General features: G+C 40.1%; 2 protein-coding genes across 7 annotated transcripts in view; both read right to left on the bottom strand.

The window, feature by feature from the left end:
* The window catches only part of slc6a11b (solute carrier family 6 member 11b), a gene marked incomplete at both ends in the record, with an annotated part of 22,349 nt that extends 5,586 nt beyond the window's left edge, over positions 1-16,763 (bottom strand). Inside the window, 10 exons of the mRNA XM_079186423.1 lie at positions 354-491; positions 806-918; positions 1,788-1,912; positions 2,137-2,240; positions 8,778-8,912; positions 12,141-12,273; positions 15,042-15,123; positions 15,308-15,448; positions 15,817-15,951; positions 16,553-16,763. Of these exons, the coding sequence (XP_079042549.1) occupies positions 354-491; positions 806-918; positions 1,788-1,912; positions 2,137-2,240; positions 8,778-8,912; positions 12,141-12,273; positions 15,042-15,123; positions 15,308-15,448; positions 15,817-15,951; positions 16,553-16,763 (1,317 nt within the window). The remainder of the gene's footprint in view (positions 1-353; positions 492-805; positions 919-1,787; positions 1,913-2,136; positions 2,241-8,777; positions 8,913-12,140; positions 12,274-15,041; positions 15,124-15,307; positions 15,449-15,816; positions 15,952-16,552) is intronic.
* An 18,249-nt stretch (positions 16,764-35,012) lies between these two features.
* atp2b2 (ATPase plasma membrane Ca2+ transporting 2) lies at positions 35,013-96,073 on the bottom strand (the record flags this gene model as incomplete). 6 transcript variants are annotated; one of them, XM_079156983.1, is made up of 22 exons in its annotated part: positions 35,013-35,321; positions 40,142-40,324; positions 40,491-40,598; positions 40,679-40,890; positions 41,019-41,232; positions 41,464-41,655; positions 42,557-42,663; positions 42,866-42,953; positions 43,070-43,249; positions 48,206-48,440; positions 49,483-49,724; positions 60,068-60,310; positions 61,284-61,498; positions 62,517-62,681; positions 65,488-65,529; positions 67,309-67,401; positions 69,161-69,193; positions 69,621-69,746; positions 71,140-71,265; positions 72,127-72,384; positions 75,755-75,955; positions 95,875-96,073. In XM_079156983.1, the coding sequence occupies 22 exons, from the start codon at positions 96,071-96,073 to the stop codon at positions 35,013-35,015; spliced, it is 3,771 nt and encodes a 1,256-aa protein (XP_079013109.1). The 6 variants fall into 6 exon arrangements, with proteins under 6 accessions (XP_079013109.1, XP_079013110.1, XP_079013111.1 ...); XM_079156984.1 differs by having other exon boundaries at positions 69,161-69,184; XM_079156985.1 differs by lacking the exon at positions 69,161-69,193.
* Between the last annotated feature and the right edge of the window lie 48,106 nt (positions 96,074-144,179).

The following is a 144,179-nucleotide window of genomic DNA, read 5'->3' as shown; positions in this document are numbered from 1 at the left end:
ACAGCACCATGAATTACATTTTTACAACCACAAAAACTAAAATTATAATTTGTTTCCATTGTTTTTAGGGTGATGCCGTCATAAATTATGACAGATATTTAAAGCTTCATTTAAGAACCCCAATAACAGCTTTGAATGTGAAAATTCGGTACAGCCCAAGCTTCCAGTCTACATCTTTGACTTGTTTGTTTCATTGCTCAAATACTTCACGTACTGTAGGATTGTAGGATTGTAGTGCCAGAAAATCATTTTGTCTCTTGGTGTAGTTTGGCGAAGACGTTCTACTTTCTTTTACTTTCTTTCGCTCGTTTCTCCAGATTATGTAAACATGTCTTCCTATAGCTGAGTCTTACCTCTGTACACATGATGAGTCCTATGAAGAAGGAGACTAGAGACATGCCCAGAATCAGCAGCTCTCTGCGGTTGCCTCTCCTAAAGGTCTCCGGGTACATGTCCACCACAGCTGTCACTAAACTCTCCACACACACAAACTGCAAAACGAGATAGATAAGATCATTGTTTCAATGGAAACACCCTTGAGTTTAGTTATGAATTAGTTGAGAAAAACAATACTATGGTACAGTACAGACAACATAGTTATTTCATAGTGGCATATAGTATTCGACAACTGAACAAAATTAAAAGTGTAAGATAATGTCAATACATTTATAAACAGTGTAATTTGAGCCAAAACATCAAGTCAGCCCCCCCCCCCTTTTTTTAGCAACCTTTAGCAACCTTTGAATTTTATTAAAAAGTTAAAGATTCTCTATAATCTCAGTATTCTGACACCAGTGTTCCTCACCTGACTGTCCAGACCGAGGAAGATGAGCATCAAAAAGAAGAGACCGGCCCAAAGTGGAGACAGTGGCATCATAGTAACAGCCTTTGGGTATGCAATGAATGCAAGACCAGGACCTGTACCACAAAAAACACACAAAAAAAAAACATAACAGAAGTCATATTAGAGCAGGTGAGAATTTCAAGACTGGAGTCTGATGGCCTAATAGCGATAATCATAGATTGGTCCATAAATCTTTTGCTTTTCAGTTACACCCTATTTAACCTTCGCTGACATTTCTTTTAATATTTAGTCAAATCAGTTGATCTTTGGACTTATAGCTGTCTATTTGACAGTGCCTTAAGTTTAACACTATTTTCCTAGGAGTCCACGTAAGGCTTTAGGCTTTATCGTTATTATACTCATTGTATCATTGGCAAATGATTGTGGTGTAAGCAGGATTATTCCAACATTATCAAACATCAATGCAGATGCTAGTAAACCTCCACTTGGCCAAGTGGTTTGAATAGCTCTCTCTCAACAAAACGCTGTCTACAAACTAAAGGCAGATAGACGTGTAAATATACTGTCAGTGCACAAAGTGGCACAGTGCCTGATCTTGGGGGAAATGAACGAGATGAGATGAGACACAGTTGTAAAACTGATTCAAAATAAGAGGTGGAATGCCATTGCGTTATTTAACGCCTACATTTTGTGAGAGACCCTTAAACACATTTAAAAAATTGAACTTTGTCCTCACCATGCTCTGAGACAAACATTTCAACTCTCTCGCTCTCTCACATCCACTAAATCATTCATACTGACTTGAATAAATCATAATATGGTGGTCTAAGAGCTTAGGTGAAGAGTGTGGCATTATATAACTGGTTATGTTTGTCTATATTTCCACAATACAATGATTCAGACAGGCTCTCCCCGGTCTACAGTATGTTCTACAGTCTTGGACTTGATACTTGATTAAGAAATATGATTGTTATTCTCTCACCAGATTCTGCAACAGCCTCGATAGGAACATTTTGTTCGTAGGCCATGAAGCCCAGCACAGAAAAGATAGCAAAACCTGCTACAAAGCTGGTGCCGCTGTTCAGACAACACAGCATGAGGCAGTCCCTGAGGAGCAAGACAGACAGACAGAGAAGGAGATCACACTTACTGTAAGCGCTGTCGCCGGACCTTATACTAAAGGCAACGCAGACTTACTGCCTTATATGTTCTCATGCACGGAACTACTGTGTGATGAATGGAAACTGAAACGATATAGTATGTGACAATCCATTCATTGTTATCGATCACCTTTTAAAAGTGGGGCTTCACCTGTATTCTGATAGTCTCACCTGTAGCAGTTATTGTTGTAGGAATTGTAACTTCCCAGAGCAGTGAGACAGCCCAAGCAGATGGCATAAGAGAAGAAGATTTGGGTTCCAGCATCCACCCACACCTGAAGGAAAAGTGGGAATAAACAAACATAAACAGGTCAACAACAAATCATTGTAAATATTAACAAACAGAAAGTATATATAAATTGCTTTTCCAGCAGAGAGAACAACTATAATCCTCTTTAGCATATTGTCTCTAACTGTCCTGGAGGGGAAGGGTGAACACCATTCTTCTAAAATATATTAGATAGAAGATAGATGTATACTTTATTTATCCCCAGGGGGAAATGTGTTCATATTCATACACAAAGAGTTTGAGAAACTATTAAAGCATCTTAATGCTTTGCAGTTAAGGGTTACATTTCCACTTCATCTATGCTTCTCAGCGTATTGTCACTGACAATATACATTTTTGTGAGTTCATTTTGATTAATTAAATCACAAAATCACAATAAGTAGAACAGGCTTTCCCATTCAAAAGATATTACCACGATACGTCAAGAGGTGACACTTATCTGCTGTAATGAAACCCCATATTTCTTTTGTTACTCCTCATCTACCTGATTTCCATCATCTCAGTGACTTTGTAATGAAATTATGGCTCAGCTCAATCTATTTCTTTGCCCTCTTAGAGGCACACAGTGGAGCAGCATAAATCATGGATTAACATCCTAAAAGTAGATACAAAGTATTCCGTTGCCTAAATATTCATATTTCGCCACACCAACTCTCCTTTCGACTGTTTGGTGGGGATTAACGGGGGACAGCTAGAGTATAATTAAGGGTTTACTTAAACATTCAATATTTTTTTCCAATGGAATTTGTCTGTTGTGGGCAAAGCATTGAAATAGGACGCAAAATTAAAACTTGATTTATGCTTGTTGCTTAAATATGAAAGGTTTTTCATTAGAAACATCTGGAGGGCCAAATCTAACCTCATGGAGGACCAACTTTGGCCCGCGGGCCCCGCTTTGGGCAGCCCTGCTGTAGACTTTAAATCTTGTTGTAATTTGGGTGTCTGTAAGACACTATCCTCACAAGAAAAGCTAAATAATTGGTTGCTCGTATTTTCCTGACAAGCACATTTTTGTGGTTATGTAAATAATGACTGTCCTCTCTAAGCTGCAAAGTTGGAAGGAGCTTGACAATGTTGTACCTCACAAAACCTCAAAGCATTGTGATGCTGACAAACAACCTATTTAATCATTTAGGTATGATGATTGTTGTTCCGTAATCAGCTGCTACACTAAGATGTCCCTGAGTAAATTCCCATATAAAGAGATCATTAAAGATAATTCATTAATCTTAGTCCAGTACACACTGGGTTGAAGGAAAACATCCTAGTTAGGTCCCTGTTTCAAAACAATTCAGAATCAAATTGCCAGTAAATGTTTGATGATAAGTAAAGATGAAGTGTAATGCAAGACCTTTATCACCTTCTTTATCCCGGACAATTATAGGTATAATGTGGACATGGGTCAAAGTATTTTGATTTACAGGCTGCAAGATTCTTCACTGAGACAGTGAATTATTCAAATATGCATTATTAAACTAGTTTGTAGTTCAGCACAGGACCCTAGAACCCATAGCATGGTGTGCAAGCGAATTCAAACTTAATGCAGCATGCCTCTTTGAAAACTCTCTCACATCACCATTCAGCCACTAATCTCATTTCCCCACCAAAACAATTAACAAACGCACGGTTTTCGCTCCCTCCTGAGAGTAACCACGGTAACTTCTGTGACCTCACAAACACAGGACTGTTCCTGTGGTAGAACAGGCCTTTCTCTCCTAATGTTCATTAATGTTCCCTTTAGTTCACCCTCGGCTGATGGCCGCACAGCGCAGGAAAACCTTAAAGGCCCAGGCGCAGAGAGAATCCCTTGTTGATGTTGTGCCTAATTTGGCCGGCTTGTGTTTGGTTATGTTGAGACTCTGGCTCCACCGAACTTTTCTACTGTGTGAAAGCTGGATGACATTGGCTGTAAGATACTCTTCTTGTAATGTAAATGTGCCTCTCTTGGTACTCCTGCCGTCGCACTCTTTGGATAGTTGAGATCCATACAGTAGGCAATACTGTTATGTGAAGTGCAGCAAGATATTTGGCTGAAATAAATCACTTAGATTTCACTCGCCACTTTACCTTGGACCCATACAATGAACATAATGTTATCTGTATCAAATAATCATCACGTTATATTACATTGTACAGATGGGGCAAGCCTGCAGCAATGAGTCAATGAGGGATGTTCTTAGCTTCTGATAAACAGTCAAATGTTTTGTTCTCCTACTTCATTACTCGTATGTCTTAATAAATGCAGATTTAGGGTGAAGAAAGAAACTTCTTTGGTGTCAACGGTCTTGTAGTGTCGATCTCTACTGTACATCATTCTGCAAAGAGAATGTCAAACATCCCAGTAAAGTAACAAAAAGCAAAGCTCATCAGTTTTCTACCCATTACAGAATTAGATGTGAGATCAGGGAACAGATCAAATTAAACTGGTTACCGAAGTTATAATTTAAAAAATGTGCATGTTGATGCTGTCATGAGACAATCTTGTCTTCTAAGTCGTCGACATGCTGTTGAGTTTTCTACAACTATTTCTATTACTATTACTACTATATAAAATGCTTTAGATTAACTGAAAAATACATGGTTCTTAAAAAAATAAAACAATACTTAACAATATTTAGGAGACTGTAATGCATTGTAATGCATGCAAGGTTGTTTATTTAAATTAAATTTAAACTCATCTCAATAAAATCTATTTGAAAATAGTTTTTTTCAACTATTTCTAAATAGTTGAAAAAAACATGTGCAAAAATACACTCCATGGCAACTAAACAACACAAACGCGTGATGAAGCCCACAACTTTACTGTTTTAATTTAAAATCACTGCTCTCAAAACGTTGTTTTGAAGCTCTTTCGGCTACACAATTCTAAAACTCCCACTTTACTTTACCTGCTCAGCATCTAACAGTAGAGATGACATCTTCAGCTAGCTGCTGGATGTGTAATACTTTTATCATATCAACTTTATGAGGTGATAATAAGTCCCCTACGGATCAAGTGGCAAAACATGAGCTATTGCAGGTTAAAGTTTTGAACTTAACAATAAACCCTGAAGGGACTATCTGTACCTGAACATGTGAGCTTTGAATACAACCACTGAGTAGGCTTATCACATATTACTGTCTGACTGATGTGCGTCTCTTTCGATAAAGAAGGGTACCACACACAATAACATGCTGGGCCTTGCTGTTTTTGAATATTAAGGGGAAAACATGTTCTGATGCTGGAAATAAGGAGGGGAATGAAAGTTGGATGGTAGGTTTGACTAGTAAGAGGCTGCAAAGACACAAATAGCAACAGAGTTTTGGTTATAGCACATGGAAAGATAACACGGAAGAAGGGAGGGAAGAAAGGAGTGTGTGAAGTGAAGTGCAGAGAGGAGGAGTGATGCACAGTGCAGGGGGAGGGGGGGGGGGAGAGAATAGATAATGCATGATGAAGTTCAGGGGTGTAAAAAGAGCAGGTGACACACAGCCACACACACTGCACACAGCCTGGTGAACAGAACAGAGCCCTGATTGTCCCTTAGGAAGCTAATTTAACATTGGTGTCAGAAGTAATGTCTTCCTCTGCCAAACAGCAGCACTTCTTTATCACCTTCCTTCACTCGCTCTTTGCCTCTGTTTGTGTCTTTGTTTGTCGATCCATTTTGTCTCTCTCTCTCTCTCTCTCTCTCTCTCTCTCTCTCTCTCTCTAACTTAACTGAATTTCCAGATGCAACAAACATCTCACTGGACAATTGAAAAAAATAAATCCAACATCATGTTATAGGCTTACTTTTTTGGATACAAAAATGAAGTATAACCGGTAACAGGCAGTTTATCAAGAGTTAATGTTTTAGTCTTTATATACTGCATTATATCATCCAAGCCGGGATCGTGGCTTGATACTGTATGTTCTTAACACCTTTTCTCACCACAAGGAGCTGCTTTGCCCAGTCTTGCTTGTCTGTCTGTACAGTTACATACCGACTCAATTTCTCATAATTTTAGAGGCAATAATGTGTCCTTGTTATCACATCCATAGCGTCTCACACCATGGACCGGCTGTTGCCGTTTAGAGTTTAAAACAGGTGTTCAGACAGGATTCTGAACAGGAGGAAGTGATTAGATATGATATAATCTGTATAATATGATATAACCTGACCATTCAGTCCAATTATATCATATTTAAAAAAAATCATAATCGTAATTTTAATTTATTTTGCCTGTTGAAAGAACAACCGTAGTCAATATATTTTATCAGCTGCAGCTAGTAAAACACAGTCTCCACCTGACTTTTTTATGCTTCCACCCGACTCCTCGGAGATAACGGAGAGTAAGCCGCACATGCTAATGATTGCTGTTTACATTACAGCCAGTAAACACACCGTGTAGTCACTTCCTCACAGTTTTGTGAGAGGTCAGTTCTGAAGTCATGACTTTCCATCTATCCATCCATCTATCCATCCATCTATCCATCTATCCATCTATCCATCCATCTATCCATCTATCCATCTATCCATCTATCCATCCATCCATCCGTCTTTCCCGCTCAAACTCTACATCCATATCGATTCATGTTGTCATGACATCCCCTCCACTGACATTTTCTTGTGCACTGTTGCCTAGCGACCCGAGCAGTCTTCCTTTTCCAGACGAGGTCAAGGAGTCTGCTCTGTGTGTGTATTTGAGTTATATGTTGATGCACCACCTCTATTAGCCTCAAATCCTGAACTTTCAACTCCTCCAGGCTCTGAAACTGAACTCTTTACTTGACCGTTGATCATCTCATCACCAGCAGGAAGTGTCAGCACTGCTATGATAATCTTGGCTGTATATTACTGTGAGCCACAGTAGTATCAGTGCCACTGGAGAGGGGCGTATAAACAAAGCCAAATGTTTATAACTATATGGAACAGTTGCCTTTGTTTTAGACTTTTGCCACAAGAGATGTTGCATTTGGTTGTTTGGCTATTTTATGCAGAAAGAAAACAGGACTTGGGTTTTCTGGACTTGCAGTTCCAACTTGTGCCACCAGCAGCAAGAAAAGTAATTGCAGCCACAGTGTATAGCTGTAAGGGGTGGGAATCAACAGAGGCCCTACGATACGATATTATCACAATACTTAAGTCACAATACAATTTTATTGTGATTTTGGGAAATACTGAGTATTGCGCTATTAAACATTGTGATATACTGTATTTCGATATATTACCTATTTTCATTTGCAAAATATGCAGTTTGTAAATATCTGTTTTCTCCAATAAGATCAGTCTGTTCATCTCACTTCAGCCCATTTCTAATAGACCTATAGCCAATGAACTAAAATATGTATTACCATCATCAACTATTTCCTTTTACTTCATTTAAGTCATCTATAGTGGTGATGAAAGAATCCTAACATTATTAATTTGAATTATGTATTATAAGGTGCTTAGAGCTAGTGTTAGGAAGTTAAACAGGTCAAATTCACTCTCTAATCTCTATTTATGTTGCTCTGAAAACTTCTCCTTCAAACAACTGGATTTATTCAAGTTTCTGACTAAAAACTACATTTTACAAGATTATATGTGAACATATCATGATGACTTTATAATTTACTTAAGATAAAATAAGATAATCCTTTATCAGTCCCGCAGTTGGGAAATTTACAGGATTACAGCAGCATAGTGGATAGTGCAAACAAGAGACATAGTAAAAAACAATGTATCAAAAGTATCATAAATAAGTAATAAGCAGTAAAGGATAACTAAGAAGATTAAAAATCCACAATAACTAAAATATAACTAACTAAAAACAAAAACATATGATATATACAGACAGAAAAATTGTTGTATTGCACGGTGTATTTATATTGTATTAAATATAACTATAACTAAAACTAAAAATATGATTTATAAACTTTGTAATTAATCCGCAGTTCACTTTTTGTATCCCAAATGCTTCCACACTGCAGATTTTTGGAATTTGTTGGCGGGTACAAGGCTGGGGTGTAGGTTCCCCTCTGAAATGTTTACAGCAACGCTTCAGGTGAGTGGCACAACTGTCTCAAACACACAAAAGTAACTGGTGCATTAACGAAAGAGGAGATTTCACTGCACACAAACAAACCATACAGGAATCAGGACACCATAGATATCGTAGCTTCTTCAACTTGACGTGACTTATATAACCGCAGTTATGGCAAAATTGGTTAATCCCGACATCCCTAATTGCAATATTAATAGTTTATGCAATAAAATATCTATTCTTGGTGTTTGTGTACCGATACAATATTGCCATGCAAAATACCGCAACACGATGCGGTATCGATTTTTTTCCCCACCACTAACAGTTGTATTTGTAGACATGATATGCCATCTACATGCAAGGACACCAATAGCTTCTATAACCCTGAAAAATGTGCCACCTGCAGCTAATAAGTGTTACAACTCCATTTTTTTTATGGCTGCAATGAGTGGTAAAGTCTGAGGTTACATTTTAAACATTTTACTTTTCAACCTGTTTGCCATAGATGAGAGCGATACATTGGAAATAAGCCTACCTGAGGGTCAGAGAGTCGTGAAATGTCCGGGTAGAGGTAGAACTTGATGCCTTCGTATGCTCCTGGGAGAGTCACTCCTCTGATCAGCAGGACCAACAACATGACGTAAGGAAATGTAGCTGTCACATACACAACCTGCAAGTATAAATATGCAGATTTGGAATATTAATTTATATACAGATATATGTCAGAACTCAAAGTGAAACAGTGCAAAGCAAAACACCTTCCAATAGTATTCATGTTGGTCTCTAACCAACATGGCCATGTTTCACAACTATATAAGATAAAATAAGATAATCCTTTATTAGTCCCGCAGTGGGGAAATTCTGCGAGTCCCGCATATACATATACTTTGAATACAGTATGTACAGTACAACAACTGGTAGGGTTTCATGCACAGCACTCAAGTTAACTCCACTACAGTAAATGCAGTACAGTACAATAGCTAACCATTAACCCAACACTCCCTTTTTTTATTGAATTATTGAGGTTTTGCAGAATTGTGCTCAGCAGCTCAAGACTCTTAGAAATCTCTTGAACAAAGACCCTGGCCTCTTGGAAGGCAGAGGCAGGCCACATACATCCCCTGGCTTGCTGGCATCCACTCAAAGTCCAATTGAGGGCAGAACAGGACAGAACAGAGCCAGGCCAGGAGACTGAAAAGAAAAGAAGGATCCTCTGGCCCCGTCTCTTAAACAGGAGAAGCCCAGAGGAGTGATGCTGGCAGTGTGGGAAAATGTGCTTTTCTTTGAAGCACGTACAGAAGTGCATGAGTGCACACACACACTCTACTTCATTCACAACACTGAAATGGGTGTGCACATACTACAGACAAAGATAAAGTAGATCATTCACACTTACGGGCCTAAACACACACCCATAAACGCATGCACACTCCAATTAACTGTACAACCCTGGTCACATTATAACTGCAAGCAGCATTTGATATATTGAACTTCTTAATCCAACTTCCAGATAAGTTCAGCTTGCTTTTACAGTGTGGGGACAAGTGTGACCTATGTGAAATGCCAGTTAAATCTATATTCTGCCCTCCATCACTCAGAAATTGATAACATTCGGCTATACTGAATATCCTTAATATCCTTCACCTTAAAAACCTGAATCAAAAGTTTAGAAATAAAGTAATTCCTAACCATGGTAGTGCTTGAGCAGTAAGGATGCACAAGACGTAATGAGGCTGTCCGCACTAAGCTTTGTTAATCCTAGCGTGGCCAACGGGGAAAGTGTGGGAAACATCGTCTCCTGCCTAGCAAATCTCTCCTTTAATTTGTCAAATAAAACGATCACGCATCCTAAACCTTCTTGCCCTCTTTCTCTCCATCTCTCTGGCAATGAAAAGGACAATATTCAATCTCTGCATGCACTTTTGGTGCTCCACAAGCTCCATCCAGCTCACCACGGGTAAACATTTAAGCCACCACAAATTTACTGGTCAAACTTGCCCCTGCCTCGCCGTAAATCTAACAGGAGGGCTTAAATGCGAGAATGGCTGGCAAACACAGCCAACAAAAGCAAACAGCTTAGCAGAGTCGGAACTGAATGGGCTGTAGGGTCTGTGGAGAAGAAAGCACTTCTCTCTCTTGCAATGGGTGGCTGTGGTTTATTTCTCATAGCAGGAGAGAGAGAGAGAGAGAGAGAGAGAGAGAGAGAGAGAGAGAGAGAGAGAGAGAGAGAGAGAGGCAGCAGAGGCGGAGGCTGAGGGTATACTCTGCATGCCCCTCATGAACGTTCTCCTTTCCTCCAGTGAATACAGAAATCAATCTTGGACCGGCTGCTAAAGCCCAGCCATGAAGAAGCCTTCTCCCCTCTTACTTCACAGCCAGACAAAAGACACTTCAGGGAGATATAGGCATTGCCGCTTGGTTGTTTCCCCCAACCCCCCGTAATGTAGAATGTGAACCCATTCATTTTTCCTCACACACCTCTCTTCTTTTCTCTTTACTCTCTTTCTTCCATCTCTTTTTTCACTCCATCTCTGACTCTCCACTCATTCTGGCTCATTGAATCTGAGAGGAGTTTCTTTAGTCGAGCTGACATCCAAAGCAAGGTGCAGCATCCTCACTATCCTCTTCAAAGCTGCTAAAAGAGACTCAAAGGACATTAAAATGGATGATGGGAGGAAGGGTAGGAGTAGGTGGTGTAGACACATCTTTCGTCTTTTATTTAGAGGGGGGATGCATATATAACCAAACCTTGTACAACCAAAGTTAGAGCTGTGTCCGTACACTCTGCACAAAGTTAAACACGTTTTCAGTGGGTGTTAGCCTCCACCAGGGATGCCCTTTGTCACCAATCCTGTTTGTGATTTTCATGGACAGGATTTCAAGGTACAGCAGGGGTGAGGAGAGAGTCTGGTTTGGTGACCTCAGAATTGCATCTGTTCTCTTTGCAGATGATGTGGTTCTGTTGGCTCCTTTAAAACATGACCTTCAGTACGCTCTAGGGGGGCTTTGCAGCCAAGTGTGAAGAGGTCGGGATAAGAGTCAGTACATCCAAATCTGAGGCCATGGTTCTCTGCTGGAAAACGATGGATTGCACCCTCTGGGTTGGGAGTGACTCACTGCCCCAAGCGAGGGAATTCAAGTATCTTGGGGTCTTGATTAAGGGTGAGGGTAAAATGGAGCGGGAGATGGACAGGTGGTTCGGTGCAGGGTGTCAGAAGTGCTGTGGCCGTTGTACCGGACCTTGTGGTGAAACTCTCGATTTACCAGCCCATCTACGTTCTGACCTTCACATGTGGTCATGAGAATGAATGAATGACATTGCGGAAATAAGCTTCCTTCGTATGGTGCCAGCTGAGGTGGTTTGGGCATCTAATCAGGAAGCCTCCCTTCATAGTCCAACTGGTAAGAGGCGCCGGAATAGACCCAGAACACGCTGGAGGGATTGTATATCTCGTGTGGCCTGGGAACACCTCAGGGTTCCCCAGGAAGAGTAGTGAAGAGTTGCTGGGGAGAGCGACATCTGGAATACCCTCCTAAACCTGCTGCCCCGGCGACCCGACCCCGGATAAACGGATAGAAAATGGATGCATGTGGCCTCTTGTGATGGTGTTGTTTTGAGGACAAAAAAGGAAAGTGCTTTATCTTGTGGCTGTTTCAGTGTTTCGGACGAAAATGAAAACTGCTAAGTGAATAAAAAATGGCAAAGTAGCATGCACACGTATTCCTGCACATATATATATATACAAATTTCTCCATCATGAGTTGAACAATGTGATAACAGCATTACACAAATATTTCCTCCTGTTTAGCGTGTGAAAACATCATGCAATACGTATATGTGGTGCTTGCAGTTAAACCGCATAGACTCCCACATACTCACATTCATACTCAGTCTCACCTTGCCAGTTGACTTGGGTCCCTTCCAGATACAGAAGTAGCAGATGAACCAGGCCAGGGCCAGGCACATGGCGAGCTCCCAGCGCATTCCCCCCAGGTGCTCAATACCATCTGAAATCTTCAGCACTCTGCGTCTGATTTGGCACAGAGAGCAGAGATCATTTACAATTTAGTTAATACTCTTGTGTGGCATAAGTACAAGCCTCTTTAAACACTTTCTGAAAAATGAGATGTGGATGTATTGAAAATAGAACTTCAGTCAGTCTTCAGGTATTAATTGCAAATTGTGCAACTTAACTTAAAACACAGAGGACGGATGAGGAAAAATAAATATTTGCTTGAGGCTGTTAATATAGATAATAATGTAATTTGTTCTTGTTAACCATAGTTTATAGTTCAGTTCATGCATTACTCAACCCCACAAAGTTAGTCTAATCCTCAAAACCAAAACATTGTCCATCACCCCGGTTGGCATACTGTACTAGCTGATAAATATAATATGCAATCACGTGTTTTTTCTTGAGCCTCAAAACTAATCTAAGATTTGTAATTGAATTGAGAAACAAAACAAATCAATTTCTTATTTGCTTTGATCACTAAATTACCTTTATTGTGTTTTATTGGTTCCCCATGTACTTGCCCAGTCACTCAGGATGAGTGTAGCTCAGTCATTAACATTGCCATCCTGACCAAATCATACATCCACTTTCTGTCAGTGACTCAGAGAGCAGCACGACGTCAAGGGGAATAACCAGCTGTACTGGATGACCTTAAAAATCGTCTGTGGTTCACACTGCAACTTCCTCCTGTCCATGACCCTCATCCTGCTGCTAACCTGACAGTTAAGGGTGCAACTACAAGGTAATACGACCCTCTACCTAAAATGTTTAAGTCACTTTCCACCTGCCATCTGATAACTTGAAGTATCGAGCAGCTGTCAGCATTTGCTCTGTGCCGTTTATTCGTTAATTTGTTATGGAACTGCACTGTGGAGTCCAAAGCAAATTCCCCAATGGGACAAATAAAGTATATTTTGAAATGGCTCGTTTCAGCATGCTGCTCGGCAGTAGTGAGCCATCAAGCCAATAGACTCCAGTAGTAGCTTGTAGTGTGTTACTGTAATAGTATAGATCTACGACAACTGTAATGTTCTTCCCTGCAATATAAATGTAACAGTGTAGGTGCAATATAACAAGCAAGTTGTCAGCGATTATGACATCATCTTGTCAGCGGTGGTGAATCAACAGTGTGTTTCCTGTTTGTTGAAGCAAAGCCAGGCAACAGCATTGATGGTGGATGAGGAGTGAGACTCAGAGCCATAGGGCTACATGGGGCTGCCAAATCTTTGCCACCGAGTTCACCCCCGGAGCTCCTGACCAGCCATTGATCATCGTGACATGTTCTTGGTGGCCGGCCACAGGCTAGGTCCAACACAGCCCCCCTGGTCAGCCGAGAGGGCAAGATGTGAACACTAATGTGTGTAAATTACTTTTGTGTGATCTAGATCGTATATAAATCGGTTTTATATGGGTGCAAAGTGCTGCATATTTCTACAAGGCAACTTGTGTGTGATTATGACAGAGTAGGTGTGCAAGTTTCTCTGGTAAATAATAATATCTAGTCATTTTTGAGGGTTCGGTTTGGCTCAATCTACAGATAAGTAAGCAGAAGATAGATATCTTCTACCTGGTCCCATACATAGCCATCATAAAGAGACTCAGTTGCGTTAGTTAGTTTTACCAAAGAAACAAATATCATTTTCCTTTTCACATGTGTGAACTTTTGAAATGTAAAAAATAACACAGTACTGCATCCTCTTGGTTAAGAGACCTCAAGACATCTGCATTATCTTGTGTCCAGTCTTTTTTTTTGGTTCATTCAAAATGATTTGTCCAGACATATCACTACTTTAGTGACGCACTGGTACAATTATTGCACATATGTACAAAATGAATTGCATATTTACAAAATAATGTGGTTAATAATGTAGTTGTTTGTGAGTCTTTCATCAAACTCTATTTCAGTGAATAATCTTTTTATTTTAGTAAAGATGGGATGATAAAAACTGTGCAACATGATTTTGGAGCACCAACGTAAACATTCATAAAGATGGCAAAATACAGCTTGTTTAACTTACTGCTCTGATGTTTGTTTATGCTGAATATGTAGTACAAAACATAACAGTCTGTCTTGGCATGGATCAAACAAAGCCTGGTTGGTTTCTATTTTTGCCAGTAACATGGTGGTTCTCTTTTTGGCCATTTCCCTTGAGCATGGCGGTCTCCGGGGTTAGGTTTATGTTCATGGCTCGAATCTGATGTTTTCATTACCGTTACACAAATCATCACTCACTTAATTTTGATTTAGAAGCACAAATACATATCACATTTTTTATTTAACCATCCGACTGCAATATACTGTTTTTTTTCATTTAATTACATTTTACCCAGCAGTGTAAACATAGCCACTGGCAGCGGGACAGGAAGTGTGGTCAGCATTACACACTGACAAGGCCTGATCCGCTGCCACACACATGGCTCTAGCTGGGAGACAGCTGGCCTACCAGGGCCTGTTGACACACAAATATGAAAAGGGCTGACTAATTATTGGGGGTAATGTTAGGGGGGGGGTCAGTGTAAGTCTGGAGCTATCAGAAGCTCAGATTTTCAACGTTATAGTACATTAAAGGAGATGCTGTAGACTGCCTGAACTGCATCTCCTTGTTGTGTTTTTATACAAACTGTGATGTCATTAATACTTTATACCCACAAGAGATGAAAGCCATCCTAACAGTATGCCCTCCAATGGGACTTTGCACACACAAACAGAGCGTGAAATCTCATATAAAGACTAATGAACATGACAGAACACGTGAAAAAAATGTAATGAAAAATGTACTCACTCCCAGAACTCAATGACTGGAGAGGTTGAATTGGGGTTTGTAATGTTGGTGGCATTTTCTCCATAGCTGTCGACACAGTTATCTGTGAATACACAATGTTATTACTTTTTAGTGCGTCCTGCAGGTAGACGTTTAGATATGGAATTTCACATTAAACCCTAGGAGGTATTTTCTATTTAATTTACTCTTGAAACAAAAAAGATGCACATGATTATTTTTGCACACAAGAATAATTTCCTCTCTTATCCACTGTTCCCTCCTCCTACCTGTATTCCAGTAGTGCCCGCAGGCAGCCCACGGCAGCTCTGTGGTGAAGCAGTTGAAGAAGTAGAAGATGGCCCAGGCAAGGATCACTACATAGTACACGTTAAGATGAGCTTCAATCACCTGCGTTGCATAACCAATTCCTGAAAAGGCAAAGAGACACAGATGTCAAAAGAGACACAAATGAAATTAACAATTGCAGGTAAATGGGCTGGATCTTTAAATTATTATATACAGCAGCAGTGACTTATATCAGTATGACACCTGTAAGAGTCCGTAGCTTGTACAGGTGTTGCAACAGATAAGATTTATAAAAAATAAAAAATAATACAAATTTACTCTGGATCATCATGACGAAATACATTTATATGATAGAGTTTAATGTGCATGTGCAAGAATCAAGTTTCACCAGCCCCGACTACTTTGTCTCTTTAAAGTTTCCGATCTTCTATTTCAAAAGTAAGATCCTGAGCACACCTTGATAAAGGATATGAAGAGCGGGTTTTCTCACCCTCAAATAGTGGGCAGACTTTCCTCCAGCAGGTGATACCTCCCTCACTGGTGAACTGACCCAGGGCAGTCTCCAGGAAAAACACAGGGATACCGCAGCACACAAAGAAGATGACATATGGGACGAAGAATGCACCTTTGGGCACACAAAAGAAAGATATTGACAGAGCGTGAATCAGTAAAAAAGTCTGATAAAACTTTAAATGAGTGCGACAGGAGCAATTCACAAGATTTAGATAAAAGCACTCGCTACGATGACACTCTCTACTGCAAAATGACCTTTTCATGTGATAAATGGAGGCTCCATACTGTGTTGTCTAATGGTGTCTATTGAGGGAACCCACCTCTTTCATTAACATGATTGTGCATAATGGATGGAATAATAAAGGACATCCTATTTTTATACTTCTCTTGCCATTTTTTATAAAATCAAAGCTAATAGAAACAAAACTGACCTCCCTTTTTGGTATGATAAAATAACTTGTCTTAACTCCTTTACCCAGGAATCTGCCTTTTACATTGTAATGACCATATATTATCCTACTTATGTGCCTAATCAGAGGTAATATTCACTCATGTGTTTCTTTTCTAATCTTGCCTTTTCAATTCGTACCTGTTTTGCCTCCTCCTTCCTGCAAGGGAGCTTATCTTGTGTCCACCTATTTGCTAACACAAAAACCTCTCCTACCACCTTGACTCTTTGGTGTATGTCCACAGATAATTGAAAGCTTCTTTACCTCCTCCATTCTTGTAGCAGAGGTAAGGAAACCTCCAGACGTTGCCCAGCCCGATGATCTCTCCAGCCACAGACAGGAAAAACTCAACCTTGTTGTTCCAGTGGCCCCTCTCCTTGTACTGCGCTTTGTCGAGGCTGGTGCTGGACCCTTCCGGGTCTCTGCCATCCTCTGGTTTACCGTTTATAACGGGCCCGCTCTTCTCAGCTGTCATGACGCTCCAGCAGCCCGCTGGACAAACACAAGAAAAGTGTAAAAGGTGACCTCATAACCAAAAACTGGATTTAGTGACTTTCTCTGGAATTTGTATCTTTCCTGCAACATCTGAATGGGACTGTCCCATCGGTGCAAAACCACGCCCATTGAAAAGTCCATACTTATGTATGTGAAGGTTCAAATCAACAGAAGTCCAATTAATGTTCACTTATTATGCAACTGCATGGCCCTTTAATTAGCCATGTATCTATATAAAAAAAAGAACAACGTGGAATTAAGTGTGACGCCTCATCAACTATTTATTCAATTGAAGGACAACAACATCATGAATAAAAAAGTAGAAAAGACATTGTACATTCATGTTAATGTTAGTGGGCAAATCAATTAACCCAATCATCATTATAGGCTAGTGTACTTACTGAATGTAAGTTAGTAGCCTAGTAAGAAGTTAGGTCATATGTCAATAAAAAAAAAAAAAAAATGTATCATGCAGTGGAAAGACATGAAACAATCCGTCGCTAACTCACCGGTCTCCTATGGAACAGTGGCAAACCTCCTTTTGGCTCCCGCGATGATGCGCACAAACAATTGCCTTTACAAAACACAGGGTGGTTAAGCCTGATCAGGGGGGTGAAAAAAAAGGAGAGAGGGGGCAAAAGAGGAAAATGAAAACAATCTGGATCCGCGTTGAGTAAAGTGGTGGTGGTGAGTCTACCGTCTATATAAAGGAAGATCCCAGACGTGGCAGAGTGACGGTAGATCTTGCTCCATGAAATGGAAAACCTGCAACTGCGCTCCCACTCTCCAAGCGGTCTACTCTCAAGCGCCTCTACTTGGATAAAAGCCATCTGGTAACCAATCTAGCTCTCACATCAGCGTTACCACGGCAGAGAGAGAGCAAGGTGACACGAGGAGACGGGCAAAACGCGAGAAAAAAGTTAGGTTGGCGTAGGTCTAAGCATGAACTTTGGAGTTTTTCTGTATATTTAACAATATTTAGTAGCTTATTATATAACAGCCGCCCCATTATTTAGGCGTCTACAAATTCACGGGTGGGATGTGGCATACACAACTAAATCAGGCGCTCCCATACAAAATGCAACAAAAACCTGATTTAAAAAAAGGCCCTAGTAGGCCTACACATAATGTAGGCTACATATCAAGCCCTACCTTCATTTAAAGTTTTTTTTTAAAATCTGGGTCTTATTCTGATAATTATGTCCATTCTGACAATAATAACGAACACGTAATCAACAAAGATCTGCAGCCTTGTGTAAACTAACTGGTGTGTGCAGATGAATGGCAGCAAGGTTGTTGGTTAGCTGGCAAGTTGCAGGTTGACAAGTAAAGCACTGTGTACTTAGCTGAAATAGCTCATTCTGAATTTCTCCGACGAAGACGGCAAGTTAACAAAGTGGGAATGACGCATTGTCAAAATGTTCATAATTACGAACGAATAATGAGTTTTCAGAGCTAAAGTCTTCAATGTATATGTAGCCTTTAGTTGATAATATGACGTTCACACTAAAGCCATTACATGGCGCTGTGCCTTTTAGGGTAGCAACCCTCTCCAGGAAGTAATATTAAGAGGTGCGTGAACAGGTGAAAAGCAAAACAGGAAGTGAAGAGTGCTTAATTTCGAGCGACTCACCTGTAGCCCTGCCAGTTGAGCTCTCTTCCATGTGGGTAAATATAGTTATTTCTGTACAAAACGGTCAAAAGACATGCATTAATAGGTTAGTTTAGAAGTCAGATAAATCTAGATCTAATGTTTGCTGCTGAATGATGATAGCTGGTTCCATGAGCAAGGCTAATACTCCCTGAAAGCCTAACAAGTTCATCTTACAGATATATATTTTGTTATTATAGGACATTCAGTTTGTGTGCATGGTACCAAACAATTGTTTGAAAGTTTATTTTTGTTGTGTTGTGCTGTATGGGGTTGATTGCCGCCTCCACATGCGCACTTGAGTATAGCACAAAGATAGAATGTAGTCTGTATATTGAGGTATAATACACCATTTCAATTGACATTAACGTGCAAAATGGTTTAATTAAGTTGTATCGGAATTAACTGCATGTGGGTTTGTTTGTTTTATTTTATTTTTGTATTATTGGAAGAGTTATCACTACAGTTATTTATGCACTGAATTAATCCACCAAACGGATGAACTGTAACATTATGGTTTTAAGTCCCTTTTATTTGGTTGATGCACTATATATGTCAGTAATGTATATTTGTGGAAGTCTTGTTGGATTCTTTTGAATAGTGAGTTACATTTTAGAGTTAGAATTTGTGTCTGAATTGTAAATTTTACAGTAGGAAAGTCTTTGTTAAATATTACACAATTGGGACATTCTGAATTAATTTAATGCTATTCTCCTACGTAAGATTAGTCGAGAAATAAAGATCCCTGAATATAGCTTTAGGATATAAAATCTGCATTTAAACCCCGCCGATATATCAGCGTCTTTAAATATTAGTTGATCACATGTTGTTATCAGCCTGTAAATCCGCTGTCTACACTTTTTTTTTTTCACCTTGTTGGTTGAAGAAATGTGGGAAGACAAGTCTCGATCTCCAAAGAGGCAGTGACCCCGTTTGATTTATAAATTGATGTCAACAGTCTGCTTCCCTTTGTCAAAGCAGTTGCTCCTGGGGCTTTGCTCTGAGCATACCAACTCACACCTCTTTGTCCCATCTAGAAGTCACTCTGCGCCCGAGCATACAATATGAACGGATCTCCTCATTTGAAAACATTGGATTGTTGTTGCCACCAGCTAATGATGAATGATCAGCCCGTCATAAAGTCTTAATAACCCATGCTGCTTGAAGAACAATTCTTTCCTATGGGCTTAAAAAAAGAGTTTATAGGGTTTGTAGGGTCTGTCCATACACCAGTTGATTGCCTGGTTTCCAGGCGTGATAGACTCGGTGCACTAGGAACTCCCCTGACTCTAAAAGCCTGACCTAGTCTCTATGAATCCCTTCACGAAAGGGTCACTTGTCATTAGAAGCTTAAAGGAAGTGCCCTGCATAAAAAGTATGGCCACCCAAAGCAGCTGGCAAACACTCACTGTGCTTTTCAGGCAGAGTCAAGTCCTTTACTTTTGTTGCCCTGTACAACATTATCAGAGGGGGAATGTTTGATGCGGATACAACTTTGATAATTTCTTGGAGGTAGAGGGCTGCTTCAGAGGCAAATGTTCCTGTTTTCATGCACTTCTTTTTATGATTGGTCAGATTTATTCCTCAAAAAAGTGCTGCATGTTGCTGCGGTGTAACGAGTGTGGTGATACAAGTACACAACAAAACATTTGACCCCATCTGATGCAGTGACTTTAGGAAGGTCAAGAGTGAGTTGTGGACTATGACGTGAGAGAGATTGCCCCCAGAAGATGTGTTAGAAATGGAGAACCTTTCATCTCTAGCACTGGATTGTCTGTTGACAAGATGGCTACAGGTCATCCTCTTCAACCACGATCCTTCTGGCCTACTGACTCCAGAACAAGCAAGATGCTTCAAAGGGATTGCCCGCCTCGGTCCCAAGGGACCACAGACTTTTTGTTCCATTGGTTGTTAAAGTCACGGGGAACACATCACTTTGCTGTCCAGTTAGGACACTGGGGGGAAAGACTTGTTGCTAGGATACCTACCAACAGTCTTTTACAAGGTGCTGCGAGTGGTGGAGAAAATAAGCCAAGTGATTAGATAAGTGGACTGAAAGAACTGTAGTATGCAAGAGGCAGAAGGAGATGGAATACAAAAGGGAAAGTAGTAGAAATGAAGCCGAAAGACAGAAAGGATGGAAGCAAAAGAGAGAGGAGGGGGTGGACAAAGCTGTCTGTCTGCATCTCTCTTACCCTCTTCTCACAAGATCGTATATAACAGTGAGAGTTTTATTTCATTGTTTAGTGAATGCTGAATCTCTATAGAAAATGTGATTTTCACTCAGCGGTGAAACATGCATTAAATAGGTTCATGCTTTTGCTCTTTACACAGAAAAGTTTGGTTTCTCACTCATTGTGCAACAAACTGTAACAACAACTGTAAGCAGCACCATGCATTGCTTTTAATTGTTGGCTTCTGAGCAGTTTTCCATGTTCCTTATTTATTTAGTTCCATATTTGCACTGAAAAAGTTGGAAAACAACAACAGACAAACAGAACACTTACTTCCACTGAGCAATTTTTGCATTGGACTTTAACTAGAAAATGCACAAATCCACTTCTTGGGGCTTCTGGAATAGTTAAAAATGTAATTGGACACCCATTAGTTACAAGAACAGGCACTGAAGCAGTAGCTCACAACAGGCCGGTATGATGTGATTATATCACAAGCTAAGGGGATTTGTCCGGCACGACTAAAAGCGGAACATGTCATGGACCGAAGTGAGCTATTGCTTTTAGAAAACGGTCATTAAATATGACATCATTAAAGTTAGACACATTAAACTTTAAATAGTTTTTTTATTAATAAATAAATAATAAAGCTAACAATAGAATAGTCCCTCTTGGGCTAGTTGCCTGCACATATTGAGGTGGTTGCTTTGAAAGGTAGCCTACATTAGCAGCTAGCATTTGTATTTTCTATCACAGGTCAGCATTATATTCATTTCATTACCTATTAACGTTCATTTTTATGTTGCCATTTACTGTGCAACCACTGAAAACCTGTCCATCATCAGTAGGATGGCTTTGATAACTGCTTGTAGACTTGCACTTTTTGTCAGGTGGAGGTGAGTTGCTTGGTGTGGCGAGGATGTTGCTCTTCTTTCTCCAGTCCCCGATTTCTGGTTGCCAATAGTTCTATATAATCTCAATAGAATTTTCACATTTGTGGCCAATCATGGTGTCAAATCGTGGTGCTGTGGAGGTTGTTGTTAGTGTATTTCTGCCGCTGTGAGAAGTTATCTTCCCTCACCCACTTTTACAGGTTTAATTGGCATTGCTCCTTGTGGGGTAATTACATTCATATCCAGTGTGTACACTGGCTCCATCTCTGACAAAGAAATAACCCGAAGATCAATTCTAACACAGCTTCTGTTAACTGGAGATGGAGTCATGGTTGACAAAGGGTTTTTAATCGAAGATATGCTGGCACAGGTAGGGGCAACACTGATCATCCCCCCACTTAAAACCGCCCCTCAGCTCAGCACAACAGACACTAAAAAAACTCAAGCCATTGCCTGTTTGAGAGTGTTAGTGAAGAGGGCAATACGAGGACAAAAATCTGAAAATGTTGGAAAATAATTTCAAAATTCAATGGTCATTACTGAAATAAAACAATGAAACTTATAATTTGGAGCTAATATGATATAGAGATGTCCTGAGTCGATTCTAAAGGCATATTTTAATGGATTAGTATCGGCTCAAATAAAGCCGATTTAATTTCAATCCTTTCTTCACTGTACTGTGTGTTTTGTCCAAAGCTTGCCAGTGTTGCAGCACTGTTCTCTTTTACGACAGCTGGGCTCTACATGTGCACAGCGTTTTCTTTTATATATACTTAAGAACTATACAACTAAAGAAAGAGGCTTAAAATAGGACATCAAGAAACAGGAGCACCTCGGTAAAAGAGGTTACAGTGCATGCCATATGATGAAATCTGGACTTGGAGCGGTGAATCGTGGGTTGTCTCACTCACACACTATATTGAAAGCTGATAGGAAGAAGGGAACATATTTAAAACTTGACAGCAACAAGATGATTGGTTGAGGAGAACTTGGAAAAACACCTTCAGTCTGCTTTTTGAGTTGGAAGCAAAAATAGGAAAAAAAATAAATAGGAAAATAGAGTTCAATATCAGTTTTGGACCCAAACACCGATGAAGAGGCAGCATGTGGTGTTCAATGATTTAATGATGACAGAATAAACTTTCAGAATACAGTCCAAGAGTAGGCAGGCAAAAGTGACAAAAACAAGGGGAAAACACAGACCACATACACTAGGAGAGCAGGTGAAAAAGGTCAGGGCGGAGCAGACAATCACAAAGGCGGGAAAACACACAAAGGCAGGAAGTAAAACATGACATGTGAGGCGTGAACCTGCAAAATAAAACAGGAAACAGACACTAGAAAGGTGCATTCAGTCAAGTGCAGATCTCCACCAGGTGTGTCTGCGACAACCACTGCTGTATGGTGTGATAGAATAAACGCAATCCGGACACAGAGCCAGAATTTTACAGGAGATAGCCTTCTTGATTGAACTTTCTCGAAGCTTCATTCTATAGGATGGATTTTTTAATGGAATTCATTCCTCTCATCTTCTTTTGATATGTTTAACATGTTTGGAACTGAGCCCATTCAAGGGAAGAACACCAGCTGAATGACAAAAGACAAAGTCATAACTTCAGCCAGATCTGCCATTCAATGCCTTGCTATGCTAATGCTTTCCAGAGTGTATAAACCTGAAGCTCAATAGAGACACCACCCTACATCTTCATATCAACAGCAATTTGCTTGAGCAATTCAACAAAACGCCCCCAGAACATTTAAACATGGGTCACTTCACTGAGAAAGCCTTAGACTGCATTGATGCACAATTTTAACCAACAACAAAAAGAAACTGTGAGGGAAAAGGGAGAAAAAAGAAGCTAGGGGAAATGCAAAACAAAGAGCCCAGCGCAACAGATCCCAAACCCAGGTTCAACACACAAGCTGCAGCCAATCCACTGCATCCATTCAGTCCACTTGAATTCAGCGTTTCTTTTATCCTCATGCGACAATTAGTCTGGTGTCCAACAAAAGGTAGTATTTACATTCACAACAATAGTGTGACTGTATCAGATCATGGTATGAGAGCGTGATAATTAAGCATGAGTCACATATATACACATGGGCACGCATACACATACACATACACACACACACACACACACACACATACTCTGACCCCACCTTACTGAGTCCAATAGCTTTTTCTGCCTGGCAAGAGAGGGGAGTGTTGAGTAGCTACCAACAGGCCACCCAGTAGTGAGTGAGACCTGCCAGCAACACCCCCACAAACATGCCAATGGAGCTGAGAAGGCTGATATTGCTGAATATTAATACTATTAACGGCTAGCGCTAGTGTACCATCATGCAAAGCAGCAACATAGACAAACACAGCCCACACCACACTACAGCAATCAATAAATCAAATGCTCTGACAAAAAAGAAAAATCTGGTTTCTGTGGCTGTCGCAGGACTCTAAGAAGCCCATTCAGTCATTTCATTCGGCCAACATGAAATGACTGGATGGTATGCCTGACTCTCTACCTCTAGCTGGTTTCTCCAAAGTTGTCTACCTAGCTTTAGTTTCATCTACAGTAACACTAGCGTCAGGTCAAAATGTCCATTCCTGCGGCTGTGTGGTTAAAACAATGACCCTAAGATCCTTGGTTAGAATCCTGCTCATCTTCCCTATATTATTCCCCTATATGCAGTTTAGAGCGAGCACCAATAAACCATACCTTAACCATAGCAGTGAGAGATGAAAACAAGTAATATGAACCATTTTGTAGAGGTCATATGCATTTTGGAAGGAACAGACTAAATGATACACCAAATCAGAAATGCTAATATGGGTTATTTTTGAGAGTCGATGACAAACAACCTGAACATACTTCAATGAAGCTATCATAGAAAACAGACACAGAGCATTAAAGGAATGGAAATATAATAAAGTCAAAATACATGGATTGGTGAAGAAAGGTTGAAGGTAGAGGAATGGATGGAGCTCTTAGGAGTCACCTGCAAATTGAGAATCAGTCACAATAAGTTAATATCTCACTGCTTTTATGAAAGGATTTGTGGTCCAACAAAGTCCTGAATCTATTTCTCTCACAGAAACGCCAAATGCAGAGAAAAGTGTCAGCATTGATTACTGTCATTTTCACTCGCGCAGTCACTGGCTTGATGAGCACCAAGGTAATAATTGCATTCAAGCCCTTCACCTTGCAGACTTCTCATGGGAGACTGATAATATTAAACCTGATGTGCAATTATACATTCAGCTATTCTTAGTTCTATCCGTCTCCGTGCTCACCTGCCAGACAGCCTTTTGATGCGAGAGCTATTAGTACATCCTGGAGTGCAATGGACCATGGGTGATGAAGACAAACTGGAGATGTCAAATAATGGCTGCTGGTGGTCTCTTTCTCTTTGTTTCTCACCATCATCAATTGCCCCCCCCTCCCCCCTCATCCTTACCTCAAGATGAAATGTCTGGGATATATGACACCCCCACGTTTTCCTCTGAATTTGTCATTTCACTTATCGTTGGCTGACATCTCGGTATCGACACAATGAGCTGGGGGATGGGAGCTATTATACCTGTGAGGTTTAGAGGCTGGACGGTAATCACACACCTGTCCATCTGCTGTCACCTGAGGATTGAGGATGATTGCATCTTTGGGCGTGAAGGCATGAGTATGTGGTGTTTAACTTTGTGTATGTGTGTGTTCCCAGGTTATGCATCTTATAACTCTGAATATATTTTTTACACCACCGCTGTTTAAATGATGTGTCATCCAAGCCCATGAGGTTTTCATTGCAATCCATGATTTCACTACTCTTTCTCTAATTATTTCCTCTCAGTCTGGTCAGAAGTGTGAATTTGCTGAAATGACTGATGCTGTCTCCCTCAAATGATCAGTCGATATATCAACAAGCCTATAGATAGAAAACTAATTGCTGACAATTTTGACCATGAATTAATCATTCATTTCCATAATGGATGAATTCATAATGAAAAGAATTGATCCCCCCCCAACAAAAAGCTAAATCTGTTTCGCTCTCACTTTAAAAGGGAAATATTATTGAGTATGAATTGTTCAAATTAACTTATGGAAACACATTTCTGTCTATTCATGTATCAAAAGGTTTTGCGGAAGCTTTCAGACACTTGTCATGGTCTTCATCAGCAAATAGAGTTGCTCAATTGTCATGGAGATGGTTTAATTATCATGTGACCGAAGTATTGACTTATGGTTGTGTGATAAGAGGTGGCTGTATATATAGAGGGACTGTAACGCCTTTCTATAATCAATGATGGTCTTCGAGACCCCAAGGGGTACCAAGATAGATCTGAGGGGAGTCACAATATAATTAAAGGTAAAAGAGAAAAACAAACATTTACTAGTGTAATCTCATATACATGTATTTTTCTAATTCTTTTGTGTAATACTGAATAGTTTCCTCTCTTCTGGCCCCTTAACGTCCTTCAAGAAAGTCAATGTAAAAACAAAATCCCTCTAGTAGAATTGCTCATAATCAAAGTGCATAGTAATATAACTTGTGACAAGAGATTACAAGTACCGATTTGTTTCAATGGGCTATGAGCCAAAAAGGTTGGGAAAAACTGAGATACTAGCAGGCTTGTTAGCATGAAGGCCTTCATGAATCTTATGCCACAGATGACCCCTAATGGTCAGAACTCTTCATTGCAACACCCCCACAAACCCTTTCTTCAGTTATCTACAATGTCACTTCTTTCATTCTCCTTAAATGACCCATAGTTTTGCACTGTGTGAAATAACCAACATCAACAAAAAGATATAAAAGTTCAAAACTGTGAATGCACTCCGAGCACATGAATCATTACCTTTTTTTGATTATGGTTGTGTTTTTGTTTTGCAAAAAAAGTTAAATTCCTGCCCAAAGGTGTGTCATATCTTTTTTTGGCGAGTGTGCAGATCCCTGAGGTGAATCTGGGAGATAACAAGTCACCACATATATCCTTTGCTTTGAATCAACCAACAACGTAGCTGTTAGTGCCATGAATGCAACGTGTGTTTTAACGTCATTCCCACAGTCCCATCCCCCCCAACAGGAACCATAGTCTACCCTTATCCTATTAAGACAATTGCCAAGACTGGCATTCAAACATGTGCATGTGTGCGTGTCTTTCTCTCTCTGTCCTTGTCTCTCTCTGTATGCGTCTATGTTTGTGTATCGGTGTTGCGCGCAAACACACACACACACAAACATGTACGGACGAATGCACACAAATATACCAACCCATACACACACTGGGCAGAGAAAGAGTAATTTCAAAATCAATCCTTTCGGAGAAAAACAGCGGAAAAAAAGAAGGAGAGCCCCAAAACCTCCACCAGTGTTGGCTGATTGTAAAGGACTGTCAGTTACTGCAGCTTTCTATTGGGCAAAAGGGAAGCAGCAGGATTCAACTTGGGGCCCAATAAAGGGCTATTCTTCCTGGAAATCAGCCCTCGCACATGGGCCTGAATGCACCCGGGCGCTAATCTTCCGAGCTGTGGGAGCCCACTCTAAATTCACGGGCTGTGCCACCCCACCAGGCACAGCCGTGCATGCTGATGCTATTACACACTGCCACGCTAATGCTAAAGCTAACACAGGGTTAATGCTAATGCACTGAAATCTCTGGTTTTTGATTGTTCTCTCTGATTGTTCTTCCCACAGCAAATGTTTGCGACAGTATACATCTTACAGGTATAGCACCTCTTGCAAGACCTGCAACAGAATTTGCAGGTATGTCTGCTTCAACACCTCTTACATAAGTGGGCAGGTCATCCAAATTACACATGGTGACGCTTTATTTTATGTTTTTCTGCAATTTCATAATAATGTTCTATAAGTTATGCAAAAAATAACTATTTTATTTTGTTTAAATTGTAGAGAAACGGAGACCATGTCAAATTAGTACATTTCCTGTTAAATTAAACGAAATGACTGCTAACATTAAAAAAAGAGTCTTTTAGTCACTGGACAGCAAATGCTTGATATTTGCATAGTATTTAACATATATATAAACTAAAGCTTCCAATAGTAGATGATGATGATGCTGTTAATGATGCTGATAATGATTGTTGATGAATTAATGAACATTGCCTTAGGTTAACGGGAGCTTTTACTTTCAAATATTAAACCAGAGTAAAAAGCTCTCTCAAAGAAGCTTCCTAAGAAATAATTAATAAACAACGAACCTGTAAAATAAAGCGAAATCTAAATACATTCTCACTTATGTCAAGTGGTATCAAGCAATATGGATAGTTTTGTTTTCAATTGCCCATATTTTTTTATATCTGTCTTTAAGATGTCCGCCTTCTCTCAGTATTCAAAATATTTAACAGGAATCTGCTCCAAATATCCTGTTACTGTGGATACATTTTCCGAACACGGTGTAAACGCGTTTTGTAAAGAATGTTGACGTATAGTAGTTCTAGTGAAAAGTGTTCAGGTCTGAGAGAGGGACAAGGGTTCTGGAAAGATGCTGCTGATGCAGCGGAGTGCAGATCTCCATCAGGTGTCTTTGCAACGATCGCTGCCGCTTTGTGTGATTGAATGAATACGACCCACAAAAGGCTAACCCATCCGACACCGATGGGCTATAAGGTGTCGTAAAGCACACTTCATTCATCATTTTGCCCCCCAAAAAATGAAATTCCTCAAGTTTGTTGCAGCAGAATGGGAGATTAGCCGTGGACAGACACAGAGCTGCCAGTCACATAGCCGCACGGATACATTCACTGGATGTGTCTTCGCCTGATTCTTCTGGCGGTGATAATAAAACCATCTGCATGGATAGATAGGAAAAATGATGTACGTTTTTCTGGCGCTTACTTCCGCTTAAATTTGGCACAGTGGGGACATACTACCCATAGATATGCTATTGGGAATATTTTGAAAACCTTTTATAACTCACAAAATGTAGTACGGTTAGGATATGCTCCGTGGCCTTTGAAGTACCACTGAGTTTGCTCGCTGGGTACGGTAACTTGCTGCTTAAGTTAGAGCAGATACATACATCATTTAATACATTTCTTTGCAAACTATCACTGTTTGCTGACAGCGATGCACAACATCTGCAAACAACAACTTGTGTCATCAAAATAAGTAACCACAGAAAAGTAACACATACAAATACACGCACACACACACACACACAGGTTCATTTCATACTTTGGTGATGAGGGTCAGTCAAGTGAAGAGTGATCGTCATTGACATCTATCGACCTGCCTACAAACAGCATTCATTATGTCCACCCTGACCCTGTTTCCTCTACCTCATTCATTATGTTGTGAGCCTGGATCTATTTCTGCTCAGCGTGTGGCGGTTAATTATCCACATCTTATTTTGGACTAATGCAAATAAATAGCCTGCATTGTAATTATGGCATCTGCGACCGAGTTTTTTCACATGTACAGTAACCGTCATTTGAACATTTCTCATTTTCAGACTTTGAGTCTTTGTCATTAACCTTTTTTATATCACTGTCTGATGCACACAGAGTCAAGTCGAAACACATAGAATGAATCAGACCTGAACACTGTATATTACTCAATTTGTGTATTCCTCATTGCCTCCTTGTGGCATTGCAATTACTATTCAGACAGATTTCTTTTCTGCCCAAAACTGAATTTGTACATCTGAGTTCTTATTTAATCCTCTTCTACTAAGTTTTTTTTATTTGCATTACAATTTTTTGTAATATGATAGGCTCACATAAGCAAAAATATTAACCGATTGGCAGTTCGGAGCATTTTAATGTCTCCTTGTATTGGTTTTCAACTTTGAAGTTTGGTTCACTCACACTACTCTCATCTATGCTGTTCTCAGCTGCAGCAGGCCTCTGTAGTTTAGCATAAAGGCTCTGATAGACACACTGTACATGACCCTTCCAGCAACAAGCTGGTGAGGAGTAGGTGAAGAGGACTTTACATTTATCTACGTATTCATTTCAATTAACTGCTGAATGAATAAGCAGCTGCTTGTTAACACATTCACCATGTCAACTTTAGAAGGTGATCATATGTTGATGTTGAGTTTATTGCTTGTTGCCCCAAGTGATGAAAAAAACAATGAATGCAGGTTTTATCATTTCAAATGGTATGTAAGGCTTTTAACTTGACTATTATTACATTCAGTTGTTTTTGCAGACTAAAGTGACACAAAACTTCAAGACAAATTTCCCATTAAGTTCTTCAACTTCAGTTTCAAACTTGTCAGAAGTCCTCATAACCTCATAAAAGACAAACACTGAAGGGAAAAGCATGAGCACAGTGACACTTTGTTTTTTAAAGTCTTCCCTCTACTTGTCGAGAACAACAGTGATGGTCAACCTAATTAGGTTCTGGAGACTGAAATGATGCAAAGGATTCCTTTGCATCACTCACTTATAAGAACATTGATGCTCAAGAGACACTTTACAGGGATTACCACACGGATGATGAGGGACGACCTTCAGTTATCTCTAGTGAAATACTGCCCTCCAGTGGTCATCAACGCCTTCTATGACCTTTCTATTATACAACAAGCCCCATCTTTCACCTACATATTAATCATGTCTTCACGGACTAAACTGTTTGCAAATGCAAGAGGAATGTTGGGTTGTTGGGTTGGGACATGGTTGCCATCCATCCATCGCTCTCTCATAGGCAAACAGCTTGGGCTTGAGGAGTCTCAGCGTCTAAAAGCCTGATACTATCAGACAGTATCAATTTAGTTAAAAATGGGAAGAAGACTAAGTCGTGCTGTAATGCTCTTCAGACGTCCATTTCTAATAGTGTGTCAAACTATGACACGCCACTATGGTCGCAGTAAACACATGGCTATCACTGTGAATTCAAACAAAAACACTCGCTAAGGTTTAGGCAACAAAAACTACTTAGGTTTAGAAAAAACATCATGGTTAGTCTTCAAAAAAATATGAAACCCAAGTAAAACGTAAACAACGTATCATAAGTGCAGAAAACACTTCACAAACATCACTAACAGAACTTCAAGATACCCTGTATGGTATTTTGTTTTCGGTCATTATGTCATCACATTCCCGGAGTATTCTCAATGTCTATTAATAATGCAAATCGGATTACATTGTAGTTACTTGAAAGCCCACTGCGTCTCATACAGACATTAAAAAGGGCCTTGTGCGTCTGTATTTGACGCCCTGAGGGCGGGCTGGGTCCCCAGAGGATAAATCCTAAAGACAATGATGATCCCCTGACTGTCAATCTAACACCACCTTTATATCAAAAACTTCAATTTGTTCAACACTTTGGTTTATGTTGAGTATATTTAGTGCTAATTAGTAAATGTTAGCATGCTAATATACTGTACTAAGAAGAACATTGTAAACATGTTTACCAACTAAACATGAGCAGGTTTGCATCGTCATTGCATTTAGCTCAAAGCGCCACAGTGCCTAGGTACAGACTCACTGAACCGTCCACATGGCTGTTGATTTCTTATGAAATAATGGATAGTGATACATCATCAGGCCTCTACTGTAACAATCTCAGATTCACACTTTGCTGGGTCACTTTTTTCAAAAACATGTTATGCCTGTTTTGGAGAGGAGGCGGTATAAACTGAGAGGAAAGGGTTAGAAAGATGGTAATGATATGCGACAAAAGGAAACCAGTGATGTTGCAAGAAATACTGTACATGGTAATCGCCTTAAACCCCTTGGACATCAGGATGCCCTAATATTTCCTAGCTTGAAAGGGTCATGAGGTAAAAAAGGTTAGGACCCACTGGTTTACGGTGCATAACAACAAGAGCTCCTTTAGACCATCACACTGAAACCCCCACACATGTTCCATAAGCAGAACCTTTTGAAACGAAACAATGAAAATGGAAAAACAATCACAGTTGACACTGAAAGGTGAAGCACAACGAATCAGAACAGGACATGTCACACGGGGCCAGGACACACCATGCTGGGTCATGCTGCTCTGGGAGATTTATTTAGTGATTTTTCAATATTTTTTTGGTTGGTTTTTATTAAGTTTTTCACTTGCGCTCCTGTCAGGAGTGTTGTAAATGGGACAGTCAAGCAGCAAGAGTCACAGTTCATCATCATCATCATCATCATTATCATCATCATCACTGTCACCACCATTATTATCATCCCCCTCATGGTATCATAATAATAATTTCATCATCATTTTACTTTCCTCAAGCTAAAAAATAATTTACATCACATTTGTTTTTTTACTGACTTTTGAGACCACAAACATTCCAGCAACACACTCTAGGATTAAGGGTGGGTAACAATCAGAAAAGCATGACTTTTTGCATAGTATTAAATGAACAAAGACATTGAGTTCTTTATTTACAATTATTGTATAGATAAAAAAAATATCATAAAAACAAGATGAACACTTAGATCACTTACCCATAAATGGCTAAGTATGCCAAAAAGTTATCTGTTGGCATTTCTCTTTTTCTTTGTTCCACAAACTGCATGCTGCTAAATACAGTACATCGAGGCAGGTGAGAGTATATTGCAAGAAGTATCATTGATATCATCATCATCATCATCATCTTCGGGGTCATCATTAACATAATTATTGGTTGTTACAACACAAGTATTTATTTGGATGTGATCATGTTGTTTTAAAGTGTTTGACAGGAGCAGTGATTGATTACGGACAGCCAAACAGCTGCATCGGCAGTATGAGTCGTGGTGCATGATGGTAGATGTAGTCAGGAAGAGTTCCTGTTTTCACACCAGTCCGCATGGAGTTTCTGTCCTCAGTGGACTCATTGCTGTATTTACAAAGATTATTTTTAAACTTGTGTTTGCATTCTCTTAAAGCTGAACGTCCTCCTGGATGTAAAAGTGGTTGGAAAATGTTGGCTTAAGTCTTTTTTTTTTTTTTTTTTATTGAAAATGCTGTTGTTCCTGTTATGTTTTTTGTTTATTGTTTTTAATTTTTTACAGACAAATAAACAAATAAATTGTCAAGTTAAAACACTGGAAAGGGAAACAAAATAAATCAACAGCTTCTAAGCAGAATATCAGAATCCAGACAGTTTTTTTTTCCAACTTAAATAAGACAGATATTATTCAAATGGTCCATATTACTTTTTCAACACGCCTGAGCTGACTGGTAAAGCTTGTGCACCCTTTCCAGATGGACGGATCGACTGGGAAATGACAGAGGAGGAGGATAGAAAAAAGAAGAAAAAAAACAGCTCGGATAAATGTTGAATATACTGAAGTAGTGTATAGGATTTTTTACGTAGAAAAATCGTTAATCTTTTCAAGTTGCATAATGAGCGTCTCACGTCATGCTTGCCAATGACTTCGGTTAGTAATAGAAATAACAATAGTACAGACTAGTGGCCTTGTCCTTCTGAGTGCAATACGACTGGTTAAATGTGCCTTCTGTCTGTAACTTATCTCTGGTAATGTCTGATTGGTCAAAGCACAATAAATAGTTTACGACTAGTGAGTACAGTTGAGATGCTAGAGTACTGTATATTCTGTGACGGCAGAAGGACAAGCTTGGTTAAAACACACAAAAGCACATCTAGAATTACACCACAGAAGTTTTCATTCATAACCAGATAGTGCAGAAAAGGATCGTCTTTTTTATATATAGAAAAAGAGTCAAAGCAACATTCCATGTTTGTTGTAATTTGTCATTTTTTTGTGTCAGTTTTCCTTTCTTTGATGTTAAAAATGCCAACAGTGTTGTGGGGCTGCGTGTGTCACTCTGCTAGAGGAAACTGAAATCCTTTTAACAAATAATGAATTAAAATTAAAAAAATTAAAATAAACAACACAATATATTTCAAAGTTTGAACGAAAACAAAAAAAAGGTCTGATTTCCATGCTGCACAGAAAAGACAAATATAACTCTGTAGATGTCTAATATGACTTGAATGCAGCCTTTTTGGTGGTCACACACACTCTTTAAACATCAAGTCCTTTGAACAAGCAGGTTTATCTGGAAGAAAGTTCACTGTAAAGGTCCTGATATCAGCCTTTGACTCGAGCCCTGACCCCAGGCCAGCGCTGAAGCACAAAAAAAAGAAAAGAAAAGAAAAACATAAAAAAAGAGAAGTGAAAAAAAGAATTAAATATTCCCCCTCTGTCACAAAAAGGAGGCCTCCGTTTAGAAAAGGCAAGCCACTCCAACTTGATCCCAACAATCATAAAGAGTAATACTAAGATTCCACATTTACTACGTATCCCATTATATTTTGGTTTCTTTTTGTTTGTTAATCCTCTAAAAATATCTACAATATTTGAAAAGATAGCAGGCAAATTCCAGCACGTTTTTTCAGTAATAACACACCAACGCAGCTCTGGTCCTTTTGAGCTTCAGTTTTGCCTCTTTCCTTCTAGAAACCAGGAAGTTTATCTCTACGAGGTTGTAAACAAATTACATTCTCTTTAAGACATAAATAAGTCAAAGTATTTTGAGCCATTGAAGCAGGAACAAGGCAACATGCCGACAAACAAAGATAAACTCTCTCTAAATATATTTATATGTATTTATATTTATAGATTATATACCATAAATGCTATCATCATCATTATTATTTTGCGTTCCTCTTTTCCGATAGGTGCAAAACTACTGTGCAAGTTGAGCCCCACCACCTCGTTACACATTTCTGTTTATGGATGAAATAAATGTTTACAGTCGGGTACATGTTCATGCCACACAGAAGAGGGAACTTTGCAGGCCAGGATCTCAGAGAAGCCGTCGTTAAAATAGTAGTCCGCTGCAAGGCCGAGCCCATCTGAACAAAAGATCTCCCATAAAAGTAAAACCCTTTAAAATAAAACTTGGGCAATGTACATTCATGCAGGAGCAACAATAATAATAACAATAATAATCAGAATCAGAATCATAATAATAACAATGTTTTTCAATTTAATTTAAACTATTATCAGTATTGACAATGTTATTGTTGAGGAGAGGGAGTGTAAGGGGAGTTTCGAGTCTGTCCTGTTTTGTGATTTTTACTCCTCAGCAGTGTCTCCTTCCTCATCGTTCTCCTCCCGATGCCACTAAAGACACAGTCATACATATGTGCAGTCAGCGGCACGTTTATACAGTACATGCTAACACGCATATAGTCATACACACAGCCACCGCCGTCACCGTACACATACAACCACAAAAGCACGATGGCTGTGTAGGTTTTGTGGCTTTGTTGCGCCTTTTTGATTGTATGATAAGTTTGTTTTTATTTTCACCTTGCCATATTACTTTAGATTTTCTCCATTTCGAGAGGAGCGGAGAGCTTTAAGAGCTCAAGGTTAAGGGAGGAATGATGAGGATTTTGTCACAGGACCTGTCCTGTGTGGGTGAGTAAATGGGGGTAAGGGGGGGGTTGGAAAATGAGAATTGAGATGGATTAGGTGAAATTTTGGGGGTGACGAGGTGTAAGGTTGCAGTTAAATATCTGGAGGAATTAGATAAGGTGCCCCCAGACTGCAAGGAAACGACATTAGAGGTTAGAGCTGAGGTTAGGATCAGGGTTAGAGGCTGGTCTCCAAGCTGTGAAGAGGGCTGGCGGGGCCGGAGGAGGCGGCTGATTTACTGGTGTCGATGGTGAGATGGATGCCACTGTCGATGGCGTTGTTATTCTTGTTGGGGGATGAGGGCTGGCTGGAGTACTTCCTCCTCCGAGCAGAATCATCGTCCGTGTCGTCGATGAGCGGGATGTTGGGCGTGGAGTCTTCTATCCTAAACTCGGGGTGTGTCATGAAGTTGTGGATAGATGATCTGGAGTCTGGTTTTTCCAGGCCTTCATAGAGAGAGCTACGGAATGCATTCACAACGCGGATCTGTTGTTAAAAAAAACAGGGAGGAAAGAGAAGAAAAACAATAAGAGGTGATGTCGGAGACAAAACGGAAGGGTGGGAAGGACCCTCGGGATGAGAGAAAAGAGGGAAGAGGAGGAGAGAAGGGACAGAGGGGAAGGAGAGAACCTCTTGAGGATAAAGAGGTGAAGGAGAAGGTAAAGGAGGAAAAGCAACTGCAGTCTGTGTTCTGCTTTCACAAGATGACTACAGTTCACAAGTCACTCGGTTTTGGCGTGCACTAAGTAAAGCCGTGAGGAACACAATCGTAAAAACAAAACAAAATCATACATTTCAAGAAAAACAAATACCAAAGCAACAAAAACGCTCGTTGTAAGTATACGCTTTAGTCCAATGTGCTGTATACCTAGAAACAAGCCACGTTAATAAATGGAATGCTCACAGAAAAAATTAAAGGAGAATATCACATGCAGGTTTGAAGAAATCTGGTGGACGAGGTCAGTAAGAAGGAAGGAGGTTAGATCTGAGAGATCCAAATCAGGTGGTTTAAAGACTTCTGGAGTTACCAGAACACTGTCTGGGACAATATCCACACAGACTCTGAATGGGACACACACACATAGCACAGGGTGGGTGTGAAGCATGGTCCAAAACAGAGCAATGGAGAGAGTCAAACTCTGCATGAGGAGGGTCAACACAAGCATTGCAGTGTAAAACACACAACAAAACGACAACCCCCCCCCCCCCCCAAAAAAAAATCAGAGGCATTTAAAGCCGGTTAAGATATTATAAACAGAGGAAGTAAATAAGAGGTAAACACAAACTACATGCAAAAAGACAACCGGACCGTGAAGAAGTGGACACCGGCACACAGACTGCTGACACAAAACAAATGGAAGTGAATAATGAAAATAATAAGTTTACTGTCAGAGGTCTGACAGCTTTCAACTCCATGCACATCTAAGTAAGCACTCAAGTATAGGCCCCAAGCAACTATGTGAACCTTACTACAGACAGTAGTATTTATGGATTTTAGGAAAGCGTTATTTTAATCATAACCCTATCTGCATGTACAATATCAACAAAATGTGATAGCTACAACGACATTATTTGATGTTTTTACACGAGACATTGACTCATGATAGCACATTGGAGTGTATACAAAAGTCACAAAAGGTGTATCACGTCATCATGTTTGCATCAATAATGTTCCCATTGACACCTGAAATTACTTCTGTAGGATTATTAAGTGTAAATATTGTCTAACCTTAAACTTTTTTGTCAGTATTTTGTTGAGCCGAAGCCATAAATATAGTGTTTATTATAGGAACATTTTATCCCAAAGCTACTGAAATCTATCCTCTCAGATAAATGAAAATGTAAGTGAAAAATGCTGATTCTCTAATTGTCATTCATGGGCCACAAATGCAGGAATATACAGTTCATATATATTTATATACATATTAGAAACCCAAAAGCACTCAATTTATCTTGATATTTAACAGAGGGGATACAAAGTAAATCCTAACCTTTAAAAAGCTCTGAGACTTTAGGAAGTCAATGTTTTGTGTTTTTTGTTGATAAATGAATTCAACGATTTACCGAATGTCCAAATAGTTTTCTCATCAATAATTTTAACTCTGACTATTTTAAAAATTCTTGGAACAAAAAATATTGGTACAATAATGTTACAATGTACACAGTTGTTAACTTTTCCATGGGAAGATGATTTAAAAGACATGAGCAGTGCATTGAAAGCCTCATAGATATTGAGTTTTCTGTTAGCTGGGAGGACAGTATATTCTGTAAATATCGTAGCTACTCTTGTAACCGTGGCAGAGGATAGGGTATAAGGAGACAAAACAGATAAAACAAATAATAAGAGGAGCCTGCCGGGATGAGTGCATGTGACAGGATGTCTGACAAGTAACACTGATGGGGTGTTAGAAAAGGGTGGGTGGGTGGGGGGGGGGGGGTTGAATTTACATCGCTGGTGCTGCAGAGGATCTATGTCCGTAACTATGGCAACATGACAGTCAACTACACTGACAGTATGAAGCGACAAGACGGGATGAATCATTGGTGCAGAGCTGCTTTATGGTGATTCCCCATTCCTGTCCACACAACTGATTCTCATCCGTAGATGAATATTAGAGACAAAGTGTGTGTGTGTGTGTGTGTGTGTGTGTGTGTGTGTGTGTGTGTGTGTGTGTGTGTGTGTGTGTGTGTGTGTGTGTGTGTAAAAATGAGAGGAAGAAAGAGAAGATGGAAGTGGACAAAATAATTAAGTAGCGATAGTCCCTGGTTTTGACAGTGACCTCTTGTGGTTAGATTTTAGTTGCACCTTTTGGGATCCCCTTTTGAAAGAACATTTTGAAAGTGGCTATTGCAGGTTTTTTTTATTAGGTCTGGCACACAAACTAGTCGCGTCCTTTATGTTTTCCTTTATGCGTCAGCTGGAGAATAGCAGGTACAAATTTGCATCCGCTCAATGTGTGATTTGCCTCATCAGTAGCAAACTCACAGATGAAATAAGACAACATTGCAGCTTATACTTGAATGTTTACCCAGTCCTTTGGTGAGTTGATTGGAATTAGTTCACATTAATGTCCGTCAGGAAATAAAAATGGACGGATTGGAGAATGGGATGGTGGATGGGGGATGAGCAGAGGGAGACAAACTCACAACCTGAAATGTCACGCCGTGGGTATCACCCTTAGTCCTGCGCTCCTAGCACTCTGAGGAAACAAACACACATTCACCAATGAGACGACAGTACACCCAAGCATGGGAGGAGATATCAAGATGAATTTGAAATCCAGTATGAACAGCAAAAAGACAAAAGAGAAAGAGAGGAAATGAAAAAAGCAGATAGCAAGAAAGAAAAAGGAAAAAAAAGACTTATCTTCAGAGATGCCAATCCCAAAATGGAGAGTGTCAAGGTCATTTGTTGTAAGAATTACAAGCCAGACAATGTGCAGAGAAAAATAACTTCATGACATGATGGCACCTCTGAAGCAAAGAGAGCAGAGAAGCAGACTGACAGAGTTCTGACTCACGGCCAGTAGTGGGAGGAGCAGTAGCAGCAGTAGTGCTTGTAGGAGAGGAAAGGGCATTGGACAAGGACACGTGACTAGGACTAGAAACATTGGTTACATCCTGGGTCTGGCTGGTGGTGGATGATTGGCGTCTCAGAGCCCCCGCCCCCTGAAAGGAGGTGCCACTCTTGAAGGTGTTGACTACATCAATCTGTGGGAGGAGAGCGGAACAGGAGAGGACAAATGGCTGCTCAGAGTGACAGAGACCAAATGGCAACACAGGTTGACTTGCTGGGTGACTTTGGTGGTAAAGGGAGTACAACGTGTCTCAATCGTGACATGATGGGGGTGTGGGGGGTGGGGGGGGGGGGTGGGGGGTGGGGGGTGGGGGACAACTAAAGGGCAGGGCGTAGTATCCCCTCACAAACATTTTTCAATTCGACTCAAAGGGTAAGTTCACCCAAATTTGAAAAAAACATCTCTCTTACCTCGCTGCAAGATTTCTGCCCCCAACCAAAAACAATGGAGGTAAATGAGTTTTTAATTGTGGTGCGCACAGCATTAAAAAAATGAACAGCGACTCGTCTTTCCAGAAACTCTATAAATGATCCACAGATCTCACTGAGAACAGTTTTAACTGGGACTACTTTTACTGAGGAAGAAATCCAATGAAGACTACTGACAGTATACTTGGTGGATTTTACTTCAGGAATTAGTGAAAACCTCTGGTTTAGTGCAGCTTTCGTAGAAAGTCTTATTTTTGCAGCTTCGGCGATTGGTTCTATTGACTGAAATTCTGAAGGGTGGCAACATCAACAACAGAGCAACAAATGGTCAGACGTATTGACAGGTTGACAAAGCTGAACCAGGAAGTTGGTCTGTAACTTGTATTGAATGTGTAAAACAAAGACTTTGTGTTGTAATTTTATAGTTAGTTTTCTTTTTCTCTTCCAAAGGAATCTTAAGAATCTGAGGGGTTTGTATAAAACCTTTTTGATCATCTGACCACTGCCTGTTGCCTCGTTAGACCCATCTTTATTGATGTCATCTGCTGTTTTTAGTTAAATAAACCTTAGTTCTCCTTTAATACTAAACCCATACAAACCCTTTCACCCATATTTCTTCTTTAACTTAACCATGTTTGGCTGCCTCTGTAGGACGACAGTATCATGTCTCGGGATAGCTTCACCCTGGACCATTAGTGACACATCAGTGAAATGAAATCAAGTCTAACACAGAAGCAAAACTTTCTCGAATATCACAGTGATAACGGTGTGCAGAGTTGGTCACAGTGAGAACAATTCAGTGACTCTGTCCAGCTGTATTCAACCCGTGAGGATTGATTGTCGAGCTTCCACAGGTCCACACACGTGATCCTTCAGTCCAGAGAGCGAAAGCTGCATCTTCATGTACCTAAATACCATCTTGAGATACAATTATTTTAAGGCTGTTACTGACTAACATGAAGAACATATAACGTAGTCTAGCGCTTCTTCTTAGGCTTCTCAGCTTTTATCTGAGGTCGTGCTACATCCTAATAAAAAATGGATTATATGACAAAGACAGACAAAAGGTGAAACAAAAAGCCACGTCAGAAAACAGCCTGGTGAAATTGTATCTGGTTGGTATTTATTGCTGCTTAACTGACTACACAAAAACATTTTATCATTAAGTGAAGATACAAGTGATAAGAGTGACCCTGTTCAATCAAACTTTCTCTTTCTTTCAGGAAGAAGCAATCCTGCTAAATCTCTCTGTGAAATCAAACAACAAATCGCAACTTGGGGATTGAACTTGTGTCCTCACCTGAGTCTGAATGCGGTTGAGTCCTCTAAACCAGAGGATCTGTCCTCTCCTCAGCTCCCTCTCTGCATGGTCAATCTCCTCATTATCTTCATTTGGGTCCTCCTCTGGTGAGTCATCTTTCTGAGTTAACTGGCCAGCCCTCCGCAGGAAACGCAACTTGCTATTGGGTACGCTGGCTATCACCTAACCCATAGAGGAGACAGAGCACCAGGTCAAAAGGAAAGGTGACAAGCACCCAGTACAGAAGAGATACAAAGAGGAAGAGTAAAACATGGCAAACTAGAATTAAAGCAAGAAAACAAGCACAGTGGACATCAGAAAGACAGCGCCGGATGAGTTTGCATGTTACCTGTCCCCAGACAAGCTCTCCCAGTCCGAGGAAAACACACCACATCCACTTCTCCAGGTTCAGAGGTTGACAGCTGAATGGCTTCCCTCCAAACTGCACAATCACAATCTACAAAAAGCAAAGCACAAGTCATGAAAATATATCATATCTAACGTATGATAATAACCAACCAAAAATAATCTGTTTACCTGCATAGCAAAGGTGCCAAAAACAATAGTGCAGAAGATGGGGTTCCTGAAGATACCATCGAAGACGTTCCTCTCTCCGTGGATTTTGCGGGCATTTATCTCGTTGAAGAGCTGCATCATGACGAAGGTGTTGAAGATGATGGTGTAGTGCTCAGATGGAGGGGAGTGGAGAGGAGCATTACGGCCGCTGTCAATGTCAAAGATCTTCTCTCCTATACGGTGGTGGGGGGGGGGGGTAATACAGAATTAGAGTGATGTCATTAACTCTGAACCCATTTCCTGACACATCATTAAGGTGCAGATCCCCTGGTGCACTGCAGAGCTAAATTATAGTCCGTACCAACAAAGAGCAGCGTGAAAATGATGATGAGCTGATAGACTCCGTGTCCCAGGATGTTCTTCGTCATGGTGCTGGAGATTAGAGGCTTGTTGCGACCGTATGGCCTCCTCCTAAGCAGAGACTCTGTGGGAGGCTCTGTGGCCAGGGCCAGAGATGCAAACGTATCCATGATCAGGTTCACCCACAACATCTGCACGGCCTTAAGAGGAGAATCCTGCGCAAATGTAAGGGAAATCAGAAAAAACAACAAATGTCAGTACAAGGAGGGGTGAAAAGAAACTAATAACCAGTACTTCTACAGTAACTAATTAACTTTTTTCACACGTCTGTAATTAATTATCTCCATTGTTTTGCTTGAAGTATATCACTCAACAGCTTTTGAATTACAGTTATGCTAATACAACCCAATCACATGCCCATATTTACACACACACACGCCTCTGACCTGTGTGATGCAGGCGCCAGTGAAAGCCACTATGACGGCCACAACGTTGACAGTCAGCTGGAACTGAAGAAATTTGGAGATGCTGTCATAGACGTTCCGGCCCCACATTACTGCTTTAACGATGCTGCTGAAGTTATCATCAGTCAGAATGATATCTGACGCCTCCTTGGCCACATCTGTGCCAGCAATACCCTGGAGGAGAGCAGAAAAGGTGCAGTCAGAAAAAAAGTAGAATCTATTGCATCATATTGTGCTATTCCTAAACTTAATCCCTCTAAATCACCTCTGCAGCAAACTGGACTCTGGACATGAGTCAGTTATAATGATGGATAATGATCATTAGGGATGTCCCAATTAAGTTTTTTTTTGCTCCCAATCTTGATCTCAGTCTTTTAATATTGAGTATATGCCGATACGGAGTCCATATCTGATAGGCCTACTTCTAACTTCATAGATAACACAGCTGCACAGTGCACCCTTCAAGTACATTACAGTTATGTATACGTTTGACAACTGAATAGCTCTGCATTGCTTTAAGAAAAAAAAACACTTGCATCCCAGCTATTACTTGATTTCTTTTCCTCTGAAACAAAAAGCCTCCATGTAATCTTTTTGCTTTGCAAATAACAACACCTGTGTCATATTTGATGTAAAACAAAGGATCGGATCGGGGCTCAATATATTGCCATTATCGATCAGTTAAGAATGCCTTGATTAGCCCAATACCGGGACATCCCTCATGATGATGCAGACTCATTTAGAGTCCGTGTGTGTGTGTCTTGGTGGTTTGATTACAGGAGCTTGAAATTAGGTTGGGGACCTTAAGATATTGGACCAGGGAGCAAAATGGTGCTGTGGATGAGCCAAATTATACCAAATATACCAAATATTGTATTTTTGAAAAGTAATATACAGTATACTGCAGAGAAACTGTGATCTCAGACAGCCACTAGGGGGAGCTCGTAATCTACACAGAGATCCTAAGAAGAAACCCTACATACTGCAGAGGTGAAGAAGATATCTGCAGATGTTGAGTAAGCAAGCAAGGCAGAAAAAGATACAAATTAATTAAAATAAAATAGGGTTGGCTCACCATGGCGAATCCAACATCAGCTTTCTTTAGTGCAGGTCCATCATTGGTCCCATCTCCTGTCACAGCCACCACCTGCCTCTGCTCTGTCGTAGTACTGTCAATAATGCCTGTCAAACACACAGTGCAAACACGCTGAACACATTGAGCATCTGAAAGACAACAATCTTGACCAAATAACTTCAGTTATTTGTGGCCTTTGCGAAACTCTGACAAATGATATAAACAGTAAAGCAGACGACCAATGTTAAGACAAGGTGAGTTTCATTTCGATCAGCAGTAATGAATATGAAAATAGTGCAACCAGTTCACCTTTGACGAGTGTGTGCTTGTCGGTCGGGGAAGATCTGGCCAGAACTCTGAGTTTAGGCCAAACCTTGTCAATACGCTCCTGCTCCACCTGGGCGTGCACACACAGACAGAAATAAAAAGGACAGGTGGTTACGATTTAGGTTTAGAGAGGGATCTTTGTGTCTTCTGAGCTCAGCCTCTCTCAGTCTGACAGAGTTACTGTACCTCTCCTTTCTCATTGCGGATCCTCCTGTTGAACTCTTTGCCATCGATACAGAGGAAGTCCTCTCCGGGGTGGATGATACCACACTTGATGGCTATGGCCCTGGCTGTGTTTATGTTGTCTCCTGTCACCATGCGCACTGTGATGCCGGCACGCTGGCACTTCTTGATAGCATCGGGCACCTAATGAGTGATTCAAGAACACATTTATTAGCATTAATTTGCAGTCATGTTTCTGGCCACCTGGTGAATACAAGTCAGATATTCACTCTCCTTTGGGCTCTTTTTTTGGGTCTCCACTAACTGAGACAAATGTCTTGCTTTTTGCTGCTAAACGCTCCTCTATGTTCACCAGCTAGTCATTGACTTTGACAGTCCATTTGGTGCTGTGTAGGTAACATATAGTAAGTTTTTAGGGCTTCATTGCTGAAAACAGCTGCCTGCTGCAGCCATAAAAAAACACTACAGCATGAGAGCTGTGAGACTGAAGTAAACCGCAAAGGCAATTGTTTTCGGCACTTTAATCAACTCCTTTGACGAACAAGAAGTCATGTAATCCATTGCTACTATAAAATATTGATTATAGAACATATACCAGTAGAATCAATCAATACAAAACACACACAGAACGAATCCGACTCAATTAAACCTATATTTCATCTGAACAGTATGCTGCCTCTGTCCCCTTTTGTACTAACAAGATACTGTATATAATGAGACGTTGCATATTTATCTCTCTCTTCCCTAGAGACATTATACAAGTAGAATTACTGGGAGAAGTTACTGCATGTAGATTGATCTGTGGTAGAAAGCTAGCAAAAGCTGAATATTAATTCAGAAACCTTCCTGACAAAGGTCAGTGTGGGCGAGCACTGCACTCCAAACCCACACACAAACAAACATGTGCACATACAGCAACTCCTTCTTTTGCACATACACATAGGCCTGCGTCTCTTTTTCTCTCTGACACACACATGTTCACTGCCACACACATGGAGGAAGGAATATGCATACTTTCCACTTCACATTGACAGACACTTGTGCATATTGCACAAACACACGTGAGCATGCTTGTACTCAAAATATGCAAAGTAAAAACAATATGATGGATCCACCACCGCAATGTATAAATATATTGGACTGCCGAACTGCCAAATCAAGCTGCTCATGCGTGTATAACACAAAGGATTTAACTCATTTAAGGGGAGCGGATTACAAAGTAAATCTATAGAGGGGAGGAGGGCAGCTTACAATTATAATGTATGGCTCATTATAGAAAGCTTTAAATCAAAACTATGCAACTTTTGCCAGACAGCCACCACATGTGAAATACTTAAACCTACATTAACAGTAGCAGAAGTGGCGACATTTTGAGTCAGTCAGTTGACTCAGTAATGTCCTTTACACGGCAATATTTATCTAAAGTTTGATAATATTAGCCACCATAAGTCACTGGTCATACCAGAATAAATAAGGCCTTAGCTGCAACATCTGTGATGTGTTTTATGGCTGCTGAATTCAACTCATTTGTAAAAGAAATAATGTTATTTCTTCTTTCAAAAGTGACTCATACTTTAAAGATTAGATGTGCAATGCTTTCAAAAGTATTACAATTTAGAAAAAACAACCAGATATGCTTTAATTTTCATTTTAGAAGAGGACTAACTTTTGAAAAAAAAACAAACAGTGAAGCCAAATTAGCTTTTTACCTCATCACTTTCACAAAATAAAATAATAAATAAAGATCATGAATCGTGGCTATAATTTCTCCCGCAATTTAAAATAGTAAACAAAAAACACAAGTTACATTAATTCATTAGAAGTCTGTTATATATATATATATTACGATCTGACAAATTAAGAAGGCTCTTAAAGTTAATATTATTGAGGAGTAAGATATTACATCCTGGTTTCTCCACTCTCACCAAGTCATTGTTATCAAGATATCAAGTTCCCGCCTGCCTATCTGTCATCCCACGTTCCTGTTTTACTCTTTTTTTTCCTTTGAATTCCCACTGCTCTGGTTGACTGGTCATCCGAAAGAGGAGGTGGAGAGAGGAGGAGAGCAGAAGAGAGGAGACTTATTAATAATACAATCTGGCCCGACGAAGGTCGAGGGTAGGAGGCTAGTAGGTGAGACTGAAAAACAAGCCTCTCGTGTCTCTAATACGGATCTGGTTACACTAGTTTTCCTCGGTTTCTCCCCTTACCCGTCCTCCTTTTCCTGCGGTCCGACATTCCTCTGACTTGACTTGATTTAGAATCTGTTTATCCTTCTCTGCCTCTATCTTTCCTCTTCTCTTTCTTCTCTCCACTCTCTGGAGGCAACCCCACAGAGCAGCTACAGTTATTAAAAGATTCTGAGGGAAGAAACTGGAGACTAATAAACAAACCAAAAACATGTTTACCACTCTGTGTGACCTTTTTAGCAGAGAGGAAAGTCATCTAATTTCCTATATTAGCCAGGCTTACTAAGAGACTTGGAAAGATGATAGTGGATTGCAGCAGTGCATCAGTTAATGAAAATATCAAATGTTAAGTGACCTTTGTGGTGGGAAAAAGGAGAAATGCTGCAAATTGTCAGGTTTAGGGTAATGCAAGGGGTTATATTCACACCTAAAGTGGGAATTATTGGACCACATATGTTGCAGAAATCTTTTTTCTTTCAGTTTTCATGTTTAATTGTTATTCTTTTCAGGACGACTCTATAGTTTGTTCAAATATACAACCTTAAATAACAATGTGATACAAAAAGGGGTTTCTTGTTAGCTTGTCTAGTTAACTAATTCAATTTGAGGATGATGGTTTCTCTTTTGTCCTTATACTCTCCGTACCTACTTATTTTATCTAGGTCCGTTTAGATGCTTACATAACTCGGCTTCACACAGAAAGAGAGAGAAAGGCGTCGGGAGAAAGAAAGGTGGGTGCAGAGAAAGTCAAAAGAAAAAGAGAGCAACCAGAGAAAGGTGAAAGTCAAACACTAGGATACGGAGAGAGGTGGAAACGAGAAAACATGGTTAGGGAGAGGTTGAATGAGAGCCCTTATTAGAGAGTGAGGAGGGGGATGGAAAAAAAGATGAAAGGAGGAAGTTGAATAATGCAGTAGTCAGTTAGCTTCCTGCTTCCCTGTACCTGCACAGGAGCTGTCAAGTGAGGTCAGTTTCCTGCTGTACACATAGATAACTCTTTCCACCAGACTGTCATTGTCCCAATTATATTTCTTATTTTCTTTTAATTTAATTCATCATGAAATCATTTGTTGATGCACCACTTATTTCTATTATTGCTTTTTTTTTTTACCTTCAACAGAGCTGAAAGAAGAACTCAAAGTAAAAATGAGCAATAAGACAAAGTGAAAACGATTGAATTACAAGTAAAAGCCCTGCAGTCAAATTGCAGCACATTTTTTTAATAAAAATGAATAAGTAAGAGAATCAGTATTAAAAGTATTAGAAGTAAGAAATGTAAGTATTATTGTGATTAAGTTCATTTCAAAGAGAGTTAATGATGCCATATACTACTTTTGAATGTTGCCCGTATTGAGCTACTGTGAGGTCTTACTATTTCATTGCAGTTTGGGAGTTTAACCTCTAGGAATGCAGACATTGTCACTGTTGGGTGCAAAATTTTGCAACATGTCTCCAAATTAGGTGATTTTTATGTATTTTAATGTACATTTTTGGAGATTTTTACTGAAGAACAGGAATATTTTGTGATCTTATTTTATTTTGAATATAACATTTTCCCCTGCAAACTTACAAGTAAACAATAGTAAAATTAAGTCTCCTTATAAAATTAATTTAAGTTAAAGTATGAAACTCATCTGTACTTCAGTTTAGTTAATGTGCTTAGTCATAAGGCCTTTTTTCAAGAATTGCTTTTGGTTCGAACACGTCCACACGTCAATATCTAGTAAAATAAACTCACGAGGCAACAGTAACGTCCTGAAGCCGTGTCCCAACCAGAAAGTGAACATTTGAGGAACCAATGTAAAGAATCAATATGTTAACATATCATCTATATATAATACAGTGTATATTCACAGTTCGTATTAGCAAAGTATGGAAACTGAGCTGCAAAACATTCCGTCTTAAATCAAGCTGATCGGTCCAGTCTGGAGTGTGCATTTCATGAATCAATAATAATTTAGTGAAGCAATCAATCAGAGAAGCAATTGACAAACACACACACCCTAATGTCAAGTCTTTCAAATGACACATGATCCCTCTCTATGAGCTCACTGTGCAGGCTGCTACTATCACAAGAGTGTTGCTGCTTGTTCAATATTTGTCCCCACAGCTCCAATTGTTTAGATGTGATATTATCATCCACTACTCAGGACTAAGCAATAATAAATGTTTAGCCAGTTAGAGATTTGGAGAAGGGGGATGAGGGGGGATGCCATCCCTCTTATTAGCAAAATGACTAAAATGCACCCACCTTTTTAAAGCTGCAGGAATTTCCTGAAAAACAATGTATAGACTCATAAAAAGTAATCCCTCTCAATCATCACTTATGACACACTAGAACAAAGACTTTTTCTGGTCTGATGTAACTAAAATCCTGAACTGTATATGTGTGGCGTGGGCTTTCTACGAATGGACTTACTTTGCCAACTACTGAGAGGCTTATTAACAATCCCAGGATTTGAAATCCAGGAAAATTCAAGGAAAATTGCATGAAAGAGGTTCTTAAGAAGCTGGTCCAGAATCCCATATTAAAAACAACAGATAAGTACACAGTAAATATAAAATACTCTGTTCCTATGGGTAGCATACTTTTTTATCCAAACTGTATGTCTTCAGTTTGGCAAATAAGTCGTCAAATACTGATTCATTCCTCCAACATCGTACAGAGTTCATTAAGAGGCTTATCCTCAGTACTAAGAGGTGTACAGCACTTTCTTCCATTAATACTTCCATCAAACTGTACTACATTAAAAACACATGTACTGTTCTCCCAGTCTGAAGCAATCCTAAAAATAAATAAGAGATTTCCGAAACACATGTGCAACCTTAAAGTCATGGTGATTACGACACACTAATGACTCAGCTGCTTATACTGTAGCACACAGTAAAGCCCATTTACCCAACATCCACTCCTCTCAGTAGGTTGCCAAAATATTTCACACTCTCCTACCTCTGGCCGGACAGGGTCCTCTATCCCAACAACACAGATGGCTGTTAGGTCATTGAGGATGTTGGACTCTTCGTCCCAGGAGGGCTCGGGATCACCGGAGAAGTTACGGTACGCCACACAGATGGTCCTAAGGCCTTCGCATGCCATGGGCTCGATCACCTTCTTGACCATCTCGTCCTTGTCCCGTGGACGGAAAACCCTCGACTCACCCACCTCGTTCAGGATATGGCTGCATCTGTAATTAAGAGTGGAGCGGTGGGAATAGGGTATTTTAAATTGTGTACTGTAACTTTGATATTGTCAAAATGACCCAACATGGAAAGACAAATGTAATGAGGAGTATTTCAGCCTATGCACCTACTTCAGACTTTAAATGAACAGAAAACACAATCATCATCATTGATGCTTCATCATTGTAGACAAGCATTAAGTGTTACAAGTATGTAACACTTAAAGGAATATCTTTTTTTAATACGCTTTCTTGCCGAGAATAAGACGAGAAAATCTTTTCAATGTTCGTATCTATGCATTCCATATGAAGCTATAGCCAGCATCTGGTTAGCTTAGCTTAGCATACAAACTGGAAACAGGAGGAAACAGTTAGCCTGGCTCTTTCCATAGAAGAGCCAGGCCACCAGAGCACTGCCTAAATTACTAATGTAGCCAAAATACATAAATGGATTTATCATTAGCTAAATAATTGAATATAAAAATGGAAAATAAACAGGTGTACTGGCATGAAGTGCAAAACACAGAGCTTGATCAGATTCACCTGCTGTAAGCCATTTAAAAAAGAAAAAATGAACTGTTATTTGTGCAAAAGTCATTTTTTGCAGTCTAAGCTAAAATTGGTATTACATATAACCTGCAATTAGGCTTTTCGTAGCTTTATCTGTACATTATTTATGTTAAATGAATTTAATCCACAGTGTAACAGCCATTTATTACAATTTCATGTTTCATTTTCAACGTCAAAAGAGAATTTCTGCTTCTTTTCTGGGTGCAAGAAGCGTTTTAACTGCATCTCATGTCACTCAGAGTCACTCATTTGTTACTGTTATTGTAATGTTCTGTAAAATGACACAATTGTGTGACCTTCTCGTGGAAATTCAGCTCTCTCTCACTGCTTATAGGCGGGGAATGTACAATAGGTTATACCCTCAAGGACATTATGCACTCAAAATAAAAAGCTCTTGATTATATCATATTACTGTACAACAAGGTTATGCACGATTACCATCAGAATCATCTCATTTTAATCACAAAACCAGACTCACTTTTTGAGCACGATCTCAGAGGCTCCCTTGCTGTACATGCGGAAGCTCCCATCAGACAATTTGATGACTGTGCTCATGGACTTCCTGACAGAGTTGAAGGTGTAGACTTTGTAAAGCTTTTCCTCTGGGATCTGGTTTCTTATTGGCTGATAATCCCGCTTCAGGTCTATGACCAATCCCAGCAGGCCGCACTCCGTCTTGTTGCCTACCTGCTTCGGCAGACCTCCTTCCTTATCTGGGGGCTGGAGAGGGGAAGAGATTTTCGGATGTTCAGTTTTATTTTCAGTCAAATATTTGCTGCAGTATAGTCGTATTTTCTATCTGTGGTTGTTTTTCACTTTTCTTTTTAATATATGATTTGATTATTTATTTAGTTCAGCCCTCATTTTATACACTTTCATGCATATATGTGGTTTCTGAAATGGCAAATAAGACTCAAGTCTTTACATTAAAAGATTTGAAGAACCAACACTCTACACTGATTGTTCTGTGATCTATCCAATCACTGAGATTCTCTTTTCGTCAGCCCTCGAAATAGCTGCTGGTGATAATTAACCAGCTAGCAGGTGAAAGGGTTGCGCTGTGTGGGAGGGTGGGAGATGAGTTAGATGGAATCAAATTTGGATGTTCTTATTTTAGGCATTCTGCTCAATCCATAGCAAACTGTGTACATTTAGAACCGCGTTTTGTTGAAGTGATCGATCGTTTACTCTATTAAAAAAAATGGCAATCACAATATCCCAGAGCCCGAAGAAACATCCACAAACTGCTTGTTCTGTTTAACTTACATTCGAAAATCCAAAGATATAAAATGTACTGTCATAGAAAACAAATCTTTGTATTTATGCATCTTTTTGTATTGAAAAAAACGATCACTCAATTTACAAAAATTGTTGCTGATGTGTGTTTACTACGGAGAAAAAAGGTAAATGTTACACATTATGTGATGTAAGTGGTACAATTTCTCTTCCTCTCAAAGCTGGAGTGTGCTTATTATCAGCAAGCTGTGGAGCCTTTTAGGTTACGTGTGATATCTGTTTAAATCGGTGCACGTGGCTGTTCAGGTGCTACAGTATATGTGTGCAATTTGCATACACCCTCGCTGTATGTTCACGTGTGTGGTCAGCTTGTGGGAAACTAAGCGTTGCCATGGTAACACTGGGCAAAGCATACTTGGAAGGAGAGACTTGGGAGAAGAGAGGGTTCTCTCTCTCTCTCTCTCTGCCACTTGGGGATTCTTACTCATTGGCTCAGATTCTCTTACAGGATTTTCACTCATCAAACTTCACACATGCTCCAATATTTCTGTGTCTCCCTTTTCATCTTTTCCCAGTCCTTATTTATTAGTATTTCCTCCGCTTCACTCCGTTTACTCACTCACTCTAATTTGTCAAATCACACAGAAATACGACCAATAAAGCGTATATGCGTGACTCTACATATTGATTTCTAAATGTTTTTTTATTTCAACCACTATGATAGAAGAAATCTCATAAGCGTCTTCATCCTACACACACACACACTTACCACATTAAGTGACACCGATGCTGATAAGCCGGGACACATATAAGAGTGTGCAATCCTTACTGTCATTATTCATAACATGCCTCTTCACATAATCACACACTCTCTAGCTGATATTCATTTTAGTTTGATGACAGACATGTGGGGACAAAAAAAGATCAACTTCACTCTTCAGGAATGCTAATCAAGGAAATAAAATAATGATTATTATCACTATTGACTAATCTGCTGATTACTTTTCTTTCTGATTACTCTGATTGTTTGCTTAGAAAATGTCAGAACATTATGATCAAGGCAGTATCTTCAAATACCTTATTTCATCCAACCATCAGCCTAAAATATTCTGTTTACTATCATATGTACAAAGAAAAGCAGCAAAGACAATTCAGTTCATTTTCAGTTGTTTGACCAAGCGCTTAATAAACTTATTGTTTACGCTCTTAAGGAAATAAGCACAACTTGGGCAACATTAATCAAATTTGTTGTAAAATTGAACAAAAGCAAGTGAGCGTTGTTGTATGTTGTTGTTAATCAGTGTTGTAGAACTCTTTGTTCATTCGGACTCCTATTAGCTGGCACTGAGCTGAAACCTATCGTCTCCCTGGGGTCTTGCTAGATAGTACCTTCAGTACGCTTGGCAACTACACTTACAGCTAAAGAACAGCATGTCAGGTACACTCTCTTTCTCGAACACACACACCTACGCGTACACACACAACAATGGAGCATGTCAAAAGCACACTGAACATAATGCATCTGACTTGCCGCTAAGCAGACACCTTCAGTCTGTGCTATTTGCCCTAAAATAGATTTACTGCAGGCTTTCTGTTCTGCTTCTCAACAAGCCTCCAACCAAGATTAGATTTAAAAGGAAAGCTTGACATTTTTCGATGCTTTGAATTTCACTTTCTATTTGTTGTTTTCTTCACTCAGCACTTGGCGAAATGTGTTGAGAAAGATTCTGTATCGACAGTGCAGTTAATCACTTTAATGGCTTGTTGGAATTCGTGCACTCACACTCTCCGTCTAACGGCCGCTCTTGTCCACCTGCTAACGATGTTTTGATAGAGGATGCTAATAATGTGACAAAGCCTTTAATATATTTCTATGCAGTAAATAAGAAAATAATACTCAAATGCAATCTATACACTGAACTGAGGGACTAAGAAAGATGTCGTACTTGTTTGCTGTAAAACCCTTGGAGGGAAAATTGCAATTTGTGATTTGGGGTTATATAATATAAAACTGACATCAAATAAAGCAAATAGGATTGAAGGATTCTCAGCAATCTGTGTTAATTTGGATGAATTTTGCAAAGCTTAATTCACCTGTCTAGTGAGGGATATATCAATGTTTGCTTAAGCGGCTCAACATTTAAAATCCACAATTTCTTAAGAAACAATGGTTATTGATTCATTCCGGCTCGGCCGTATTTTACATGTCCGTTTTGCTGCAGCTGCTATGAGGCAGATGTTCCAGCGGAGAGGATGAGAGAGAAAATTCATCTAAAATCTCATTAATCATTAAAACCCAATCAGAGTACTGGCCCATGTTCACCTAGTAATTGGACATAATGTCCAGCTGTGTGTTTCACAGACACAGACAAGAGTATACGTAAATACTTTATTCCGAGTTTGTGGTAAATAACAGAATTAATGCTTTCTCCTAATGACCAATGATTACATCAGGAAGACACTGCCTGTCATTGGCTAATGAGAGGATGGAACAAATGGTGTCATCCGTCTGCTAAGTGTTTGGGAGAATAAGCTCCCAGCAACAGGAAAAAACATCACACTAAACAACTAAATGACCAGCTGAAAACCATACAGGATGTATTATAGTTTCAAACGATCATTCATACATAAAGCTGTAGTAAAGAAGAGTCGTTTGCTTTATAACACACATTACAAGTTGCTAGGCATTCATTTTGCTTTGCAAGAGTTCTCTTCCCTGCTATTTCTAAAGCAGTAAATCAGCAGTTCCACAATCTATTGAATGACAAATGTCATTTTAGAAATCAAACTCACTTAATACTTGTATTTTAAGTCATATATTCAGCCTTCAAGACATATTGTTCCTAAAAGAAGAGTATTATCTGACCAAGGGGTATCAGTTATTCCACTTGTTTACGATGTGGTTCCCTTTGCTTCATGATGTTTGTATAAATTTCATATTTGCCTATTAATGATAATATGCAACTTAATTTGTACAGCATCTTTCATCCATGAAATGCAGCACTAAGTGCTTGACATTTAAGGAAGAAAACACATTACATACTTTATATATTCACAATTTATTATCTGTTTGTCTCTCCTTGGTTGTTGTAAAGGATAAAAGCAGTCGCAATGGGGGGAAATTGAAGCAGGTTCTAGTCTGTCTTGTTATATTAAGTCTTTTAATTGGGGTAATCTTATATTTGGGCTACGGTGCTCCTTGAGCACCAACTCATCACCCTGACTGAAAGTTGTTGTCAGCTGCTTTTGTTGCAATTAAAATAATTAATTTTGAAAACAACAAACAAACAAAATCTATTTTCTCAAAATAATACCAAAGGTATATATCACAGTTTTCAGTTCACTGAATTTGAATTCACATTTCGAAAACTCAAACGCGTGACTGAAATCCATTTGGAGAGGGAGAAAATGTATAAATGACAAACCGGCAATACCGTTGTTTTTGTTCTCAGAGATTCCACAGAGGTTTTGTTTGACGCGAGTTTCTACGCACAAGGACAGTCGCTGGCATGGGATGCCCAACGTTGGCATGACAGTGCTATAGTTGGCACGCCGTGGCCTGGACATGGCTAAGGAACAGCTGCCCTCTCCTTGGTCCTTAGGTGCTCCCGCGGGCAAGGACATATGCCAGAGGGAGAGCTGGCAACTTTACTTCCTATTCCACCCGGGGCTCTCCTTAATCCATCCATCCTGTTCCTTCCCTTTGTCTTCCATTTTCTTCCCCTTCTCTTCACACTCAACCCCACCCTCTTAACTCCTGTGTCTTTCTATTTCGGTCCCTGTTTTCATACTTTTTGTGCCGTCATTCCCTCTCTCATTCCCTTCTATCCCCATCATCCTTCCTCCCTCTGGATGACTCTCTCCTGTTGCTCACTATCAGTTTCCCCAGTCTCTTACTGCGGCCCACTCCGACTGCCTCCACCTTCCTTTTCGCTCCCTCTTTTCATGTAGGAGTGGACGATATTCTTCCTCTCCACATGACTGTACCAGCCAACTGGGCCAAGGCCTGGAGGCATTCTGCAGGGCAGTAATACAGTCTTCCAGTCCATGATGAGGACACTTGTCACGCCAGTGTGGTTTCTCGCTCGTCCTCTTGTATAATTTTCCAATCTCCCTTCATCCATTTTTCGCACTTATGCTTGCTTCCATTTACCCCTTCACTACATATTTACCCCCCTCCCCTTCTATTTGATTTGCTTTATTTCCACCTAATGTATTGTTATGACTTGTATTTGCCCTTCTGCTTCAGGCAGTGTTTTCAATAATATCTGCGCAATACTGCCTTTCCATGTTTACCATTATTTAACTACATATTAATACCAATACACAATTCAATTTATACAAATATTTACCAAATACAGTAAACAGGGATCTAACCTGTCCTTGTTTCAAGTCTTCTTAAATACAGCATGATGTCCATTTAGTAAATAATGGTCCCGTTTAGAGTAAAATAGATGATAAACAAGGCTGCTTTAGGGCGTGGCTGAGTTGTGATTGAAAGCTTGCTACCACGGCGTTGTCCGGTCTCAACTGTGGTCCATGTTTTTGTTTTTGAACTCTAACACTTTCACAGTGTGTTTTCATTTCATGAAAGTTAATTGTAACCTATTTGTTCACCTAAAAATGTTGTATTTAGCGTTCAGTTGTACTTAGCTCCACCCTCTTGTCTCATTTCTGGTTGTAAAAAAACAAGATGGTGCGACCAAATACCAAGATGGCAAAGGCCAAAACACCAAACTGGAGGCTTAAAAACGGCAGTCCTCAATCCAGTGGGTACCGTAACGGTGACTACGTCCACTTCTTATATACAATCTATGTGCTAATAACGAAGCTAATTGTGTTGTGCTCTTGACACCATTTCAGGTTCCCTGCATCTTACTTTGTCATCTTTATTTTCCGGTTTTGAAAAGTTTCAAATTCTGCCTTCACAGTCATGCAAAGGGCCACATACTTAACATTGCTTTACCCTCGATTTTGCCTTTGATGTATGATCGGCAGGTTATTAATTAGCTAATTCAAGTTGAGAGAAAAGAGATTGTTGCATTGGAATCATAACCTGGTAAAATATCTAGGTGTATTGTTACTTTATCTTCTTTATTTTATTTACGTCTAATATAGACCCGCACGCCATCCTGACATCTGGGCTTGTGTGAGAACATTCTTTAAAAGCTTTGCATGGTATATCACTTGTGTACCTATCTATTGATATAGAAAAAACACGAATTTAGATTAAGTTGCCTGTAACTTTCATTCTGCAGCTGATTCAGAACGCTGCAGCTCGAGTCCTCACTAAGACCAAGAAAGTGGATCACATCACTCCAGTTCTGAGCTCTTTGCACTGGCTTCCTGTCCAACAAAGACTTGACTTTAAAATCCTGCTGTTGGTTTATAAAGCACTGAATGGTTTAGGGCCAAAATACATCTCTGATCTGCTGCTAGCTTATGAACCATCCCGACCCCTTAGGTCGTCTGGGACTGGTCTACTTTCTGTTCCCAGAGTCAGAACTAAACATGGAGAAGCAGCGTTCAGTTTTTCTGCTCCACATATCTGGAACAAAGTCCCATAAAGCTGCAGGTCTGCTGAGACCCTCAGCTCCTTTAAATCAAGACTGAAGACTTTTCTGTTTGCTGTTAAATTGAACCAGATTCAAGGATATTAATCAATTTCCTGCATTTCTGCATTTTACTACTGTATTTTATTTCTTACACTGCTTTTTGACTGTTTTTAATGTTTCAATGAATGTTCTTAATTGTTTTTAAATCTCCTTTTTTGCCTTATGTTTTTATGCTTTTAATGGTTTTATGTGAAGCTCTTTGAATTACCTTGTTGTTGAAATGTGCTCTACAAATAAACTTGCCTTGCCTATACATTTTATTTTATTTTTTTAATTTAACAGATTATTAGATTTATTACCACTGACATCTCACTCTCAATAAAGCTTTTATGTATTTAATTTACACTGACTAGACAAAAACTAGAAACACAGTATCTGAAAGAGAGGGAAATGCATTCCATTAAGCTTTGTGCCTCTGAAACATCAAAGCTTTGTCATTCTAATGTGATGACGACTTCTCTTTCACTGCAATCTCAGCAACACTGTAAAATCTGTGAGGAAGTGCTGAACACACAAAGAGAGAACAAGAGAAGGGAAGGACATCATTCTTCTGAAGATGTCTCTGTTTCTGCTTTTTTCCACTGGTTCTCTTTCTCCTCCCTCAGTGTCCAAAACTACTCCGTGGGGACACTGGGTGCTTCAAGCTAAAGACATCCAAGGCACTCTCATCTCGCCTCCATGTTGTGCAAACAAGCACGCAACGTCCAGATGACAAAAGCACTGTGAGCCAAAGCCAATTATAGCAGGACCTCACTACTCACTACCGAACAAAAATGAAGGAGTTTGTTGTAATAACGAATAATACAATGGTCATTGTTGAGCCACAGATGGAGTTTTTTCTTGTTTTTCTGTCATTTATGTTTCAACATCAGAAACATTCTGTCAAGTTGATTTTCTTAACTGCATACTGAGCTTCTGTAATTTTCCCCAAGTGCCTATTTCTAAAAATGAAAGCCATATTTGTGAGTATAGGTGTGTGTGTGTGTGTGTGTGTGTGTGTGTGTGTGTGTGTGTGTGTGTGTGTGTGTCTCTTATACCACTTCTGTCCCTGACCAGAATAATGACCTGAGCAGGTGGTTGAAGCAACATGAGACTGAGTTCCCAGGACACTCACACAGCCGTGCTAAACACATGCCACTGTGTTACGAGAACATACATTTGTGATCTGAATACCTCCTACAGTGTGAGTATGCCTGATATGACAGATGTGTGCATCTGCACCTTACCAGTTTTACTTAAACAAAGTCTTCTTATTGAAGCATGTATTACTACATCTCATATATAATGGGGACAAAAACTAAGAATGTGAGGAGAGAGTTGAGAGAAAAAGTTGCTGTTTTGCTATGAGGCTCTTGCCACTGGCACGTTCCTTTAAAATGACGTCAGTATGTTGGCGTCACTGAATGCCGTTCACAAGTTACTCCGTAGCATGCTTGACTATGAAGAGACACGCAAGGCAAATTGGTGTGCTTATTTGTATGCACGCATCCTTTTTTAGAATAAATGAATAAGTGTACGTGTGCACATGGATACAGTATCTACGAGCATGTACATGTGCTTATACTGTATGTATGGATCATTGTGTAAATGTGTGTGAATTTCTCCCCCAAGGATGAGGCTTCTTCACTTCAGAGTCGATATGTGCTGACAAAAGATGAAGAGGCATAACACTGGCTGTATTATGAAGCCAGAGAGGCAGTAGGGGTACTGATGTGGGTATCAAAGCCTGCCTCTTTGCCTTTGTGTGGTGGCCATCAAAGTCTTTCATAGCCATCATGGCATCCCACAGGATTGGCCTCTTATATAAGAACACACCAGCCAGCATACTGCAAGGCTGGAGTGGCGCTGAGGGAGTGGGGGCGGCTGGGGGAGGAGAAGGGGATGTACTAAATATTCCTCAGAAATGTCCCTTTTGCATCCTGCTTTCTGAGTTCACTTCATTCCTTAATTATGTCCGTCTTTCTCTGTCTCGGTTTCCCTTTGTACCTTTCCTTTCGTCTAATAAGAGCTATCAGGAAAAAATAAAAAATGCATTCATTCTGACATGTGCTGTACTCTCTACTATTATTGTGCTAGATTTTGTGTTCTGCACTATATTTATTCAAGTATATTCTGTGGATATATGCATGGATGAACAGGTTTGGGTGTATGTGGGTAGCTAAGATGTACAGTAATTACTACTGATGGAAGGTAACAAACAGTACAAGTATGTAAGCTGATATTTTTAGAAGTTCACCCTAAGTTTAACTCCTACTTTAGTGCATGAGGTAACCTCTTTTATCACTGAAAAGATTATAGAAAAGACTTAATGTGACATTTAATCTAACAAGTCGAATGAGAGTGGTAGCCAAGACAAGAAAAAAAACCCTAGCAACAGTGTAAAGTCCTATTTAAAACATTGTTCATACTATCACAAGTCTGTGAATGTCATCTATAGACACATGGTTCAAATGGTGATTGAGTTTTCTTGATGGAACTATGAGGTTGCCTTTGTTTTTTTCTTCACCAAGATGTAATACATTCAGAATATGTGTTCCCTTTTTGAAAAACCTGGACAATCACACTCATCTCAATGAAATCAAGCGATTGCAGAGTGCATCTTTATCACAGTCAGTTCCCATAGAGACCCAAAATAATTCAACATCACATGCCTTGTTCGCACTTGTTTTCCATATTTGTCTTTGTCATGTAACAACCAAGCCTTCTCATTTTAGACATGGAGTGTTATGCACATACTGTATGTGTTGAAGGATATATTACTTTCATAGTTAGCTTGTTAGTTTGGAATATAATAGTTTTTTTCCTCAGAAATTCTACATTTTGTCAAATTTACATATAAACCGCCTTAATTTGTGTTTTTGAAGGTACTGCTCAGACTATTGTACACAGTATACGATGCAACAACGACTGCACCACTAGTTGTTTTCCTGTTTCTATCACATTTCTAACTTTCCTAAATTGAAAAGGACTGTCCTGACTACATCACAGGCTATAGGTCCAAACCAAATACAGTGTCACTTTCTGGTATTTGGTCTCTGTTTTATATATTTAGATAGGTGCTGTGTGAGCGGACAATAACGGTTTTCACTCTGCAAACTGGCATAAAGCCTGGGAGACATTGTGCTTCTTGTGCGCCTGCAGTAACTGCATTGCTTTTCTACTGCGCTTCAAAGACACACACAAGTATGTAGCTCTCCATCTCGAAACCGAGTGACCAACACACTTCACCAAGGCTGTGATTGCGCCTTGAGGTGTAGGAAGTACAAATCTGTGGGATCCTTCTATCGCAGATGTCCCGCCTGCTCAGCTCATTCCGCATGCGAGTTCCATAAGGGTATTCTTCAGTTGGTCGGCCATAGACTCTTAAGGGGTTTACAAGGATAGGGACACAGACAGGCACAAATGTGTATGTGTGTGTATGTGCAGGTGAGGAATCACGGTCATGCCAAAATTATTACTGAGGCATGTAGCTCCAGTTGGAAATTTGGCAATCTTTGCTTTTAGGACATTTATGCCAAATGCATTAATATGAAAATAATGTTTCAGTCCTGTAGACTGAAGGAATATCTATGCAAACAGGTTTCAGATTCTGAGATTAGAACATGTAACAGTCTGTCCGTCTATGTCATATTGTATACAGGTCTTATTGATTTAGAGAGAATTTCTCTTCACTGCAATCACCGTAAACAAGAGACAATCTCCAGCACTTAGCTAGATTGGATTAAATTACAGTCTGCTATGCTCTGAATATCAGATAAGACAAAATTACACAACCGTTCTCAAGGTGACAAGTTGAGTGAATGCCTGATGAATCTAAAGCAGCAGCCAAGGACACAGACTGCCTGCTTCGCCAAGAAGGAAGCACTGCAGAACTGTCTCACAGTTACACCAGCGCTGCTCTCATCATGTGGTTTCACTGCTCACACAGAGGGAGCTGACATCTATCCAGCTAACCCACGATATTTAAGCCTTAACTAAATAGGCTTTAGTATAATAGAATATCTTAAATATTGTGAGACGGGTTCATAGAGAGTGCCACATATGATGTGCAGTATACAAGTAAAAGGACTATATATAGACTTAGTTACTATTTTTTAAATATAAATAAATGAACATGTTTAGGTGTATGTGTTCAGACGCAGTTCATGTTCAACCCCTAAAGGAAAGGCTCTAAAGTATCGTCTACAATGGCGACCACTACAAGTGACTTACCAGTATCTTGGTGGTGTAGGCGCTGTTGATGGAGATGGAATTGACCAGTAACTCCAGTGATTTGGGTGGCAGAGCTCCAGGATCTGGGATTTCTTTGTAGTGCACATCTCCAATGTAACACTGCACAGCCGTCATGCGGTTGGTGGTCAGCGTGCCTGTCTTGTCAGAACAGATGGCTGTAGCATTGCCCATCGTTTCACATGCATCCAGGTGACGCACCAGGTTGTTGTCTTTCATCATTTTCTGTTGGTAGGAAACAACATGATGATCATGAATGAATGCATTTTTGAAAATACTTTAAAATATTAGATTAGACTATTAGATGGATTACCGATCGGCTTAATAGGCACTACTTAAACTTCGCTGGCTATAATGGCATCAATACAAAAAGAGGGATGCTTATGCTTTAACATTGTATGTTAAAATGATTATTTAATTCAAAGCAACAGTTGAAAAACAACAAAATAACAAAAAACAAAACAAAACAACAAATAAAACAAAATAAAAATTCCTCACAATATTTCACAGTACACCGTAGTTAAAGATGGAGAACTGACTTAGTGAACACACTACCTTATACTGTATGTATATGTGTAAATGGACCGCCCTTACAGCAAAAGTATAGCAGTGTACAACTCGTTCTCACTCCAAAACTCTTACATCATATACCGCGACGTGCCAGTGCCTCACGAACCGGGCTTTCAATATATATATAATATAATATGTATCAGTATTAGACACTTAGAGGAACTGACGTAGTATTAAGTGCAAGATTATCCACTTGGGTGGGTGGGAGGTGTGGTGGATGGGTCAAACAAATAGAAAGGACTTTGACTCAGAAAACCGCCGTCCGTGTCCCGTGTCAAACTAAAAGTCAACATGACCTATTTTGTCACGTCAGTCGTTAGTCACATGACTTATTAGTATCGTTAGTCACGTCAGTCGTTAGTCAAGTTCACGTCAAAAATCGCTTTTCCTAACCCTAACTGAGTGGGTTTGTTGCCTAAACCCTTACTTCCTGTGGCGCTGGAGGTGTATTTTGAAAAGACACTATACATGTAACGAGTGGGTCCACAACGGACGCTAGAGAGGTACCTAGAGCGTCATAGTTTAAAGCCTAAGGGCCACTGACCAAGTGTCTGTATTTGACGAGTAGAAGTAATAATGTGTTGCAATGTACAGTATGCGCTGTATGTCTGTCAATATTCTTCCTCACCTTGACAGAGTAGGCCAGGGAGATGGTGACAGCCAGCGGCAGCCCCTCCGGCACGGCAACCACTAACACAGTCACACCGATGATGAAGAACTTGACAAAGTACTGGATGTAGATGGGAGTGCACTCTGGCATCCAAGGGTTCTTCTGCATCACAAAGTTGTCAATACAAAAATACAGGACCAGGATGATGACTGTGACGGCTGACATGAGCAAACCTGAAAAAAAAAGATTCAAAATGTTATCAGCTGAGCAACATGATGTCAAAAGGTATGAGTGGAGTGACACTTTATGTGATCCAAAGGTGGAAATCTGTCTGAAGTAAGATTCCTAATTCCTCCTGGAACATACATTTGTTTTGGTATGGGAAAAAAACAGAACAAATAAAAGGAAACCTATGAAAAACCTTTAACGGTCCCAGATGGCCCTAGAGGGATTACAACTTACAGCCTTGTTGCTGTGAGGCAACAGCGCTAACCACTGAGCCACCGTGTTGCCTTAATTGCTCTTAAGATTTGACTTGTCAAGTATTTATTCCATCACTCACACCAAGAGTCTGATGTACAAGCCCACTGTAAAAACAAGGACTTCTTTAAGGGATTCTTAGAAAATGAGAGAACCTAAACTTTTTAATATTACAAAAAAAGAAAACAGCTCTTTAAAGAAAGCATTGGCAAAAACATACTAAAGACTATGTAGAAGAATTCCAATTCTCCCATACTGGTCCAGAAACCCGTTCCTTTGTTGTATTTTTGGTATGTAATATTCATTGCAATCATTTGTTCAACGGTATTCCTATTATGTTGCTGTCGCGAGGACAACCACAGAGTGGGCTTAAATGGCATATGGACATCTGTTACTAAAATCGCCTAGACATCAACTCCTTGGTGGCATAAATTGCTTTAAATGGCAATATAAGCAATTGATTGATTGTGGTATGGATTGAAGTGAAAAAGCACAACGACAAGCATAATGCACTCTCCGTTGTACAATCACTCAGCAAGTCCCTAGAGGGAAGGTCGTTTAGAAAAATAAAGTTAACGGGCTCTTCTACAGTTCCATAACAATAACTTCAGCATTCTTCTAGACTACTCTGATTGCTTTAAGCGACCAAGAAATGAGTCTTATCAGTGAAACATCTTGCTTTGTTGAACAGGATGAATGCTCAGTGCCTTGTTGTCCCTGATTTAACTGCCTGACTGAGTGATAGACTTGTCCGTGTGCAATTTGCTGTACCTGCTTTGCCAATCTGGACAGCCAGTTTGGTCAGCTTCCCTTGGAGCACAGACTTCTCTTTCTTCGAAACAGACCGCTTCTTCTTCTCTTTCTCGTCGGACTCTCCACCTTCAGCACTCTTTAGAGGCTGCATCTCCATGGCAGCTGCTCCATCCTGCTTCTTTACTGTAAACACCACACAAAAAAAAGATAGCAGTAGCATTAGAAATGTAAATTAGACCAAGGGAGCGAAAAGGAACAGGATTTTTACACCAGCAAAGAAATACAGTTTAGATTTAAAACCAAGAAGAGATATGACATTGGTATGTATTAAGCTTTTTACATACCATATTATGATTTGTTAATGTTTGTCCCTGCATTGTCTTTGTGGTACACAATCAGTCTATGCTGTGGACCTTGTTTCTGTGTAGATAATGAAAGCTAAAAGTTCATGGTGATGTAGGTCTTCTTTTGCTGAAGTAAGGGTTTTGTATCCTATTATTCAAGCTATTTTTTTCCATCACAAACACATATTTACAGTAAGTCATGAATAATTCAGTGGTCCTACATCCAAGGCGCAAGCCATGTTCACAGATTATTTAGACACCTATATAGGGAAATCTTACATACAATGTAGCATTTTTCATACACAAGGAAAATTCAGTCTGCTTCACATAAAAAATAATCAAAATACAAAGAACCAGAAAAGAAAAGATTAAAAATTCATAAAGGGATCAAGTCTAAAAAAGCATAATTCTAAACAATTAAGATTTAAAACAAACATTTAAATAAATCTAAGCAGAGAATGTATCAATTTTCCATCCAAAATAGAGTCTCAAGCCTTCTAGATGTTTGTTAATTACTATTAGCTATAATTAAGATTACATTAATGCTGTTTTCTTTTTACTCTGGAAACACTTCGCAGATCATTTTCAAATGACTTTGTGAGTGTAGAGGACTCCAATTCTAAAAGCAAGACAAAAACATATTCTAGCCTTTATCCATTGAGTTATGTACAGTATAGACCATAATATATAGATAGCAGCAGTGCTTTAAAAGCAACTTTATATCATACTGGAGGACAGCGCAGAGATCTAAGGTGAAGAAAGCTATTCTGGCAATAATATGAACTGCATGAGAATTTGTTGTTAACGGATTAAAAAAAACTCCTCAATATTGAAAGCTCATCTCTTATAATTATAATGACATGGACTACAGGAATGATTGGAAATCCCCAAATAGTAGAACTTTGTATGTGAAAGTGATCATACATTTCACTGAAACAAAATATCTCAGGGAGGAGGCCGGAACAACCAAAACACAAATGCTGCAGACCGCGATAGACATGTTCTTGAAATGTCGTTTTGCACAACAAACAAAATTGAAACTGATTCCAGATGTTTAAATCCACACAGTTATTGATAATTTGCTAAAAAACTGGGATCTATGTATTTTACATATACTTAATCTATCTTCACACTTTGAGAATATTTGATATTCTATCTATTTATACACTGAGATTGTTTTGTAGTGTCACAAAAACAAGATTACTTGTTTTCTGTAAAAAAAAGAAAGAAACATCTGTCCAGGCTTTAAAACAATCCTTAATTACTTCACTCCGTCTCTCTCCTCCTAACAAACATACAGTACAGTGCTTCTCTGTTAATGAAGCCCATTACCAAGAATCATTGCAGCCCAGTTTTCCAATCACAATGACGCATGTATTATGTTTGCTGCTTACAAAAAACCTTTTAATGTCGACCATTTGTCTTACGTCTCTCTGGTTGTGCATTTAGTTCTTTCACTCTCATGACACAAGACAGAAAGTGTCTCTATTCAAGTGTGCGCAGCAGAAGAGCAATATCAAACACCTGATGTTAATACAAGCTCAGGACAAAGGTTCATCTTCTGATGCTGATGTATTGTACACTGTAATCAAAGTATGAAGGTGTCAAGAGTCTTCATTCACCCATTTTTTGAGTGTATACAAATATTTTCTTTCCAGGAATGACATCACAGTCGCCCAGTTTTTAATACTGCTAATATAGAAATATTGCAATAATTTCATGGGCCATAGGCTCAATCACCATCGTGTTACCTCCTTCGCAGATACTGACTTAACTCATAGTGACTCATTTATTTAAATGAAAAGGAGTGGTGAATATGCAAACAATTTCCAAGTTCTCATTTTTAAATGACAGAAAGATTTGTCCTTTCCCTTGTGCAATCAAAGAAAATGTATCTTTAATTAATTAAATAATGCATTCTGGGTTTGTTTTATATATTCTATCAGACACATTTAAGACATTTGAAGGCACCTGTTTGGTAACCTTTGATGAGCATTTTTCATTTAAAAAAATAATTTGATTGATAGAAAAATAAACGTTATTGTAGTGATCATCAATGTCACCGTATCCTTTTAATTACAGACAAATGACGTCATATCGTGTTGGGAAAATTTCACGAAACAGTGAAAAGGGGAAACCAGGGTGTGGTATACAACACGAGTTCTCACAGGACAGTTTTGAGCGTTTTTGGTGGAAAGGGAAAAACAAAGTAAGCAGGACACAGTAGTTGAGGGACAGGTTTCTGTTTTCTCGTAGAGATCAGGACAAGTCAACAACACAGCAAGAACGACAACAGAACAATAGACAAGGGACAACACATTAGTGACAGACAGAGTGAAGAGGAGGGGTTTTCTACTCTATTTGAACGTAGGTAAAACCTGGGTCAAACACTGACATTCTCTGGGATTTACTTAAACAGTGGTAAACCTTGGAATCTAAATTAGCACAGTACAATAACTTGAGACAGCTGGATCAAATAAAGCAATGTGGGATTCCCCTCCTGCATTTGACCCAGAGCTTACACCACACTTCATAGAAGGGAAAGAATGAGGAGAAGGAGAAGGAGGAGAAGAAGAAGAAGAAGAAGAAGAAGAAGAGAGGGGAGGAGGAGAAGGAGGAGAGAGTGAAAGATATGGTTTGGTTACCTTTAATCTGGTTGCTCTCCATATTGCCATCTTGCATTTTACCTATGATGGAGACATACAAGACAATAACAACAAAAATAACCAAGGCAGACAAGTCAACAAAGTATCACAACAGAGACAGCACACACAGCGAGAACCAAAACCCACAAACAGGGAGACAGGAAAATGACTTTTAATACAACGTCTCTGTGACAGTCACATAGAAAGGCTTGTGATATGTAAATGATGTAATGTAAGCAGAAGCTATAGCTACTGGCAAGAGAGTACAAACAAACACTCTAGTGTGCAGATTTTCTTATATTAAGTGGGGGGGACATAAGGTTTTAATAGATGCTATTGTATTGCATAAGGAAGTAACCAGGTAATTAAAAATGCTGAGTAAACCTTCTGAAACTTAAATATTTTGACATCAAAATATAGTGCGTGTAACATAATATTATGCTGAACATAAAAAACAAACAAATGCACACTTTCTGCAGAATTTTTTAATATTGTAACATACTCACTATGAGCACAGGTAATTCCAAACGCATTATCAACAGTACGAGTAAAAACGTCAGTGGGGAAGAGTGCACCACAAACACACACACACAGCACATACACGTATCGCACACGCAAAACAAGAGACTGCATGCATAAGAAGAAAATTCAGAAAGCACATGCAAGATCACACGATAAGAGGGAAGCAGACTGGAGATGTGAACAATACACATGGAGAGAGAAGGGAGAGAGAGAGACACAGAAGGAAAAGCCTCCCACATGGCAAAGTTACATAAGAACAACAGAAAGAAAATCGAACAGTAAGTTCAGGGACAGTGAATTTATTATGCTGTTGGATTCTGCTTACACAGGGAGCAAACTTAGAGTGAACTTAATTTAAATGTGTGTTCCAATGACACATTGGTATTGTTTTAAATTGCAGAATTAACTTGCTGGTAGAGCTGCTAAGAGTAAACAAAGTATCATCTTGCAAGCTGATGAAGCATAAAACTAAAAGTTAGAGTCTTGTGCTTTCTCACTAAATGTATACACAATGTTTACAAAATAAGACATAATAATTAAGAAAGCATTTATTATATGCTGCAGGGTTGATCCCATTATCTACCCAGGCTATAATTATGGAGATATGCCCTGTTTGTCTCAGTGCTTTGCAGGCTAGAAATTGCACAAAATCCGTCTTTCAGTGCTTCTTAAATTTCACCCAGAAAATTGCTCAGATTTTCTCAGAATCTTCGGCATGTGTGGAGAATAAATGGTTGGCTTCACCTCCACTTGCACATTAGCCAGTTCCCTGGAGTCACAATAAAGCTGAAGATGACAAATTGCTCTGTTCCACCCCGCGACAGCACAAGGTCATCATTACAGTGCAAATCACGTGCCCCTGACTTAAGTACAAACATTTACAGGCTGCTCTCCACGGAGACAAAGATAAAAGAGAACCCGGTGCAACAATGTGTGAAGTTAATCTTTTGCGTCTTGTCCAGCTAACACAGAAGTGGAAGATTTGCACTAAGTGATCTCCCACGACACCGAACTACAGGATATGGCCCTACAGTTGGATTTTGCCACCATGCTATGCTATGCATTAACAGCTTTACAAGACAAAGAGAAAGAGAAAACAAAGGGATAACGAGACTAATTACTACAACGACAATAGGATTGACAGCATGGATTCAAAGGGTTCAACACAACTGAAAGAAAAGATAGAGCAGAGCAGAAGGTGAGCACCCGTGACAGGAGGTATGTTGAGAATGGAGAAGGTAGGAGGAGTCAAAAGTCACGACAGAAAGAGGTCAGTGATCAGAGGTTTTGTCAACCTACCATTAATTAGGCTGGCACTGCCAGGGGCATTAATGCCTGCAGCCCCATCCGTGGCTATAGTTGCGATGGGGTGGATAGGGGGATGGGAGCAGTCTAGCCAGTAACAATGAAGGCCGAACACAAATGAACATAAACACAGACACACGCATGTGCACACACAAGACAATGAACAGAAATAACATGGTTATAGCACAGTTAAGAGTTTCAGCATATGTAGACTGTATTTGAATACTAAAGTGTTGTGAACAGTGTGGTTAAAACATTTGTAATGTACCTATTATTTACGTAATCATATGTATGTTTTATAATTTAATAAATGTTATGCCAATAAAACAAATGGGTGTAAAATTGGACAGACATGATGAAATCTGAACATAACCTATATGAAAAAAAATATATATATATCCTAAAATGTGAAACCAAAGCTACAAAAAAAGACAAACGTATTATATATTTTATAAATATTTGCTTCAATATACTGAATGTACTGTCTGTAATAGCATGTATAGTAAACACTAGTGTAATTCTGCATTCATTGTCATTTTTGTTTTTGTTTATTTGTTGCAATGTAAAATTCAATTAAACCATGTTATTCATGTAATATCTGTTAGCATCACAAAATCAAAATTTGAGCAGAAAATCTGAAACAAATAAACTAAAAAAGTGATGCATAGCCAATCTGAAAATTAACTGTAAATAAAGATCCACAGATTAAATGGGCTAACTTATCAGCCAGGGAAATACACATGTGCCAAACAGTTAACTGACGGGCTAATTAAATGTGAGAAGGTGCCGAATATTTGTTTTAGCAATCCCCGTAGTTTGAGTTTTCATTTTTTAAAACCTGGAATAGATCTCACAAGGATATGTTAATGTCATTCGACAGCAGTCACATAAACTATGATGACTGGAAAAGGGAAATTCAATTGAAGGTCAATAATTGTTTCCCTGTGTCCTTATGGTTTCTGTGTCTAGAGTTCATTGTTAACGACAACACAATGACTTACACCGGCTTGGAAGTTTAATCAAAGATCTATACTTCATTTATTATCAAATTGAAAAGCAGTTGATTTCTTTAAAGACACAGCATCTCGTTTATTTTAGTTCAAATTATATTTAAAATTACTTGTGAACATAATGCATATGTTGTCGATGCGCTACAAATACAGGTAAAAAGAAAAACATGTATAGTATTTGTTAGTGTTCAGATCAGAGGAAGAAAGTTTATCCACAAGGGAACACATGTTTTACGGTTACCTTGTTTAATGTAAGAATTAAAGGGCAATGTAAGCACCTATCGTATGCTATGCATGCACGATACTGAGGTACCTGCTCATTGAAACTACAGCGCTGACCGAAGAGGCACTGGTAACAAATATATATTATTAAATATGTAAGATGTAAAAACAACATCTTACAAAAGCTTATACTGTCTACTTTACTCTCTACTGCTGGTACATGTGCTGCACACCTGCAATGCCGTCGCTCTCATGTCATTGTTCTGTAACACAGAAATGAGACGAGTCTGACAGCCTGCGTTTACTTGTGGCATTCAATACGTCTTTGAAACAGGACTGATGTTGAATGCTAGCTAGTTAGTTTGATGAGTGCAGAGCCTGTTATATGGTAAGAGGATTATGCATTGTGAAATGTGTCATCTGTCAACACTTAAAGGGATGCAGTGTTGCGAGGATGACGCTTCTCCTTTTAAGTGAGGAATTAAACTGGGGGAAGGGTGCTCGGCTACAGGAGAGGGGTGTAGAGTAGCGCTGGTTTATTGGTGGTCATTAGGGGTTAAAGGTCAAAAGGATCAAGTACCACTCCCAGGGGTCAGAGAAAGGTGATACTCTACCTGTATTCTGGTGTCCGTCTGCCACTGCCCCTCCTTCGAAGAGAATTTGGATGGATAGAGAGTAAGGACAATAATGCACTTGAACCCACAGAACCTGGATACTCGGCTCACAAGTGTACCACCAATACTCATTTCATTTAGTATTTTTATACACATTCAGCAAAGAGGCTTAATGTCTACGAATACCTACAAAAGGTCCATACAGTTCACATGAGTTTAACATGTGGACATTTGTTCATTTGTGAGTTTAATGTTTATAACCCTTTTGATAACAAGGACAGTTAAAATCACTGATATGATGCAATGAGAGCACGCAGTTAGACTTACAGGACATATAAGGTAATGAAATGACAAAAGCTTTTTCAAGTGTAGGCTGCTGAGCAAAACTGACAACAAACTAATTACCTCAGTGCTCCTGAAGCAGCTGCAGAAAATATAGAGATTATTTCATCTTTCTTACCTTTCTTTTCTTTCTTCTCCTCTTCCTCTGTGCCGGCCCCCAGCAGGGTGAAGATGATTCCAGTCTGAGAGTTGACACCAACAGCAGTCACCACCATGCGCCCTGACCCCTCCATCACATGGGTGCCTGGTAAGAACGCAGCAGGGTGTTAAAAGGTATCACATTAGATACCTTTTTTGTTTGCTAAAAGAAAATAGTGATATTCTTTGCATTCCTGCCATCGTGTGCATTTCCTCACAATACAGTTAAAACAAAGAGAGATTCAAATGAATAATTAAAACTATCTACACTCATCATCTCTCCGTGCAAGAGTGAAATTACACCAAATGGCGATTCTTAATTCCATATTTGGGCTATTTTTCCTTGAATCGTTTTTGTACAGTATGAAAGTGTAAAAGTATTCACTGGTAAGTAAAAGTAAGTCACCAGAGTGTTTGAACATCATTACATCCGAAAGTTAGCGCTTTATTCTCATTCAGTCTTTTATGGTAAATCCAAGGTGCTGCATTAGAAAGCCAAAAGCAGTAAAAATGTGTCACTGTGCAAATGTGTGCAGACTGCACTACACTTTTGTGCACAGTATACACACACAGAACATTATTAACCTTTGGGAGGGTAAGTAGATGTGGGTGAATATGAAGCTAGCTAATTAAAGAAGACCGCAAAAAGGCCCACAGCTAATTATCCCAAAAAAATACTAAGATGTGAGATCAGATTAACCCACATTTCTGTTCTTCAAGCTGTAAATTATAGTGGCTCTGCTGTAGCAAACCAATAAAGAGGGGGGAAAAAGAAGTGTTTTCCATGCTGTCACCAGTTTCTTCTGTGTTGATATTTAGATTATAATTAATCACCTTTTGTCTCCTGTTCATGGTAGTAATACAATGACTATGACTTCATTTGGTTTTCACAATATGTTATAAAAGAGCCAGGCAGACCAAACCTAATCCCAATAAGTAATGGCAGGAGAAACCTCAGTATGTAAACAATTTGAAACATTTGTCTTAGGTTTTTTCATTGGCCATAAACACTAAATGGTTGCCTCTGAAGTAATTGTAAAAAGTCCTTATTATTACACAAAATTTTACTATTTCTGCTTCAGTAATTTCTTTGAAGGCAGTGGATGGAAATAAAAGGTCGTGACTCTAGGCTAGTAGGTGCAACAAAGCAACCACCTTCTTTTTTCTCATGTTAAGTTCTGGTGCAGGATGACAAATTTGCACCAGCCCACTGTGTAAAAAAATGTAACTATGGGCTTGTTTGAGAGATTCATTAATTACAAAATGCTCTCGATTTTGTAAATAAATTAACATACATTTAAGATATAAAGAAATGCAAAATGATCAATCCAAGTTGCTAACTTCAAACAGTAAGCAGTAAGTGAAATAGAGCAGAAGACTATAACACGTGAATTATAGTCCTCAGTCTCAAAGACTCTTTCTCCTTTACAGAACAACATCGCATGCAGAAGCCATGACAGTGATATGCAGTTCCACTCATCCATTGACTGGTAACATACCAGACAACAGCATGGGGTCCTTGTCTACACACTTCTTGACGTGGTCGGACTCGCCGGTCAGTGATGACTCATCAATCTGCAGGTCATTGCCCTGGATCAACACTCCATCAGCGGGAAGCAGATCACCTGCAATTACGATGGTAGAGTTGCTATCTGCAGTGGATTTATTTACATTTCCCGGAATTGATTGATATTGCCTTTTCACAATTAAAATAACTCCAAAGATTCATTAGAGTTGGGTTTGAGCTGATATGAGACAGGATAGACTGTGACCACCGTAGTATATTTCTGGTAGAAGATGCCTTTGAGAGAGGATGTGTGCATCCCTCTGTGTACCGTCTGTCTGTAGCTAATTAATGTATCCACATTACGATACTGTTGCTTAAAGATATTTAATTGCTTAAGGTGGACTTCACAATTTTAATCCCCCTCTGGAAACGAGGTCAAAGTCTATTTTCAGCCACTAAACCATGAAAATTACTTTCCACAGAACAATGGACGAGTCAATTAAGGAAGTCAGCGGGCAAGTCCAACAACATTAAAGTTATCTAAATGTTTAGGAAAGTTCAGTCAATTTTAGTCAACTCAACAATGTTTCAGTTAAAGTCATAGTTGAAATGAAAAAGATGTATGCTACAAAAGGTTTATAATAGTGAGAAAAGGGCAAACTGGTTAGATGTTAAATATATCAAATAACAATCAACAGCACAGGTAGATTATAAACAGAGATTTAGCACACCTAAATACCTTGCACACTTGCCAGTGATACCCTTATGTCTTTATGTCTTTATGTCTTGTGTCGTCGGTATGTGTAATCAGCACAGAATGACAGAAGCCTCTTGCAGCTCAAGTTTGACATACTTCAACTTCCAACTATTTATCAATTCTGTTTTCAAAGCTCTGTGAACCATGCATTTCCACTTCGTGCATGTCAAAAAAACGAGTAAACTCTTAACACACACAGTTGGACAATCTCCTCCCACCTACCGTATTTGATCTGTGCGATATCCCCTACCACTATGTCCGACACTGGCAGCTGTATGACCTGGCTACCGCGGACCACCTGGAATTTCTGCTCCTGCTCGATTCGGCTTTGCAGCCCACGGAACTGCTTCTCCTTCGACCAGTCGTTGAAGGCCGTCACCAGCACCACACACACCACAGACAACAGGATAGCTGCGCCCTCGATCCAGCCGGCATCCGCCTCGCCCTCGTCCTCTACCCCACCTCCTGCCGCGCCACAAGCTACAGTTCGGTATCGGTGACAAGAAAGGAAGAGGAACGTTTGTATAGGTGTCATACATTTGGAAGCACAGATATATATGCTTGAATATGTTAAGAATATGAACACTTCGTAACAACAGATACACAAAGAGATGTAATAAAACCTCACACTGGGAGGAGTGTATGCAATTTGTCTGCCTATATACAACGTATATAATATAAACGACATAAAATCAAACTGGAAGAACCAAATAATTGTATACTTCATACCTACTCCTTTTCAGACATGTAATATAATATTCATTTAGTTATTTTGAATTTGCTATATATGTTTACTGTTTATTTTATGGTTGTTTTCTTATTATTTGTGACATGTTCAAATTAAAATCTATCCATTCCATCAATCTCTATCTCTCTATCTCTCTATCTAATGACCTGATGTCCACTGGCTGTGATCTGACAGATTGGGGTATACTTGGAAATGAAACAAGGCCTATTCACAGTCCTCCTCATGCTGCTTCATGTAATACTCTGGGAGCCATTGTGCCCTCCACTTCTGGCTAGCTGACTTCAAAAGCCCCTAGTGGAGTGATTTGATTTGGACTATAAAACACTTGCAGCTCACAAGGGAACTAGAGCAGACCCAAAATTATAGACATTATAAATGCAGGGTCCGATTTAACCAAGAACTAGACTCAATTAGAAGCAATTTGGACCTATTGTTGCATTTGTTGGTTCCAATCAATAGGACGTTCATGTAGTGGATATATTGCATACACTCCCAGAACTTACCCTCCTTTATGTGTATAACTACCAGTACCAATGCACACATACTGTTTGTGCTCATATATCATGTAGGTTTTGGCAAAAAGAGAGACATATTAAAGACAAAAAATCTTAAAATATAATATAATGTCCTAAATTATATTCCCTGCATGTATTAAATTGTTGTTTCTTCAGTCTTCATGTTTTGTCATGGAAAATAAGTTCCTGATTTTGAAGTGAAAGCTTAGTATCTATATCCAGAACCGATCCATCTCCTAAAAGATTGTGTGACAGTATATTCGGAGTGGCACGGGTGTGACAAGGGACGCCATTTTACTACCTTCCCAAAAATAGGTCATAAAGCCTCTTACTAACAGGTAAAGACTTCATGAAGAACAAATGAAAGAACCAAATACTAGTAAATTAGTGCAGTATATATTTCTTAACAATGTAATTGGATGAGTTCAGACTGTCCTGCTTTGTCACTGGAGTGCATTGACAGAAATAAATTGAATGTAGTAGCTGTCCATGGTTGTGATTGCACAGCTCTTGTCTCTTTCACACAAAGACACACGATCATGCAGCACATTTGTAGCTGTCCATGGTGCTGATGAAGTACCAAAATATACCCAAGCCCAAAGCATAAAATATAACGACTATTATATATACTACTATATATACTATATATAATACTATGATTGAGAAACTTTGATTGAAAGTTGTGGGTGAGATGTAAATTAATAATGTTAATCAGCTTCAAAGGCACTTTAACAAACCATGTTGGTATATATGTCTACTTACGGTATTTTCTTACTATTTTTGTGGTTTTAGTTTTGTTTCACGTCATGTGTTTGATACAGACGCAATTAAGAGCCTCCTCATTCAACTGCAGCCAGGCTGTTTCATATGTAAATGAGAATTAAGTCATCCCACCACCTTCTATTTCTGGACCGTTGAGCTGTTTTTTTTTAACCTATTAATAAACAAAACCGTAAACCAGCAGTGCGTCATGTGCGCTTGTGAATACATACATGTTTGTGATATTTGCTTTTCACATATATCAGTATATCAATTTGATTACATAACTGTTTTATGGGCTCCAATTTTATGGGTTTCTGATTGATATTTTTATTCTAAGTGAAGTTTACATTTATAGTCATTATTCTTAATGATTTAATTTCCTGTCAGGTTTACATTCAAAAGGCCCAAAGACAGTATAGCCAGCTGTACATATCTTGCCGTACTACACACTTATGTCACAACTCTTTATATCTAAATTTGAGGGATCATTGCCAGAAATGTTTGATTAGGCAATACAACACATTTGTGTAAAAAAAAAGTTAGTTGTGCTCTTAAAGAGCCACTCTAAAAACTCTGCACTTGAAAACGTCCTTACATCCCTATGGCCTTGTGTCCGTCTCTCTTCATTTGGTGTTTTTCTGAATTGACTGGTTCAAAGTGGTATGCATTCACATCTGTTCATATCCGCAAGAGTTTATGTGCTGATTTAGATTCATATATATTCATATCATTCAAATCTGAGAAGAGACTTGCGTATTGGCACCATTTTTGCCGCAAGTTAAAGAGCAGCTTGATTATGTATCTGCAGATGGACGCAGTTATTAGCATAATGAATCCTCTGGCCATTCTCTGCTTCATTTGGAGAGCTCACTCATAAAGCAATGCAGCTGAAAAGATACAAAAAAAGATGCCGATGAAATAAGATCAATTTACAATAATTTTACAACCTAAGCATTTGGATAACTAACTAAATCATTAATTTACTCACTCATTAAGTCTCTCTTAATCTTAACCAACCAACTGAAAGATTCATTAACTCAGAAATGATTTGATTAACTACCCAAGCAAGTAAGACGGTAACCTTTTCGTCTTCCTCTGGTATTTCTTCTTTCATGAGACTTTTTAAACCCCTTAAAGTGATGACCTGTGCCTTTAGCAGGGTAACTGAATTCCATTACTGTGATAATGCTGGGAGCAATGACTGATGTTGCTGACTCAGCACCTCGTTACGGTCTCTGTCTTCGTTTCCTCTTTCACAGCTCACAGGGCTGATGTATGGGCACTTGGGGCTTAAGGTTATTTCTCTGCTCAACACTTCATTAACCTTACCGGTACCTTTCATACGCACATTTAACACGTTCATAACGTGCACGCACACACACACACACACACGCACACAAATTACCCCTGTGCTCGATGAGTCGCTTGATCTCTTGAGGCAGGTCACCAACAAAGTGTGACCTGCCTCACCAATTAAAAAGTGTGTGCATACAGTACATGTAGGTGTAAGTGTGCCAGTAATGTCAGAGGAAGTGATGTCAGTGTGCCAATGCAATTATAGCTCTTTGCTGTCCTCTGCAATAGTGGAGATACTTGTGAGATAACTATTGTAGTGTGGGTGTGTGTGTATGTATGTGTGTGTGTGTGTGTGTGTGTGTGTGTGTGTGTGTGTGTGTGTGTGTGTGTGTGTGTGTGTGTGTGTGTGTGTGTGTGTGTGTGTGTGTGAGAGAGAGAGTTTGTGCTTGTGTGTCTGTCTCAAGACTTCAGAACAAAGGACAAGAGAGAATTTTAAAGGAAGTGGTGTCACCAGATCTGCTTCACTCACACTCTCCGTCGCTCATTCCGGGAGGGTGGTAGAAAGAGAGTCCCAGGGAGATCAGGGCAGCGATCTCCAGGATGATGAGGGTGACGTCCTGCAGGGCCTCCCATACCAGCTGCAGGAAGGTTTTTGGCGTCTTTGGAGGTATCAGGTTTTTACCAAATATTTCTTTTCTCTTGTCCAGGTCAGTTTGGGTACCTGGGAAACCTAAAAGTGTAAAGAGAAGGAGAAATTGAGAGAAACAGTTACATCACAGTATATTTATCATCAGTCTTTGAAGGATATTCTTACTGACGTATTGCAGTGAGTTCAACATAGTGTATAACGATCTGCTTTATATCTACATTTGATCGAAATAAATCACAATTTTTATCCACACACACAAATGTATTTAAATGCACAGCAAGAAAACTGTGGATGCAATTGTCGTCTTTTACAGCTTTAAGACATTTTTTATTGTTCATTATTGTGATCTACAGTCAGCTTTGTAATGGATCATATTTTCCTTACTTTCTTTATCTTTTAGCTCTTTGTCTTCTCTCTTTTCACTCTTACACTGCACACAAACCATCCCTCTAATTACCAGTTTGAGTCATGGTCGGCCACGGTTCTGCGTTCCTTATATAATTCTGCTAAGAGACGAGGGCCTTGTGCTTTGACCTCATCCACCCCCCCATACACCATAAACTATACTGTATATAAATATCTTTGGCTCTTTTATCTGAAGAACTTCATGCTGGCTTGAGGGACAATTTACTTTTAGAAGACTGTCCAGAAAATTATTCTCACGCAGTAGCTACAACAATGCGGTGAAAGAGTTCGTTACAACAGATGTAGTGCTTTGGCAAGAGCAACGGTTGAACTTCGTAATCCAAAAAGCATTAACATAAATGAGTAGCCTTTTGTGTGCAATTGTTCTTTTTTTCTATTTAAAAAAAAAAAGATGTATTATTAGTTTGGTATAGTTTTCCATGTGGATGTTTTAGAATCATATAACAATATGTTCTGTGCATGTGCTGCATACTATTCAACATAATGTCAAATATGGCCCTCATTTAGGGTTGAGTCTGTGGTTGTATGTATCTTTTATCAGCCTTGCCTAAAAAAATTTTGTTAATTTTAAGTAATTGTAATGTATACAATCTGATGTATGACAGGTGCAAAATAAGGCTGATCATTGCTGATGTGTTTAAATATTTAGTCTATAAAATGACATTCTTGAATTTTATATTTTTTTGGACAGTAGCTTTGATTACAAAGTATACATCAGCACAAGGGCAGTATCCAATATATATACTATATATACCATCCACAGTTTTTCCAAATTGGGTAACTTTGTACAATTTGAGAGAGTGTACACATAAACAAAGAAAAACATCAGACGGGAGGGGACTTCAGAGAGAATGGGATAAAGGTCGATGAGGTTTCCTAAACTAAAGCAACGTTATAGTGTCATTCATTCATTATTTCAACAAATTCTGTTCGTAATGGTTTTACATAACTCACCCACTTATACACAATAAACACACTTCTCTGAAGGGGCAGGGAAGAAGTGATCCTTTCCATAACATACGGTAGATGTCATTTATTATATCTATCCACTCCTGTATCGTGGGCGGCTCCGGAAGCAGCCAGCGCCTTGTGAGCGCTTTTTTACAAGCTGTTATTGAAAATGCCAAACATGTATTCATCTGGACGCCCTGCTTGAAAATCACATTTTCCTAAGAATAAAGTGGAAAATTGCAGGGGGCAGGTCAGTGTTCAGTATGGTTTGTAATGTTGTTTTGATATATTTTATCTGCATTGCAATGTCACGTAATGGGTCTTAAAATAGAGTATAACTTGCCCAAACTATTGTACTTTATATTAATAAATGTTAATATACTAAATCATATTTATCCTCTACAATATGAATCTGCATCAGTGTGTAAGAAGCTACTGTGAATGTTAATCAATAACCTTCACAAAGCTTTATAATTAGCATCAAGTGTACTACCGGCAAATGTATGCTCTGTATCTTCAGCTAAAATGATTCATAAAAGATTCCTATTAAGCTACATTATAGGTTTCTATCTGGCTGCTTTTCAGTGTAGCACCATTATCTGGTTGCTGAGCGCACACACAGTGTGTATTCACTGTCTCTGTGTCTCTCTCCCTCACAACCAAAGACATTACCACAGCATTATGTCATGCATGGTGCGTCACTGGGTCTCCCAGGAGTGGCCCTGGATTGCATCTGATACTATCTCTGCTGCATGACACTGTTTCACATGTGAATGCAAATGAGCATGGAATGACTTATTAACGTCTGCGGTGAATAACTGATGACCCATTTGCATCCGATGTCGGAGAAAGAGGAACAAAGAAAAATGGCAAAGTTGTCGTGTGAAAAAGCAAATGTTTCGATACTGCAAAGAAATTGGAGAAATTGGAGAAACTAGATCTAGAAACTAGAAAGGTGGAACAACAGGGAAGGAGAAGGAGAGGACAGAAGGAGGGCAAGCTGAAAAGAGAACAATTCCCAGCTCCTACATAGGAGAATGCCCTGGTTACAAATAGATCAGTCTATAAATAGCCTCATTATCCATTCTCTTTTAATTGTCTCTCTGAGAGGACCTAGCATGCTCTCCTATTGATCTCCACAGCACCCTGCCTCACATCACACAAACATGTGTGTCCATGCATGCATGCATGTGTGTGTGTGTGTGCGTGGGTCTGTGAGTCGTGACTGCCTGCACGTGCTTTGGGTGTGTGTAAGAAGGCTGGCTTAGCATGCCGGCACTATCACACAGTAAAACTAGAGCTCATATATAATCAGGCTTTAGCCGGTTCCAGTTGGTTGGATACACAGACACACAAATATGCACGCCCGAGCACAGATGCACATATCTTTACTATCCACATTGTGTGGAACCCCCCTTATCTTTGTTGGTCAGGTGCACATCAAACGTGACATTCACTCATATTTCTACCCAATACCGCAATCACAGAATTAAAAATAAAACAAATACATATGCTTATCCTCCTACACTACATTTCTAGAATCTGTCCAGAGGCAGGGAAGTTAGTTAGTTATAGCACCATTCTGCATAAGAGCAGCAATCATTTAACAATAAAACACAACAAAATGCATACTCTCAGCTATCTCTGTCATGTGATGGGTACCTCTATTGTATGTATGAGATTATTCATTGGTTGAGCATGACAGCTAACCTTGTTAAATGTTTCAACTCCTTAAACGCCCTTGAGATGTGAGCTATGCTGTAATCAATCTCTTGAATCATTAAAACTCATTGCTTCCTGGAAAACCCTCTGCTACATTATCATTCCTTCCTGGATAGCTGATTGCAATGCTGCTTAAGATTCATTTGCCAGATTATAAAATATTGTCGGCTAAATACCGTCAGCCCACCTAACTGCTCTGGCAGTGGATTTTGAGGAGGCAGTGAGAGGGCAGAAAAACTGTAGCGATGCACAGATGAGTCACAACAATCAGAGGATTAAGGGTGATTGCAAAGGAGTCTTTGTGCTACAGTCCATCACCAAGTGAAGTCTGAACAGACTATATGCCAAATGTACAGATGGGAGTAAGGGATAAGGGACTCCTGGTGCTGTCTAATGGCTGGCTAATTTATTTATCAAAGCTCCTCGTGATTGTTCTAATCGAGATTCAAACGATGAAAGGAAATTTGAGTCCACCTTATGACAACGGTATGAGAGATGATGCACTATAGACTATAGACGTTAGATTGACTTCCATTTTAGATCGGCAGCTTACGGATTTAAGTCAAACTGTGGGCATGCTGGAGACACAGCAGATTAAGTAAAAGCCATTTAGTGTATCAGAAATGCAAACTGCAGTATAATCTTAATTATGAATTTGGTTGCGTGTCATCAAATCACTCAGTATCAGTCACTATGCACTGAATACCAGCTAATTAAGCAGGCATGCTTAATAATAAACCACATTTGGCTGTGGTCATTAGATGGCTACAGTTAGACTTTTCAATGCCAATAAGAAAACTTGTGATCACGGTATTCATCATGAAAAGGACTGTGCCTCAGATAATCAGTATGGGCTTCTTTGGAGGTCTGGGTTCAGGGCCAAGACACGTCTGGGACTCTATAATGACTAATTAGCCTCTCTACTCTTACATCATGTTAGAAACCTGAACATGAAGTTTTGCATATGGACAACACTAATGCAATGAAAATATGACTTGAGCTTCAATTTAGGACTATTTTCTCCATCGTAATATTCTCTTCATCACTTTTCTTATTCATCACATATTGTGTTGTCTATAAAAAGTTTTAAAATAGGGTTTGTTTTGTGGGTTCAGCAATCCAAAAACCTAAAGATATTTAGGTAAAATATATATCTATAAACGAGAAGTTAGAACCAGCAAATATTTGGGAATATTTTTCTTACTATATGACTTAACTGATTATCATAACTGTTGTCAATTAACTTAATTTCAACTGACAAATTGTTCGATTAGATTACAGAATTATTGTTATTTACAACCATAATTTACGGTCTTTAAATCTTGATGAGGATGAAACCTTGAACTTCTCTCCTCTTCTTCACTGTTCTTACTCCATAATTTATGGCTGGTAATGCGCTGATCCCTCAAACACAGCAGGATCTGAGATTCAAATCTGCTTTGACAAATGATACCTTCCTAACATCCTGTTTCCAAATAGACAAGACAGGGACATGAACAAAAAGAAGGAAAAAACATATAGCATTATATCTGCAGAGGAGGAAATGGGATTTTTCATTTCAGTCAGAGTGAACATGACGCCATATTTTAACAGTTGGCCCTTTTTTTTGTCCGTGGCTGAAAATAGATCTCCATGGAAACACTATGCATCCCACTCGATGAGTGGAAATACCCGCGACTCTGAACCTTAGAGAAATTGTGAATATGTAAGAAAGTGCGTGTGCGTGTGCGTGTGTGTGTGTGTTCAAGAGCATGCATGCATGTGTATGTGTGTGCACAGGTGCGTGTGTTTTTTCAAAGAAAAGACAGTAACGAATGAAATTAAGTGATGACCTCCAAACGTCCTCGAAACATATGAACGTCACAGTGGAGCAGCGCATGACATATATATATATAAAAAAATCCCAATCTTGAGAATAATGGCATGAACAACAATGTCTGAGCAGAATCTGTCGTCATGATGATGAACGTCATCATCGTGACGCATAAACATGGTGCAATTCTTCTGCAGCGAAAAGATGGCTTCAACATGTATTCTCAGCTTTCACCATTTTAAAAAGAGAGAGGGGGAATGAAGAGGGAAGAGAGCGGTTGAAGTGTGACTCAGAGAGGACAAGAGAGTGAGAAAGAGAGAGAATAAGAGTAGGCTGGATGTAGAGTAGCCCTATGAATAATAATCCATCAGCTGCTAAAAGGTGGATAATTATCGTGCTCTTATTAGAACATGGAGTGATGGAGAAATGCGTCAGTGTCCTTGAAAATGACCTCCATAATAATAATACCATTTTATGCCGTACAGAAAGGTTTGTTACCATGCATACAAAGCCATAATATAGTAGAAAAAACTTCTTACGGATGACATTAAACAAATAATGTAGTATGTTATGTGTAAATGATATAGATAGGAGGAGGGAGTAGGAAGAAGAGGAGTGTAAAAATATTCAAACAGTAACAAGAAAATGCACAAAAAGAAAAGAAAAAGGAAATAAACCAAAAACATTCGTATGCTTTTTGAGTCGCGCTACGAAGGCGGTGGGCTTGTGTCGGTCATGTAGAACAAGATGTAAGATAATACAGCAACATTATCAATGTGGTGCTAGTTAAGGAGAGAAATGGATGCTTTCTCATTAGCCGTCCTGTTGTCCTTGTTTTAGCTTCATGACTATGTGCACCTTCCTGTACATTAGTTCCCGGCACTCAACATATGTATAGCAAGACATTTAGAAAACCAGAGTTAAATCCTTGCATGCTTAAAAATAAACATGTGTACAGTGCTGTTAAATGGCTCATGGTTGAGTGACAATGTTTAACACATATTTACTTAAAGTTCAGTTTCCAAGGTTTCCATCTTTCACAGAATATATACTTTCATGCCTTCTAAGAAAAAGAGATACATCCTAACCAACTAGAGAGCAAAAATAATGTGAGAGGATTCATCACACCTGAGACGGAGATAGAAGTATGTAAAAAGCAGCATCCAGCAGCATAGCCGATCCACCCACCATATAAGGACGTAATTAAAGACAGGAAGTCCTTTTCCTCACTTAAACATGGTTGGGCTGGATGTTTAGGGGGGATTGATGTTAGTGCAGCATTTATAACAGCAGTAAATTGGTGTCTCAGGGTTTCTCTAGTTTGAAAAAGGTTTTTTTTTCAGCACCATCATATTTGGTGTTAGGGTTAGGTTTTAAGATTGGTCTCTTTGCTCAGTTTACAATGTGTTTTTGCGTGCTCTTAGTCTCTGTAATCTCTATCAGTACAAGAGGCCTCGGCAGGAGGCAGGCTCTCTGTGTGAGGACGAGTTGACATGACTTGTCTTCAGTGCAGGGCAAACAGGCGAGCAGATATGCTGTACTGTATGTAAACAAACACGTTCTCTCATTCCAAGAAAAGTCCCAGGGTCACACTAACACACACACAGATCTATCGTCCATTCCCCTACAGACAACCCCATCTGGAAGGTAATGGACTGGAAAGTGACATTGAGCAATTTCTGACACCATGTCTTTCCCACCACAAGTGTACTGTGTGTGTGTGTGCATGTTCATATGTGTGTGTGACACCATACTACAACCTATCGTGGTATGTTCAGTCTCCTCTTGCAGCTGTACTGTGCCACACCTAAGAGAAACAAACTCCAGGAGCAGGATCAGTGACAGATTGTCATGTTCATCAAGCAACAGAGCTCAGAGGAGCTCTGGTCACAGCTGCTGCTTTTGGTGGATGATTACTTAGAGGAATAATCAACATTTTGGGCAAAATGCATTTTTCGCCTTGTGGTTTACATCTGCAAAGATTATTCTCCTTGATTTTGACAATGCTACAAGCTGACCACTCAAACACTTTTTGGTTTGGATTATAGGTTTTTCATTATCAAGACAAAGAAGCCACTGCATCTAAACATATACTCCACATAAATTGTCCTTTCTATAAAAAGGCTCAAATAGCAGCGCAGTTTTTTCCCATCAACCTAAATTAAATGTGTTTTGCGATGCTGAAAATAAAATATGCACTTGCGTGTGTTAGTGTGTGTGTGTGTGTATTTGTGTGGGGGCAGCTGTACAAGTGGGTGAGTTTTGCTGTCACGCACTGTGCTCTATGTGTCTGACTAATGCAAGAGATGGTGGAGTGGAGTGAGAGAACACAGCTCACAGCTCTCTTTTTCACACACACTCTCACACACACACACACACACACACACACACACACACACACACACACACACATCACAGGATAACTGATTATTACTTAGTATTCCTACTTCGTAGTGTATATGGGCATAAATGTTGCAGGGGGTTTTATACAGAGAGAGCTAGATGATTATGTATAAATCTTCAAGTCTAAAAGACTGAATAATGCATCCCACGTTCATTTTATAAGCTATTATGTTCTGACCCACAGAACACATGCTCTTTTGTTTCTATGACGATAATTCTTGCACTTTTTTTATCTAAAAATGTTGTGAAAAAAGCTGATTATGTAATCTTATGCAAGGAAAAAACAAACTGTGAAAACTCATAGATGTGGTTGGTGTATGCTGCTCATATCACATAATTTGAATACCCAAAGGTTTAATTTACACCTCTTAGAAATCTTTTTTGGAAGTGCATCAAGAGCAGCACAGAGGGGAGAAAACAAAAACAACTCGACAGTGACTACTGTAACATGAAGGCTTCATCAGTGCATATATGGTCATGAAATGTTTATTATTGTGGGAAAATACCATGCATGGGTGAGATCCAGTCCATGTGATGGATCCCAGGTGCATGTGTGCAAAATCATGTGTACTGTATGTGCATTGGGGCAGCACAACTAATCCTATTACTGTAAGATGATGATTGTGCTATGTTTGCATTGGTGGGATGATCCAATGCATCAAACCAAACGCTCCCGCTCCACGTGACAATTTGTGGGGGACATAAATATAAATAAATCTAACGTGAGACACAGAATAGTAAAATGTGGTAAAACAAATAGCTTTCTAGGGAAGAACATCACTGTGTCAGAGTTGAGTTAACGCTGTGCTTGTACCATAAAGTTGTTTAGTCTACCGTGTGGAACCGAAGTCATAGACAATGATGGGAGTTAAAAGCACCGACAGTACAGATTTACTTATTCAACCTACTGCAAGAGATCAAAGTGAAAAACGGTGGAACAAATATGAGTCTCTTTCTGAATGTATTCGTCATTTAATGTATCTGTCTCATACACTGTAATGTTAGCTGGCCCGGCTGCCCTAGATGTGGACACAAAATTAATGAGACATGTGTTTACAGCCTGTGTGTGTGTGTGTGTGTGTGTAGGTGTAGGTGTAGGTGTGTGTGTGGCAGTGACAGAGATAGTAAGAGTGTGCGAGCGTGTTTAAACACTACTTAGTTATAAGGGCAAAGTGTAATGGGGTCAGTAACTTCATCCAGTAATTCCAGACTGTTCAACCATTCATTCAATCAATCAATCTAACCATACATCTCTCCATTCTTCCGTCCACCTGTTCCCCATCACTGTCTTTCATTCATCTATCCATCTATGTTCAGTTAATTGTCCATTTATGTTTTGTTTTTACAGCCACATTTCTTATTTTTTTATAATATATACATTTTTTCAGTATTTTTCTTAGTTTTTCTGTGTATCTGTACATATTTCTGTCCATGTGCATTTGCAACACCTGCATTTCCTCTCTGGAGATAGATAAAGGCTTTTTCTTTATCCGTTCATGAAATGTCATTGGTATTTAATTCTTATTTACCTTATATAAACAGTGATACATAATAAAGACCTGTTGCTATCCAGTAGCTGTAGCAACGTACCCTCCTTTTTTTCATCCGCCTGTCTATCACTTTCTCGTTTACACATTCAAGCATAGATGGGAGAAACACACCTCTGCTCTACTCTTGTCATGTGTGACTGAGTTAGTACATTCATATAGAGACTGTTGTATGCATCACTACAGGTGCTTCAATACTACTCAAGATTTGGATCATATAATGTCTGCACATTCCCCTTTACTGAATCCGAAACACAAGTCAGTGGTTCATTTTAAACAATTCCCCAACAAACTAGGTGGACGGTTTTGATTTTCTCTTGTATTGCATTGGAATTTGGAATTAGATTTGAATAATGCTTTTCAAATAACCCTAACACAGTAATTTTGGTTCTGGGGCTTTAGCCAACCATGCTGATTAGGAGCTGTTGTATTTTCCCCTCATGCCCATACACTTACACAGACCGCACACAAACGTAGTGGAAGCACACTCGCACAAATAAGCAACCCCCCCCCCCCCCTCCCTCTGGACTGAAAAGGGAGAGCGCTCAGGCCAAGAGGCTGAAAAGGGAGAGTGACAGTGGTCTATCTGCTGTCTCCCATCTGGGTGTCAGTCTCCGGTTTCGCTCAGGGGCTCAGATAAGATCCGGACACAATAGGGACAGCTATTAAAATTCAAACTACCAGAGAGTGTCATGAAATAGTCATGACAGGTAAGGGAAATCTACACACTCCTGTGTGCCCCTTATTGTCTGTCTGCTTGGAACTGCAGGTAAAATACAATGCCAGGGGCACAGCAAGAGAGGTGCCGATTATTGTGTGGGGGTAATGCCAAATAAAATGAATATAAACTACGACTACATTATTAACTGTAATAACTTGGCAGTATTCAAAATCATTTTGGAAACATATTTGTACATCACTATGAAATATATATATATTTTTAATGGATTAAATCACACTGCAATTGCAATAGGAGTTCACAAACTAACGCTGTAGGGAGATTACAGTGGAGAGTTGAAAGAGTATTGATCTCTGCTTGTGCTATGCTGTAGCACTTTAATTGAACTGTAATGTGACTGAGTCCATGAAACCTCATGCTGCACAAATGGATGCATCTCCTTTAATATTCCTGACCTGAAACAGATGTACTTACACGGTATTCAACACAATCGATTTTTCCACATGCCACTAATGTAAGAACTGTCAGGGTTATATGTCTGTACTGTAAAGACATATTAAAATACTACTACTACTAGTAGTAGCCTACCCATTCCGATTGCTTATGCATGACTTTTACGGAACAAAAAACATTGCTACATTTCTGTCTTGGTACTTTTACTGAAGTAAAGGATCTGAATACGTCTTTCACCACTGATGGTTTGATCAAAAGTTACGTAAACAACTCCCCAATGAAGGTTCTGTTAAATCTGAAGCTGCTGTACTGTATGTATTCTCTGGATAAAATGGCAATAACTGACTAACACTGTCACAAGAGACGGTAGGAGCTGAAATGATGTGTTTGCACATTAGGCAGTGTCTGATTTTGGTGCTTTGATCCTGATCCGTTGGGTAAGTGCGACTATCTCTGTGGCAGTATCCAATACTTGTAAGACTAAGCAGGCTTAGTTTCTGCTTCCTTTATGCCCATGGGCAAGGAATTGTATTTTAAGGGTTCAGAAAAGGTACAATTCTAAGTCAGAACAAGACAGCTTCTGTGTTCCTGTTCCTCTTTTCTGCTGCTACTGGGACGTTATGGATCATTTTTCCACAGGATGTGTAAACTCAAAGTTGAAAGAAAGCTGCTCTGTGCCTTCAAGCAAGGCAGGGCTGGATCTGGTCCAAGACTGTATCTGTTTATGTGCCCTTGAGAGAAAAATGCTGTCTGTCTGTGTTGGCAGCCCTGGTACCACCCTTGTTCTGCCCCACAGCGGGAGAAGAGAGGGCAGAGAGGTCAACTCAGGGAAAGAGCTGACATGGAGAGAAAGGAGCCGGCTATAGCCCCGGACTCTGCATATTCAGCTAAAAGCATCGCCCCGCCTGTCAACTTGCTATCCATACTCCGGGCTTCCAGCAGCCAGTTCAAATTCAGGACATTTCAGAGAACAAGAGCTGAATGTATATACACGACAATGACCTGGGACAGAGAAGCATTTGGAGATGTCAGTTTCTGGCACTGTATTTTTTTAGCAATTCGCTTATCTGCAGACAGACCTTCCAGACAGAGGTGGGCTGCTGGTCTGATGGTAGAATGGGGGCATTTAAATTAGGCTCTTGATAGTTGTAAGTTTAAGGATTGTACCAGTTTTTCTGTGATAGTTTTCTTTGTTCAGTGTTAAGTACTCAAACTGCCTCTCTGACTTCTTTTGTTTTGGTGATTTGTTTTAGAGAGCATTGGTTGTCCTTGCTAGTTTGAACCACTTGTTTGTTGAATGAATATGTTCTTAATAATGTTAAGGTAACCATGCCCTAGTCATTTTAATATAACAGATTAAAATACAGTTTAAAAAAAGGAATTATTAAATACAAGTTGTCTGAAATAAATAAAAGTAGACCTTTAAAAAACTATTTATTTATTGAACTGTGTAATGTATTGCTTCATTTATATATTTCAGGATTTATTTCATAGACATTAATTTACTATGATCTAATGTTGTATGGAATACCATTTATTTTAATATTAAATTAATATCAATGTGAAACAGCTAAACTGTCACATTACTCTGTAATCACATTGGTAATGAAATGATAACTGGATTATTGTTCAACGTACTTCTTTTACTATACTTTCAAAGTTGACTGAGCATATATGTTGTTTATTCAGCACTGGATTGCTTAACAGTCAGTTTCATATCTGGACTCTACCATCTACGTCTAATTTGTTTACATTTTCAGTCATGCCTACTGAGTGCCAATCCGTACACTAGTAGTATTCTACACTCCCACCGGCAGACATACTGTATACTGTTGTGAGTCAGCACCAGGCTCCATGGGAGCAGGCCAGTAGAGTCTGGTTTTTGGCATCTGTCCTTTTAATTCAGTCAGGCATCTCTTGGGACAGCTGACTTCACTGCCAGCCATGTCCAGCATCCGTGTGTGTGTGTGTGTGTGTGTGTGTGTGTGTGCATGTACTACGGGGATTGTGCGACTGTGGTACTCCTTCTCTAGCTCATCTGATTCTCCTATAACTTCTATAACTGGTATATTTGTCATAAGGGAAATCAATAAGGTGTACTGGCTTGAGCTGATATGCTCCACTATTGATTAAATGAGATACAGTTTCAAGATATATTGTACATTCAAGGGAAATGTGACAAACAAACATTTGACTTGCTCTAGACTAGGGATGCCTTTCAGTGGACATCTAATGGATATAACTATCGTTTTAGTCAAATAGCTTGTTTAATCCCTGACTGGGAAACCAGCCCACAGTGTATTTCTCCAGAGACAGGAATCAAACCCTCATATAAAAGCCTTAGGATTTGAGAAGGGATTGCACTTCACAAAATGTCCCAGCTGAAATGGTCAAATGCCATGAATCATTTTTTAACAAATACACCTGCTCATCATTTTGTATTATACTCCATTTAAAAATCAACACAAGAAGGTACTTTGTAGTAAGACACAGAAAAAGCTTCATCAGTTGTCACTAACAACTTTATCAATGGTTAATACATAGATCTGTGGCAGAAGATATCCAGAGATACTTATTTTACTTGTGTGTGTGCAACTTGGCAATGCAAAGTGTAAGTGTCTTTTTGGTTGATTAGATCTTAAAGCATGAATAAAACGTTTATTAACCATTAATAAAATCAGGATTTTTTTTAAAAGACATTTATCCGCTGAACCGCTCCTTAACACTTCTGCACATTCCCTTCCCAGTAAATGTTCTTAATATTGCATTTAGAGTGCTATTATAGACTGATTGACCACTGTGCCACAATACTGCTTATGCACTGCCTCAAGGTCACTGCTACTACACTGCAGCAGAACACCTGTGTGAGTAGTGGTGTGTATTTGTGTGTGTGTGTGTGTGTGTGTGTGTGTGTGTGTGTGTGTGTGCGTCTACCCATGATATGGTTTTGCTCACTCGCAGAGCAAAATGGCTGTATATCATTTATAATCTGTCCTCTGAGAGGTAGCTCTCTCTCTCTTCTTCGCTGCCTCCTATTCCATTCTCTCTCTTTTTCTACCTCTTCTATCTCTTTTACAGAGTCACTAGGGGCGGGGAGGAGAGGCGAGGGCAGAGAGGAGAGGAGGAGCAGAAGGAGTTGCAGAGCAGAATAAAATGCCCTTAATAAAGAGATGGCTGCGCCGTGTGAGAGATCCCTTGTGGGATAGAGATTAAATAGACTGCGTCAGAGGGGAACACGCTCGTGGTGCTGCGACTGGGATGGAGGGCGGGAGGGAGGAAAGAAGGGGAGCAAGAAGGAGAGGCGGGATGAGGAACAAACAGACGTGAAGAATGAAGAAGAGGAAAAGGAACAACACGGTTAAGATTAGAAGAGGAGAATGTGCAGAAATGTAGCAGCACACGGACTGAAATGTGGATTTTATTGCAAGGGAAGGATAAAAAAAAAAAAAAGATTAGAAGGAAAACAGGTAGGAGGTGGGTGTGAATGAAGGAACATGAGAAAGAAAGGAGATGAAATGGGAGAGGTGATTCAACCAGACACTGCAGACACAGAGATGATCGAGAGAGATGGAGAGAAGAAGATAGAGAGATGGTGAGAAAAGGTGGATGACAGATGAGTGGGGCAAACAGTTTCACGAGTTATGTATTGAATTCGTAAAGGCCTCGTCATGGGAGCAGCACAAAACAAAGTGTGTGAGATGTGGGAGGAATAGAGTTCTGCAGGGATGACGTAGTTTTGTAGGCCAACCCGGAAGAGACAAAAAGCCAATGGTATTTTTCCATTGGATTTGGGATTATTAAATAATAATTATAGAAAATGAACTCTGTAGCAAACAAATCTTAATTATACTCATACGTTTTGTTCAGCAAGATAATCTCCACGATTGAACAAGGCTATGTGATTTATGAAGTGTCAATACAATGCCAGAAGAAAAAAGCTAAAAGGTATAAATTGACTACACCATGGTTGCATGACTTCACGTCATAACCACCACTGAGGACTAGTTTTCGGCATGATGCCGTTTTGTAGTCTCATTTAGCCACTTGTTAGCAAACGCCTTTTTTAAGACAAGTAAAAGTTTTACAAATAAAATCTATTACGCCTGTGTTAACCGCAGAACTTACTTAAAGCATCTAACCAAAACCCCATTAACAAAACCCATTGAACTTGACAATAAGGGAACCGGAAGAGCAAAAAGGCTGGCTCATTTCCAGGTGTTATGCTATGACAATGCTATACAACGCTATGTATGATACTGGATGGACAATGGTATGAGAAGAATGCAAAAGAATAAAGATAAATAGAAAACTGTTACTCATTTTTATGCATCTAACCATTATCCCATTTTCTCACTTTCTCCTGCTTCACCTCCATTTTTTTCTTTTTGTTCTCCGTCTAACAATTCCTGCCAACCATACACATACTGTACACATCCCTCTCATCTGTGTCCTTGGCATCAACGCAACTAATCGTATAAATCACTGGTTACAGATCAATAGGTTTATACAGTGTGGGAGATACTATGATGCGTGTGTAGAGACTTTTAGGGTGTGGTGTTGGTGTGTGTGTATGTGTGTGTGTGGTATCTAATTACATTCGGGTAAACAAGTCAAGTGTTCACCCTCAGCAAAACACCAGAACCATCAACAACTTCCTTCCATGAGAAATACCGGCATTGTTCTGACGTATCATCCGACCACCATCCTATTCTGTCATTTCTCTCTCATTACTGCCACAAACAGCAATGTCTTCAATCAACTGAATTTCTGTAAGACATTTTTTCCTACTTGTCAACGCCTAGTGTGCTCTATTTTACGAGGAGGGAGTCATGTTAATGCCAAAGTAATTGTTTCAATAAAGAAAAACCATATGAAAAAAATCAAATCTCCATTCTGGTACTATATGTTTTCATAGTTTATGGGACAAAGGGAAGTTTAGAAATGGTGTGCTACTTTTCCAGCACTATTACATTGTTAGAAACTCAAGTGAGAGTAGAAGAGAGGGATGATGAAGGTTATAGATGTAGAGCAGGTCTATTAAGGCTACGCTGTACAATGGCCCACTGGGATACCCGCGACCGACCAGCACACTGAAATAGAAATGGGAGCAGAGGAGAGAGAGAATGGAGGAGAAGTAAGGTGTGGTGATACAGAAGAATGGGAGGTAGAGAGACAGAGAGAGATGAAGGGTTGATGAGGAGGAGGTCTGAAGGGGACAAGAAGGAGAGGGAGGGAGGAAGCAAGATGATTTAAGTGAGAAGACATCCATAATATCAACTTCCCCATCAGGAAGTGGGAACAAATATTTGATCTATTCCGTTTTGAAGTTTTCTTGTAAAGGAATGGTTTGCAAATCAAATACACTTTGGCTTTTTTGGCTACAGTTCGATGAGCAGATCATGAGTCAGTCATGAATAGCACATGTAGCAAATTCAGAATGCTTTGCAGAATGTTTCTAGGAGCAAAACATCAAACTGATCAAAAACTGACCCAGAATCTGAAAGTGAACTAATGTATGCTGCAGAATAAACTTCCTGATTTCTACAAAGTGTAACATTTCCATCTCATTTGCTATTAGCAGCGTGAGATTTGTGGCAGCATATTTCTTACCAAAAATGCACCATGGGAGTCGTAGTTGACTTTTGTCCTTACATTTTATGTGCACAGACTTTTTTTTTTTCTTTTCAAAGATCCAGATATTTTGTGAAACGGTTGCTCATCTTTTGTACTGATTATTTAATTGTGACAGTTTCATGCCCATCAAAGCCTGAACAAAGCCTGAACTTGTCTACATAGAAAATGTATGACACTTTCAGATGCAGTAACTGAAATAACTCCTCTTAACTTTACAATCTATGGGATGAAGAAGAGGAGAAAAATAAAGTGGATGGGAGATGAAGTGTTGGTGTAAATATAATTTACCTGGAATGGATAACCATTGCCATTTTAGCCAGGATACAGATTAGACGTATACATTTCAGGAATACATTTTTTTATATTAGGTTGGAGATCATTACATTTGAAATATAGTTTTGGTGTGATTGAAATACTGGTAAGAATAGGGTATGGACTTAATCAAAAGCTGCTGGTATAAAACTGTCTGGAGGTAGGGGGAAGGGGATGTCGAAGGAGATTTGTAGGTGGTGGAGGTGAAGAGTGTGTATGTGCAGTGGGAGTCAAATCAGTAGAACTGGCGACCAAGGGGGGATGAAGAGAAGATGGAGCTAGTAAGAAGACTGAAATGGGAAGGGGTGATGTAGCGGCAAAGAGATATTAGACATAAAAGTGTGAGGGTGAGGATATGACATTGGGGTATCTCGGTTGGTTGGTTGGAAATAAAATAGCTCAGTCCCAGGCTGGTTTTAATATAAGACAATAAAAAAATGAACAAATTGCTAAATGTTACTACTATATTGAATTGTATTGGCTATTCAAAGTTCTTGCTGTATTAATTAGAATGTAGTTCTATCTCTCTTCAGCATGCATAAGAAGGCACTTCATTCCATCACCTTGGTGTGTAAAGTCATGATGAGCAACTCTGCAGACAGAGAACTGAAAAAAAGAAGAAAGGCCGATCTTTTTGCTGGTTCGTGTTCTGCTTTGGACAATAATACAGAACTATTGAGTGTGCTGGATACAGTTAGAAAAGTCCCCAAATTGATTGGTATTAAATACAATTTAGTGCAAGCTTGTAGTGATGCATGTTTTAAAACATTCACTGCTTCATTTCCAAATTGTTTAATCAAAATTAGCAGTCATATCTGCGTAAAAAGCTTACCACTGTAGTTTTGTGAGGTGGACAGACTCCTATATAAAGTGGTTTCTACACATACTTGTATCTATATTTATTCCTCCTTTCCCGCACGGTCTCTCCAACTACCCTCCTGCCTTCCCTTTCTCACCACATCAAAGAACATTGATGTCCTGAGCACCTCTTCCTCCTCTCAACCCTCGAGGAATGTCTCTGCCCTGAGCACTCTCCTACAATTCCTTACTCCCTACCCAGGAGGACCCACCGATGTGCGGCAGCTCTAGACAGTCTACAGTACAGAAAATAGTTACACTGGGAGCACCTACCAACCGTCCATTCCCCTGTCTCAAGAGAAGCTGGTCTGTTTTTGGAAACTAAGCTGCAGCCTGACATCCCATCTGGCCCCTGAATGACTCATACCATTGACCCTGCTGGCTGCCTGAGGGAAACGCTAGCTTCTTCACCCCACAGTCACCTACAAGGCAACAACACAGGTAACTGCATCCTGAGTGAAGGTAATCAATTGTCCATCCATTGGGGTCATGAAACCTGAAGAAAATTGATAAACATAATAATGCTTGAAGAAATGTGAAACTTCCTGAAACATTTAGATTGTTTCCCCCAAACTGTGGTGCTACTCTCTTTCCTTTATAGCCATCATGTGCATAATGTGCATCGTGTGTGCATTTATTGATGCAGTCCTCAATCTTTCACATATTTTCCAACTACTCTGGTTGGAAATGGAGTGATCCCCTTACTCTAACCGTAAGTCATATATAACTTATATTTCCAATCAAATGCATTTTGAAAAAAGCTTCTAAAATGTCCTCTGCTTTCTTTTCTAACGTGTACAGTTTCATGTACTGTAGCAACAATTTAGCAGAAGCCTGGTGCAAGACACATCTAAATGCCTGTGGTCGAGAGTGCAAACCCTTCACTGGTTGCATTTCTATACCTACAGAGCCATTATGAATTTATGCTGAATAATGGGCTAGCCATTCATGAACTGTTCGTATCATGTGAAAGGGCTGGCACCGGCTACAGTATGCGTGGCTAGGTCAAGCGTGCTTAAGGCCTCTTACCATCAAACACAGTCCCCTGGGACACATACACATTACACACAGGACACATGATGACAGCAAACAATGCCGAATACCTTCAAGGATAATTACCATGATCATATTTCGGAGGTAACATATGTTCTGTGGAGCGCCCACGCACCACACAAAGGGAACCCGCACAACAGAAACACAGAAACACCCGGGATCGCTAATGCAAATAGCGCCAGATACCATCACTCTGTTTCCGATGAGTGAATGATCTTCTTAGAGTTCATGCACTTAATCATAACAATTCATATTCATATGATGAGAGGAGAGGAGCATTCTGCTTGTTAGCAGGTGGGCAAGACCTCAACCAAAATGTGGCGTTTTACCCCTTGAAAATGGTGACAAACAATAATATGGAAGCACCTCATTAATCCAAACAAGATACATAATGCAGTCTTGTACCAATTTTTAATCCAATAAATGCCAAAATAATTAATAGCATAAACACAATGAGCAATATTTTTTTAGCCATTGGCTACAATTTTGCACTGTGATCCAGAATGATGTCAGTGTGGAAGTTTATAAAAGAAACGAATGCACTGCAAACATTCAATATGAAATGTTTTGAATGTTTTAAATGAGCTATAGCGTGTAATTATGTGTCAAATGTGCTAGCCCCTCAATGTCAGAGATAGTGTTTCACATACGGCGGCACCGGTGAAAGGTTCAACAAATCAGATTACCCGGATCAGAAAGCATGTTAATTATAACAATATTCCTGTTTCAGTATCATGAGTTTAATTACATTCACTTTAGTTTTAATGCAAGTCTGAAAGCTGTAATCCTGGAAGTGTTTAACACGCTGAAATAAATAATGTTTGTGAATCTAATCAGGTAGCTCATGAGAATGGGACAAAAAATTATAATTTTATGATTGTTATGATAAATTTTATTGCTAGTTTAAATTCAGTTTCATTTTACGTAACGCTGTAACACTGCAGGCATTCTTCCACACTAACGTTGCAAATATGGTGACGAGCAATAGACACCGCATCCCTCTGAAGCGGTGTCTATCAGTGTTTTATTCTATTCAATCGCATTTTGATTTGCACTTTATGTACTCTTTGTTTCGAACCGGAAGATTCTGTGAATTTATCTACTTAACTCTGTCAGGTATTACCACCAGCTGACCTAACAGTGGTGCTATTGGATGACTCGACCAGGGAACAAAATCTTCTGTGGCTATCAGCCAATAAGGTTACAGGTTACCTCTGATGTCACACAGGTGACACTGCCTGGATACTAATCAATGGCCCCTACATCAGGGGAGGTGGGTGATTTTAATACTGTTATAAATATTCAATACACAGATGAAGCTATTAGAAAGGTCTGTTTGTGTATGCTCTCTCTACTGCAGCTGTGGACGAGGCAACAGATAATCCCACCTGTATGTGGAAAAAGTCAAAGATGGGCCATTTAACAGTAGATATCTGCATAAATATTTGAATAAACAGCGGGTATGAAATATTCACTGTATTGTTTTAAATGTTTGACTGAAAATAAATAAATATTCATTATTAATATTGTGCTTGGAGCTTTCTCATTCCACTCATGACCAGTCCATATTTGCGGACGCCACAGCACATCCCACGTGGACAAAACCTCTGCCGTGTTGCCCTAGAGACCTGCTCCTTAATAGGGCTACGGCTGATTGGTTGACGCGGCGGGAGAATGAGAAGGATGTGTGTGTGTGTGTGTGTGTGTGTGTGTGTGTGTGTGTGTGTGTGTGTGTGTGTGTGTGTGTGTGTGTGTGTTGGTTGTGGGGGGCTTGTATGGAGGAAGGAGAGTGAGGGGGGCCTAAACTGTCCAGAGAGATTTCTATGCATACTAAACAGGTCTAACCCTAGCTGGCTGAAATGAATTTTCATTAGTCCCTTCAAACAGGACTCCCTCCCTTGCATGCTGTTCTAATACTGTGCTTCCGCATTCCTCCAGGTGCTTTACAGGATTTCTGTACTTTTACAAATTATTGTTACATAAAATTAAGCCGGTGGGCCGAGTCAATAATTATGCATATTCAAACTAAAAGTAAATACAATGAAAATCTACCATCAATCTGATGAGATCCCTCATACGATACACAGTATAGCGCACACATAGTCACATGCACACCCAAGCACATACACAGACAAGGACCGGAACTCACCTTCTGTCGGTGAGGTTTGCAGTCGTTTGCAGAGACCCTCTACGCCCGCGTAGTCCTCCTGGATTTTGACAACCGCCTCTGGGCCACGCAGCTCCATCAACGAGCGAAGCTCCATGACCGAGCAGCCGAAGGCTGCCGCATGGTTCTCCTCGTTTCTTTGGTTCTTGGCATAAAAATCGCTGTTCGACATGTCCCCCATGATGGCAGCTGGTCAAGTCAGTTAGATTAGTGTTTGTTATTGCTTATAGATCGATCAAAAAGCTTGCACAAGAGATGAGCTCAGTCTCATCCCCAAAAAATCCAAAATAGGTATCAAGCTGGCAAAGACAACCAAAAAAAAAAAGAAAAAGAATGCCACTGGTAGGTAAAGTAGGCAGATAGAGAGATTTTAAAAAAGGGGGAAGGGGGAGGAATCCGAGGGGATCAATCGATGAGCAGCTTCTCTGTTTCAGGAGTGACTGTCAGATATTGGCAGACCAAAAACCATTAGAGAGAAGAAACAGAAGAGGAGAAAGAACAGCAGAGAACAAGGAGAGGAGGGGATGACGAAACACAAGTGGGGAGCATCCAGGTGAGCGTTGGACAGCCCCAGTGGTCAGGTCCTGAGAAGGGCAATGATGGTGGTTCCAAGTCCTGTCGGTCTCAGGCTCACCACGGCTGCAGTCCAGACCCGCTCCATGTGTGGCTTCCCATTGCTGCTATTCTGCTGTTGCCTCCGTTGCCTCTCTGTCTCTACATGGTGGTCCTCCCCATCACTGCTACAGAGAGAGAGAGAGAGAGAGAGAGAGAGAAAGAGAGAGAGAGAGAGAGAGAAAGAGAGAGTGAGAGAGAGGGAGGGGGGGGGACGAATTCGAGAGATGAATTCAAAGAGGACAGAAGGTGAGGGAGGAGCAGGGAGAAAGACAGAGAGCACAAGAAATGAGTGTTGCGTTCTCAGGTCAGGGGTGAATGCAGCGGTAGATGGTGCACGGCTGAGAGACAGCCTCTCCTGGCTGCTGCAGTAACTATGTCTCGGCTGTCTCTATCTACTGCTGCTGCTGCTGCTGCTGTTGCTACTGGTGCTGCTAAACTCATCGTGAGGACACACCGACTGCCAGAGAGAGAGTGAGAGAGAGAAAGAGAGAGATAGAGAGAGGGAGAGAGAGAAAGGGATGCGAAAGAGAGGGAGGGCGGAGAGAAGAGGATGCTCCTTTCTGGTGCAGAGCGGAGAGGAGTTGTGCGCGGGCGGGAGGCTGGGGCTGCTCTGACGACAAAGCGGAGAGGAAGCACGTAACGCTGCGCTGTCACAGGGAGGATGGGCTGAGCTGAAGAGCCGCTGCTGCTGCTATCTCACCTCTACTTCTCTCTCATTCTACAGTAAGTGACCTCTCCTATGCAGTCACTCTAGCTCAGCAATCCCTTCCTCTCCGCCTGTTGACATGTCATGCCCCGCATTAATGATTTCCCTCCATGTCTCCCACCCTCTCGCCTTAGGACGACAATCAGCTCAGGGAGGAGACGTCTACAGTGTGAGGGTGTTACACTGAAGTTCACTGGATTAAGACATTTCAAAGTCTGTGACCAGTTTACGTTAACAAGTTAGCAAGTCACAAAACTAATTTCTTGGTACCAAAAGATGTGGCTGGCATAAGTCCTTTTTATTTTATTCTTGACAAATCCCATGAAAAGACCAACATCAACAGTTTATTAGTCCATCTTTAAATACTTCCCCTCTTCCCTACCTTGTCTGTGGCACCCACAAGCACCTTTGTTGCTACTGAATAGGTAAATCAAAAAATCAAATTACTAATTCTATGACAACTTAGATCATTTCCTGCAACCGCTGGACACCATTAGTGTCCTTTGTTTAAACCATGAGTGATTGCTCAATAGGCAGTTGGTACTATTTTCAGCACCAGGACTCAGGTTCATTGTAATAAAGTAACATGTCACCCAGTGCAATGGTGTGGCTCATTGCTGTGTTTTTAATAGTGCTCAGACAACAATAGAGGCCTCTGGCACTGAAGAATAGGCAGCACCTGCAATACTTGTTAATGTGATCAAGTCTTTGTTGAGTTTTCTCATTATCTAGCCAATTCCAAACAAACACGTAATGTCACAATACAATGCACAAAACACTTGGTATAGTCAGTTAAAATCAGCCCAAGACTACAACAGCAGCATGGCCGGCCGCTCCATTCATTAAAAAAAAAAACTACAAAATCATACAATGACAATGAGTGGTTTGGTCATTCATTCTTTGGAGGTCATAAGGGTTTAGGTGCACAGTGCTTTATATCGCACACCAAATTCCTATTTGTAAAAGGCCAGCGTTACCAATTGAATCCTGCTTTACCAAGTAATAAAATCTACAAAATATAATCGTTATATGTGTAGTATGAGTTAAATAGAACGTTAAACCATCCAAGGACAAGTAGCTCCATTGTTGTCCATGTTCCTGAAGACCGGTAGTGCAATCTGTAACTTTCTACACATTTAAACTACAGCAAAGATAATGCAGTTTTTGAAGTTGTCTAACCTTTGATGGTATGCAGTAAAAATGTCATAGAATGCCTAGGGGTAACACAAACATTATTAATGTCACTGCTAAGAGACGTTTCGTTGTAAAACCATTCCCAGAACCATAGAGAACATGTTGGCCGCTGAAACAGTCGGCACACTGATGTATAAGTTAACAACACAAGGAAGCATGTTACGAGATACAGAGTTTATCAAGCCATCTGTTGTCTGTTTGGAAGTAGCAATGGGAAACCACAGACAGTTCACTTAGCATCAGATAAAACTCAGCAACACTGACGTAGTGAGCATGCTCAGATTCTTGGCACTGCTGGCATACGCTGCTTAATTCAACCGGACTGAAACAATCAACCAGGTGTCCAGTCGCAATTATCGAGCACGATGATACGGCGGGGACGAGTACCAGAAACAATAGTGCGTTCGGGATCAGCGGGGCAACAACCTTGTCACAGCAGGTTAGTAAGAGATCCTGCCAACACGTGAACACACATCTGTAACTCCACAGGAACCAGTCCTGTCTGTTAATGAGCTCCAGCCCTTGCTAAAGTTAGACAGCACTGGCAATGTCACCTGGACAAGTGGGACCTAATAGACCTGCTATACATTTCTGTAAAGCATTTCCAACAAAGGAAAATGTTTGTTTTTTTCCCAACCACCTGACAATATTTGAAATGAAAGACATTACATATTCTAGTTCAGATGGGTTTTGGATAGTTTCTCCAGTTATTAATCAAAAAAAGGACGCTTCACTCTTCCACTCAAATCTATCAGAGAAAGTAGCAACATCAGCAAGCTACGCCGTGTGATTCATACTTGAATTAGATTCAAGATGACCACCTTGTCTGCATGTCATTCTTTCATCCTTTTCTAATATACTTCTAGCGTGAAAGAAAAGTAAAACAAAATTGTGGAAAGAAATGCCGTATTTTTACCAATATAACGCAGAATGTCGGAGCAGCTCCCTTCATAACATCTGTTCATTTCCCCACCATGTAAGGCGGCGTGTTTCACATTATCATGTTGGCTGGTGACTGGTAGTGGCGGTGTTATATTCTGCTGGCGTGCTGTTGCCTATTTTTAAATTACAATGACACGTGCAGGAGTAGAAATTGAGATTGGGGGGGGGGGGGGGACAGTGGGAAGAATGTAGATATCAAAAGACAACAGTTGAAAGATGGAGGAAGCTGGAGACCAAAGCTAAAGGTTGAATAAAGTCGTACAGAATGATGGAATAAAGAGGGGTAAGCATAGAAAGAGCAAGGCAAAAGGTAACCTAGAGGTTGAAATGCACTGCTGAAGCCTGAGCTGAGTAACTTCATTTCTTCCTTTTTTCTATAATGTAAACGCACATGCGCACATAGACACACTAACATGCATATATGGACACAGAATAGATTTTCTCTTTTCTTGAAAAAGCAAGGCAGCTCTAAGTAGAACTTTTGTTTGAATGAAATCAGATAAAACCACGATAAAGGCAGTGTGTCAAAATGGTTCTAATGCTAAATAGTTTGAACATCCAAGGGTGAGTTAAGCGCTGGGGATATGGAGCGCTTCATGACTTTGTTATCATCTTGCAAATTTCCATCATCGCCTTTGTACCCGTCTGTCTGTCCCACCAATCTGTCATCCTGCTAACCCGTCTATCTGTAGCTGACTAAAACACTTCCCCGCTGTGCTATTCTTCTGTCTACCTCCCTGCCTACGTGCCAGTCTGTCTGTATAATTGTTGGCATGCCCCCCATGGGTTGACAGTGAGTAATGAGTAGCATATGATCAAAGACTTAAGGAGAAAGTGTAGATTTTGCAATAATGAACAGCTTTTTACCTAAAGTGCGAGAATACTTAATTGGACTTTATGAACTCGAACACCATATGGGGACCACATTAAAACGTGAAGTTCCACAGCCAGATGCCAAGACCATCTGACCACCATACTGTATACTAGTGTTTGCCGTACGACGAAACTACTGACAAAACACAGAGGGCTCTACTACAGCTGAGATACAAAAAAGGGCTACTAACATAAAGACAGAGCAGCAGTACCCAACAGTAGCCAAGAACTTCACTGTGATGAACTGCTGTAAATTTGCGGTGGATTTAAAACATATTGAATGTCTATTCTTGTTATTCTTTTATTTGTTGGGAATTAAATGCAAAAGTAGCAGGTTGTATTATCCTTTCTAAATAAACGTTAACATTCTGGCATATACCGTAAAATGACCGTAAAACACAGTTATCCTACTATCACATACTGTAATCCGGTATACGGTAAGATACAGTAAAAATAAATGAAGGTAGCTGCACCGTAAAAAACGGTGAAATTGTTTAGAGTGTCATGTTGTAGAATCATGTCTAGTTCATGTGTTTTCGTGGTAACAAGTAACTCTTTTGTTGACATAAGTTATTAACTATAACTTTACATTTTTTTGTTGTGCTACAATGCCACCGAGCAATGTACTCATATTTTTGCTTAACAACTAACTAACTATAGCGTCAAGAGTGAACCTTAAGCTGAACGCCCTCAAAGCAAATCTTCAAGCCTTCAAATACCGTTAGAAAATAGTAATAAGACAGGTCAACGGTGACATATTAGTTGAGTGTATAATTCTGTTCTTAGAAAATCACTGACTGAGGCAGCAGGTACATGATGCACTTAATAAAATACAGTGCAGGCAATTTTCTGAAATTTTTACAGCCTCTATTCATCTCCAGGAGAGGCTTGTTAAAATTCACACATAATGTGCAATGTAAAATTATGCATTCTGTCTTAGCATCCATTTGACCTTTAATTATAATTTCTTTATGCATTGTGCCTGGTGAGTCGCCTGCTGGGTCTCTCTGTTCTGCTCTGTGATTATTAAGAACAAGTATTAATGATGGAACGGTGCTCTTCAACATCTACTGCTTTCTCTTTGATGAGAAGTTTCTGGCCTGACAAGCAGTGGGTAGTTTGCTGTCCTCCACATCGAAGCCATGCGCATTCTCCGTGTGTCTGTCTCAAAATGTCCTTGAGCACAGTGAGGCAGAGCTGAGGTATAGGAGCTGTGCCCACTGCACCACCAGCAGAAGCTGTGGCATACAGCTCCCCCTGCCTGTGACAAAAAATAGTGCAGGAGACTTCACTGATGACAGAGCTGCTCTGCACACCTGCACGCCCGTAATATCCCATTATAAGATGACAGGCTTACGAATGCTCGCAATTTTGTATTTTGTACATTTTAACAAGGTGTTTATGTGAGAGGGAACAAATAACATGAACACCTTACGATGTGATGCAATCAATACACCACCACCACGAAGTACAGCTTCAGAAATAATCAGCAGCTAAAATCAACAGCTCACTGACAAAAAACTCTTCATAGCTTCACAATGGTAGCAGTTAGAGCAATACCGTTGGATGGGGATATATTAGATTGGGAATGCTCTTATAATTGTGCGTCCACTCACATTTACTAAGGAAGGGACATGCTGAGTCGGTATGTTAGTTACGCCGCTGGTGTCACAATGCAGAAGGCAGAGATCAGACAAAGGCTTACTTTGACTTGATAACAGTGTGTTCAAGCACATGCTATATATGTTTCTGTGCTGCTTGAGAAGTCACATAAACTCAATGAACAGAAAGAAAATAGACTTTTACTGTTGTTAAGAGTTTTACATACATTGCATATAACCTGCACTACACTGCAATGAACCGTTTATAATATCTAATTATTCATAAAAGAAATGTGGGAAATAAAATGATAAATATCAGCTACGCAGCCGAGGCAGCTACACAAAGCTTTGGGAATCCCCAAACACACGCATACACACATTGGACAGCAGCTGCATTGCAATACTGCACTGCAATATCCGAGCGCACACACATAGAGAGAGAGAGAGAGAGAGAGAGAGAGAGAGAGAGAGAGAGAGAGAGAGAGAGAGAGAGAGAGAGAGAGAGAGACCGCCACGTTAACTGACATTGTCTGCGAGGTGAAATTGTTTCATAACAACCACACAGAGAGCCTTATTCTTTCAGCCACCATAAGTGCTCTCTAATTGGGTTGAAAGCAGCTGTCACGCTAACTAAGCGCAGCAGACAGAGTCTGACGAAGAAAAAGGTTATTTTGGAAAAACCAATGCAGGAGATCCAAGAGGACTGCAGCTCCAACACATATCAGGCTGAGGAGACGATGAAGCTGAGAGCGGAAAAAGGAGAGAGAGGGATGAGTCAGAGAGAAGGGGAAAAGAGAACGAGGCATGTACGAATACGTGTGTGTGTGTGTGTGTGTGTGTGTGTGTGTGAGCTTAGCCTATGTCGGCTTCTAGAAAGTGAGGGGGTTTTGAAGAAAAGCAGTTGGCCAGGCAACCCAGACAGCCTCAGGGGTTGCTGCGTGTCACTGCTGAGTGATATTGAGGAGCAAAAAAAGTGAGAACAGGTGATATGCTAAAGCTGTGAGAGGATGAGGCACTGAGCATTATAAGTCTTTTGTCCAAACAGAGAAGCCCTAATGGACCCCGTCTTTCACATCTATGAAAAATCGTCTGCTACAGAGGACAAACAGTGCCACGGAAATATGTCACGGTGTCCCACTGTGGGTGACTCCATCATTCCCTCACTTTCCTTCTCAGCTCCACTTGCCTCCTTGTGTTTCTGTGTCTGTGTTTTACAGATGTCACCTTTCCTCTCGCCTTGGTGCCATTTTTCATTAACATTGCTCGTGAGGAGTTCTGCCGTATTCGCGGCCACCTGAATATACCTTGCCCTGGGTGTTCCTACTGAGCAAATGCCATTATACAACGTAAGCAACACGCTCAGGCTGTGGAGGGAGATATGGGGAAGTAGAGTGTAATCCTGCCTGGAGCAGCTGGGTGGATGCACATTAACAACTGTAACCAAATAAATACTGGAATTTTATTGCCAAGCATATTGAAATGTAACAAACAAATGTAGCATGAAAGTCATTATCATTGAAAAACTAGCGAAACCAAATGCTGTTTGAATATAATGATCTAATAATAAGTAGTGATTTAGTGCTTAATAGTGGATGCTCTGGTGCTTTTACAGGCTGAGGTTTTGCCTCTGTGGGAGATCTTCCTATACAGTAAATGAGAGGTTTTGCTATCTGCTGATGAATTCTTGAATCAAATGACTCTGAGCCCAACAACCCCTGGAACACAGCCTCTAGTTGTCAATCAGGAACAGGAACTCAGGGGTGGTGAACCGTGGTAAATGATAAAATACGGGGGAGTTATTTTCCTGTTTTCCGCTATACTAATGATACTAACTTATGTGGTAATAGAATGGCATAAATAAAAAACAGCAAAAAGATGATTTTAAGTTGACATCGGAAACTACGGGTTCAAGAGTATATCTATCTCTATCTTTTCAGATCGACGATCATTAACAATGACCTCTTGTGCTTGATGGATTGCCATTAAAATCCAGTTCAGATATTTCACGTCTCGTATTGACAAATATCTAGTTAACATGCTAAACTAAGATGTTGAGCATGGTAAATATTACCTGCTAAGCATGTTATGATGACAATGAATAAATGAAGAAATCACTACTCACTCACAATTTATTCAAACCAACATTTGGGTTTCAAGTGGACCTTTACACATTATTCTCTACTATTGTGAATAAGATACAGCTTTTATTGTTCTTTTTCTATGATTTGTAAATATTCTGGCAGGTTGTAATAAATACACAGAGGATTGTTTCTGAAGAGGAAAACATTTGCTTTGTTTCTTTGTACCTACAGCTCAGAACAGCATGTTCTGAGCTGTAGGTACTATTGTATTCTGAGGGTAACGGAGCTCAAAGGAGAAGCTTGTAACTGGAAGGTTGCCAGTCGGATTTCAGTTTGTTAATCGCATTGAACTTAGTGGTAATGTAATGTGTGACGTAAAATCAACAGCATAATCTTCAAATGAAATTACATATCCGATTTTCTGAGAAATTTGAGTTAGCATGTGCTTGTTATTATCAATTTAGCTGTCGTAATTTTTTAAAAAGAATCACAATATCTCAATGCATTGAAAGACGATAAATAGTCATATTGAATTATCGCCCAGTACAGGTTAAATTAAACTGTCTCATACATGCCTACGGTATATATTAAAATATCAAACAGCCTTTGTAAACATTCCCAGAAAAAAAGACTGAAACACTGTTTGAAAAGAACATTGAAGAAACTGCGGTTCTGTCTACCTTTTCACTTCACCCATTGTAGAGAATACAACTTTCAGGCCTTCCATGCTCCATGCGCCCACCCAGCTTCTTTATCATAACCTCACCATATGAACACAGTCCAACCTACAATGAGTCTGTTTTTATGTTTCACCAGCGGATTCACTAACTTCACTGGATAATGCATCAAACAAGAGGATGACACATGTGCTCGTGGGGATTTTACTAAAACACACACACACACACACACACACACACACACACACACACACACACACACACACACACACACACACACACAGTATGACACATGGTGCAGTCCACATGGCACTCAGAGTGACACTTGCTTAAGAAGGTTTCTAACCTCAAAAGGTCCCGCAAAACATACTGAGTCATCGCCACACTAGATGTTGAATGCTTTTGTGAAATGAAGCAGAGACTGTGAATTTAACTTTGTAAATTCTGGTGTTGGGTTAAATCATGATGGTAATGATATATAAGGCCCTGAATACTCATATGAGCATTTGCAAAGACAGATACAGTCTACAATTCTGCATTTCTTTGTCAGTAGTGCCACTAAGGCTTGGACTAGCCCTATAACTAAGCAAAGTTCATGCCGTATACGGTGTGTTGTGCAGCTGGTAAATGGGTTATCAACACTACATTTTGATGAATGAAGAGGGGTGTGGCTTCAGCAATGCTCTCACCTCTGCAAAAGTCACAGAAAAAGAAATCTGCACAGCCATGCATGAGAGTCCATGATACAGAAGTCCTTCCTGTGCAACTAAATGGGCACGCATGGTCAAATTACATCTAAGGTAAACAAAAAGGCACTCCATTGTTTTCTTAGAGTAATGGAATAGAATGGAATAGAGTGTCTATTTTTAACAAAAAAACAATTAGTGCACAGGCACCGTGAGACAACAAAGAAATCTTAGTTACAGACCACCCAAATAAAAATGACTGAAAAGACTGGATGACACACTTAAAATTTCACACTGTTTGACTGGCACTGATAAATTGTTGCAGCCGGTGAACATGAACAGACACGGCACAAGTTTGATGTAGAGAGCAGAAGTGATGACAAGGTGAAGATGGGGGTTACACACTGCTTGACTTCTAACCGCTTCATCATCTCGAAAATCTTTCAAAGAGAAACTCTTGTGGTGCAGCTACAACATATAAACACAGATAAACATGGAGGGGAAACATCTTTCTGCTTTATTTTTTCTTTGCCTCATTGCCAGCCTACAGGGGGACATTTGGAGTTTGTTCGGATCCTACACTGGCTGGGGGTTTCCATGTGCATGTGAGTAATTTGTATCTGTAAACAATCTGTCTGATGGTGTCACTGAGCATGCAGGACTAACTAAACTCAAATCTGGCGCCATTGTTACACCTTTGGTTTAGGCACATGAAGAAAGGGACTGATACTGGTGTTCCAGGTTTAACTGAAAAATAGGCCAACAGGCATACGGCCCAGAAACAGACTACAAAGAGAAAGAGTTTTGTTAGTCATGTTAAGAATGTTATTCCAGCTTTCAATTCAGCTGTCTACAGGGAGTTAAGAAGGAACTGAAACTGTGTAATATTGGCCGCAGTATGTGCGCAGTAGAGCATGTCTCTCTAACTGTTGATAGAACAAAAGAGAGGGCTTACAAAAGATCTATCGTTGGCCGGTTAAGTCCACCAGAACACATTTATCCCATTTTTTATCCTGAATTAGCACCAGCTGTACTCTGTTGTTTTATCAGATCGACACAGTACTGAATAAGCATATTACAATGTGACATACAGTTTGTATGTGTTAATTAAGTATCATCAAAATCATAAGTTAGGCATTCTGAAGACTGAAAGACAGCAAAACTTACTTCTCTTTCAAGAGGATGTTGTTTAGATACAGCTACAGGCAACATATTAAATCAAGCATTTTAGCCAGTCATACATGCATGCATTTATATCCATGTATAAGCGAGATCACACACCTTGTGCTTTCTAATACACATGTGCATGCCGTGTGCATATTCCTATGCATGCTCACACACAAACAAACACACACACACACACACATTAACTTCCTGCTGCAAGGTCACTGGAAGGTAGAAAGAAAAAAAAGACTGCTGTTGCCCTCTCCTTGCTCCAGATGAGCCTGTAGAAATCATGAGGGAGTTATTGGTCTAATTAAATTCTGCACATTAAGGCTAAGTGTGCTAGAAGGGGACCAGAGACAGAATGAGGAGAGAAAAAATTAAAAAGAGTAACAATGGTTCTTTGAATCCATAGCCTTGGTGCGCATCACATGAAGATAGGGAACTGTAAAATAGACTTGCGTATGCCAATTACATCCCAATTGCAAAAATCTCACCACTGAATTCTAAGAAATACCTAAAGAGTGTAAATGTGAAACAGAACTGTGTGTTTTTGAACTGCCATTTCACAGCATGCCATTTTATTTTAGGTCCTGAGACGGGCACAGTATGTCACACCTGTGTTATTATGGCAACTTGAGTGTGGCTATAAAATGTTATCACCACTTTTATTGGACTTACTGCTTTGCTATTGCTTCCTGCTCCTTAATTTGATAATTTGAAAAGTGTTTTAGAGAGAGTAAAACAACAACTAATACTGGCAGAGCCAATCGCAAACAATTACACTGCAACATGCATCGTGTAAAATGACAACAACTAATGCTACGATTTGAAAATCCCGGACTGTGTTGCCCCCAGTGGTAGTATCAAAAACTGACACTGTGGCTGACAGCAATGCAGGCTAAATCCACAACCCCAACACCCCTTTAATCTCATAAACAGTTTCATATACATAAAAGGGTTGACAGATGGAACATGTACATCAAAGTGATACAGATGTGGGCACCTCCATTTAGAAGAGCCAGAAGAACTGCTCATAGAAGATGAATTTTAAATGAGAGCTGGTCGAAGCACATATCAAACCATTTAATCTGCATAAACAGGTGCACTTCAGCTGTGACGCTCCAGAAGCATCTGTGCAAGTGAGTATATTTAAAGCTACAAAATGATTATTCCTTCAGTTTTTGATTTACATGGATGGTCTCTGAAGGACGGTGTCAGATGCAGTAAATACAATTGTATTATGGGTAGATATCATGTACATAAATGCAAATGGACAAACAGTAAACCCTCCCTTAACTGTTTAAAAAAATGAATGTAAAATATCTGTTAATATATGATGTCATGTCTCTGTCATTTTCAATTATAGTCCTTCGTTAAGTTTACATTTTCTTATATTGCCAACCCCACAAATGTCCAAATGTTTATCCGTTTCTTTTTTTCTATTGTTCTTTCTTTTCTTCAACTCGTCTTTTTTTGTCATACTAAAAATATGTATTTGTGTATATCAATTTATATTAGGGCTGCCCCCTCTGAGTGGACTAATCAGTCATTTTGGTCTTAGGCGACTACGGTTTCTGTCGTCGATTAGCCATTTTTTAAGGTTTTACATGCTGAATGACTTATTTCCATGAATCCTATGAGCATATCTCTGGCGAAAAACAAGATTTAAAGCCGTGCATTTGTGGAATTTACCCATTATAGTATATAGCTTAAATGTAGCAAGCTGCAACTCAAACATATGGAACCGAGCAGTGTGTAAATCAAGTCCACATACTTAACTCAACCAATCAGCCGGCAGCACACCAAGAATATAATGACTGACAGGTCAGGAATAGAGACAGATAAAAAGCTATTAATCACTGTCTCTTACTGAGTCACACACACACACTCATGGGCACAAACACACTCAATGCTATGAGATTCTCAAATGTGACTGAAACTTGAAGTCCTTTTATCTGGATAAGATGAATTAGAAAAACACAGATGCTTGTTGATGGACCAATGTGACATTACACTCAAAGCAAATGGCTGTCAGGGTCAAGTGACTGCCTGCAGTAGCTTAAACGCTGCCTTTCAATTCATTAATTCAAGATACATTTCATGAGGTAGTCTAAACCTTTTTTTTTTTTTTACATTTTAGACAAAACTGTGGAAAGCCAGCAAGAAAATTATTTTATTTACATAACTCAAAATATCAAATGTTCCTAAAAGAGCTTTATAATCGGTTCAGAATGCGACCACTATATCCTTCCACCATCAGTTCTTTACTGAATAATTGAGATCCACCTTAAGAATAGGAATTGAATTTAAACTATACTTCAAACAGCTTGACAGCCCTCTCCCTGTCAGTTGTGTCCTATACTCCCCCCTCTCACCTTCCTCACCTCTCTTTCTCTTTCATCTCCTCTGTTTTCACTAAGAATTCTTCCACTGGTAGACAAGCTTACAAAATCAAAATGAGCTATTTATAATGTCACTTTATAATAATTGCCTGATATTTCTTATCACCAACAGGACAAGAATAAATGAATACTTACTGTACCTGTACTTGGATCAAGTCTCCGATTAAGATTTATTAGTTTTTTGTGGAAAAATGACAAGTCAAGTCTGCAAGTGTTTGTCGCTGTGCTACACAGAAGTGATGATGACACAGCAAAATCTAATGCACTGCGACGCTAACAGATTCTCTCTTGACTATATAAGATGAGACAGAGCGGAGCAAGGTAGGCTGTTTATTTGTTCTTGTACACATCTGTTGTTCTTTTAACAACTGTTAAATCATTAACAACAAATACTATATACAATGTTTATTTTTTGCGTCTATGCTTTTTGGATGGAAGAGGGATCCTCGTTTTTTTCCAAACTGAAAGTAAAGGACTGGTCTAAGTTCACATGCTGACTTTACTTTGTATATTTGTAGGCTTGTATTATCTAACCTTAAGTTAAAAAAGAGTACTTTGCTGTGCTACGTCTATCATACAACGTCATCAAATATGTACTTCACATATCTAAAATTGGGTTGAAGGGCATGAAGTTTCAGAGGACGATGAGACAGCCGGTGCATAGATCTTTTTCCAAATGTTCCTTCTTTCCTCCATTTTCAGTCTTTGTGTTCACCTTTATTCATTAATGTCTCATCACCTGTATTTTTGTTCAACTGGTCAAAAAGCGACAGAGTGAGAGTAAGAGAGAAGGCAGAAAGAGGACTGACACTCTGCCTCTGAGCTGTCTGGCTGTTTTGGTGCAAACAGAGCTGATGGTTGGGATCATACAGTCATACAGTCATCCCAGTCCCAACAGAGGCACAATCTATTTCCTATAAAAACCTTTTAACAGTGTGGCTGACTGACTAAATGACTGAATAATTGCATGAATGACTGAACGACTTGGTGGCTAGGCAAATGGCTGACTGGTTGTCTGACTGACTGCCTAGCTGTACTGAAGTTTCTCTGAATGGTTGTCGTTTTTTCTGTTGGTGCACACTGACTAACTGGCTGTCTACTGAACTGACTGACAAGTCAGCCAACCAGACAGCAAGCCAGTGACCCTGTCTGTCAGTTGGAGTGATGATCAGTCAGTTGATCAGACAAGCAAGAAAACATTCAACTAACAAGCCAGTGAAATTACAAATTCACTGACCGCCGACTGTAATCAGCCACCGAGTCAGCCATCTAGAACAACAGACAGCCAACAGATCAAGTAGGAGAGGTGATAATGTTCCCTATTAATCCGCCATGCCGAATAGTCAGTTAGCTAATGCAGTGAAGACAGCTAGCCAGCAATCACACATGATCAGCTACGGCAGCGAAGCCTGCTGCTATGACAGAACCAGTCAGTAAGTGTGACAGAGAAGGGACTGCAGAGTGCATGCAGCCAACAGATGGCCTGACTGAGTGAGGAGGTGTGTAATAAAACATATCCATTTAGAAAAATGACAAGACAAGGGGATTTGATCTCTCTCAAAAAAAAAATAGAGTTTGACATAGATAATGGACCAACACAACATGCAACAACATGCATGACACATATGTGCATATAGATGTAGATAGATTTGTGCGTATATACATATATATATATATATATATATATACATATATATATATATATATATATATATATATATATGGATTCATATTTGGAGATATGTTTGATGTATATCAAACATATCTCCAAACATGAATCCATTCTGCAGGAGAAATATTCCTACCATAGATCCTCCTCATCTCTCCTCTCTAACAGACCAGCTGCATCTTAACTGCCTTGCTTACAGATTCAGGGCTAAAATATTATCCATTTTCTGCACACCCACAAACCACAGACATGCATGGAACAACGTGTACAGATTAGTAATCACACATCACAGCCTCCCGCCATGCAGACGATTTACACCAACAGAATCCAAAGCAACTAACAAAAGCAGCAAACAGATAAGCTGTTCATTCACACAAGCACAGGCGTATACTTACACGGCAGCAAGGTTATCACCACCATCACCGTGACGTGAAAATCCTCCCACCTTAAAACGATATTGCAACGGCACATGCAGCAGCGGACTAACCACCACAGCGGTGTGCAGTATGTGTGTGTGTGTGTGTGTATATGTGTGTGTGAGTGAGTGGGTGTAGGTGTGCGTGTGTGTGTGGAGACTCGCTAAGCTGCACACTCACTGCTCCTGCCTCAGCTGGGGCTGTCTCAATGCACAGCCTGTACCATGTCGGCAGGCGGCAGGGGTGGGCGTGTGTGTGTGTGTGTCTCTGTGTGTGTGAACAGTGCTGCATAGCAAGGGGGATGCTCTTCACTTGACAAAGCTTTCCCCTCACTCAATAGAGGGATCGAGATAGATAGATGGAAAGATAAATGAATGGACGGGTGGACAGATATTCTAAACATCTCTCTTTTTCTGTGTTTCTCTACTTCTTCTCTGTGACATTTTGCCCTCAGAGCAGAGCAGGAGGTCCACTGTAGACATGCACACAACCTAATTTCAGAAATGACTGGAGAAAGAAGAGAGATGGAGGGAAAAAAGGGAGGGGGGGCGAGGGACAGAGGGAATTAGAAAGAATAGATAAATGATATAGAAGACTACACACTGGAGCAAGAAAGGTGAAAGCAGCAAGAGATGGAGGGACAGAACGAGAGGTCCAAAATGTCAAAAAAAGAGTAAAGGGAGAAAACTGAGGCAGAAACAAGAGTGAAAGATGTTGAGGTAAAGAAGGAGCAAACCTATATGCGAAACACTGAGATAGAGAAGAGGAGGAAGGGGGGGGGGGGGGGGTCACTTTCAAGGACATGGATCGTTGTCACGCTCATTCTTGTGTTCTGCAGGTCGGGATACCCATACCACACATGCAAACTTGCATACAGCTCATCCCAGTGGACATGATGGCTGCGGGACGTGATGCTTTTGTGTGCCTGTGCATGTGTCTGGCTCATCCACACACACACACACACACACACACACACACACACACACACACACACACACACACACACACACACACACACACACACACACACACACACACAGAAATACAAACACACCTGCTCTGCCCCAGCCAGTCATCTGGCGATCCTGCAAGCCAGCCTCGACAGGAGAGGATAACAGCCTTGTGTCATGTTGCCGTCACTTCACTATCCCACATCTCATCCTGTCACAGCTTGGAGGAGGGGAGGAGGAGGGAAGCCAGAGCCCCCCTCTCTTATTTATCTTCTTTTTTTTCCTCTCTGTTTTGTCAGGACCTATTTTTCAGTTTCTTTCTCTCTCTGTGTAACACTCTCTCTACCCCCTGTTGTGTCACAGGTGTATTATGTAAATATCAGATGTTGGACAGCATCAGCATCACTAGCAGCATTCCTCGCCCACACTTTGGGTTATTCCCACTAGAATGAATACAGGTTAAAGAGAGCTGAGCTGTGCACATCCAGCATGTGCTGACATACCTACAGTATTGTAGACGTCTAAGTCTTTGCATGCTGTACAGTAGAGCTACTGCTGCACAATTGTTCCACTTGAGAAGGAGAACATCCTTTGTTATCGGACAAGTTGAAGCGTTCAGCATAAAGTTCGGAAAAAGGCTTTTTAAAGAAAGATCAGATTCTGTCATGGTTAATGTCAAGCTTTGAGACTTGCCAGCCTGCTTATTAACAAGCCTCAACTACTCCAAACATCCCATTGTGGCAAGGATTGATCTGAGACACCATGTCTTGCACAGGACCTTTACTACGGAGGACACCTTTAAAGAAACTCAAACTTCAACCAGCTCACTAGCTTGCCCGCTGTTGATTTAGCATTTTGTGCGTTTGTGTGCAGATGAATACTGTATATATAATGTGTAGGTGAATTGGTATAATAAAAGGACACTGCACACATTTGTTTCTAATCTGAGATAAACATAATCACGATCAATTTTGGGAAGATGGACAACAAAGGAGATTATTCATCGAAGCGACATCTTTGAGTTGAGCTGAAGTAATGCAGGGGAAGACCGTTGGAATAAGATAAAACATAATGGTATAAAAGTAGTTGGCAGGCCTATATAGTCTTTTATATTATTGAGTTTACAGGATAACTTTGTACTAAGTTCATATACAATGTTGTTTTATGAGGAAGCATATGGCGGGTCGGGGAAAATATAGGTTTTAAAGAACATCTATTAGGATCATTAATCTTTGATGGGGAAGGAAAAAAAGAGAGATTTTCTGAATGAGGGAGAGAGACAGAGAGAGAGAGAGAGAGAGAGAGAGAGAGAGAGAGAGAGAGAGAGAGAGAGAGGGGAAGAGATAGAGGAAGAGAGAGGAAGAGAGAAAGGGAGAGAGAGAGAAAGGAAGAGAGAGAGAGAGAGAGAGAGAGGGGGGGGGAAGAGAGAGAGAGAGGAAGAGAGAAAGGAAGAGAGAGAGAGAGAGAGAGCAGTGATGGGGATCAGAAACAGGCCCTGAATATCAATGCAGCACGTCTGAGAGAATTCAGGGCTGCAGTGCACCAAAACCTTGGAGAAAGTGCGCGAGAGGACAATAACATCACAGTCAGCCAGAGCTGGGGTTACCTGTCCTGAGAAGCCGAGACCACCCATACAAAATCACCATCTTGCTCCACTTAAATGTCATGAATCAGAACACATCCTGACATCCCCCTCATTTGGATTTCCTTTTTGACGTCACCTGTAAAATTGTCCTTGTCATTGTAAATTGAATACCATATTTTGTGAACTCAGATGTTCTGAGAGTCACTGTTGTACAACCTTCTTGCTAAAAAAGTACCAAAATAGTGGAAAATAACTTGTCTCAGTAATTTGAAAGTCAGCTTCTCCCCACCCAAAATCCTGCAGGTAAGCCTATTCAAAGTAGATGCAGCAGACACACCTACGCACTAAAGAAAAGAAAAGAAAACACAAACATTAGTGTAATGCTCCTCATCCTCTTTGTCTCTCTCTCTCTCTCTCTATAGATGATTTCTTCCCATAAAAGCTCCATTTCCTTCCAGAAGGGATCTGTTAACCCATAAAGTGCCATGTTTACCTTAGGTCAGTCAGACATCTCATATCCTCGTCACAAGCCACCAGCCCATAAGCATTAGCCTTATTAATTGCGGAGGCCTTAGACCATCTCCTGAGTGCCGTAATAAAATAAAACCATACAATCAGTGACTTTGTGCGGGCACGCACACAAGCATGCGGTCAATGAGATGACTCCCAAAGGTCTTTAACCTTTCTCTATGAGAGGTCACCATCACGCATACTCCCTCTTATATATTACTCACACGCTGCATGTCTGTATTTCCTTCAAGCAATAATCTCTGACAGTTATGAAGAGTGAAAGCCAATTCTACAGCGGTTTCATCTGATGTGCAACATGCAAGCTACAATTTGCAACATCAGATCATGAACTTTCATGTTGATTTTGACACTATTCACAAATGTAAGACAAATGACTATAGTGACCCACACATTCCTGTTGGGAATAGTCCCGCAGATCAAATAAATGTATCAGCCCCTGAAACACAGGAATGTTTAAGAGAGGTAAAAATGAGTATATTTGAATGCGCTCCAGTATCCTGGTTATATTCTAGTTTTTGGAGTATCCGTATTTCAGAAAGCTAGAAACGTGGTTATGCTACCTGGAGTATTCCAATAGAAACCAGGATACAGTGTCATGCATATTATCCTGCGTTCTGAATATTTCAGCGACCAGCCACCAGCCTGAGATCTCTTGCTCCGCCCCTATCCAGCCATCAGAGCACTAACCATTACATCGCCTGCTGTTTTGGATCCCAGGCTCGCAAGCAATTTTCGTTAATATTGTATTTTGTTTGCATCTGCCTTTCTGGTCTGCGTTTGGTTCCCTCCCCTGCTCCCTATGTCAGCAGCTGTGATGGTGTTTGATGGGGGGGGGGGGGGGGGCTGTTGCGCGCAATGTTTCTGTAAGTTTTAATAATAATGACGCTCTGAACTATTCAGTATAGTCCTAGTAATTACCCGTGTAGCCCTAACTCCAGCAGGAAAGATGTCCACTCTCATTAGTATGAACAATTCTTTGGTTTTGAACCAAATGAAAAAGGAGAGCCAGAGAACATGAACAAAGTTATTTTTAAGCTGTGGGGAAAACAATTTAGGATCAAAGAGAGAAACGCCACAAATCTCCGCTCCCATCTTAAAACTGCCGATTAACAAAATATTCAAGTCTGCCATCAACTCCATCTACAAAGAGCAGCTGAACCAAAACTCCAACAATGGTGAGCAATCATCCCTCAATCATTGGGGCAAAATATAAAAGTGACAGAGTTGAGGTGGCGAGACTAAAAGGGGACAGTTACTACCAGTTCATTGATCGGATTTATTGATTTCAGCATGCCCCTGTGTAAAACTGTCTATTGTGGTCACTTATGCGTGTCCAGTGCATGGATGTGTATACACATGTGTGTCCCAAAATCGTCAGTAAGAGAATTTCAAAACCACCTAACCGTAATAATACCCTTCATTAATACCACCAATCCACTTCCAGGTTTAGGCAGCAAATAATGATCATTTTCACTATAGATTAATTCACCAGTTATTTTCTCATCCAAACTATTAGTCGCTAATATATTAGTAAGTATAAAGAATGTCTATCACACTATCCCAGAGGCTGTGGTGACGTCTTCCAACTGGTTATTTGTCCGACAAACAGTCCAAAACCCGAAGATATTTAGTTGACCATCGTAAAAGACAAATAAAAGAAACAAATCTGCATATTTGAGAATCAATTACCTTAAGAGTTACAAAATGATATCTGTTGAATAACTGCAGTTTTTGCATAAAATATGCTTAATTGGTATGTTATTATTGCTAAATATGAATAAAACACCACACTCACAAATACATGGGAGACACCTCTGTCTACCCATTGTTGTGAAACAAGAGAAGAGAAGATTATCAAAAATTCAGGGTATTTAATTTGCGGCCAATCTTACTGTGACTCATACAACCACAACCAGCATGACAGGCAATACAGTTCAATGAGGGCCTCATAATCCCATGTTCATCTCATATAGCTCTCTCTACAATGCTCTGTCCCTTTCCTCTTCGCTCAGTCCTTGTTCCAAGACTGATGGAGAGCTTCATCTAACTCCCCAAGGACAGCCATAAGCCATAAGACTAATGGAAACACACACACACAAACCTGATAGCTCCACAAAAACTTAGACACACACACACACACACAGACAGAGCCAGCAGACAGGAAGACATCGTCCGGCAGTTGAGATGAACTCAGATTCTCTTTAGCTAAGCTTCCTGCATACCAAACCCAGAGGCAAGGGTGGGTGGGCAAAGGAGAAGGGGACATTTCACAATGAAAGAGACACCTTTTCCTACAGAGGTTATACCCCTTGGAGTCATGGACTGTACTGTATAGAAGAAGTGGATGTATAGCCTCCTGGTCTGAAAAGTGAAGCGAAGAAGTGCCTTAAACCCGCATTCTTTCTAATAGCCAACGGGGGGGGCGACTCCACTGGTTGCAAAAAGAAGTCTGATTGTAAAGAAGGCTATGATAACGTGACCCCTCTTCTTACGTTATTTATTCACTCAATAAACATTTTCCTAATGAGATATCATGGTCGATCACTAGTTCCAAGTCTTCTTCAATACATTGCGGTGTTCATTTTGTAAATCATGGATCCATTATGAGTAAACTCGATTTTAAAGAAGTGAGTGCATTAGGGTATGGTTACCTTGTGATTGACAAGTCGGTCCCATGGCGACCTGTCAATCAGGATAGAGAAGTAGCGACGCTTATCCCTCCACAGCTCCACCGTCTGGTCCAGAGATGGTCACGTCTGTCTCTCAAAAAATCCAAGATGGCGACAGCCAAAATGCGAAACTCAAGGCGTTTAAACAGTAGTCCACTAACCAATGGGTGACGTCGCAGGGGCTACGTCCACTCCTTTTATACGGTCCATGGTTCTATAGGGTACTGCTGTCATGCTGTCCCTCTTTCCTTGTGTTTCTGGTTGCTTATACTGAAACGCAGTATTAAAAAAGCAAAAGGTAGTCCCAGTAATCTTGGGATACTTTTGACATTAATATGCAAATGAATGCAACAAGGTGCTCCAAAATATATACAGGGGATTAAGTATTCAAGCAATTTGTGTCTTTACAATCAGACAGACGTGTTTGGGGGCGCGGAAGAGATATGACTCATACGTATTCTGACTGTTGATTTTATCTTACAAACACTGCATGAATTAAAATTCAATCACTTTAACCACTAAATGCATGACATTGCATATGATTGATATTCTGTTTTTATGCTTTACAGATTAAATTTAGTCAGGCAGTATTTCTTCCAGATCTACTATTAGTATGACACTCACTCAGACTGTAAATACATTTAGATCAAATCTTTCACATGTTTGCTCGGGCATTTTTAGCACTCAGCATATAGCAGCATGGGCAGATTTCTGAGTGACGCTGTAATATTGACTCATCCTTACTTCACTGCATTCAGTGAGGGCACCTCATTTTATTTCGCACGTTGAAACTAAACAAAATGTTCACAGGCTGAATGGCAGTGCGGAAACTGTGAAGAGAGACTGGTGCCTCAGCACTGTTGGTGCTGAAATATTAATGAATGACCACATGGTCCATCCTTAACACCTAACAAGTGCAAACACAGGGGTTTTAGCAGGTTGTAAAGAGTCTGGTGAGCGGTAATTGTATGTGGGGGTGGAGAACTAAGACTCACTGTTGAGACATCCGGGTCAAACAGAGCTTTTACTCTTCCTCCTCCCCATGTCGGTGATTGACTTTCTACAAAGAACACATTTAAGGTTGCACATGGAAGGTGTGATTGAATAAATTAGCTCTCTACTTAGACCTGGCATTCAAATTAAAATGCATATTAATTTGCGTTCTCTTTTATTTTTCATCCCTAATACAAATATAGATAAAAAACAAAGTGTTTGGACTGGTCACATGTTAACACAATCAATTAACAATAATTAACAATCAATTAAAAAATAATTGATTTGATTCCACTTCATTAGAAAAATGCTTAATGTCGAAGAAAATATTTTCGTATATGATATAATTCAGTTTATTGTAACTACAGTTATTAGAACAAAGAGCTCTTAATAATGTAGTAATGTGGAGATCCACAAGGTTTTAATCTCACTTTTCCAAATTATCGCTTCATGTACAGGAGGTTTAGATAGAAGCCTGATTTCAGTAACCCAATTCCTGCAGGGGAAAACCATCACCTTGCTGATGGTGGTCTTTGTTCATGATTGGCTGGCCCCTGGGAGCAGAGCTAATTTAAAAAAAAAAACACACACACATTGTTGTAGTGATAGTCTAACAAAGCTGCCTGCTTCTGAAATCTGTTCAGCTGGTAGGGTATTCAGTGAAGTACAGATGAGAAAGGCTGGGTGTCCAAAGCCATTAATCTACCCTAGCTTCCTCGTTTTTCTCTTTTTCATTTATCTCCTCTCCCTCTCGACACATAGACTCCCTCCTAAATAGCCACAGATTCAGTTCTTATTCCCCCATTTCCAGGGGAAATTAATGCCTGGTTGAGGTGAGGTGTGAGGATTACGCTGTGGCAGAGGATTAATCAGTCTTGCATGTCTGTAAGCTGGACAATTACACATAGTTTATAAAAAGACTGGAACACGCTTATGAATAGATACAGCCAATGTGATTGAATATAGTTCATTCTCAGTTGAATACAATAGACTTCCCAGCAAGAAAGGACAACTTGTATTGTCTTTTAAATACTCTTTTATTGCAATGCTTTTGTACATTATTTTCCTTATAAGGAGTAATGACATCATTTCCTTGTTTAATAAATATCAAAAGAAAGGATTTTGAGACTCTCACGTCACTATTTGCTCAGTAAGGATGATTTTGACTTAAGGACTCTTGGAAAAACCACCATGCTGCTTTTCTTGAGGAAAAAAACAAAAAAAGCACTGAATTCACTTAAAAGTTAGTTAGTTAGTGCTGTTGTATTGCTGTTGGACCGCCCCGTTAACACAGGTGTGTGACTCGCTGCTGTAAGCGGAAGACGGAAGTTTGGATTAAAGCAGAATATTTATTGAGACTAAAAACATGTTTTAAGTTTGGAAATGATTACTGCCATCTCTTAAAAAAAAATACATTTTGACTTTTGGACTGAGGACAGACTATTACAGACATGAGGAGCACAGCTTCGCTCTATGTGTGTGTGTGTGTGCCAGAGAGAGTGGAAGAGAAGGTTGACTATTGTATGTTTCTGTAAGTTTTTAATAACATTAACTCAAATGTCAATGTTACGAATGAAGCTTCAAACTATTCGGTAGAGCCCTAGCTATGGATATGATATGGATTGTGACATTAAAGATAAGATAGTACTCTGATGTTAAACAGAACACGATGCTGCAATATGGTCACACCAAGCACACGCGTACAGACGGGGAGCCGTTGTTTGAATTTTAAATTCAAACTATTTTTTAAATGTATATTCATCTAACTGACTGCATTGCTTGCAAAAACCTTAAAGCTTCTATTATTTAATTCAGTAATTTGGGGTTTTGAGTGTAATGACTCAGCAACTCGTGGATGGAGTTTCACTTTGGACCTTAAACAATGAGTTTTCACCAGCTAACAATAACTTCTTGAGTTGGGACTACTGTCAATGGAATACAGAAACGTGAACAGTAATGAGTCCACTTGTTATGTATAGTTTCAGGCAGCTACCAAGATATACTTTGGATTAACTATGTCATCTGTAAAAAAGACAACCTTATCTTCACTGTACTGGGAACCAGCCAATGTTAGACATTTGCTTTGGGTAAACGCATGCTTTATTTATGAGCTGATGTGATCCTGAATGCATTTTAGTCAGAAGCCCTTATTTAACTGACACCAGAGTGTTTGGGGGGGAGCATTTTCTAACTAATCTCTAGGGTGTCCTAATGCTACTCACAGCTGACAGCGAGGAGGTTTAAAAGAGTGTGTTCTGTACAGAGAGAGTACAACACTTTGGAAATGTCTCAACCTCACCAATACACCCTGTCCAATACAATCAAGAGCAGATACATACCGCGCTCACTAACCATGAACACAAATAAACACTAATGCAATTTCACACTTCAAACTCCATCTGAAAATGTGTTGTTTTGAAGTGAGGGGAACTTTTCAAGGACCATGTTTTAAACAGCCAATTAATCAGAGCCAAGTAGTTACACTGAACGATTGCAAGCTCTCGTCACCGCAGGACAGGACGGGACAGCAGAGACAGAGAGGAAGAGGGAAATAAGTGCTGACAGAGAGGCAATGCTCGCCTTTACAGATCGTCTCTGACCTTGAGTGGGGAAAAAAGCTGGAGACAGATTATCTGAGCGCATGAAGAAGACAAGTCCGACACCCCCACCAATGTCTGTCTATGCCATTGTCTATTGCTCACTGTCCATCTTAGTGCCTGAGCCAGTATATACATTTACAGTCAGAAACCGTCTGCATGTTCTTCAAATTCTCAGCCTTTCAACATTTGTACCCACTAATGATGAGGTTTAAAGAGAGCAAATATGAAAGATGTCACCTTTGGTGTAGTATGGAAAGGCAATGGGGAGTTCCCATTTACTGGTGTCCAACGTTTATGGGATGTCCTGTACTGACAATAATTCATACAATGCGGTACTTAAACTTAGTGTCATTCTGAAATGTACAAACTATTTCACTATATTTTGTCAAATTCTTATTGATATGGGATCAAATATCAATTGAGATATGCAAATAGTACACTTGCCTCCATTTCAAACATTGTATATGGATCTGATCAGCAGCATCCAATATATTGAGCATGGTATATAGACAATTAAAGAAAAATTTCATAGAGAATAGTAGAAGTTATTAATGACATGCATTATTCCCAAGAGGTGTCTTCAAATTGAATTACTGGCACGTCACCTTCGTGTGTGTCAGATTGACGGGCAGACAAGTCGATCTGTAGCCACTCCCCCAATTCTTAAGAGGGGTCCAGTAGGTTCTACTGTTATATCATTGATGTGGTGTGCCTCTTGTGTTATGATGGAAAAATGGTTAAAAACTTACAGTAACACTGTAAACAAATATCAAAAAGCAAACAGCAACTGTAGAGCCACAAACCAGTGTACAATACACAACTGCAATATAGCGCAACTCTTATATGACGGATGTGTTAAAACTATACCAGTGAAGATTATGACCATGCAACATTACCTACAGCGTGAGACTCTGCTGCCATCAATGCACACAGTTATTGCACTGGGTATCTTCATCTGCATGCTACAATGACAATGACTACAGCCGTTTTAGTTGAATGGCATTTCTTTCTAAAGGAAATGGGAAATTGTGTAAATGAGGAAGAAATAAAACATTTTTTAGTTTTTATTATCGAGGCAAAGTCATTTGCCTTCTTTTTCTCCAACCAAGAAAAAGCCAATATTCCCCAAAGATAAGATCATTTCTCATCGTATATATATCCATAAACAGAGTTGTATTTGAAATATAAATGTTATGACTCATAGCTTTTAACAACAGCTCTGATGCAGAAGTAGCAGAGCAAAGAGGAGACAAATCTATTTTGGATGCTGTGCTGCTTCCAGCCGCTGACATGAGAGATCTGCTGACAATGTTGCAACATCCCTCACCCAGCACTCTGAATTGTTTAGGACATTTAAATTGAGATTAAACATCACAGTAAAGTAGACGCACATAACATGGACTAACAGAGAGTGATAATACTGGGTTGAAAGCAGAGGTATGGAAAAGATGAAAAAGATATTTGATTGAAAAGTATTTTTGTTTTAAGTCTTGATTTTCAGATATTTTGGCAAAATAATTGGATCCTAACAAGCAACAATGTTTGGAAAGTGATAAGAAAACAATCAGCCAATGAATAATTCAAAATGTGCTTTTGAACAGACTAACTTTTATTTTTTCCCACTACTAACTTCTCTCAGACTATCTCAGTCTTTACCTCTCGTTGTCTCCTCCTCCTCCTCACCAGCCTCCTTCTCTTCACTTATTTAGTTTTTTTAAATAGTCAGCTTCATTTCTCGAACACTGTAACACATTACAGCTACGGGAGCAATTTTGGGGTTAAGTGTCTTGCTCAAGGACACATCGACGTGCTACTAGCGGAGGCGGGGATGGAACCGCCGATCCTCTGATTGAAGGACGGCCCTGCTCTCCACTTAGCCACAGTCGCATAACAGCTAAACATATGCACGCATGGTGTGTAATTAGTCTCAAAACCTTGCAAAAATAGAAATCAGGAGCATGTACTTCAAGTACACAGAGCGGTACCCGCGAGTGGAAACACACACTTGCAAGGGAGCATTTCTGATTCACGTGCGCAAATGCAATCTCGCGAGCACAGGGCTGTGACGATCGGGAGCACGACTCTTGCTACACGCTAGCGTGCTCAACGCTCACTACTCAGGTTGATTTTTCAGACTTTGGAGGCGGGGGTTGACGGTGGCCGGTGTCTCCACACCGGCAGGGGCACCAATGACAATGATCATCATGCACTCACGCAAGTTGGCGGTTTGTGGGGGTCAGGGTCAGGTGGTTGAATAAAGGAACAGGGGGGTTTGTTTTCCTTAGTTAAAAAAAGCCATTTATGTCTACCTTAAGAGAGCTGGTCGTCTTCCACGTAGTCCGCCATCTTGCTCAGTCATATTTATACAGCAGCCCAGAGCGGACACTGGCTGTAACGAGAGCCTTTCGCGTTTTACGTTAACTAAAGTTCGGAATGCGTCTCATCCACCGCCGCTATGTTTACACAAGCACAGCACGCACAATTGGCCAAAAGCTTTTTTTTTGTAAACTTCTCTGCTGGTTGAGACAAAGGGCAGAGGACAGGAGGGATGACTGATACTGACTGATGTCTGGGTTCTTCATTCTTTATAAACTTCACTCAGAAATGTTTTTATACTTAATATTTTATTGACTTTTTATATTTGTTTGTAGTGAGATACTAATTACTTTATATAGTGACATAACTGTTGCTTCTCTAGAAACAATATTTAGTTATATCCTAATTAGAAATAACTTCTAATTCTGTTCTGTTCTTGTTTTTAAAATTCTATATATCTTTTTAAAAACAATTATTTCGTCATGTAGAAAAGCAGAGTATTAATAAGAGTAGCTATATAGTTGTACTAAAATCACATACCTATCCCTAGCTGTCGGCCACCATAGACATGCTTGGAAAGGGAGGGCTGAGCTGAGGGGTATTTAGTTGGTTGCAACCTGCCACAAACCACTAGATGCCACTAAAATCTACACTCTGTTCCTTTAAGTTGATTCTGGAAACATGCGGTTTTAGGCATTTTAATCGGGTCAACTGTACTCTCCCACACTAGTGTTCCAGACATGTAGGCAACATAAAGTCCGAGATAAAAACAATAAGAACACAACATGTTAACATGTGCAGCGTTAAGAATAGATGCTCAGCGCCTCGTCACGTTGTGTGTTCAGCATAGAGAAAGTATGCAGCGCAGCCATTGCAAAGAGTTGCACTGCAGTCGACCTACGAAACAATAGATACGAGTGGCAAATTCCAGCTTTCTTGCAATGCTGTGAATTTCAAAGAGTTATGTCACATTTCCAGAGGTTAATAGTTCAACTATATCAATCTGTTTCTGTCATTTTTTAGACTTGAAAATTGGAATTTGGGGGTTTGTAGGCTACAGTGAGTTTCTCACTCTTTCCATTTTTACTGTTCTGACACATTCCACTGGTGAAAGAATTCCTGCCCTCAAAAAGTTCTTGTTGCTATGCAACTGATCTGCCTGGCACTGAGAATAATGTTAGCTCACAGAATAAAACCCTTCACACACACACACACACACACACACACACACACACATCAAGCCGCTCTTAGCGTACATCCTGTGCTTGTTAAAAAAGATTGGGCTATTAAGTTAGTAAGAACAAATCATCTTCAATCTGCGTTTTTTTTAATAAATAAGCCTTTTGCATTACAGCGATGCTCACATCTCCTGCTAAACGCTTTAACATTTAAACAGGCTAGAACTAAATCTATTACATTGATACAAACTGCTGCATTTCAAAGTTTCTCAGACTTTGCTGTAAAAGGCAAGATAATGAAGACATTTTACATTGGCGCATTTAAGCATATTAGAAACAGAGTGCTGTTGTGCTGGATGAAAACAAACCTTATTTTCACCCCTGTGAGTGTCCCGATGCTTATTCAAAATGATATTTCTGAAAGAACTGCAGATGACTAACTCTCCAAATAATTCTGCTACTTTGGGGTAAGTATACTTTGATCTCTGACGGAGGACTATAACAACCGAGTTGCTACAAATGATAAATACACTGTTAAACACAAAGTGATTGCTGGCATTAAGACTCATATTTCAAGTCACAATTACAATATGTATCACAAACTAAAACTAAATTAGATATTTGCCTTTAAAATGATTGTGTTGGAAATGTTGGCTTTTTGGCAGTGTTCAAACTCCACCTAAATACAGGTATATTTTATAACACGCTAATCCATCGACATGAACTTGAATCATTGTTCGTCGTGGAGACCCAAATGCATCACTCTGTCATTAGCCATTTTTATTCCATTGGAAGTCGTTTTCACGCGCCTCATAATGCCGCCCTAATACATCGTCTTGCTACAATCCCCTTTCAGTGCCAGTTGCCAGTTTTAAAAAGTCCTTGTAATATCCTTTGCTATCTGCATTCTGCCATCTTGATACTGCATTACTTTATGAGTCAAAACTGGCCTCAAATCCTTTTCAGTGCAAATGGACTCAATCTGGCGAAGCTGTGCTTGGAGCAACAGAATAAAGTGTAAGCAAATGTGTAAAAAAAAAAAAAAAGAAATAGAAGATTAGCTTCTAACTCCCCTCAAGGGTGAAGAAGAGTGTCAGATTAGGTGACCAGGAAGCGTGTGATGAAGAGTGATGGAGGAAAAAGGAGATACTAGGCTGGTTTTGGGAATGGTGAGCTTCAGAGGAGAGACAGCCTGGGCTGCATGTTAACCAGACATGCCTGGTTGAGATGCATTACGTAAATAACACCGACTGGTGATGCCAAGGACACACACACACACACGCACACACACACACACAGGCTGTGCTTCTTTCACACTCCATCTCTTATTATCCGAATGTACACACACACACACACACACACACACACACACACACACACACACACACACACACACATAAAGTGAGAGCAACTTGCTCACTCACTGGCTTGCCACTGCAGAGCTTTAGCCCATCTCTCTCACGGTCACACCAAGGGCATCCACTCCCTTGAAACAGAACCGCGCAGCTCGACACAGGAGAGGAGAGGAGAGGAGAAGAGAGGAGAAGAAATGAGGGAGAGGAGGAGAGAGGAGAGGAGGAGAGGATGTCCCTTTAATGACAATGAACACATGTACAAGGAAAAGACTGAGTACTATAAAAAAGACAGGGATGAAATGATAGTGCCCATTGTTTACCCACCTGTGCAAAAAGAAAATACGCAAACAATGAAGATTGAAATTATTACAAAAAATAAAGGAGTGGTGGAAATGCTGCAGGTGATGGAAGGAAGAAGAGGAGATAACGGAAGGTGTTAAAAAGCAGAGAGAGAGAGAGAGGGCAGGACGCCTGCTAGTGATGCACTGCAGCAAACTGAGGGAAGAAGAAGTAGAAGAAGAAGGAATAGGATGTGGTAGAGGACAGACAGATCAGAGGAAGAGGGGTGTGAAAAAGAAAAAAGGAAGAAGACAGGGAGGAGAAGAAAGAAAGATAGACGATGTGGAGATATGCATTATAAAAGAGGGGAAGAGAAAGAGAGAAAGAGGAAGCTGCTGAGATCTAAGCTAAACTTTAATGGAGCTGTTGATGCAGCAAGACGATGCTTGAATAAACTACATAAATTGCATGCATCTTCTAGCCATACTTTAACTGTTTGTGAAGGCTCCTATGTTATCACATTCACATATCTATCAGTTTAATAATTTCTATAATTAATTAGAACCCCAAACACACACACACTAGAGATGGCGCTCTTCTTTATAATGGATGTATCAAGTATGACTGAAATAGTTCCAAGCCACATGCCATGTACTTGCAATATTACACACAATTGCAAACAATCAAACAACCTTCCAAAAAAACTTGATACAGAGCTACCCACATAAAGGTATCTTTGATGTTACAGTTGAACTACAACTGAACCTGCAGAGCAGCAAATCATCTCACATGTGGTTGCTCCCTAAAGACTTACAAAAACACAGAGAAAGAAGATGACAGAGCAATTTCATCAAAGATGGAACTAGGAAAAAAGCAGATCAGCGGGGGAATGAAACATAGCCATTGCCACAAACAAAACACCTCTTAAGACACAGCTAATCTCCAAAACACACAATATGCATAGATAGAAACTGAAAGAATAAAGTCACCACAAATATCAGAGGTAAACTGTCTATTTTTGAAATGCTCAAGATGGTGCAGATGGTTTCATACAGAAACTTCTGTAAAGATTGAGTTTTAAAGGTTGTGACAGTTTTCAAATTAAGTTTTTTAAGTTTTTTCCCAAAAGTGCAAAGTCCAGTACAATGAAGATTGCATAGTGAAAAATGCAAAACTATCTAAATGCCATGAATGTTAGCCCAACTCATTACGTGACACATGTTTCATGAAACTAGAACATCATCTCACACCCCAACGAGCAGCCCCTCATAGTATGACTTTAACATCATTGTGCAGATGATACGCGGCACATTTAGCATACAGTATGAAGCATGGAAGTCTGGTACAAAGCGAGAAAAGGATTTCTATTCACAGCTTTTTATGTGAGTATGACATAAGACATTAAAGTCTTTGTGCTATGGACGTTTCACATACAACGTGAATGTTAACCTCTGAACGTGCCGTTAGCTAGAAGGTTCTCTTTATATGTTACTCTTGCATTGGTTGAGTTAAAGTGAAAGAAAAATGGCTGGTATATCGCTTCGAAGAAAATCCCTTTAATGTTGTTTTTGCGGGGGAAAAAAAAGTCTAGTTTTGTTAAAGACATTCAGTAAATAATGATGCATGACTAAAACTCTTGAAACAAATCTATTGGGGAAGCTAAAACCATGGTTCGGAAAACAATAGATTGCAACCTCTGGATTGGGATTGCGTCACTGCCCCAAGTGAGGGAGTTTGTGTATCTGGGGGTCATTTTCACGAGCGAGGGTAAAATGGAGCGTTGTACCGGACCGTTGTGGTGAAGCCATAAGGAAAAGCTCTCGATTTACCAGTTAATCTACGTTCCGACCCTCACCTATGATCATGAGCTTTGGGTAGTGACCAAAGATTGCGGATACAAGCGGCCGAAATGAGCTTTCTTCGTATGGGTGGCTGGGCTCAGCCTTCGAGATAGGGTGAGGAGCTCAGACATTCGGAGGGAGCTCGGAGTAGAGCCACTGCTCGGTCGGGTCGAAAGGGGCCAGCTGAGGTGGTTCGGACATCTGATCAGGATGCCTCCTGGTTTTCCAGGCACGTCCAACTGGTAAGAGGCCCCGGGGTAGACCCAGAACACGCTGGAGAGATTACATATCTCGTCTGGCCTGGGAACGCCTCAGGGATCGCAAAGAGGAGCTGGAAAGTGTTGCTGGGGAGAGGGGCGTCTGGAACACCCTCCTAAACCTGCTGCCTACGCGACCCGGCCACGGTTAAGCACAAGCTAATGGATGGATGATACATGACAAAAAAAAGAAAAAAAGCATGGGAGAAGCTGAAACTAGAGAGAACCAGAGAGACATTTTTGCCGGTTACTTTTCTGTTGATCGACTAATCAATTATTCATCGAATCATTTCAGATCTTATCCGGAACTAGATAGGTGCACTCAGTAAAGTGCAGATCTCCATCAGGTGTGTCCGCAACAACCACTGCTGTATTGTGTGACTGAATAAATACAACCCCCATCTAGGCACTAATGGGCTGTATGGCATTGAAAAATGCAATTCATTCAAATTCCAAAAACAAGTTGAGATGTATGCAAATAATTAGCAAATAATTTCCTACACTCTTGCCAAACACAATATTAAACTCACCAATCTGTCTGCCCAATAAGTGTGCAAACAGTTTTCCCCCACTGAGAGGTAATCAGCAGTGTTAATTACTGTTAATTCCGTTAGCTGTTAGCTGATAGCCACACTCAGCTGTGTTAACACTAGCGGCCACTACTGGATGGGGGCCTGACATGTACATTTGTGTCTTTTATAGTGTGATGTATGTTGTTGAAGCTGTTTGATACAGGCACTAAAAAGTGTTTTGAGAAAGTGTGAGTCACCTCAACTATGAGAGGTCATTGAGCATGCAGCCATAACTTGCCCCCCCCCAAAAAAATATGCAATTTGCTGCAGCAGAATGTGAGATTTGCCATGGACAGACAAAGATGAGCACACTCATTTACAGATACATGACATCACATTGTCCTCCTGGCAGAGATAGTAGGCTGATATTGTTCTAGTCGTTAAACTGAGCTGGAGTACAAACCCCTGGCACCATCTCTGTACAAATAAAAGACTCAATTGGTGTCAAATTTCCTATTTGACTGAGAGTAACATGGCACTTAAGCATATGTCAAGAAAATACAAGATAGTTAATTTATTCCTTGAAGAGGATTTTCATTGTTTCCATTGGTACCTAGCCGCATAAAAAACAAGCATTTAGCTAAACACTTTAGACTCATTTTGAACTGAGGCTCTACATTATATCATAACTGTCACATTAGATCTGGCAGCACCTTTTGTCTGATTTCAATAAAATGCATTTCATCTTTGTGTGTGTGTGTGTGTGTGTTGTTTGATCTTCAACACCATATCATACAGACATATGACGTGCTCCACATGATTCATAAGGGAGAAAAGGTTCAAAGACAAAAAGGAAAAGAGTAATGAACAGGGAGGGAGATGATGGTGTGAGGCGGAGAGGGAGAGATGTAAGGAAATAAAGTAAAAAGGAGGGACGGAGGAATGAGTGAGAACAAGTCCTAGATAAGACAACTGAACGAAGGCTGGCAACTGGAGGGAGGAAAATAGAGTGGGAGGTGGTTGGAGGCCATTCATACCACATTACATCCTATTCCCTACATATACAAAAGTGAGGAAAGAAAACAACAAGATAAGATTATGAAGCATGAGAGAAAAGAGAGAGAAAAAGTAATCGGGAGGATGGACTGATGAATGAGAGGTCACAGAAGTGAAGAATTCAATGAATGAGGGAACAGATATGTTAGAAGGGATAGTCATAAGATGCATGATTGAAGGGAGGTAAAGAGAGCTCTGTTGGGACTTCACCATGTGGGTGAAACAAAGAGAGAGGCCTACACGTAAAAAGAAAAGCCCGCACAGGTTTAAACCGCGCCGAGCCCCATCAGGCGTTAAAATCAACGTTGGTACCATAAAGAAATTCCCGAGGTAATATTCCTAACTTCGCTGGTCAAACAACAGACCTTCTGTGTTCACAAACGCACTTGGATCATGATGGAGGAACGGATCATTTGCCCCGTGTTCCCCAACTTTAACCTGCAGATGCTGAAGATCACGGAATTCCCGGATTCTTCAAGTCGACGTTCGCTGTCAGACGAGCATTAACGCGCTGCTTGACCCGCTGACAGAGCGGTACGATCCTCGGTCCTAGACTTGAGAAATTCCGGCGGACGAGTCCGAAGAAGCAAATCCCTGCTGTCATACGGGGGATCAGCTTGCCACTTAACTCGCCGACAGAGCACGGTTTTGAACCGAACAAGTCCAAAGAAACACCGATCACCACGGACGATCTCAAGTAAGAGCCTTTTGTCTGGGCAGAGATACGTCACAGTGGATCTGTAACCTTGTTTGCTTTGTTTAACTGTACTGTTAACGTGTCCCTTTCAGTGCTGTGTAACATAACTGTTCTGCTTGTTGCAGCTGTTATAGTGTTGGTCCATGCTGCTGAGCTTTGTTGTGTTTAAATACGCCACCACGAGCAAGGTCGCTAGACTGTATTTTAGTCTAACAATTTTATTTTTGGTTAAATGACCAGTGCCACGGCAGCCGAACCTGAGTTCGCCAGTCGGGCGTCTGTGTGATAAAGTTACAGTTACTGTACTTTACTGCTGCAGTGAGGATCTGCCTTGTTTTGAGTGTTTTCCTTTCTTTTCAAACTAACCCACACACACGTACACACACACATATACACCGGTACGCTTATTTCATACACACGTGGTGTGCTAAGGGCGCCCTCCATTGTGTGTCGCATTCCCCCTTTAAATGAGCGCGGCAACGCTGCCATTGCTAAGTCTCACGTGGCGTAATCATTTACGTGAATACATCCGCCATTGTCACCAGCAAGTCGGTCTGTGTGGAAGTTATAACCCCTCCATCACAGAGCTTTAACAATGGTGCATAAAGAAACTGGGCAGGCATCCAGTATTATCTCTGCAGCAGAATAGGGTGATACACAACTCTCTCTTATTCTCTTGCTCTCTCACAAACACATCAAACATTAATTATGTCTGAGAATAAAAAGCCACACACTGGGAAGGACCGTACAATGCACATGGGTCGAGTGCACAATGTATGGTGACTGATTTTGTGGTAATGCTTTGACAACATGGGTCAGATTGGGAGGAATACATTGTCAGCATATGTTTGGCCTTGATTCAATCATAACCATTAAAAGTGCGAGAGCCAACATTGATCGGTTCGCATTTTGACTGCTCCTCAATGGCTTTAAACATGGCGACGCATGAGCCAATTGCTCGTAGTTGACAACGCTAACATGCTTGTGTTGGACACCACAACAGAGTGTACAGTACCATACATAAGCTGCTAAGAGCCAATGATGTAAAGCTTACTTGTAAGGCAATAGCACATTAAGTAAATGTGTGCTTCTTCACAGGACCGGAGTTGGTCTTGCGCATGTCAACAAAACCTAATTATATTCAGGTATAATTGCATCAATAAGTGAATAAAATAAATAAAGCAAATGTATCTAGAAACATGTAAACCAATTAATTTCATGTTATAGACTTCTTTTAATGTCCCCTTAGAAATTATTTTTGTGAAGCAGAATTTTCCTCAGGGGCATGGCCCAATTCATACTCACTCAATATTCAAATTATGTTAGGTCCCAATTAATTGCAGGGTGCATTTGGGAATATGGACCAGCAGTATCTCTGAAAGGCCCTTCCTTACCTCCAAAAGTAATGCACAACTTGGCTGCTACCACGGACATTAGGATGTCTTCTTTACTGCTACACTGAAACTTTTGCATTTTAACTAAGTTAATTAATAGTAATTTCATGAAGAGACAACTGTTGCTGTGTGTTTGTTAGGTAGTGCACACTCCACGTATCTGTGCTTGTTAGCTTATATTGGTGGTCCAGTCTTAGTCTCTGGACACATGTTAAAGTGACACAGTGTGCTTCTTAAAGATGGTTCTGGAAGGCCAAATCTGTCAAGACAGTCAAAAACTGTTCAACAGTGTAACTTTGCATGTTTAAGTTCATCAACTCAAAGTGAAACTTGCTTACAGCTTTACTTCACCTCTGCGAGCAAATCCACTGATCGCGGTGATATTAAAATGTACTATTTTCAGTCAGATATTTTGTTGTTATTAATGCTCGTCTGACTGGACCCTTTGGCATTCTAGAACCAACCATTATGTCTATGTTTGGGCCAGAAACCCAAAACAATTGATTGACCTATGCCTGCCTTAAAGGTCGGAGTGCACGTAATTATGTTTTCAATGGGCTAAAACCAAAAAAACAACTAGAGAGGGTTTTAAATGCACAGTCACATATTACACTGGAGAAACTGGCTCTCCAATTAGAGTCAACAATCTCAATGTTCAAAAGGTTAGAGAGAATGGATGTTGTGTTAAAATGATAATTGTGGTTTATTTGACCATAGGGAGAGGTTGTGTTTGTTTGAACCCCCGGCTATTGTTAAAGGGAAGTGACACACTGAGTTCAAATAAAGCTTAAAACATTTTTAAATATAAACAAATATATGTTCGTTTGGAATCAACAACTCAAAATGTGCTTTGGAGTATATGCAGTAGACACAAACAGATAAGCACACAAAACTTTCTTAAAAGCAGGGACAGAAACTTCAAATAGCAAAGAAATATATTTAAATTACCTGATAGCCAGGGGGGGGGGGGGGGGGGGGGGGGACTGAGCCACATTTATGTGCCACAATTACAACTAAGCTATGCAAGATTTACATATTTGGAATCCTTTAAGGCAGATATAAGGGTTGGCAGACACCCACCTCCAGGTCAGGACAGTGAAAGAAAATATGTGTTTACATGATTTAACTGTTTAAACAGATTAGTTTAACCTCAGGAATAACTGGAAAGTTGATAATAGAAATATTTGCTTCCTTTTCTATGACAGTAAACACAATAGATGTTGTGACAAAACAAGAAATTTGTCTTAGCTCTCTTAGGTCCTGATCACACCAAGACACGTCGCCAGAAACAAGTTGCCAGCAAAATCTTTATTTTCCTATAATATCGATGGTATAAAAGTTGATATTAAAATATTATCCACTTTTCAGCGCCAAGCGCGGAGTCACACCACATGTCAATGTCACACTTGTCCCTCATGGCCAATAAAATAAAGCAAGAGGCGGTACTACTTGACCACCGACTTCCTGTTTTGATGCCGGTAGATGTGGTAGGGCTAGCTAGCTAGTTAGCAGTTGGGCTGTGGGAGAGCTACAGAGTATGTAACAGGGAAGGGGGGAATTCATATTTAAGGTCGTGATAGTTTCATGTAGGCCACAGCTAGTGAGGGAGGGAGCGAGTGCATTCTCCATTTTCCGTTAATCACATATGATTGGTTGCGCACGCAGCCCTGCTCCACAGGTGCCCCGCGCCATTTTGCCTGACCTGCTTTGCCAAGATGTTTTTGAAGCTTTAAAAGTCAGGTTCACACACACACACACACACACACACACACACACACACACACACACACACACACACACACACACACACACACATACACAGCCACTGCTGAGAGCAACTGCACAACAAATACACATTCAATGCAGGGACTTAAATGGCTACTACTAAGCTGGTCTGTGAATGTACAAAATCACTCACTACATAACCCTTAGTTATGGGACATTTCAGTTGAACGACATATATTTATATAATCAAAAAGAGAAAGACAGTCGTTTACTTAGTTGAAGGGAGAGTCAAAGCATGTTTCTGGCAAGAAATGTTAATAAATTCCCTGTTTGTGCACATAAGCATTTCAGAAGCTTTTCTTCCTCCTCCTCCTCCTCCTCCTCTGCTTCTCCATAACCTCTTCTCTTTCCCAACCATCATACAATTCTTCCATTCTTTCTACACATCTCCCTTTTCTCCTTCTAGCTGCAATCATTACAAGAAGCTAATTAAGTAAGACCAATGGTGAACTGAGTAACCCCATGGGCAGACTTGGCAGCTAGCTATTTTAGGAAAAGTTTGCTGTTAAGGCAGCATAGAGATGCCATGCATAGAGTGGACACAATCCCTCAGCCCTATCAGAAACAAAGACAGCCAACAGAGAGGAATATCTGTATCCCTGTATTTCTGTGAAGCAGGAACTCTGTGTAAGCACGGGCATGCAGGTAGCTCCTCACTTTGCTCCGTCCTGCGCTGTTCTTTGGTGCAATGAGTGCGTGCGGGTTCATTGATTGTATCTCTCTCTTGGCACTTTAATGGTCGTGGTACACTCGTCTCTGGACCCAGCATTAGCATGGTCAAGTTATTTCCTCTCAGGGGCTATTTCCACTGACCGAACAGGATTTTTCCATTCACTCCTTCAAACTTGTGTAAGAAAACGGCAAGCTGTGTTTTTCCATTATTTCCTATAGGCTGCCTGGTTATACAGGGAGCAAGAAGTGACTGTGCCTTGATGTATTTGTTAGTAACATAACAGGTTGGTGTGCTTTAATTCTGAGCCTCTACTTGGTAACCCACACACATACAAATACATATACATTTGTATTGTTTGTGACATACAGTATATATTCCCAAGAATCGGTAAAGATAAACATAAATCAATCTAGATACAAGTGTCTCTGAAAGGCCTAAATTATCAACCAATTTTCTGTGAATTGTACGTCTTTGCGAGTTTAACCCAAACTGTGCAGTGAGCAGCGGTGCGTGCATTCAAGCAGATTAGTATTTGCTATTTGACATGCACTGTAGATTCCCCCTGAGACCTTTATCAAATCACAGAAAATGAAAGTCCACTTAATGTACATTTTCCAGAGCTTCGAGCCAATTTATCCAGCATTTACGAATAGTAAAAAAATGAAGACCATGAGATGAGGTTGAAAGCCCTGGAAAATATCCAGAGAGTGGGTCTAGTCCAATCAGTCAACAGAAATCCCCAATTTCTTTTTTGAGTGAAATGTAGATAAATAAGGTCAACAGACTCTATTTTGAACTGGACTATGAGACAGAGGTATCTACAAAACATCCAGATTAATTCAGTAAGACGACTGAATCCCAAGAACAATAAAGAAAAAAGCCTTGAAGCTGAAGAGAATTTGGGGAGTTAGGATAAGTGAGAATAGAGAAACAGAGAGAGAAAGACAGTGAGGGAAAACCCAGGTGGGAGTGCTCCATCAAGCAGCTTTTACCCTGCAATTAAGGATGACTTGCTTGGGGTAATTCTACACACATTCACACACAAACGCACACTAGCCAATGCAAGTAATTGGTGTCATGGAAACTAGGAGTCAGTCCACCAGAAGGTAGTGCTTTCTTGCACCTCAACCGCACACTTCACCCCATCATCTTCCTGCCCTCCACCCCCATCCCTCGGGTGCATGCAGTGCTGCACTTTTTGAGCATCCTCAATCTTTACACTGTCCTTAACCAATGACTCTTCAAGGCACTCAATAAGAAAGGATGAGCAGACTGAAAAAGAAACCTGCCTGCCTGCTGGGAGAGAATAAAAATTGTGAAAAATGCCATCCTGGACAAAACCTGAAAACTGCACGTCAATGCTTAATTCTCCCGGAGAAAAAACACATATGCAACAGACGCAATTAATTACATTTTGATTAAAGGCAACTCCTGTTGCCGTTCAGGACCTCCCCTGCAGTATACCCCTGGATTACAGTCTAAACTGCAGTATGCCTTTGGATCACAAAGCCTTTAAACAGAACATATAGCCACATGAGGTCTCCTTAAAGGCCACAGTGGAGCACAGCAGGTGAGCTGTGTAGAACATGGGGCAGGTGCAGGCAATGACTGAAGCCGCATATTGCCAATCATATTGCAACTGCGAATAAAAGTGCAATATGAGACTTGTGCCACATGTAACACCTTGAATACTGATGAGGTATCAATTAAAAAGGCCTTTCTTTTTTCTTTTTTTTTAATTGTCGAAATTAAAGTCTATTGGCTCATCGCCATTACTATCATCCGATTGTGGTGTGCACATGTGTGTGACTTTGTAAGAGTGTGTGGTCATCAAGGCTCTCTCAGGAGACTTTCCAGTCCCGTCATGTTGTCACAGGGTTTGGCACTGGTCTTGTTTCTCCAGATGTTCCCACCATCCTGCCGCTTCTTTTTTTTTTTCATGTCTGCCTTCTCTCTGACTTCTCTTCCATTTTTAGGGATGAGAAATTCACTTTAAAATTGTCCATGTCTTGCTGTTTGCCTCCTTTGTCAAATGCAAGCACAATCCAACCCACCCCTCATCTGTTTGCAAGAGAAATGTTTTCCCTGCAGAACAAATACTGTACATAACAGTAGCTTTTCCTTATTTAAACACACGGCAAGCATGCATTCTTGAAAAAAAAGACGAAGATTTAAAAAGACAGAGGCACTGAAACAAGAAATGCCATATTGGACTTGTTTCACATCACAGTCTCAATAAAGCTCGTTGGTAATACGCAGTCGTGTTTTTAACAAAGGCAAAGGGCAAACTTGATTATTTGTGTACAGGCAGTAAGACTTTACTTCCATACATATCATACTAGTCCAAATAGTATTGCTCTATATTCAACAAAGTCACTTAAAAACAGTTAATAAGAAGAATAACAAATAATAACTAATTCCCTCCAAACCAACAGTGCTGGTTATTGAGCCCATTTCAAAGGCAGTCTGGTACTTTGAGGCATACAGTGAGTTACCACAGCAGTTACAGGAAATATCAATTGGAACCACAACAAAGGATTACAAAAACTGAATCACTTCACTACATGTCAAGTGTATGTGTAACTGCTTTCAACTAATCCCGTTGTGCCTTCTCCATGGTGGCAAAACCGGACTCTGTAATTCAACAGAAATGCCATTGTTTTAAAAGGATTTACTTACAGTGAAACAGCAGAGAGAGGAAAATGTGGTGACGGTGCTAGGTACAGTTTCCCCAGATATCCCTTTTGGTGCTGATGATAGCTGTAGTAGACTAAATATAACCTAGAGAGCTTGTAGCAGGAGCAGACAGCAGGCCGAATTGGTCTTTTCCACACCGCACAGACAGTGTATTTGCAATAAGCCAACTCATTCTAAACGGCTGGAAAGCTGTATAGCACGGGAAAGTACAAGGACAAGAAGCTTCACACTAATAGGGCTCTATCCCTAGAACAAATAATTGGAGGGAGGGAGGGAGGGAGGGAGGGAGGAGGAGAGAGGGAGGGAGGGAGGGAGGGAGGGAGGGAGGGACAGAGCTGGTGTCGTGTATATAAAAAGGACCTGCTTGCATGACCTCTTGTAATGAGAGCACAAAGTGACACATCCATAGCCAGAGCCTTCAGTCAATCTTGAAAAATACTGATAAAGTGACAGTCATCAACTTTGCACTCAAAGGGATTCCTCTCGTTCTGCAGAAGGTGAGTATACGTGCATAGATGTGCGTTCTCTGTGGTTTCTGTTTTAGGATAAGGAGACAAAATAAAAGCGAAAAGCTCATTGTTAAGTTGAGCATAACGATCTTTAGTAATCACATTAGTAGTTCCTTTCTTTTTTAGCTGGCTGGTAGTGGGCGGGGCTTATCAATTAACCCACTGTCTCAGGTGTGATAAGGCTTCTGGGTAGCAGCGACCAGAGGAGATTTTGGCGCTGAGAGTGAGAGACAAGATGCAGAGCCACTGTGAGCTTTCGCTCTGATAACTGAACTCCTATCGCCTCCAGCTCTGTTCTTTTTCGTTTCGAACCAACCACCAATAACAACAAAACTTGAACAACAACCGTCTACTGACTCCGTGTGGACTGGCTCTTGGTCGGAGCTAGCCGCTGTTGCTGACTGGAGAAAAGCCCACACAACCACTGCCAGCCAGCAGGCCTTCTCTTTTAGAGCAACACTTTATGTTTCGGGAGTGAACGTCAGAAATCAAACCAACAGTCATTCTGGTAACAACATGTAAATCAGCTTCAATGGCACTCGGAAACTAGCTGCAACATGTTGTTTCTCTTGGACTTGATTTTGTCACAGAGTATCTGTCTTGTGTACTACTGTCAGAATATAGTTTGAGCAAATATGACAACATTATTTTTTATCACCTGTAGCTTTAAGATAGCAGGTCTTCTAATATATCTGGTGCACCTTGTTCTATTCAGGTAGAGCGCTAGCTAGCATCACTGTGTTGGCCTGAATAGGTTTATTAACATTACCAGGCACCAAGTGTTTACAGAAGAATGGTTGCGAATGGAGCATTTCAGGTGCTTAAGTTGCTTGACTGCCTGAGAAATACAAGAGATATGAAAGTGAGCAACTCTACGTTCACACCTGTAACGCCACAGCTGTTTAGGCTCCCTTGAGGATAGCAGGTAAACATTCTGCTCCCACAAGGAAGCCTAGTTACCCTGTTATGCTGAATATGCTTAGACACTCCAAGAGCCTCAAGCAGGTCCTCATGTGAAACTTCAGGCATTTAAAGGCCCAGTGAAAAGGAATATATGGGCAGGTTATCATTTTGAGAGGGATTACCTCCTTCTATCCTATTCTACCAATCCCCCTCAAACTTACAACCAAATAAAATCCAGGGGGTCGGTCTTTGCATTGTTCATTATCAGTGTTTTTTATCATATCATTTAAAATGTTCAATGTTAAAAAAACAAATACTCCCAGCAGAACTACCGTTTCCTGGAACTACATTTTCCAACGTACCACACAAAACAGCATGTATTACAATTTAGTAATGCATCATATATAACACTTTTTTCACAAGTCCCGTTTTTAGTGTATTGACTCTGTTAATGCATAGTTTCCAGTCCACTGTAGTGATCACATACATATCTCCTTCAGAATGAGTTTGGAAAACAATGCTCGTCTATATGTCTTCATATTTGATTAGTAGTAATAAAAACAAAACACCGCGGTTCATTTCTATCAATTTATGCATGAAAGCATTCAGCAATCATAGACCCCACCATCATTTCTTTCATTCATCTTTGTTGCCATATGCCTTTTAGTATTCATCCCACAAAATATTTACACATACCACATCAAGTCAAGTTCTCAATGAGCATTATTATTATTATCTTAGTTCAGCAATTAGCAGTACTCATTAGCCTAACCCTCACTGCCCACAACACTTACGGCCCTGGTGATGTGTATTTCATTTAAAAAAACATTCAAGAAGTTCTTTGACAGAACTTCTCAGAAATCCAGGCAGTCCTCAGAGAACATAATGGATTAGTGTCTATGACTTCTAAGAATGTCTCTGGAAAGATAAAAGAGTTCAAAGGTCGTCTGTCAGTGAGAGTTTTCTTTTATGTGACAAGTACTATGACCTTAATATACAAATATACAGTATTATTACTGCACTATAATGTGAAAGTTGGGTGCTTTTTGGGATATGCGCCATTCACCTTTGTCACATTACTTCCAAATCCACCATGATTACTGAGTATAGGTCCGTCCTTTGCACAGGATATTTTAAGGGGAGAGGCCAAAGGGTCAGAGGGGGATCAGAGGAAGCTGGGGGTGAAAGCAATGGAGAGCAAAGGTCACGTTAACCGAATATGTTCTGCCATTGAGTGAATTTTTTTTTCCCCAAGAAAAATCTGAAGGCCGTCTGTCACGTTGACGGACTGGAGGCCTTGTGGCACGTCTGTGAACGCCACCAGTCACACCGCTACCGGACACAGGGCGCTACTGATTGCAGAGCGCTACTGATTGCAGAGCGGTGCCGGTGCAGCTGTGCCACTGGTGAAGAGGTAGTGCATGCTGCGGGAACTCCTGCCGGTGAAGAGAGTGCTTGCAAGATTGCAAGCAAGTCCGGTCCCGGACAATCTGTTGTGCAATACAGGGGGGGGGGAATCATTCACATGAAAAGATACCGCATGGTCTGTGTCGTGTCTCTATTCATCTTTTCTCTACATTCCCTGATAAATACTCAACCTATAAACTTGTTCTGTATATTCATTAGTTTAAAAACAAACGCAGTAAAGCAAGTGCCACCGTGTGTGCTGCTGTCTCAGTCCTCAGTCCAAAATTTCAAATGTATTGAAGAAAATTCAAAACCTGTTTTAAATTAAGTATCCTGCTTAAATCCATATTTGCTGGCATTCAGCCTGTTAAAAATTACTTTTTCACTGCGGTTAAAGGCTTTCTTTCTCATTTGCTGTCGAAGACACACAAAGCAAATCTTGCACCTGTATTAACAAAAATTCAAAACTTAATTCATAAAAGCTTTGAATGTCAAAAAATAAATGTTAAAGTACAACCTAGTGGGTTTGTGGGTTTGTTTCCCATTTACAGAGCCGTAGCAGAAGGGTGTATTAAACAAAAACATTTCTTTCATTGTAGTCTACACACAGAACGAACAGGCTTTCGCTGAATTTGACAACAAGGAATAAAATCACAGACTCTGCCTTTAAATACATCCCCTGATGAAGACTGTGAGATGCAGTTGACAACTCTGCAAAAAGCCAGTGGGGGGAAATTGTGTTGGAAAGTTGACATGATCAAAAAGATAACAGAGTGGGCCTTTAAGGATTTGTAAATACCCCAACACATTTATTTTTAGTGAGCTGCACTGAAACATTCTTCCATTCAAAGTAAACTAAAGTAAAAGTTTGTTTCTCCATTTCTTTTCTTTTTCTCCAGCTCGCTCTCTCTCTCTTCCTCCCTCTCTCTCTAAAAATAATGAATCAATATATAGAAAAGAAAGTATCTGGCCCTGTAAACAACCAGTTGTGGGAGGAGCCACAAGGATAATCTTTAGACAATAACCCCCTTGAACAATTGTGTGTGTACATGAGCAGGAGTGTCATATTCTTTCTCTTATGCAAACTATTTTCAGCAAACTTGACACAACACACAATGTACGCACACCCACACACACACAGCTACACACACACACACACACACACACACACACACACACACACACACACACACAGTGCTTAAAGTCTAGCAGAAACGGATAACACATGAGGCAAAGTGGAGGTCTTCCCATGCCCTCCTGCCCTTTCTGTTGGACTTGGACATCTCCCACAGGCTGAGCTGTAAATAGACAGTACCCCCAAAAACTTCTTTCTAACTGTCTCACTCACACACACACGCCCACACACACACAAACACACACACACAAAACTATAGTTAGACGCCTGCCACCATGCACTCAAACTGCCTCTCCCCAATGAGATGGGGCACATCTGACTCTTCAAACAGAGACAAAGCAACATTTTCCTTTTCCTCACTACAGGAAGACTACATTTGAAATTAATGTGAAACAGTTAAACTTTAGAACACTGGCTTGCTTAGGTTTGATCGAGTACAGTAGTACAGAGGATTTCACAGCATGCAGGGCTGCTTCTAGCCTCGCTGGCAAGCTCATGGAACATCTGTAACCGGTAATGTATAAACAGATCACAGTAATAGTTTATGAAGAGTCAGGAGGGGTTGACTAGCAATACCACAGAACAGAAACAATGCTTTATTGAACTATTTCTCAGGATACAGCCACTTGAAAGATTGCACAGTAAATTGACTGTGCTTAAAAATTGTGGCGGCCGACCTACAGTAAGGTTGAGTAAATGAATGTTGTCAGGGAGTTATTGCTCTTTCGATTAGATGTTGTTGTTACCGGTGGCTGTAGACTATAGGCACGGTGGAAGAAAGATGTGTACACATGCAAGCACATTAACTCACACAGACATTGAGATGTTTTGACATATGATCAGAAATCTGCATCATTTATTAGTTTATACGGATAGAACATCAGTGAATCTGAGGCAGAAGTAAAGTAGTTGCCTTGGGAGAGGAGGCAGTGAAGAAAATCCTTTGTCTGTTAGAAGTTGAGTAAACTGCTTCCAGTGGTAACCATCATCATGCATCTTTCTACTGGTAGTCCTGCAGCGGCCACTGCAGCCTGTTACTTTTCAAGTGAACTTCAGCAGTGTGTACTAGTGGGGAAGAAGCGCGCAAAGCCAAACAAACGACTGATTCTGCATCTGTTGGATACAATGACGATCAACCAATAGTGAACCACCTTTATGGGACCATGACAGCACATTGATCTACTTTGCACAATTGTCTCCACGATCGCAGTTATTGTGTTGAACGACGGCAATATTTTTGTCATGTTCAGAGAGCACCTAACATCACTTATAGTGACGCTCAAAACTATTTATCCAGCGTTTTACAGCTGTAAACAGTTGCAACGGAGGAGGCTACAACGTATTGGCTGTTCGTGGTGTTTTTATAGGTAGTAGAGGAAAAGAGATTCAAGAATAACTTTATCGAAAATACATTTTAGAAACATAATCATATCGCGGAAGGTTTTCGAGGGGAAAATGTTCAAGATTGTTTTAACGCCCAGTCCTGTAAGGGTTTAGGAGGTCTGCGATATAGGAGGGGCCCCAGTCCATTTTGGGCTTTACAATGAAACAGGAGAACCTTAAAAAGCAACTCTGAACCAAACTGGCAGCAAGCAGAGAGAGGCCAGAACAGGGGAAATATGGTCCTTCTTCCGCATACCTGACAGGAGCCTTGCTGCAGAGTCTTGCACCAGTTGCAGACGGGACAGGGACGTGGCTATGAGTAAACTAAAGTGCATCAAACAGCTTCTGGATTTCAACGGAATACAAGACAATTAAAATGAATGTAAATGAGACAATTGATATTGAAATCCAATATGCGCACAAAATAAAAAAATAAACTACAAAGTTAGTATTTATCAAATTGAATTCCGAGCATGGGGCTCACAAAATAAATATCACAGCATGGGCACCAGGAGGTGATGCTAGCTGTGTTGCAGTGTGACGGGTGAACCAGGGGGGCAGTTGCCTGTTTTTACATGTGGAGCAGCCCATCGTTGCAGCAGGGTTGCTAGCCAGGCACTCTATCCACAGCACCCCTGCATGCAAGGCACTAATCTTGTCAATATAACGCTAATGGTCGGTTAACAAGGGTCGGCTCTCCTTCATAAAATTAAATCAGAATTAGCATCACCACTTTATGTGATTTAAGAAGCTATATAAGTCTCTGCAACCAGTATACATTGTGCTACTACACTACATCATTATTACAAAATGTAAGCAAATACAAAAATGTAAGCGGCACAACCATGATGGCTACATGTGTGTGTGTGTAAGAACAGCTTGTTCTGGAAGAAGAGAAACAACATGTACAACTCAAGGACAACTTCAATGCCACAACAATTCCACACAATGACAAATGATTGTGACTCTTGTATGGCCTTACTGTTGTACAGTATAATACTGTGAACATCAATGTACACCGCCAGAGTACAATGTTGTTTCATTCTGGACTGCTAGAGTAGTTTTTGCTGGAGATCAAGGTTTTTCACACCTCCAGTCCTACTAAACCCCACGACCTGCAGGATAACACTGACCCAAAACCCGTTCACGTTGTCATTACTAACGTGATAGTGTCAATTCCCTATTAAATGGTATATACCCATTCCAGTTCATATTGCAGATATAAATGACCTCTGTGTTCAGCTACCAATAACAGAGTGAACAGTAGGGGTTGGTATCGTTAGGATTTTATCGATACTAGTACTCTATCGATACTGCTTATCGGTTCGGTTCCTGAGCGATATTCTTATCGGTTATTTTTTATTATTTTGTGAGAAAAAAAGACAATTAATTAGAAAAGAACCGACACAGCTGCTCCCCTTATTAATATATATATTAAACAACTCAATATACACTGAAAGACTTATTAGTTAAATCTCTTTGACTCCACTGTTGAGAAGGGGTGCGGGCCTTTGACAATAAACTTGGTAACAGCCCGATGACCAGTGTCATCTTCCCTGTAGCTGCTATCGTGAAGGGACTTGGGCTGAGCATTCAACATATCCTAAAGATTGAAATATGATGCCAGTACACAGGTGGGGAAATTCTGACAGCCAATTCATACTCTAAAATAACAACCACATGTCTGGTAGACATGCTCTATTTTGAATGATTCAATTTGTTCCTGCCACTGAGCAATTAGCAATTAGCAATTAGCTATCCCTTCCACAAGCAAAATGTGTACTCCCACCATGTAACATACAAATCTCCCACTCTTTTCTAATGCCACACAGTGAATTCTGGGGGAGTGTAACAAAGAACAGCAAGTCAGCAGGAAGGAACTTAAGTGACCACTCAAGAGGTACCTGCTGTGCCTCATACGTGGCAGGAATTTTAAGCCTAGGGGGTAGGAGTATGAAACATTCTAAAAACAATACATGTATAAAACATACACAGAAACCTAAGAGCAATTGAAAGTAATATACAGACCGATATCTGTACTACAAGTTAGTTATGTACAGGTTTCTCACTTACATTCTTGTAATGTGCAATTCTTGGAAAATGAAACTCTGCAAGTTCCTTTAGTCTCAGGGAAGGCTTTGTTGAGCAAAAGGTTTGACCTGAATGCACCCAATACAAACAGCCCACTGTAAGCTCTTTAATGTGCGAGTCTAGATTATTTAACTGCAAGTGCTGAAAGTCCAAGACTTAGATATCAGGCAAGTTGACCTAGCATGGCAAACAAAAGCATAACTAGACATCCCTTATAATAAGGTAAACAGTCGCACAACGCTCAATTGGGTAATAAACACTAATGTAAAAATGTGGCTGCTCATTAAAGTTAATGCAATCTGATAACTACAGTTCAAACTATTAACCGCAGTCAATTTACAGGTCAAACAGCCAAATATTTTAGCCAACATCAAAAAGGTGAAACAAACGCATAACAATTGCTTGTGTGTTGTTAATTCACAGAAGAATAACTGGATTCATTCAGTGAACACTGTGCCTCAC

This window comes from Pholis gunnellus (genome assembly GCF_910591455.1).
Source record: "Pholis gunnellus genome assembly, chromosome: 3".
NCBI lineage: Eukaryota > Metazoa > Chordata > Actinopteri > Perciformes > Pholidae > Pholis > Pholis gunnellus.
This window is presented reverse-complemented; position numbering and strand designations above follow the sequence as displayed.